At 37.6% G+C, this 142,030-nt stretch overlaps 15 protein-coding genes across 28 annotated transcripts; 8 read left to right on the top strand and 7 right to left on the bottom strand.

Moving 5' to 3' along the window:
• Positions 1-35,888: 35,888 nt before the first annotated feature.
• LOC122405350 (aristaless-related homeobox protein-like) lies at positions 35,889-54,343 on the bottom strand. Its single transcript, XM_043410030.1, has 4 exons — positions 54,271-54,343; positions 44,362-44,627; positions 37,492-37,579; positions 35,889-36,352 (listed from the first exon to the last, which is right to left on the bottom strand). Exons 1-4 carry the CDS (start codon positions 54,341-54,343, stop codon positions 35,889-35,891), a joined length of 891 nt encoding a protein of 296 aa, XP_043265965.1.
• A 28,058-nt stretch (positions 54,344-82,401) lies between these two features.
• LOC122405055 (proline-rich protein PRCC) lies at positions 82,402-84,026 on the top strand. Its single transcript, XM_043409539.1, has 3 exons — positions 82,402-82,858; positions 82,981-83,037; positions 83,108-84,026. The coding sequence occupies exons 1-3, from the start codon at positions 82,487-82,489 to the stop codon at positions 83,987-83,989; spliced, it is 1,311 nt and encodes a 436-aa protein (XP_043265474.1). The 5' UTR covers positions 82,402-82,486; the 3' UTR covers positions 83,990-84,026.
• Positions 83,992-85,113, bottom strand: LOC122405056. The gene is made up of 2 exons (XM_043409540.1): positions 84,975-85,113; positions 83,992-84,856 (listed from the first exon to the last, which is right to left on the bottom strand). Exons 1-2 carry the CDS (start codon positions 84,990-84,992, stop codon positions 84,101-84,103), a joined length of 774 nt encoding a protein of 257 aa, XP_043265475.1. The 5' UTR covers positions 84,993-85,113; the 3' UTR covers positions 83,992-84,100.
• Positions 85,114-85,326: 213 nt separating this feature from the next.
• LOC122405057 (alpha-endosulfine) lies at positions 85,327-87,660 on the top strand. Its single transcript, XM_043409541.1, has 3 exons — positions 85,327-85,622; positions 86,489-86,605; positions 86,715-87,660. The coding sequence occupies exons 1-3, from the start codon at positions 85,581-85,583 to the stop codon at positions 86,883-86,885; spliced, it is 330 nt and encodes a 109-aa protein (XP_043265476.1). The 5' UTR covers positions 85,327-85,580; the 3' UTR covers positions 86,886-87,660.
• Positions 87,661-89,372: 1,712 nt separating this feature from the next.
• On the bottom strand, positions 89,373-104,943 carry LOC122405105 (very long-chain-fatty-acid--CoA ligase bubblegum). 2 transcript variants are annotated; one of them, XM_043409617.1, is made up of 13 exons: positions 104,746-104,943; positions 93,770-93,837; positions 92,815-92,869; positions 92,537-92,744; positions 92,330-92,464; positions 92,049-92,244; positions 91,784-91,885; positions 91,552-91,698; positions 90,997-91,472; positions 90,624-90,838; positions 90,389-90,540; positions 90,165-90,290; positions 89,373-90,088 (listed from the first exon to the last, which is right to left on the bottom strand). In XM_043409617.1, exons 2-13 carry the CDS (start codon positions 93,830-93,832, stop codon positions 89,894-89,896), a joined length of 2,070 nt encoding a protein of 689 aa, XP_043265552.1. In that variant the 5' UTR covers positions 93,833-93,837; positions 104,746-104,943; the 3' UTR covers positions 89,373-89,893. The 2 variants fall into 2 exon arrangements, with proteins under 2 accessions (XP_043265552.1, XP_043265551.1); XM_043409616.1 differs by lacking the exon at positions 104,746-104,943 and adding an exon at positions 95,983-96,069.
• Positions 104,944-105,650: 707 nt separating this feature from the next.
• Positions 105,651-106,049, top strand: LOC122405104. Its single transcript, XM_043409614.1, has one exon. The coding sequence runs from the start codon at positions 105,791-105,793 to the stop codon at positions 106,025-106,027; it is 237 nt and encodes a 78-aa protein (XP_043265549.1). The 5' UTR covers positions 105,651-105,790; the 3' UTR covers positions 106,028-106,049.
• Positions 106,050-106,242: 193 nt separating this feature from the next.
• Positions 106,243-107,273, top strand: LOC122405103 (protein TIPIN homolog). The gene has a single exon (XM_043409613.1). It carries the CDS (start codon positions 106,245-106,247, stop codon positions 107,199-107,201), a length of 957 nt encoding a protein of 318 aa, XP_043265548.1. The 5' UTR covers positions 106,243-106,244; the 3' UTR covers positions 107,202-107,273.
• A 92-nt stretch (positions 107,274-107,365) lies between these two features.
• LOC122405102 (U6 snRNA-associated Sm-like protein LSm6) lies at positions 107,366-108,199 on the bottom strand. The gene is made up of 3 exons (XM_043409612.1): positions 107,823-108,199; positions 107,595-107,685; positions 107,366-107,514 (listed from the first exon to the last, which is right to left on the bottom strand). The coding sequence occupies exons 2-3, from the start codon at positions 107,683-107,685 to the stop codon at positions 107,366-107,368; spliced, it is 240 nt and encodes a 79-aa protein (XP_043265547.1). The 5' UTR covers positions 107,823-108,199.
• A 137-nt stretch (positions 108,200-108,336) lies between these two features.
• On the top strand, positions 108,337-113,236 carry LOC122405101 (lysophosphatidylserine lipase ABHD12). Of its 5 annotated transcripts, none has more exons than XM_043409608.1 (10): positions 108,337-108,360; positions 109,632-109,727; positions 111,230-111,348; positions 111,429-111,534; positions 111,588-111,787; positions 111,862-111,997; positions 112,073-112,190; positions 112,288-112,449; positions 112,520-112,647; positions 112,720-113,230. In XM_043409608.1, exons 2-10 carry the CDS (start codon positions 109,657-109,659, stop codon positions 112,766-112,768), a joined length of 1,089 nt encoding a protein of 362 aa, XP_043265543.1. In that variant the 5' UTR covers positions 108,337-108,360; positions 109,632-109,656; the 3' UTR covers positions 112,769-113,230. The 5 variants fall into 5 exon arrangements, 4 of the variants coding, with proteins under 4 accessions (XP_043265543.1, XP_043265545.1, XP_043265544.1 ...); XM_043409610.1 differs by lacking the exon at positions 109,632-109,727 and adding an exon at positions 110,790-110,881 and having other exon boundaries at positions 108,356-108,398; XR_006259745.1 differs by lacking the exon at positions 108,337-108,360 and having other exon boundaries at positions 109,456-109,727; positions 112,720-112,852; positions 113,116-113,236.
• A 517-nt stretch (positions 113,237-113,753) lies between these two features.
• On the top strand, positions 113,754-117,273 carry LOC122405127. Its single transcript, XM_043409646.1, has 12 exons — positions 113,754-113,981; positions 114,077-114,327; positions 114,396-114,497; positions 114,566-114,696; positions 114,768-114,858; positions 114,927-115,046; positions 115,131-115,329; positions 115,556-115,691; positions 115,917-116,137; positions 116,199-116,464; positions 116,536-116,709; positions 116,783-117,273. Exons 2-12 carry the CDS (start codon positions 114,084-114,086, stop codon positions 117,184-117,186), a joined length of 2,088 nt encoding a protein of 695 aa, XP_043265581.1. The 5' UTR covers positions 113,754-113,981; positions 114,077-114,083; the 3' UTR covers positions 117,187-117,273.
• A 269-nt stretch (positions 117,274-117,542) lies between these two features.
• On the bottom strand, positions 117,543-119,837 carry LOC122405128 (mitochondrial import inner membrane translocase subunit TIM50-C-like). 2 transcript variants are annotated; one of them, XM_043409648.1, is made up of 8 exons: positions 119,492-119,837; positions 118,918-119,258; positions 118,480-118,599; positions 118,299-118,406; positions 118,077-118,208; positions 117,880-118,003; positions 117,706-117,809; positions 117,543-117,650 (listed from the first exon to the last, which is right to left on the bottom strand). In XM_043409648.1, the coding sequence occupies exons 1-8, from the start codon at positions 119,631-119,633 to the stop codon at positions 117,558-117,560; spliced, it is 1,164 nt and encodes a 387-aa protein (XP_043265583.1). In that variant the 5' UTR covers positions 119,634-119,837; the 3' UTR covers positions 117,543-117,557. The 2 variants fall into 2 exon arrangements, with proteins under 2 accessions (XP_043265583.1, XP_043265584.1); XM_043409649.1 differs by having other exon boundaries at positions 117,543-117,644.
• A 2,601-nt stretch (positions 119,838-122,438) lies between these two features.
• LOC122405155 (transcription initiation factor TFIID subunit 8) lies at positions 122,439-124,707 on the top strand. The gene is made up of 5 exons (XM_043409692.1): positions 122,439-122,698; positions 123,190-123,476; positions 124,092-124,242; positions 124,316-124,459; positions 124,541-124,707. The coding sequence occupies exons 1-5, from the start codon at positions 122,569-122,571 to the stop codon at positions 124,705-124,707; spliced, it is 879 nt and encodes a 292-aa protein (XP_043265627.1). The 5' UTR covers positions 122,439-122,568.
• Positions 124,708-124,898: 191 nt separating this feature from the next.
• LOC122405126 (vinculin) lies at positions 124,899-134,471 on the bottom strand. Of its 7 annotated transcripts, XM_043409640.1 has the most exons (21): positions 134,189-134,471; positions 133,179-133,286; positions 132,952-133,097; positions 132,597-132,873; positions 132,319-132,519; positions 132,018-132,258; positions 131,688-131,920; positions 131,043-131,409; positions 130,450-130,878; positions 130,229-130,320; positions 130,034-130,127; positions 129,602-129,646; positions 129,170-129,289; positions 128,915-128,986; positions 128,455-128,484; positions 128,177-128,301; positions 127,861-128,100; positions 127,679-127,769; positions 127,091-127,108; positions 126,256-126,465; positions 124,899-126,132 (listed from the first exon to the last, which is right to left on the bottom strand). In XM_043409640.1, exons 1-20 carry the CDS (start codon positions 134,243-134,245, stop codon positions 126,296-126,298), a joined length of 3,156 nt encoding a protein of 1,051 aa, XP_043265575.1. In that variant the 5' UTR covers positions 134,246-134,471; the 3' UTR covers positions 124,899-126,132; positions 126,256-126,295. The 7 variants fall into 7 exon arrangements, with proteins under 7 accessions (XP_043265575.1, XP_043265574.1, XP_043265576.1 ...); XM_043409639.1 differs by having other exon boundaries at positions 124,899-126,465; XM_043409641.1 differs by lacking the exon at positions 127,091-127,108 and having other exon boundaries at positions 124,899-126,465.
• A 1,013-nt stretch (positions 134,472-135,484) lies between these two features.
• LOC122405255 lies at positions 135,485-139,705 on the bottom strand. 2 transcript variants are annotated; one of them, XM_043409847.1, is made up of 7 exons: positions 138,440-139,705; positions 138,266-138,358; positions 137,365-137,591; positions 136,751-137,212; positions 136,467-136,676; positions 136,075-136,399; positions 135,485-136,011 (listed from the first exon to the last, which is right to left on the bottom strand). In XM_043409847.1, the coding sequence occupies exons 1-7, from the start codon at positions 138,453-138,455 to the stop codon at positions 135,686-135,688; spliced, it is 1,659 nt and encodes a 552-aa protein (XP_043265782.1). In that variant the 5' UTR covers positions 138,456-139,705; the 3' UTR covers positions 135,485-135,685. The 2 variants fall into 2 exon arrangements, with proteins under 2 accessions (XP_043265782.1, XP_043265783.1); XM_043409848.1 differs by lacking the exons at positions 138,266-138,358; positions 138,440-139,705 and having other exon boundaries at positions 137,331-137,499.
• A 317-nt stretch (positions 139,706-140,022) lies between these two features.
• Positions 140,023-141,168, top strand: LOC122394867 (39S ribosomal protein L43, mitochondrial). The gene is made up of 4 exons (XM_043392041.1): positions 140,023-140,214; positions 140,477-140,583; positions 140,654-140,859; positions 140,960-141,168. Exons 1-4 carry the CDS (start codon positions 140,078-140,080, stop codon positions 141,089-141,091), a joined length of 582 nt encoding a protein of 193 aa, XP_043247976.1. The 5' UTR covers positions 140,023-140,077; the 3' UTR covers positions 141,092-141,168.
• Positions 141,169-142,030: the final 862 nt, after the last annotated feature.

Below are 142,030 nucleotides of genomic sequence, written 5' to 3'. Positions count from 1 at the left end.
TGGCATCAATGCAAGAAGTGTATACATATATAATAAAAGACGGTCGATCGAGTACTTGTGAGAGAGCGTAGCCCTCTGCTGGCGATTGCAGGAGGTGTCGCCACAGAATCGTTTAATACAACTGATATTAACTAAAAATCTAAGCAGTATGAGTTCCTTACATAAATCTATAAACATAATTGTGTGTCTTATTTATTTGTAAATAAAATATTTCAAACAGTTAAACTGCACGTATTCGGGATTATAAATATGTTTTAATTCAACCAGAATCATATTGAAATTCTAGAAGGATACTAAGTGGGGTGCCTAGCCAAAACCTGATCGGTGGATTGTTACGCTTCTGAATGAGATCGGACTGGATCCCCCGATTAGATCCCAATTAGAGTGTGGGAAATCGGAATTAATCCCCATTGTGACCCAAAGATTTCTCCACAGGGGTGCACGCAGTATTTAAGCTCTATTCATAATTTGGTAATAGTAATATTTTCGTACAAAGTTCCGGATCTTCTAGTTTAATTTATTATTAGGAATTACCTGACAAATATTGAACCGTTTGTACTGATCGACTGTTAACAAGCATACGTGAAAATTGTTCGATCTATTAACCCTGATTCTACCAAAAGGTGGAAATAAATTTATATACTTAACGTTTTACGTTTTATGAAGTTATAAAATACACAAAATGTCATTAGTATGTACATTTATTTACAAACTTCACAGTTACTCGAACACGATAGGTGACCCAGAATCACATCGAGCACGATTAGGGTTGAGGCAATATTTGCTTTACGGCAGTAGTCTGGAACCTAACTCGTCGTATTACCAAGGTGCAATTATACTCTTAACTTTTGACTTTCTCTTAATTTGTAATAAGACGGGGGTTGATAACATCCCGTCAAAAGCAGGATTACTATCATTTACTGATACTTTAATCACTTATGCATATGCATACTCAAATTAATTTTCATAGGGCTCATTTTAAGTTATCCATGTTTTTGAAATGTTGTCAATTTTACTCGAAAATATTTATAGACGTAACGTAAAATGAATAATAGATGCACTTTGAGGGAGATAAAAAGTGTTTTCGTAACAAGAAAATGTCTTTCCCTTGAACGTCGCGATTTTTTCGAATTCTGAACGTCGACTGATTGGTTACGGAAAGAAAATTTTCAGAGGGTATTGCGTTAACTGGAATCAACGTCCGACGATTCGAAGGGTTCGACGCGGAGACCGAGCAGAGTGAAATCTGGAACCGGAGTCCCCGCAGGACGAATATTTCGTTTCCTGCATCGCAGGGTGGCTGTACACTATTTGATTTTACGCAGTACGCATTCGGGCGGTTTCCCCGAACGTTAATTATCACTGACCACCTACAGTCCCATTACATTCCAATCGACCCCTTAATCAACGCATGATTGGTGTACTAATTGATTGCTACTCCGTAATTATAACGGTGCACTGCCAGACACCGGTATCGAAACCTCCAAGCATCGAGAAGCGATCGCCTGGAACTATGTACAATGGAGCTTGTTATTCGGTCAAAGCATGGAATCTCTATACGAAAATATTATTGCATTCGATGCACAAAAATCCTCATGTAAAATGCATACGTTTTTGGGGTGGGCCAAGGCAAATAGCGAGACACTTATAAGTTCTAAGCACTATAGCCTCTTTGAACACTCCATAAACAAAATTGTCATGTTCTTCTTCTTGACAATTTTACTGTTCGTTAATGGTTAATTTTATTATCGACAAGCACTATAAAGTAAATTGAATATTTAATCAGCTGGAATATTTTTGTAATTCTTGAGTCTAACAAGTGTATTAAGATCTACCCATAATTATAGCATCTTCAAAAATTTGTAAATAATTTCTCAGACGAGTCTCTTGATTTTTTGGTATCATTGTTATTATCTTATTAAAAAAAATTAATGATTAATTAATGAATAATAAAAAGAGTCAAATTCCACCGAGACAGGTGCTGCAACGTAGCGACGAGCGCCATATCTAACTGTTCCGTCGGTTAAAAAATCGATGAAAGGTCGGTAAAAAACTTACCGCGGCCGGTAACAGTTTATCGGGAGCTGAGAATATAGATAGACCTCTTTATCGACGAAAACCGTCGATAAAAATGGTATCGATAGAAACGGGTGGATTTTTGTAAAATTTTCGGTTCAGTTTCGACTACGTCTTCGTATTCGTTGCGTTTTCGTCTCTGGTTGCTCGACGCGCAAGAACGATACGCGTGAATTAAACCGATGTAAACGGAACGCGTTAAATTCCCGATTCGGTAAGTAAAACGATCATCTAAAACCCGCGAAGGGCATTAAAACGCATTAATCGTGAAATTTCCGCGTCGCCGCATATTCATTATTCCATCAAACGTCCGTGTCTCCAATTATTTCAAATTATCCGTATAGAAATTAATCCTATTGGCACGCGGCGGCTCCGATCCCACTCGTTAAAACGGTTCTAATGAAACCGGCTCCCGTTCCCCTCTATACGTCCACCATAATCGCGCTGTTTACAATTAGTAACATTAATTCGACATGATTTCCAGTACGTGCACGCGAGAGAGACCGGCGAATTTGTATAGAATTTCATTAAGCCAACGGTTAGCCACTCATCGAGCCGTAGAACGTAACCGGTGGTCGGATTTGTACCAATTATTAGAAAATGTGTATATAAGCGGCTTTGCGCGATCCACGGGTTCGGTTTGGCAAATATTTGATGGCTCTCCATTGGACACCTCCAGCAGTCTGAATACCTTGCATATCCGCGAATATTTCTGTCTCGGGTAAATTGAATCAACCCCACCGTGGAAATGAACCACGATAGACGATCCGCCATTGTTCCCCGGCTAATAGTTTTTCACTTTCTTGCGCGTTACAACCGGGCCACACAAAATAACTATTGGCAGAAGTTACGAGTTGGGCCATCAATATTCGGGGAAGATTCTTTAGCATAGACAAGAAACAAAAGATGAAATTTCACCCATTACTGATCTTTGTAGCGTCGAATCTTCTTTGCTGCATCGAGCAATTTTTTATTTTGGTTAATCCCTCATGAAAGTTGTCTAAAACACCTAATCTAACACGTTTTTTATTTTCATTTCAGAACTATCCATGTACGAGTGCTCCGGACTGTCTTATTTGCGTTCTCCAGCTCCCAAGAATGACTCCGTGAACCTAGAAGAGAATTAATATCATGCTATTTCAAAGTGAAAGTCAGATCAATCCCATGTTAAGGAGAATGGTAAAACAAACATATTTATATATTATTAAATCTGGCAACTTGTTCTCCAGATTCTAGGAACGACTCTGTCAACCAGGAACGAAGCCCAAGCTGTACCATTGTAAAAAGAAACAAATAAGAGTTCCAATTTAAGGGGAATATTAGATAAATAGTAAGTAGATTATAAACAGTGCCTGTTAACATTCATTTTGTCCAAAGCCTGACAAAAGCTAACTGGAACATCTGATCCTCGATGTCTTATAATTTTTGCCAGAACTAATAATTCTTCCTTCCTACCTCCGACTATCAAACGATTAAAAAATTAAACTATTAATCGATTCGTGTTCTCCAGCTTTTTAGAACAACCCCGAGATAAGGTGGAAAGTTTATACTATTCTAAAGAGGATCTAGCATCATCAGTAAATAGAATGTAGACAGTGTTTAGTAACTTCTACTTTCTCCAAAGTCTGACGAGGACACTCACCATACAACAGATTCTTTAACATGCCAATTGTTTTATAGTGTAATGATATGTAAGATATTACAAATTTGAAAACTAATGTAGGTGAGATTAATTTACAACTAATGTCAAGCACAGAGTATGAAATGCCTGACCCAGACCTAACCCAGACTCTAACATCATCAGTGAATAGAATATAAACAGTGTCTAGTAACTCCTACTTTGCCCAAAGCTTGACAAAGACACCAAAACATCTAATCCTCCACGTTTCATCATTTCTACCAGAACTAATTACTCTTCCTTTTAAACCTAGCTACCTGTAACTATCGACCAAACACATCACAAAATTAACAGATCTATCTATCAACTCTTTTACACTATTGTAAAGAAACACTGAGTGATCCCATATTCGGAGTCTCAAACTTTCGCTTTGTCCAAAAGTCTGAGAAAGCCACCAAAACATCCTATTCACCTCAAAACTAATCCTTCTCCTCTCCAAGCAAACCCAACCCGTATCCAACAAACATATTCACATTACTATTGAATCCCTCTATCCGCCCACGTTCCGTAGCTCCGAAAACCTCCCTTGACCAACAAACAAACACCGTCCTGGCAGGGACGTCTAATTACCGTATAAACGTTCCAGGACGTTGTCCGGCGTCTTCCCAGTAAGGAATCCCCTCGGCTCGTCGGGACATCATCGACGCGGATCACCGGGGTGTTCCCAGAGTGACGCGGTCGACGAAGCGTCCAGAACCTGCAATTCGAAGTTTTTAATGGAGATTTGCACCGGCTCGGCCGGGCCAAAGAGGTCGGTATAATCCAATAGGGCCCCATTGTCTGCCCGTTCTCCGGACATAACCGACCCCACCCCCGCCTCGCCCTCGGCCGCCAGCAGCAGTCTTTCTCTGTCTCGTCCACGAACCCTCTCGGCCGCACCACAGCCATAGAACACGGTCACAAAGACGTGTTCCTATGTATATGGATGCGACACTGCACCGGGAAGCAATGCATATTCAAAATCCAGCCGCGGGCGGCTTGCCAGGGCAACGGAGTCTCTTGTTTTGCTACAGGCACGGAGCACGAGTCCGCAAATTCGGTTACTTCATTTCGAGCCCTGACCGCCCGCCGCGGCCACCCCTTTGGCCACCCATCGAGGCCCCCTATCCCCCGCCGTCCCTGCCGCCTCCTTTCCGCCGACCTCCTCGCAGCCGCCTCCTTCTACCCCCGTGGAACGCTACGCGTTTTAACCCCTCGGCGTATGTCCGGGGTTATGAATTTTAATAGCTTTACGCCGCGCCGCACGCGGGGGTGGTGGGAGAGGCCACGGGGGTGGTCGAAGGGTGGAGAGAACCGGTGGAAAAGGGGAGAGGGGGAGGAGGACGAGGGCCGCGAAAATGGCGGCGAGTTTTTCGCCCGTCAAATTGTCGATAGATTAGATTAGAGAGAAAAAAAGCGCGCGCGCGCGCGCGTTCCTCGTTCAACGTGTGTGCGTGTGTCTCTCCATCGCGTCGAACGATGACAGAGACGAGAGGATCGCGAACGGGCCGGGTGGAAGAAGGAGGAACGAGTAACGACGACGTCGTGTTCCATAGGCAGCCGCGAACTATACGCGACACGTTTTTCCGACCGGTTTCGTGCTTTTCTGTATTCCCCGATTTTTTTCGTATTTTTTTTTTTTCCGCTCTTTTTTTTGGGGGAGGGGCGGATGGAAGCGTCGGACATTTTTGTATCAGGCGCTGGTCCCCGATGCGAAAAATCACGAATTCACTTCGCCGCCGCGGCACGGTTCTCCGCAGTCGCGTCGCGTCACGATGCTGCGGCGTCATTCAGGAAGATTCTCCCTGCGAAGACTATGATCCATTCTCCGCTTGAGTTACACATAATCTGGTAACGATTATATAATCTCCTTTAGATCTTTATTATATAAAATCTATTATCTTGATCAGTTTTAATGGGAATTTTTTTTTTTGAGTTCAACCCTTAAGTGGACTCTGAATCTTGGTTTAGTTGTTGCACCTCGCATGTGAATTCATAAAGTCATCTTTCTCTTCCATTTACCGTGCAACAGATTCTTTAAAATTCCAATTGTTTTATAGTGTAATCAGTTTAGAAATACACGAAGATATTGAAAATTTGAAAACTAATGTAGGTGAGATTAATCTACGACTAATATCAGGAAACAGAGTATACAATGCTTCTTTATTTTAAACAGTCGCTACAAATTATTTTTGAATGTTCTTTGCATACATTTTTGGCAAATTTGAGAGACCCATCTCTTTATTAAACACAAATGACGGAATACGAATAGGGGATCTGGTCGAGTACTTGTGAGAGAACGATCCCTCTGCTGGCGAGTGTGGGAAGTGTCGCCACTCATTAAGTCAGTATACATAACCAAGTGTATAAGCTTTTGCTGTGACATGAATGATCAGTTAAATAAGCATTTTTTAATAACCTCCAATCATCTGAAGTAATTTGTATAATTTTGTATACATATATTTCACATTTTTCCCTTTTGCTGAAGTCTCCAAGTGCCTTTGTTCTTGCTGCTCAAAAGCAAACAAAATACATAGTATGGTCAATTAAGTATACGAAAACTACTTTATCATGTTCGACGGGTCACTCTGAATCGAAAATGCCGTATAGGTTGTAGGGTTATTTCTATTCGATACGTATTCGTATATAAGCGTTGCTAAGTCTTTATGTCGAGCATGATGGCATGCGCTACCTAATGATGAAGATACAGACTGTGTATGATGTTACACGTTCATTAGCCGTCTTACGGGAGGAGTAATAAGTATATTGGTAAGTCTGATTAGAAGATTAAAACCCTATGACTGCATTGTATTCGAATTCTCCTTTAACGTTTGGAGTACGTGCAACACACGGTTCGCGTTATCAATGGGAACGTAGATTATGGAGGAGGGACTGATAAACGCATTAGTACGTCGGTTTAGAAAACTCAAACAGTGACTAGATTTCGCTCGGATTTATTAACATTTACATAACATGCAAAATATACTCCGCGCCTTCGACCATATTCAAAGCCATGTCAAACTCATTTTGACCCTGGGGTCAATTTGCACTCTGCTACAACGTGGCGTTTCGCGGATGCACGTTTACTTTGAAACGGTCGAAGATATTCTAAAGATTAGTCTTCAGACATTACTGAACTAATTAATAATTTAATTATATAGTAAGAAATAAATTCGAAGATCTATGTAAATATATATTCGATTTTTGTTATAATTTAGCACTTTTCAATAGAGAATCGCGTATATCAGTATCTTACCATATATTTTCAAAATGTTTACATTTTTGCTACAAGTTACCAACACTGAATCTACCACGACCAGTCAAATGACCATTTTTTAAATTTCGTTTAGAATTTCTAACATTGAATGTTATTTTAACTGTATTTAACTTCACGACTTTTCATATAACTGACTGCCTGGTCCCCTTAAAGTGAATTTCCGTATAAAAAAAAAACACGTAGCCCCTAAAGCTTCAAAATTTATCGAACGTCCCGGTTAGAGATCGTCCCTGAAAGTTTTATTTCTACAGATTCTCGTTCTCCTTCGAGGCTTTCGAACCTACTCGAACGATTTGGAGCGTCGAAAGACCATCTCGAGGATCGGTCGACGCTCGTTGCGCGCGTATTATAACAGCCGCGCGGTTTAAATCGTTACGGAACGGTTCGAAAATTCCGAGCGCCACCCTGGGGAACGCTTTGACAATAGTACCAGCGGCCTCATCAAGTAAAATCATCGTCACCAAAACTCGCAGATGGCTAAACGTAACGCGTACCAACCCTCCTTCCCTTGTCGGCCCGCCGCCCCCGGTACCGTTCATCCCCGCGTCATCCTTCCCTGCTCCAATTCAGCCGCGTAATCCACTTTTCGTTTTGACCGTGAATGTCGTTAGCACGTTATGAAACTCATTAATCTCGCAAATACTGCCCAACAATTTCGTGCCGCGTAAACGCGCCATTGAATTGCTTCCCGGCCTCTCTAATGGCGAAAATTCCGCGGCGCCTCTCCTTCTTTCCTGTCGATATCGCGTCGGTCGTTGATACAAGCCCGAAACCCACCACTGTTCCCGTTTAGGTGGTTGGAAGTTCGCGTCTGAGGACGAGAAACAACGTCTCCATTTTTTATTCTTTTTTTTGGAGGGAAACAGGAACATTGGATAATATTTTTAAATGACGTGGACAATAGCAGGCGTGAGATGAGCATATATTCTTACGTCGATTTGGAAAAAATTGACAAAGCATTTATAGATTTTGTCTTAGTTTTATAGAACATACTGAAATGTGTGAAATACGGAACACCCTGTACATATCGTTCAGCTGATTAGTATATCAGCCACATTATTATTAATAGTATATCCACGTTGATGCAAAATACATTATTATATATTAAAGCTTAATTGCAGGAATATATTTTCCGTGCATCGATTTAAACAAATTTTAGTATTTAAAACAGAATTACTCCATGGAACAGTGTGCAATGGCGTTCCATTCGATCCCTCCGCGGGAGACATCGACGCCACCGTAATCGCGAAAATTCTTGTCGCGAAAAAGTCTCGCCGAGATTAAACATAAACGTAGGATCAACATTCCTGTAAAGAACGTTCTATAAAATGAAAGTACCAATTACGGTTATAAAGGTTAAAAAGATGGATTCCATTCACGTTAGTGGGTCACCGACGATATCGCGTTGAAAAGCATTCGACGCGTACGATGTGAAAGAAATATTAAGGCGTATTAATCGGCCCCCGGGTGGCATTCGAGATTCGCAAACGAGCGGGCTGGTAGCGCAGACAAGTGCATCAGGACGAAGAAGGTGCGTGTCAAGTGGCGGCTGGTCCACCCCTGGCAAGGCACTCGTCGGTAAACTTCAACGTTCTTTGCCGCGATTCCTCCGATCTGTCTCTCGCCGACGTCGATCTCCTCTCCCCGTTCCTCACTCCCGGCCCTCGAGAAGGTCTCATTTCTCTTTTAAGCCGCGCACAATGCGGCAAATGAACCGAATTTGCGAAACTCGGGGATCCGTGTAGCGGCGTATGGCCCTCCACAACAGTCTTAGTGGCCTGGCCGGGCTGATCTATAGGCGTTAGAACTAACACCATTCAAGGTGTCAAGGAAAAAGAGGTTGCGGGCCGCGGGTACTTACGCGAAATCCCTCGAGATCCTGAAGAGTTCATTACCGGTACCTGGCTGCGCGGGTGTCTATCGTCGAGAGGATACCCTCACGGAGTTTGAATCGGACGCTTCTGCGGACCCTTTCTCACGGTAATTCCTCCTTAAACATGAATCCCAACCGAACGACACGTAGCAATACCGCTCTTGTTGACTTCGATCTCCATTTAGGGACCAAAACCGACGCGACGGATGCGCGACAAACGACGACCCGCCAAATGGAATTAGACACCATGGATGGGGGCCAACTTTCGCCACAAATTCAATCATTTTACACCTTCGCAGATCAATTAACTAGGTTCATCGATAACAACGGGTATATAAAGAAATTTTAACACGCATTCATCGTGACTTTGATTTTGTTTTTTAATTGTCAGTATTTTTGATCGATTATCAAAGTTCAAGTTGCTGTGAACATTTGAATCCAGTATGCATTTATCAGGACTTTGACTTTGATTTTTAACCCCTTGACGTTCATGCCCGAGTCTGACTGCTTTGAAAAACGATATTTGTTTAATCTAATGGTTTAAGGGATGATAATATTTATTTTCCTTCAAATTATACGTTGGATACAACATTGTAATTAACAAAAACCGCAGTTTTAGAAACAAATCCAATAAAGAAAACTGATCATTCTTGGTTAACTCGAAAAATAGGAGCGTTAAGGGGTTAATAGAATTTGTAACTTTGGAAAGACAGTCTTCTGGCTGTTCTCAAAGTCCAAAAAGGTATCAAATGGTCAGTATTTTTTATCGATTATCAAAGTTCAATTTGCTGTGAGCGTTTGGATCCAGTATGCATTTATCAGGACTTTGACTTTGATTTTTAATAGAATTTGTAACTTTGGAAAGACAGTCTTCTGGCTGTTCTCAAAGTCCAAAAAGGTATCAAATGATCAATATTTTTTATCGAACATCAAAGTTCAATTTGCTATAAGCTCTTGGATCTACAATAAAAATGTGTTCCATTAAATGATGATTCTATTGAAAAATAAGAGATCTCGGTTACCAATTGCCTGTAACCTCGTATCATTATTGCCCAAATATCATTTTTCGTACAGAGAGCCATTAAATTTTGTGGCGTTAAGTTTGTATTTACATATATGTAGGCTTTTAAGGGTTAAGACTAAGAGTCGGTGACAATGTTCTAACCGAGGCATGGATAAAGTTATTAACCTTTGAAATAGACGCTGCAAACTGTTCTCTGCAGAGGACAAAGTAATTGTACCCTGACGAGCTAAGATATTTGCCCCTGTGAGTTACACCAGGCGACACGAAACTTGTCCATACTATCACAGACGCACGGAAGGAGCGAGGTTTCCGATTGGTAGAATGATATTAGTGACGTTTATTGGCCCAATTAAGGGATGAAACGCCATAAGTACATTTGTAGTAGGGCTTTTCAATTGCAAACGTTTTTACGTAATATAGCAAATATAATCAGAGATAAAAATATGAATATAACATAAACAACTGTCTATTCTTTGTTTGAAAAAATTCAGTAGAATATTTAAATAAAATAACAAATAAAAATTTAATAGTTCGATCAAATAAACGTCACGGATCGAATTATGTTCGTCTCTGAATATACTAACTCGTGCATCGAATCTTATATGTATATAATTTTCTTTTTATATAAGTCTTGAGAGCCATTCAAAAATTCCTTTAAAAACCAATATTACGAAAAACGAAAATGCTACTCGATGTTTTATTTCTTCGCTCTATTCGCATAACCGTGGATCGATCAACGAAACGCGTAAAGATATTTTTATTTGATCCACGAGAGAGGACGGGTCGAACGGTTATCGATCGATTTCATTACAGACGTAACCATATTGGAAGCGAATTATTCACAGGTGACACGGTTATGATTGCCCGGTGATACTAAAGTTCCGTGATTTGCTGGTAATACGATTAAAGCGCCCATGAGATTAGAACTTGGCAAATTGGTCGCTTCATATGACATATGGACAGAGCGATTAATTCACCATTACTTAGCCGGAACGTTTTAACGTGATTATTCCGTATTTATTAGCCGGTACCATCGATTCGTTTCAAGGCGGGTCGCCAGCATTCTCTTTTAACGATCCTTCGAAATTTACCTGTTCTTTTCTCGTTTGTACGCGTCGAAAGCGAATCACAAGTATTAACGCGTTTAATACGTTTCTATTCCTGGTGAATGCAAATTACTGGCTTAGCATCTCGTCGAAAATACAAACCGTCGGTTATCAGAAAGAGGAAATAGCAATAATAATGATCAAACAATTTTTAACGCTTTAGAAAAAAGAAATATATATTTATATTTTACAGGATGGTCGGTTCGCGCTGGCAATCGCGATCCTTATCGAGCGAAACGGGAAAAACATCGCGTGGCGATTTATAATGTATCGAATCGCGAAACGACCTGATGAACGAACGATTTTCTTCGTTGTGTCGGTGCGCGAACGAACGATATATTAATCATCCGCGCGTTACAACGAGAAGTTGATGGAATCATGGAATATTGATTGTGATGCAAATTCAGTGACGCTCGTCGAATCGAACACGCGATACCCGAGTGTCGATTGTAACGTTGCGTACGACACACAACGTTTAAACACCTGTAATGTAACTACGATTACGATAGAATTATTTCTAGAGATCCATCTATGTTTACTGATTACCGTTTAGAGGCATTCGATACCCATCGTTGCGCTAATATTAAATATAGAGTAGCTTATCTTCGTTCGTCTAGGACAGAAACCCCCTGAAAGTATTTCTACCTTCAGGAAGAAATTGTAGACTCGGTCTGTTTTTAGAAAAATTTAATTTTGAACATTTTACGATATGTCAGTTTTTTAAACAGAGCTTCGTAAAATACGAAAGAATCAAAGCATTCGACATTTTCTGGAAATCGGTGCTGTTTTTTCAATTTTTCAGACATTGATACAGTTTTGAATACAGAATCGTGAAACATCGATGCCACGTTTGGCCTAATTTGGAGTAACAAAGCACGTGGAAATCGTTGGTGGCTGAATGATCCTAAATCTTCTTTCCTTACTTGAGTAGAACATAAAAATGTAAACAACCAAACATCTCTACTGCCAATTTCACTTGGATATTATTTAGGGTCTAACTTTTTCGATACCTTTCCAAAAATTACCCAAATGAAAATCTATGCGACGCTGTCGGGCAGACGGTTGGAATAAAAACAAATTCTCTTTGAGAATGTTTCGCCGTGCGATCCATAGGTTTCCGTATTACAGTTTCTATTTACCAAATTGAGACGACAGTCAGGACACGGCGAATAAAGTATGGTACGGGACGATCGACGGGGCAATTAGAAACGAGAATGCAATTTAATGTGTCCAATTTCTATGGACGAGGTCACGCGATCGATCATCCGGGGGGGGCGGCAAGAAACGACACTGTTCGGTTCTATCCAGGATCAAAAATTACTTCCTAAAAAATCCTCTAACGCCGGAGAAAAAAGGAGAGAGGACCTTGCCGAGCAGTTATTAGTTTTGCCAGCCGGAGAGCTTAAGTTTTAAGCCGGAAATCAATGCACCCGGTCGGACGGCTTTGTAAGCTTCCTCGTATGACGGTTTTAACGAGTGCGAGTCACGTAAAAGTGACGCCGCGCCCCGCTCGACCAAAAAATCCTCAAACATCTTCCAACCCCCCCCCCTGCGCAACCATGATTTTACTCCCCCCTCGCCTGGCTCGGTTCCCGTTCGATTTTCACGTTGCAATTAAACGTCCCCCGGTGAGCGCAATTTTTGAACGAACGTTATCTTCGGGAGCGATTCTCTTTGGCTCCAAGACCATACTAAATAATTTTAATACTGCTTTTCACTTACGGTCGCGTGAACCAGGTAAATTCATAAACGAAATTTCAACTATATTCAATCTACGAGAGACTTTGCATCGATCAAGCTTGATTGGACGAATGGCTGGAAAAATGTTTCCTTGATTCTCGGTTAATTGTGAAAGATCGTGAAAGATTTAGTAAGAATTTTCAAATAATTTCCTTTTCTTTTGTCTGTGAATGATTAAATACTGGTCCTTAAATACTGAAATATTAATAAGTACTTGATTTTCGATAAAAAATTAAGGTTACTATTAATAAAGCGTTTGTAATGTTTACGTTCATTTATTTACCTCTAAATACGAGGCCTTAGTGTTATCCATCGCCGAATAATTTCAAATATCGTGGCAAGTTTTCCTTCACTGTCATCCGAATAATACCTAATTCCATTGAAAAATATAACAACCTTAATTTTTTATCGAAACTAAATTTGTTTTTAAATTCAAGCAACTGTAATTTCTTATCGATTAAACACTGATTACCTTCGATAGGAAATGTCTCTGTCAAATTGTCGAAAGGGGTTGAAAAATCGTAGGGGCTAGTTCGTGCATTGGCCTGTATATAGTCGTACGTCCGAGTTAATAATCGCTAACTATGGAAAGCCCTTAAATACTTCTGGCCCGCTTCATTTTAGTCCGGGGAGGTCTTGCTCGCTTTCCAATTAAGCGGCGCGGCGTGTTTAATTTTCACGAAAGATCCTAGACAGCCGGAAACTGAATGGGATGCACCTTCGTGGTATCGATCAAGGGAACGAGGGACGGTGGCCCCTTTTCATCGGCGCCCTGGACGCGGCTAATACGTAACTTAGTAATTTAATCAAGAATCTTTTGGCCCGCGGGCCACGTCAAATAGCACTCAGCCGGCGGAACGGTGACAGATATATTAGCCACGGCTCAATAGAGACGTACGCGTTACATTATTCGAACGGTAGATCTCCACGACAAACACAACATCAATTTTTCCCATGCTGTCTCCCTTCTTGCTCGACAGGGGTTCTCCGACTTGCTCGACCGAGGGTAGTTCACTCCCCCCCCCCTGCCCCCCCCCTTTTCTGCTCTCTTGATGTCAACCGTATTTGCACGGATTCGCCCTTTGGATAAACGTGACGCATCCGAAGAGAAATCATTGATTCTGTCAGGAATGTTTATCGAATTTCATTGGTCGCTGGTCGATTTTGCCCAAGACAAACAATTTGGGTGCGTTCGTTAAGAGACAGACTCCAGAGACTCGTTAAAAACTATTTTATCTTACGTTTTTACTGAAGCATTCAAAGGAAACGAGAACCACGTAACCATATTTCTTTCTTATTCGTAGAAACTTTAGTAGAAAGTAAGAATAAACGAAGTGTCTCACACTTTATGGTTGTCACGGATAAACCTCCCTCGCAGCAGGAATTTTGCGATGTTCTATAGCCGATTATTCGACGAGTTTTATTTACAACTGTATAATACTTACTCTTGTTAAGTATTCTGTTTTCTAATGCACACGAAACAGAATAATAGTGTATTTATTATAGTGGCAAGGAAAATAAAACGATAGACACTTGAGGAAACGTATAATGCAATGAGGATAAATGTTTATTCGTTCTGTTATAGAGGACCATGACAAACAGACAAACAAAAATTCTAGAAATGTATAAGAAGTAGCCTAAAAATGTAACAATTAAAAATTGACAATTTTATTCGTATAGAAGTTTGTTTTAAGTTGCATCTCGGATTTCCGGTTACGTCACATAAATTCTACGACGTTCCAAGCTGCTTATAATTAATGTTACTTCTGACGATTACCGTCAATGTTATTAAAAATAATTAGCAGACGTTTTTAACGTCCAAGTCTTTCCGCTGGAGCGAAACGAACCGCGTGATACGACGTATCGCGATCATGGTCATCCGGCAGAGAATTTATGGAAGATGGACTCGATTTTACATGTGGGCGAATATTCGGCTACGTGCGTGTGCAGACACGCGTACGTGTGCCCGTGGACGTACGTACACGTAAGTGAAAACAGGACGAAAATGGGAAGCGCTGAACTGGTATAAACAAGGGTCGCATGCAATATTAGGGGCATTAAGTCGCCATAAAGAGCGCATTAGGGGTGCGCCCGTGCCCTCGAGGGGTAGTTTAGCGTTTAATTGTCCCACCCCGTGTATCAAAGGTTTCGATTTCTGCTTGACTACGCGCGTTATAAATCCACGTACGTTCGTAGTTTCGCACGTATATACACGATCCATACGTTATTGTCATACTTAAGATCCTACGTTCATTAACTATTTGTCGACAATGAAAATGCAATGGAAACGTCGAAATCACTGGGAAGTTAATCTTATTTCTAATCCGTATTTCTACTTTTTCTTTTACTATAATTTTCTAAGATTTGTTTATCCAAAAATTGGCAAATATTCTCTGAACGTTGCAACGTTGACAAAACCATAAATAAAGAAATATTTTAATAAATTCAATTTGAGTAGTATATGTATACACACAATATTATCATACTTAAAATCCTACGTTCATTAACTATTTATTTACAATGAAAATGCAATGGAAACTACTTTCTACTATGTAATTTTCTAACATTCGTTTATTTAAACAATGAGAAACATTCTCTACGCGTTACAACGTTGACAAAAATATAAATGAAGAATTATTATAATAAATTTAATTTAAGTAGTATATATATACACACAATATTCCATATTGTCATACTTAAAACCCTACGTTCATTAGAAAGTTCTATTTATTGATATTGAAAATGCAATGGAAATTACTTTTTTATTTAAAAAATGACGAACATTTTCTATGCATTGTAACGTTGATAAAAGTGGATAAATGTATAAATTTATATGCAATATTTGAATCAACTTAGTATGTACGTAGTATATGCTTGCTCAGACTGTGTTTGTTCTAATATTCGATATTTATTTCTTCCAAGACAACGCGTCATCGGGGATGAAAGCCAAGAAGCACCGCGGTTAATTTCGCCCATAAGTCTCGACTTTAGCAACTTTCACCCTGTCGAAAAGCTTAAGGGGTGGCTTCTCGTCGCCCCAACGCCTTTCAAAATATTCAATAAGTGCAATTTAGATCGGGGGCACTTGGTCCTGTTCCTAAAATGCGAGTTCTGATTGTAATTGAAACGGTTCGATCATCTTCAACGCAATAAATTTTATAGTTCATTTATTAACCCTTAAACTATAACGTGATTACGTGATTCTAAGTTAAATTGATTAAAATTAAATAATTTAGGCTTGGAATTGGTTAAAGATCCCACACGATGATTTACATTTTTAACAATAAAAATGTATAGGATAATACATAGAAATTTAAATATACTTTGCTATTAAATTTTGTATAATAAATGAAGCTGATTCCTTCGTCCAACTATTGAGTACATTAATATTAATATTTTCCAAAAACACTTGATATTTGTTCTTGGAATTTAAAGACTACGGACTGAAACTTAGGCATTTTTATTAGAAGAATAAATGTTGAAAAATATAAATAATTTGTCTTGTAAATATTTATTGTTGCAAAGAAATGAAAAGAATGATTCTAACGCGTAGAAGAATTGTATAAATTGCTTATCGAATATTTTCGAAAGGGGATAGTAAAATCGATCATTTTCAGAGCCCTACGAATAAATTCTCCAAACGTCCCGATATTCTCCATTTCCACCATCTTTCCATCGACCACTTCTGAGACAACAAACGGGACGATTCGCTCGACTTTTGGGCAACGTCAAAACGGACGATGTAGCCGTGGCAAACCATACGCGACCGCGTTCACGCACACGCTTAACGTCGGCACAAACCCGCAATAAAACGTGCTGGGAGCACCTACGTGCTGCACAAGTATACAAGGTGATTCGAAAGTCCTGACATCTTCTTTGATGATGTCTTTCTGTGTCCGTAACTACCTTCTTCTATATTAATTAAGATATTAAAGACTCGAGTAAGATAACGGTACCTCTAAAAATGGCTAAAACACTGGATAAAACATATCTTCGTACAGCCCTGGCTATGGTCAAAGATACTTATCCGCTCGTGTTTCTGTAAATTCGCTTGTCCCAGTTTACTTCGACGCCTAGTCGATTTTACGAGCTCGCTATATCGTGGCCCGGACTATACACCGAAAACGCCCCTTATTTCTCGGGACTTTTCGACCCACCCTGTACAGGTCCGCATAGGAACAGACCACATAGACGGGCGCGTAGACATTTATATGTGAGGGGGTACCCGAAACGTATAAGAGGAACAGGCGAATACCCAAGTTGCTATTGAACCGATTTTGAGCAAATATCACTTGAAGCAGGTCGGGGAGATCCGCGATGCCGTAGTGACGGGGGTAGTTGGTGGTTGCTGGAAGAGCAAGAGAGGAAGGAGGTTGAAAAGGGGCTTGGCGGAAGGGAGAGGGAGGGGGGAGCTGCGACGGCAAAGGGACCAAGAGGTAAGGGTGCGACGGGGATGGGGGCGCACGGCGGGACGAGGGGGTTAGGAGGGGGGTTGGCGGGCGGGGGAGGCAGAGACAGGAGCAGAGAGCTCACAAGCCCTTCGGCAAATTTCATAACCGAACTTGTCGTATTTGCCCAGATTATTTCAATATATTCGACTCAAGCCGGGAATCTGTTTGCGAGCGAGTGTATGCGTGAATGGAACTTGCCGCGGTCGCCGCGTCCGCTATGTGCGGTTCCGTTCCTATCTTCGCGCTACCCTGCCGGGGCACAGGCTCCGTTCGAAACGTCACGTGCACGCGCAACCCTCGACCGAACCGTTAACGCGTCGTTGATACAGCTTTTTAAGGAAATTCCCGGGGAACGAACCGCGGCCCGTGGTTGGCTAAACTGCGGCGACCGGACGCTACCCTAACCTATAAAAACCCTTCGCGCGGAATTGTCGCAGCCCGGGATCACGGAACCGCGTTATTATATTTGGCGACGCCGTTTCATGTCTTCCAACGACGGAACGGAAACTTTAATAAAACGGTTTTTCCACGCGCCAGGATCGCCGACTCTCTTCGACCACCATTTTCTCTAGTTTGTCTGACGCGCGAGCGGCTGTAACAACGATGCCTTTTAAATTTTCGATGCACGAGATCGTGGCGCCTAGATATCGTTCAATTCTATTTAGTTATTTATTATACGGGTAAAAGCTATTAATATACCTGAGAAAATATTGCAATATTTGAACGATGCAATAGCGCCAGTAGAAAAATCCAAGATGGTGGAATAGGAGTTCGGGATCAGACAAAAACGATTGATCTACCGCTTCTAAATGTCCTTGTGGGGGGTATAGAAATTGGTTAACTTCAACAATTGAGGGTTTTATATAATTTGCCCCCAAAAATGATCTTGAATACGAGAATTTGCATTAATCAAATGTAAAGTTTTAGTAGTAAAAATTTTAAAGATCATTTAACGATTATATTTTTAATCCTTGCTGAAGGAACAAAAACGCATTAAAATGTTATAATCTTCAAGAAGTTTCTGAACCACGTTATCAGCTATAGATTCATGTATTTGAATCTATTTTCTAGCAACAAAATTAATAAGGACGGGCTCGTGGAGTGAGTCGCTCTTTATAGAATATTTTGACCGAAGGTTACTTTGACTTCCGCGAATAACCACAACTCTTTTAAGTTGTATCGCGGCTCTAGTAAATAAACTGTTTTTCTGAATTTCATTGCTTTTTCCAAGATATAAAGATACCGTAAACATGGCTGGCTCTCTCGATCCCTTATTTTTCCGAATATAAAGGAATTAATTCGTTCGATTCCACGTCATGAATAAATACACTGTTGTTTCAATTAAAATAGCGTCATTTTTTAAAGCATGGCAGTTACAAATAACGCCACGTTAAAATTCGACTGGGAGTTTAGAAGCTTATTTTCTTATAGAATTTTCTAGTTGGTTAAAATAAAGCTGTCGAGTTAAAAATTTTAATATACATATACAAATTTCTGGAGCAATGCACATGAAAAACTGTGTGAATTTATTTTGGTATCAACGTATTAATAAAAGACAAAATTTATAATTCATTCTCGGTGAACAGTGGTCTCTGAAGGAACTATTTAATTATTAACAGTTTGATAAAAGCATCGTGTTTTTATTTTAAAAGTTATTCATATTGACGAAACACTGGAATCGTTGATATGTAGAAGATGCTTGGAAGAAAATTAATAAACAATGACTCTTCTTGGAAAATGCCTGTTCAATCTTATTTTCTAAATAAGGCTATTTAAAACCTAGGACAAATTTGACACAAAATAGTAATTAAAGCAAGAATATAATTAATATAATGTGTAGGACAAACTAAATATATAGACACCCAGGAAAATTAAATTATTAATACAAGAAAATATAATAAAGCTTGTGCCCGAACATTAACATATAAAACTACTTCGACTTCCGTTGATGTAACAAGAAACAAAAGAGAAGAGATATTTCTTACGAGAATTGAAAATCGTAGGGGCAATTGCGTATATTTTTCCAATTATTCTCTTCCCAATTAATCATTATTTCAGATGCGGCAGCGCAATAAAGTCGCACAAATAACGTTCGCTGCTAAAGTGAAAAATTCAGACGCGAAATTGACATACTGATCCCAGTGACTGAGTTTCCAAAAAGTTATAAACAGTTTTGTTTTACTTTTACAAATGAATGTCGAAAAAGCAAGTTATTATATTTTCCATTACACTGTCGTACATTCGTGCATTGATATAACGTGGACTGATAATATCTACAGTCGTGTACTCGGACATTGGCGTCCAGTTCCCTACGAATTTAAGTACGAATTTAATACTAAAAGATATTATTCACACCCTGCAAAATACTGTGTCTTATATTGTAACGTAGGCAAAAATATTATCCAGAAACATTTTTGTTTTATCTGTAACACCAATAATTTTTTATATCGTATTATTTATACCCTGCAAAATACTGTGTTTTATATTATAATGTAGGTAAAAATATTATCCAGAAACATTTTTGTTTTATCTATAACACCAATAATTTTTTATATCATATTATTTATACCCTGCAAAATACTGTGTTTTATATTATAATGTAGGCAAAAATATTATCCAAAAACATTTTTAACCTAACGATGACGCCATCATTTTCGAATCCTGACTGATTTAGGAGAGACGCCAATAATTTTTGATTTATTATTTATACCCTGCAAAATATTGTATTTTATATTATAATGTAGGCAAAAATATTATCCAGAAACATTTTTATTTCATCTATTGTAACCAAACGATGACGCACGGCATGGTTTTCGAATCCTGACTGATTTAGAAGAGACGCCAATAATTTTTGATTTATTATTTATACCCTGTAAAATACTGTGTTTTATATTATAATGCAGGCAAAAATATTATCCAGAAACATTTTTGTTTCATCTACTGTAACCATACGATGACGCACGGCATGGTTTTCGAATCCTGACTGATTTAGAAGAGACGCCAATAATTTTTGATTTATTATTTATACCCTGTAAAATACTGTGTTTTATATTATAATGTAGGCAAAAATATTATCCAGAAATATTTTTGTTTCATCCACGGTAACCAAACGATGACGCACGGCATGGTTTTTGAATCCTGACTGATTTAGGAGAGACGCCAATAATTTTTGATTTATTATTTATACCCTGCAAAGTACTGTGTTTTATATTATAATGCAGGCAAAAATATTATCCAGAAATATTTTTATTTCATCTAACGTAATAAAACGATGACGCACGGCATGGTTTTTGAATCCTGACTGATTTAGGAGCGACGCCAATAATTTTTGATATCATATTATTAGTCGCGTTGGACGGGTAGATGGTCGCCGCGCGACCAGATTGATTCGTTGATCCGCCAAATTGGCAGGAAATGGAGCAGAGGGTAATGCGCGCGGGGCGTTCATGAAGTAGCGCTAATTAAATAAAAGGACGAAATCGAGGAGGACCCCGATCGGGCGACCGTGCGTAACGCGCCACGCGTCGACACGTGTGCACGCCTTTTGCCGCCCTGTCGACGGTTTAGTATAATGTATTATTAGGTCCGTGGAATGCGATACATATTAGCACGGGCCCCGCGAACGGTCCACGGGCATCAATTAAACAGCAATGGCCGTTCGTTAATCCTTCGCGGAGACCGCAGACGCGGCTACCATCCCCGAAACGGTTCCGCGACCATTAATTACCTTTGCCCTGCGCCACTGGCTCGCGCTTCTGGCGCCCTCCGGTGATCGCCGCCCAATCACTTCCCGTTAAATTTTCAGGATCCGCCGAAAACGTCTAAGAATACGAAGCGACGACTTCCAATCAAACGTTCGATTAAAATAATTAATCGGATCAGGGGTTGGGAATTATTTATATTCCTCGGTGACTCGGTGAGAAGTCAGTAAACAAATCTCTATTTTTCCAGTCGACGCTTCGACCTGGATGGCATTGTTAAAATTAAATAACTAGAAACACAAATTATTAATTTTCAATGTCGAGTGTTAAAGAAAATAAATCCAGATGGGACTCTTGAATTTTATGGAGATTGTAAAAATGAATTCTGCGACAAATTTTGAGTGGTTACCAATTGTCTAAAAGCAGAGTTTCGTTTTCCTGGACAATTTGAGGAATTAAAGTCAAAAACTCCTTGATCTTTCCTCAAACAGTCTGTAATTTTTGCACTGTATAAATTTTTACAAAATACGAGTCTTTTCAATTTCTTATTAACGTGCAGAACAAAAATAAATATATTTACAAAGTTTGAAACCGATACGTCCAGTAATTTTCTCAAAAATAAATTTCAAGCATCGCCCACCAACTCGTGTCCCAACCTGGCCACGCGATTACCACATTTACTTTCCACTCGGGGGCTAAAACAATTAATTTTCAATATCAGATATTGAAGAAAATAAATCTAGATGGGACTCTTGAATGTTAACGAGATTCTAAAAAAAAACTCTATGACAAATTATAAGCTGACCTGGATAGCATTGTTAATATTATTTGACAAAGTAACTTAAAAAATCATAGTTTCAAGATGGAGACTTTTACACTTCTATTTCTGGGTATCGGAGTTTTCGAACCCTCGAAATCACGAACTTTGATTTACTTATAAATTCGCCATTGCCCTGTTATAGGATTTATTTTCAGATCGAGAAAAGAATTCAGGTTACAGAAGATTAATCTCTTCGATCCTTCTATACGTTATAATTAGACTTTTAGATATTTTTATTGATAGAATTAAGGAAATGGGGACTTCGTAAAGGGCTGTCTCAACCCTTAAATATAATAATTCGTATCTTACTTTAAATAGTTTTTTGAAAGTTTAAATTTCCCATAAATGCATAAATATTTGCAGTCTAGAATAATTAGTTCTTTAAAACAACAAACATTATGATCTTTGTTTCGACGTTTATCACTACAATTAGTAAAAAGCAGTACTAATAACTTGGCACTAATGCATTATAGCGGACTAAGAACTTCTAAAATGACGTCTTTCCATCGCGAAGTTTTATTTACTCGAAAAATTCGTTCATAATCTTAATCTAATTACTAAAATTCACATAAATATTGTAAACTTTTAATTTTCATCTACTGAACGCCAAACAACTCCGGAGCGAATTTTTGTTTAGACCCATGGAATAAAATTCAGAACAGAAGAAGTTAGAAACGTCTTACCAAAGATTAGGAGCCATTTCTTCCCCGAATCACGAATTTAGGGTCTTTTGGGAAACCGATCTAGACAGTCTATCAAATTAGACGGTAAAGTTGAGACGATCGGCGCTGGAAATTCGGTGTAAGTCTCGATATACCGCGGAGGAGTAATCTTCCGTAATTGCCCGATGACTCATTAATCGCGTTATCGATGCTACTTACGATAAATCGATCGAGCACGTCTGCCTGGAAGAAAATAACTGGATCGCGGAACGTCGAGGCTTCGACGGCGAGGGGGTGGGGGTATGGAAGCCCAGAAATATGCAAGTGGCCTCCCGGAAAAAAGAGGTAATAATTGACGACAGACAGCTGATTCGAGTTAAAATTAAATTCCCTCTCTCGACGACACGTTAGGCGGATAATCGGGATTCGAGGATCGGAGTAGACGGCAGCCTCCATTGTTTCATTCGATTTACACCCGTGCTCCATGCCCATAATACAGAACCTGCAATTTACAGGAGAATGAAAAGTTAAGCCCGCGCAGAAGGCTCAGGGGTGGCGTGCAGACAATGGGGCCTGGCTTTAAAATCTCTCCGGCAAACAAATGGGAAAGCCCGGCTCAAAACGTAATTGAGATATTGAGATCTGATTAAGATGAAATCAATAACACGGACCGGTTGCCGCATTTTGCCTCGTCCTACATTCTGTCTGTTCATGAATCTTCGACGATCCTCCGGGCATGGGGGGGCCGCCGTGACGCTCGATGGAATACTTTCGATTTCTCTCCGCGAATTCGACGTGCTCAAAGCGTCCGTGCTCGAGCACAAAAGGGTTTAAGGGCTGTACCGGCAGAGTGTATTAAGTAAGGCCGACGACGACGTGGAATTTTGCGCGCAGAAGAAGAAAAAAAAATGAGGCGATCGCGAGCAATTACGAAAGAAAAATTTTACAGACACTGGCGAACGCGAACGACATCTCCACTGTGTAACTAACCGTTCGAGGATTGTTCGAGCTTCCAAGAGGTAAGTATCGAGTAAAAGTATTCCCCCGTTAACCGAGTGGAAGTCCACATAGAATGAATTTACAGTATTGCCTCGTACGTTGTCACGTGCCCCGGGAGTAAACTGTGACAAGCTCGGAGGGATCGGTGAAATTTGATTGCTAGACTTGCTCGTACTTGGACACGCAAATAGGAGAGTGGAAAACCATGAAAATTAGTGTGTACAGTTTTCACCCTCTATTGATGTTAAAGAAAATAAATCCAGAAATCACTCTTAAATTTTAACGAGACTGTAAAAATAAATTGTGAGTAGTTCTCGATTGTATAAAAACAGAGTTTCGTTTTCTTGTAGAATTTGGGGGGTTCGGTACGGCAGTGTACGCGTTAAAGTCGAAAACTATCGGTAACGGGAGACGAAATAGTTCCCAAGTTTGACCAATAATGCAAAGTTACACAACAGTTTGACAGTTCGCACCCTCGTCGGACCCCATCGGTGACGTACGCAGCAAGGGTAGGCAAGGTCTTGTTTCGAGGTTTGCCGTTGAAACGGCGGCGTTTGCTCTTCCAGATATTAGCACGGGCGCTAGAGAGAGGAAAAGCTTGTAAGCTTACACCTCTCTCGAGGGATCCCTTTTCGGGTTTCCTTGGGCCGGACCGGAATTACAATAAAAGATACTTCTGTGGCCAAACACTGCGCGGCCAGATTATTATTCGGCCTCGGTACGCGCGTCTACCATTCGTAGACGCGTATACACGTATACCGGGTGTCCACATCTGCCGCGGCGCCGCAGGAGGTCGGTCATAGGACCCCATTGAGGAGAAAGGCCCTCGAGAAATCTCCTTCCACGCTTCCGTGCGGACGAGCCCGTTGTGCTTTCGAGTCCAGACGATCGGCGTCGCCTTTGTACCGCCAATAGGAGCACCGAGCCCGTCGCGGATCTACCAATCGTCGAACAGAACTCGCCACCGGCGTCCCCCGTCCCCGTGTAATCGTGTAACCGACCCCCTTTGTCGCGGCTTTTCACACCGAGAGGCGCGTACGTACCCGGGACGACGCTTCTTTCTCCTTTTTTTCTTTCTCTTCTTCCACCAGCACCGCTAATTATCCACCGAAATCCCCTTAAACGGCCATTAAACCCGCCCCTTAAACCGCCGTGAAAGCACTTTAGGGCTAAACGGATACAGAACCGAGTTCTCGGCTCGGAACGGTTTGATAATGACGGCCGGTTCTTACCGAACCGGGAGATCTCTTCTATGCAGAGACGATGATTTCCTCGAGATCGATAGCCACGTTGCAACTGCGAAGACGTAAACGTTCGCGTTGGATCGTCTTCGATTTTTCTTAATAGCCACCCAAGTTGTCTTCCGCGGAAGATAACGGTTAATAGCTCGTCGCAAAGAACATTCCCAATCTGTATGGCGCCAATTTTTACGAAACTCCCCAACCGGTCGAAAACAAGGAACTCCGTACCCTCTTTTTATCCGATGATTATATCCCACGATTCGCTGTTCGCTAAGAATAATGTATGCGGCTGGGTAATAGGTTCGTTTGCGTTTCTTTCGAAAACCGTTGTTACTTCTACGTAAACTGAATCGATTATGTACACACCATTTTGCTCTACTACCTCCTGTCGGCTCTAAACTAATTTTACTCGTCGCCATGTAACACTTTTCGCTTTTATTGCTGAAATAATTGATAACGATAAGCAATTTTATCTGCTACCATCTGATAACGAATATGCAATAAGCTTTTATCATTACATAATAAATAACCGGAAATTGGACCAATGATGTACCACTTGATAAGAGTAACATGAGATCCGAAACATTTATTCTTATACTGATCAAATCAGAATTTAAAAGGATTAGTGTAAAATATTCCCAGTTAAGGGATGAAACTTCCCTTAAGATGTGTCACTTTACTCGTGTCTCTCCATTACTTAAGACAAACTGATCAATAAATTTGTCCATTTCAACAAAATTTTAAGAAACGAGCTATCGTATAATGTCACCTGTCGTCGCCATTTCTCCGGCGGAACGTGATAGATCGAAATTAGTTAATTCCTCTTAATGAACCATTCTGTAGACGGTTCTTTATTTCTATTTACTTTATTCATTCGCTACCACACGTCACATATAGGTATGCCAGAGAAATGATCGTCTATTTTATATCACTATAATAAATAAATAACTACTGTCATATCATCTGGTGCAAAACATTTAAAACGTTCAGTTCGTTTATTTAATACATTTTATTTATACATAACTAAAAGCATGCATTAAATTGAATGCGATTACTACAAATGTAACTTGGCAATTTATCATTTGTAATTAACAACTTCCCATTAAAACATCATGTTGGACAGTTGTTCTTCAAGATTAATTATTTATTACATTGAAAGGGACCGGGCTAAAATGATTAAAACATAAAAGACGCTTTGAATTATTTTCCCCCCGTGATGGAACAGGAACTTTCTGTCAGTGAATGTCGTAATTACCTATGTGTCAGAAGACTAAAGTTTGTTCCTCCATAGTGATTAATTACGCCTCGCAATGGCTCGTCTATCGTATCGTGTACGACCAAAATCAACTCTCGACTATTCATTCGTGCGTCAGTTTGTCTTCGTCGAAGTTAATAACTGGCATGGAACCGCGATAGAAAACGCCCGATAGCCCGTCATTTTTTTGCGGCTGCAACTTGATTCCTTTCCCTGAAAGCCCATGAATTGCGTCGCGATCTAAGACTGCTCGATAAAAAAGTATACATAACCGCGCTGCAGAGATAATCAGCTTAATGTAATGTAATATTATAGCAGGGACAAGTGACAGGGTGCTGGATGGTTTATCAAAGTATACCTGCAGCCCTTCGTGTCTCACGCTTTATTAGATTGCACATCGCCGGCTGGAAATTAGTAGCGCGATTAATTTATGACTGTGACATACGCCCAAGTTGCGCTTTTTCCATCGCGTTTTTCCCTCGAAAGGAACAACGTCGCGTCGCCCCGGCGCGAAATTACTCGATTTATTCGGAACCGTACGCAATTAACAGCTTCTATGTTTTTCAAATATATACCGATTCTTGTTCGAGTGCTCTTTACTTACGAAAATGATAATGCGCTGTTCATTACGTTGATATTTTCGAATATACTCTTTTGGTACATTAAAAATATAATATAAATGTCAGGTAATATTTACGATTCAAATAGTCAAATATACGTCTTCTCTATTTTGTTTTATATATGTGTACGAAATTAAACTAAAGATTAGATCGAATATTAATCAGAAGATCTTGTTCTTATTTTTTTAAAAGGATTTCATTTCTAGATACATTTATTACGTATCTTTACAGGCAAGAATTATTGACTTTCACCCACTAGCTAGAAAATTTTACCAAGAAATTAGCTCCTTTATCAACATGGATGAATATTATATTCTAATATTAACAATTAAATAAAGGCTTTTAGTGTCAGACGTGTTTTCGTCGTTTCTAATACTTTAAAACGTCAAATAATATAATTAATTTCACTAAAACAGAAAAATTATTGTTCCCGTTTAAAATCATCCCCCATTTATTGAGTAAACATCCCCAAAGAAGCGTGACGTTCTCGCTGAGACCTACGCGCCAATCAAATATGGCTGACGCGCCAGTCGAGGCGTTCACACCGTTCGAATGAGTTTTTAATCGTAGAAGATCGAAGCAACACGGGAAAAACAGTCGAGTGAACGATTCATGGGAAGGATCGAAGGATCGACGACACTCTGCGGCACTTAACACGACTGGTTTCTGAATTTCGTCGCGTTTAATACACCTTTAGCCCCGTACGGGAGACGCGGAAGGACCCCCGATGCGAGTCTGCGTGTACGTGCATGGCTTGATGCACCTTTTATCCGACGAAAACCGCGTCATTCGAGAAAATTGATCGAGTGTGAAAGACCTCGTTCCACGATCCATTAGAATGCCGTGGAGCTTTGATCTTTTCAGCGTGCCGGAGCATCCGATCGTTCGTGATCCCCCGTTATTTTTTCTTCTTCCTCGTTTTACGGGAAAAGCATCGAGACGCGAACCGTTCGAAACTGGATCAGAGAACGACCTCTTGGCGCGTCTAGATTTCATTGGCGACAACTTCTTGCATTCTTAATCGAGTTAGGTAAACCGCGGACGATTGGACCGATCCGCTTCGACTTTGGGAACTCGACGTCGATATTTCGGAGGATTAAATTATTGAAAGCGATCAAGAATGTATACGCGTTTAAGTTTATTAATACGCGATCCGGGAAAAATAGAAGTGCTGATCGATTAGAGATGGAGAAAGAATATTTAAATATTTGCATTTAATTGACTTACTGATATAAAAAAAAATTGATTTTTCAATTGTCCCCCCTCCCCCCTGAGCAGCGTAGGGGTCGCGTTGGGAAACACTGGTCGAGCCATTTTGCGTGTTGTATTATTTTATTGTGCCTCCGTCCAAGTCGGAATCAACGGCGAACAATTTCGAGGTCGAAAGGTGGCGGAGCGCTTGAAAACGAGGCGAAGAAAAAAAAAGAAATCGTCGGACCGCAGGTATCTCAATTTCGAGGGCTGCAGGCGTACAGGGTGCTCACGATATCTGGTGTAAGCCTATCGGCGTAAAAGCCATTATTGTTGGTCACCCTTGGTGGGGCTGAAAAGACGGAAAGATCGGTTCGGGGGTTGCAGGTCGTTGGCTCGCTGTGCCCAGATGCCTCCTAATGGCCTTAATGAAGTGTGCACGCACCGCGTGTATGGAGTTAGAGAGCCAACGACACTAATTTTTAAGCATAATCGTACACTCAGCTTCACAACGTGTGAACGGTAGTAGTTCTCAAACATCCGCATCAACGAACCCCGACTGTCGTTCTGCGTCTTCGCGCGGAATTTCTTACGCCCCGGGTGTCCCGGCTACGCCTAAAACATTCCTTTCAAATTTTGGCAATGCCCGCAGCAACAACTGCCCCCTAATTGCCCCCGTTCTTTTTCCTTGCAACGTATTCATTTTATATTTTTTACAGACAGTTATTATTCGCGATACCTGGAGTCGATTACAAATTTGAGAGTTAAATTGAACCCAAAAAAAAAATTTTATATGAAAATTTTGTATGGGAGCTTCTATTCTGACTCGTCTTTTTCCTCGAGTGAGTTCTTTTTAACGCTTTGACTGTCAGACCGATACTCTGTTTTTAGACAAATGTTTAGAAGGCTATTCGATATTAAAAATAAAATAAAATTAATTAAGTGTTCGTTAAATCACTTTACGCAACTAATACAGCATGTATCGCAAACAAATAAACAAAAATCCATCAAAATTTTATCTTGATATAATGGAATACATTAAAGCTCATACCAGGTCAAAAATACCGCGCATTAATCTCTCAAGCATCTTCCTACGCATTAAGCTTCCCGTATTTTCGTTGAACCGCTAGTTGTCGGATCGAATTAACAAATAAAAAGTAACGCATCGACCTGGATACAACGGGCAGTATTTCAAGGAACGTACGAAATCATAAATGAATTATAACGAGGGAAAGCGACTTAGCATGGAACCGATGTCGAGCACCGGTGGATCTACTCCAGCAGGAATTTCCAGCGGAAAAACCGCGTACGTTACGTGTACAATATCTTCGAAACGTAATATCCTCGAGGGCTGGGGGGAAACGTTCCTAAAAGATTTTCCAGCCAGATACGGCGGTAAACAATTCCCCCCGCAATCGTATCATAAATCCGACTCTCGTGTACCGTTCCATTTCGTTGGAAACCGATCCCGTGCAGCATCGTGTACCGGTTACATTATGATTCTGCTTTCGAGTGGCCCCTCGGTGCTCTCTGACGTAGATGTAATTTAAACATCGCGATTCTTGGACGAACCGGGCGGAGAAATCGGCACAGCGTTTCGTGGAAGAGTATAACGCATTCTTGGGCGATAATTAAGCCCTCGAAGGGAACGCGCTTTTAAGAAAACGAGCGAATGAAATGATTTAGACCGTCGGGGCTTCCCGGAGAAAACGCTACCGCGGGAGAGATTAATTAGACTCCCTTTGGACAGAAATGAAGTTTCCCGCGAAACATTAATTTCAACCCCCGTGGAGGGGGAAGGAGAGGGGGGTGCGTTGCGTCAATGTATCGCGCAGAAAGAAAACAACACCACCGTATCGCTTCGCAACATTTACAGAATCATTCCTCGCGAAACTGGATATAACAATGCTTTTTTTAAATTTCATATCGATATCTGAAATCGTAAATAATTAGATGTAACAATGTTTTCCAAACTTTTTATCAATATTTCCATGGAAGAAAGAGAAATTTTAACGCATTTCGGATTTCGAGTTTTACATTTTTTTTTTTGTATATTTCTTATACTACTTGTTAATTATACACTGTTTTGAGCATTACAATTATGAGAAATTGAGGTATGGAAAAATGGGGGATGTCTTCGAGCTAAGGGTAGTTCTACGTGAAAAAGTGAACCGATAATAAAGAATAAAATTTTTTAAAATTGACTTCAAATTTTGTTTACAAATATCTCACTAATTAACAGATTCGTTCGAGCATCCTAATATTGCAATAATTGAAAAAACTGGACCTGTGCATAAAACACAATGAAAGTTAGAATTACAGAAGAATAAATTACTGTCTGATTGATTTATTATTTAATTTTTATATAAAATTACAAATTTAAATACATATACTATACATTTCAGTGGGTACAGCATAGCCATTTTCTTAGACTATTTATTTTACACATAGTCCATCCTGGAAGAAAATTTGTCTGACCGAACGTAAGTCAAAATATACTTCCACTGGATTGTGTATGATTTACCTTTACGGTAACGAGACTATTTTATTTGTAACCAATTCAGAACAAAAGAACGTAAAGCGGATTTACTTCGCTGGAATTCTAAACGGTTTCTCTTTGATCAGTGACAGAAAAGTACCGTCATTTTTCTGTAGAGAACGGAGTTATATTTTAATCGACTATGAACGTAACCAGACGGTGTCTTTAAGATTTAAAAAATAATACGTGTCAGAATATAGTTGCAAAACAATTCCACTGAAGTTCGCTGACAATCAAATCTGTGGCTTTTCAACTTCTTTCACGTGTAACTCGAAAAGTTTCAACACACTTCAAGATGATCAAGATCGCCAAAATATCCCGGTCGCTTGATGAGTTTGCGCAACTTAAAAAAAAACGAAATTCCCTAGATTTCGAACGATTTCAAGCCCTCGAGCGTGGAACGAAATTCGGTATCGTTAAGATTAGGCGATGTCGCGTAGAACAGGACAGCGTGGAAATCAGTTACTTAGCGTCTGCTCGTCGCAGCGGGGAAGAAAAGACAGGAGAATAGGTAGTAATCTCGACGATGGAGGTTTATCACGGCAGATGGACTAATTGGTGTCATTCAGGGTATCATTAATGCCGGTGTTCTCGGGCGCGTATCAGCTGCTAGTGATTTTCACAAGCGAAGAAATCTTTTCAGACCGCGCCACTTCTCGCGACTTTCCGCTCCTCAAGAACGGTGGAACAGAGACGGGAGGACGAAGTAGCCGCGTCAGAGGGAGAAACCCGTAGAGCGGAACGAGCGTATGTGCAAGCGCGCCAGAAAGAGGAAGAAAGAGGGTGGGGAGGGACGCGTTCGTGGGTGTCGAAGCCAGGAAAAGAGGGTGAGTGAGCAAGAGAGAGGGGAGGGGGATGGAAGTATGAAGTGAGCATATTACTATTGAGAATAAGTACCTGGCTTCGAGATGGTGGCTGCGCTCTGGGGGGGAGGGTAGCGGGTGGAAAGGGCCGAAGTAACGGCACACGGGGGTGGTGCGTCGGGGGTACAAATGGGGTGGTACAATGGGCACTAATGGATCTCAAGCCGCCGCGAGAGGCGCTGCTTTTAATCTAATTGTCCTTCGTAGCCGTCGCGATCGCGATCAGTGGTATTCAACTCTGATCCCTCGCCCACCCCCTTAAAACATATGATTACGCGGGTATAAAAAAAAAGGAGGGAGTGGCGGCGGGGAAGAGGGATGGAGACACGTAGGACCTGTCTTCTCGCCGGGAGCGCGAATTTTTCCACGACGGGAGAGGTTAAAAGCGCGCCAAGTATTAACGCGACAATTACATGTCGACGAATAATAAACGTTTATTAAATTCTTGCGATACGCCGGCTATTAAACGTTCATTACATTCGACATATTTCAAATCCAAACGTACCGAATAACTCGCAATTTGACGCCGTCTGCGTTTCGCCAAGTGTCGCGATCCCCTCCCTGCGTCCTATGCAATTTAGAATGTTTTTTGATTTTGGACAAAATACGGAACACGGTGTTTCTTGGAAATGCCTCCGAAACGAGTCGAAATATAGGGTTTATCTAATACCAAAAGGTATTATATAATACATCGAGCTATCAATCTACTAAATTTCTAATCATCCAAATAGCCAAGTTCGCGAACACTTTGCTTTTCTCGTCGCTTTTCAGCAATTTGATAGATTTATAGTTCAACGTGGTCGCAGCCAACGGATAGACGTTTGACAATATTCTGTAGCCGTCGTTGGAAACTGTTTCCAAAGGCTACCTTATTTTTCTGCCTGTTACCATGTCGTGAACCCCTTAACTTTTACGACCATCGATAACCTGAGTGCGTCGCGCGGCCAGGTGTAGGTGTGAATGCTTACGATACGACACGGTGAGTTGGAAAGCAGGGCAAAAGTGGACCCCGGAGCGTTTCTTTCTCCTTCTAGTGGTTCCATTTAGCGGAAACTTTACAGCATTATACGACACGGCTGTTGAGCTAAAATGCAACGGGGGACGGGGGGGGGGGAGGGAATTTCGAAAGCATTGCACGTGCTCTTTCTAATGTTGCGAATATAAAATGTCTGGGAAACATCTCGAGTGTCGCTCACCCCACCTTATCGCCTCCTTGAGCGTTTCCTTCCAAAAATTGCACGCGAAACGTGTCTTTGGTTGACGGTGCAATGACAAATTTCACTTTGGGAACGCGATGTTGTCTTTTAACCCTAAAAAGAGCAAACCATAAGCTACTACACTAAAAGACCAGAGGAAGAGGAGACTTTAGAGACTATCTACGTTGTCCATAATTACCTTTGGGACACTGTCTTTGACAATATGTACTTTATGACCAATGGTAGTTATATATATTGGAAGAATAAATGGCCACAGAAAGTAAATTTTATTTTAGGAATGATTTAGAATTATATATAATCAATTCTGTAAATTCGGTATACAAATTTAACACAATTTTGTAATTATTCCGTGGAAGGAATAAGATTGCTTTGAGCACGATAAATTATGCTTTCTCTTTCACAAATCTATTAGGTTCCTTCTTTGGTTGAAATCTTATCTTTCGTTGGTTCTATTTTTAGCTTTCACCCTCTTGAATTTGCTATAATATGTATAACTTGATATCGTAATTCGATCAGATTCAACTTTCTATTATCGATTCCTAATTAATTTAGCGATTAACTCCTCTAAGAAGACCCTTCGTTAATTCATTTGTCTGAATCATTTCAATTAGGTATAGATAGAATTTTCTGCATATTTATGCATTTACAGAGATAATATTAATGCTTAATGCTTTTTACATCTGAAAATAATCGAAAATTGTTTCCTGTCTTTACGAGAACAAGTTAACCTACTAATTGTTTCATTTAAAAATAATATTTAGCGTTCCCCCAAAACAGACACAAAGCTCATTTACTTAAAAAATTGATTCTGCATGAAAAAATAAATCGAGATACTGCAGCAACATTTATTCGCGTCTCGTTTTCGAGATAATCGGATTTGAAAATATATTGGGTACACACTCATTTAATAGAACGCTTAAACTTCCCTATACATTGACACCGATCGATTTTTTACACATTAGTAGAATAAAAAACGTATTATTAACAAATCGATGCAAAACATTTGTGCGCTTATAGGTGTTAATGAACCATACACGGGGATATTTCGACGTTATTTACGTGTTGATTCCGATGAAAGCCCTCTTCAGAATCTCATTTTTTTTACCAAAAAAAGGATCACTATAAAGCCATCGAACAAAAAAAAAAAATAATCGATAGAAACTATTGACAAGAAGAGAAAAGAAAATTACAAACTAGTGTCACGATATTCAAAATTTCAATTGTCATTTATGATGCATTTATTTGTATTAAAGAAATTAAGGGGGGCAGACTTATGTAAAATGGTAAAACGAGAAGCGATACTTGACAATTTTTTTACAGCATAAGAGTTCGATGAAACTTTTCGCCACTTTTCAAATGCTATCGTTTTGGCCATTTCGTTATCTCATAAAAGAGTCCACGAAGTTAACGATTATTCACCCTAATTCAGGCTATTGTATCTCTGCGAAAAATATCGTTCCAATCCCCGACTTAAAAAGGAAATCATGCAACGGATAATGTATCGTGAAATCTAATTCTGGTTGTTCGTAATTAAGCAACGCCCCCGCAAATATCAGGGGGTCCCACGGTTCTAATTCGAGGCAACGAAAGGATCGGGGCCGTGGAAATATCGTAACGCGAAAGCACGGGGCCAGGAAGCAAACCACGTTTCCCGCAAACTCGTGACCCCTTATCGGTCGATCTTAACTAGAACAACGATGGCGATCGTCCCGAGGCAGGTGGCGCAATAATTACTTCCCCGTGCTTTGCACCCTCCCTCCGCCACGTAGGCCGCAGCAAGGGACCGGTTCAATAACGATAACGATAATTGTCGCGGCGGTGTCGTCGCACGGGCGTCCGTCCTTACGGGAGATAAATTTCTGATAAGGCGGATAAATTGGTCGGATTGTAATTGCCGTTGTGCGTGTTACCCGGGATGAGCAGAGCCCCGTGTACCTGACCAGGCACGTGGGAAGCCAACGCGGAGGCGGCGGACGAAGGGGTGACACGATTAAACGCCACCATCGATGTTTACACCCAAAGTCCGTGGGAATCGTGTCCCCCCCCGTCAGACACTCCAACGCCAGCTGGCTCGTGCAATCCAGAATTCAGGAAATCGTCATTGCGACCAAATCTTTTCATGATTAATGACACGGAAGCGATTTTGTCGCGCGACCGTGTTAACCGAGCTCTCACCGAGAGAAAATTAGGGCTATGGAGGCGGGGATGTTTCAGGAAAATACGTTCATTAGCCCCAGGATTCCGATCGCGTCGAATGTAATAGGTTTTACAGGGGTGAGGCAAGTGTGTTCATGTTTTGGAAAGAATTGGATCGTACCATTAAAGGAGTCTGAGCTTTGAGCTTTCCAGGTGTCTCCACTGTATCTCAAGGAAAATAGGGGTAGAGAGATCGCGTCAGGTGCTATAGGTTTTACAGGGATGAAGCAAAGTTTCATGTTTGGAAGGAATTTGGATCGTGCCGGATTATCCCTCACCCAATGGACTCCTGGGTCTATTTTGACCGATGTAAACTATTTATTTCACAGTCGTGAGGTTCTAGATTTTAATAAATAACAATGGATGGAGCAAGGCGACCCTAACAGGCCCTGCCTCAGACGTTGCTCAAGGAGTGTATACAGGATGTCACACCCCTGGTAAAAATTTTAATGGGAGATTTTAGAGGCCAAAATAAGACGAAAATCAAGAATATCAATTTCTTGCTTGAGGCTTCGTTAAAGAGTTATTGAAAAATTAAATTAAAAAGTTTCAAATCATTTTGAAAAAATTATTTTTGAACAGACATTTTTAAAAGTCGATATTTAAAGTATTTTTACACAAAAAAATAGAAAATATTGGAAAGAGGAGCCTAAGTGACGGGTAATAAAAAATTGATAGATTTTAAGTATTATCATATATTTCTCTTGACGTAATTAATTAGCTACATATTTACATGAAAGAAACTATACGTGTTTTATATATATATATGCATTCGTTCGCGTATCATACATGTATATTACAAAAGTTCTTCATCCGCTGCGAATTCGTATCGATCCTCCGCGATTTCTAAGAAACTGGATCCTCTAAGAACATTCGTACCCTCTTTACGTTTACGGTCCATTGATATGAAAGAACGTTTCGAACAACAGTCCTGCCAAAAATTGTCCGATAGATAATTTCAAAATACTATGATGCCAGTGGAAGATTCCACAAATTTGTAAAATTTGTCCATTCAAACGATTGTAAAACACGAACGTTACGACACCAATCGCTAACAAAAGCTAAAAGAAACGTACTCGAAAAAACCGCCAGCGGTTTCGACGTCTTCGACTTAGGACCAAACGTTAATACAGAGTTCCTATCAAACGCAACCGATGGACTAGCGTTTCGTTCCAGGCTGTGGACGACAGCAACGAACTTCTTAGAGCTCCTCCATCGCTTCCTCCCTCACGCACCCCTACATTGCATTTCGACGTTCCACAAAATGTACATTCTTGGCAACAGTTACGCGGTCTACGGCCCAAGCACCGTCCCCGGTTCGCCTTCCCAGATATTTACAAGACACACAAGGCTGTCAACAGTCCCATCGAGGCCCCACAGTTAATTGTCCACCTTGCGTAGCACCTCTTCCGCCTTCACTCTGAGCACCTCGGCGCTCTGCCTCCTGATCTCGTCGTCGGACGAGGCCGAGTCCTCCTCCTTGTCGTGCTTCGAGCTCAGGTTCTGCGGTAGATTCTGCACACCCAGGTTCAACGGATGCCCGTGCAAGTGGCTCCCGAGCGTGTGCCCGTTCACGTTATTGTGGTTCAACGACGTGGCTGGGTTCAGGCCGACCGGAAGTACCGTACCGAGCGACGCCAAGTTCTGCGGCAGGGGTAGTCCGATGTACTGCGACAAGATCGCGTGCAAGGGGGGTAGTTTCGGCGCGCTGGCCGGCCACGGCGGTGGGAACACCGGAGGGATGAACCAGGGAAAGGCACCCGCTGGCCCTCCCGATGGATCCGCACCTGGCACACCGCCGGCGGTTTGTAGCAAGCGAGCGTGAAGGGATAACTCGTTCACACCTGCAATCACACCGTTTTGCAGGGATTTTAGTACGTTGTTTCTGTGAATTCGGAAAGAGGGAGGGACTGGGAGCCTCGTTTGACCGTTTGCGGTCCAACCTACCCCGGGGACAAGCAATACGACACACTCGTGTGGTCTGGGCAAACTTTGAAGCACTCAAACTGATACAAACGTTAATTTTTTCAAAGTATTCGATTATTCAAACAGCTTCAATATTTGACCAAATTTGTGGTATCCAAACTGAGAAAAACGCTCATTTTTTCGAAATATTCGATTATCCAAATAGCTCAAATATTTGATAAAACTTGAAGTATTCAAACTGAGAGAAAAACTAATTTCTTCGAAGTATTCCATTACTAAATAGCTTGCATGTTTGATCAAACTTGAAGAAATTCGATCCGTTCAAACGTTTAAAGAGCTTGATTGTAAAACTAATCACTAAACTTTAAAATCTAAGGCTTCAGAGAGTGAAACAACCCAACAGTGAACAGTAGACTAAAAGTTTGTCTTACTTTGAATATAAAATCATCCCCTAAAGATTCGAACACTTGTAGCTGAACATCCAGTTTAAGATCAGAGCTAAACACTGATTGCATTGATGATCCTCTGTTTTAATGTGATAAAGCTATGTTTGCGTACGTTTGTATCAAAATTTCTCGCAGTTAAATAGACGGAGACTTCTGACTCGATGGAATTACTTCCGAGGGAAGTAGATACGGACGATGAGCGGGGAGAAAAATCAGTTTGGTGTTCCCTGTCGAAATTTATCCGCTTGTCCCCGGGATCGTCGCTCGCATAGGAATAAGTTTCGTCGAGGGCACACGGACAGGCCGTTTCATGAAAAATTAAACGGTCAAGCTTCCGTCGCGCATCGTTCGCATGCGACGGCGACGATGGCCGACACTGAAATTAGATGTAATTGGCGCCGATTGCATCTACCCTTCGTAACTTTCCTCGCGCCTCGGCTGCTCGCATATTAACAAACAGCCCGGGCGATTCATCGCCCTGCAACCGAACCGTCGCCGTCGGGAAGGTAACCCTTTTTTTTTCATTTCCCCGATCGAGACGACGAACGGCGAACGGATGGATTAAACTCGAATTAAAATTCGAACGGTCGTGAATCTGGCCGCGCACTCACCCCTTTGTTCCGCGTGCATGAAACTGGTGTCTCTGCCCAGCGCCTTCTCTTTCTTCCGCCATTTTGCGCGTCGATTTTGGAACCAGACCTGAAACACACAAACGAGCAACTTTAATCAATGATCACTTTGAACCACCAACGTGTTATTGTTTACGATGGAAGAACGGTGATAAAATTATAAATAATCTTTAATAAGTATCCCATTGAATTACCTAATATTCAATCCGAAGCTAGAATTTCTTAGATGCTATGGACTACAGTGTATTTATAATTAATACACTCTTATTTTGCAAAATTTCTTAAAATAAAGATATTTTTAAAACAGCTGTTACGAGAAAGTAACTATTCACGAAAAGAAAAATAGAGGAAGATCTCTGATAATAAAATTCGTGTAAAAATTTCCCAAGACGGTCGCATCGGAGAATCCCTGCAGCGGCGAAACAGTTAACAGAAGAATGTTTTTCATCCCTTAGCGGTTCGTTGGCCCCGCGCGGGCTCACGCACACCCCCGGGGACACTTGGAAAGACGGTGGCATGTTCGAAATTCATTCCGCCTTGCAACAGACATTACCGTAACGCGGCTCCGCCTCCCCCGTTCCTCGGATCAAGGGAACAATCGTCGCGCGAAATCATCGAATTATTTCTCGGAAGAAAATACGCCAGCGACGCATGAGAACCCCAGCCAGCCGTATCAGAGCCACCCAACAAAAGCTTGCTCTCGAGGTTGATTAAGCTAATTGTTAACAATTATCCTGATTTCCTCCGTACCCCTAAGTGGCAGCAACCCCTGCCCTCGCCCCTCGCCATCCTTCCAAACCCCTGGCACGCCGTTACCGCTGGCCCCGTTGCCATATAAATGCTTTCGCTTTCCGCTCGAGCTGCTCTGATTTTTCGTGGCCACCGACAGACCCCGCGAAAGAGACAGAGAAAGACCAGGAGATTGCATTTTACATCCTGCCTCTATTGTGCGGAGAATCCAGTGCTTTTCAGCTGACGCCGGTCACCAGCCATCGATCCGATACGCGTGGATCCTCGGACGGTGCTCCTTCCCGCGGTATCTTTCCTTCGAAGGCTCTTTGATCGTTGATTAGAGACTTATAACCATTAAGAAATTGGAATTATGTAAAAAGAAACAATTAAGACGAACATAGATGATGTGTCTTGGAGTAATAGAGGCCACAAATGTGATAATTTATTACGTGGATGGTGAGTCAACACGACCAGAGGTAAACCAAGCCAAATTCTGCTACAGCTCGCGAGAATTTAATTAGTAGAGGACAGAGAATTCCCAAAAATTAGATCAACGTATCCAAGATTTCGAAGTCTTTTCTAATCCTTGTCATCGGAGAACCAGACTCCGTCTTCATATAATTGCTCTGGCACGTGCTCATCCTCTTATGGGATTACAATTGCAAGCACTTGCGATGGATGATCTCGGCGACGCAACTTTTATCGCTGTGATGCTGAGAAAATTGGAACAGGTTACACAATGTTCTTCAAACGGGGCATTTAATCAAACTGGTAAGGGAATTTTTGTCAGAGATGTTTGAAATCAGATGGACAGGAAGGTCAGCCTTTGTGGCTCACCTAACACCTGTAGATTTTTTTCTGGGACGTTCGAGTTGGATGATTTTGAGTAATGATTAAGAGTATGTTCTGGCCATTAATCTTGATGGCTCAATATTGTCTCAAAGAAATAAACACAGACGAAAACATTCAAAATTTTGTTTACAAAGAAGTAACCCATGGTTTTGTTAATTTATTACGCTGAATGAGTAAAAGACAATCAAGATCAATTTTCCAGCAACCTTTGTATTAACCATAATCGTCACTGTACAATAAATTGTTACGTCTGTCAAGATATTTAAGATTCAAAGTTGGAGAACGATTATTTTATGAATATTTTAAGATCCATTGCGAAAAAATTTCATTTTCTCAACGACTTACTAAAATGTATCCATTTCAAAAAGCAAGAAATATTTATATATAAATGCTTTTCTTAAACATAGATTTACGAAACTCATCTTCCTGGTCCCCCTTCTCGTAGATAATTTTGATACATTTAAAGTAAAGTGAATATTGTCGAAAATATGTTCTCAATTAAATGCAACTCTCTATATGCTTAAAATAAAAATATCAGAGACATAATTTTAACGTTAAAGATTAATACAAATTTATTTTAGTATTTAAAAGGAAAGACTCTTTGAAGACTGATGCTTGAAAATGCATGCTTGATCCACGCCTGGTTTGAGATATGATTTTGTTATCGTGACGTGGAAGAAATAGACTGGCGATCGACCCGTGTAACTTTGAAAATACATCGACAGATATTTAAAGAGCAAGTGGGAATATCGTTGAGCGAGCACGGAAAATCGAGGGAAGTTTGAAAGTGTCCGCGAGCGTTCAGTTGGCGGAGCAACGAGGGAAAGGGAACGAACGTCGCGAGGCCGGTGCGGGAAATTCAATTGCCTAATTGCTGTTAATTATTTAATCGCTCCTGAATACCCCGCTAACGCCTAAGTGCTCGCAAACCTTGCAGCGCGTCATTTAAGCGACCCAGCGCGAACCCGAAAGTTTGAATCCCCCATCGCGCCCGCACAATCTCGGTGTAACGTTTCCACCATCTCCGCCGCAAATTTCCTGTTCGCGCTCTTGCTTTTTCAATCTTTCAACTTTCTCCTTACGCGTGTACAAAACGATATAAAAAAAAACGGTCTAAGACTTTGGGGCCCCCGATAAACCAAATGCCCCCATCAACGCGTATCCTAAAATCCTATCGATTGAAAAATCTGCTTGAAAGATCCAACAGTCGAGGAAAAGAATTTTTCGTGGATAAGTAAATCGAAAGTGTAGAATAAATATTTTTTTTTTAATGATCGTTCGTTATAAAGTAAAACAACTTTGAAGATTTATTAATTATAACTTGATATTTTCTTCTTCAATTCACGAATCTTTCGTGTTAATTATCAAGATTGCTTTTCAAGAATTCCTTTTTCTTTCGGTCGCATAAAATCGATCAAAATGGTAGACACCGTGAACCAACGATCCGATTTAATAAACTTCGTTTAACCTTCGCACATTGAATATGTGAGATTATTTTTTCATTCAGAGATTAAGTTTTTATCGAGTGACCAATAATGTTCGACATTAACATTCGACAATCGCTTCAATTTTATAACGTGGTAACCACTTTTCTTTTCAATCAATTTCTGCACTTCAAACTGTGTAACCATTCAGAGAGTTTTCGCGGAAAAATAAATTGAAAATTTACAATAAAGTTTTTCCTTCGACGGTTCGTTTTTTAGGAAACCAATTCTGAAAAATTCGCCGTGCACGCGTGTACCTGACTATGACGGGTTTGTCGAAGTACGCTTTAGACAATTGTTACGTCAATTTAGATATATACAATTGGTAAGAATCGGTGAAATTCCAGGTACCACGAAAAAGTCTGAAAAGTTGAACGAAAAATTTTTGGAACGTTCCAAAAGTTAGAAACTAGAAAGAATTTAGAAATATAAGAAGCGTTCTAGTAATTATTCATTTAACCCTTAAGTGGATTATAGGGACCACAAGTTTACAATAATAATTGTTTAATATATGTCAATGTAATTTAAAAATTTATGTAATCCTCTATTAGTTTATTATTTTTCAAATGAAAGTTGATTTCCATTTAACAATTTGGTGAAAAATTAAGTAAAATAATTCAGTTGAGATTGAGAGCTCACTTAAGGGTTAATTCTAGGCTCAATTACCAATTTTCTCCTAGGCTAAGAATATAATTTTTTGAAAAAATATTCATATCAATCCAAAACGTTATCCACAAAACCCATAGAAAATAAGTATTACTCATAGTGATAAGGTTAGTCATAAGCGATACTCCAAGAAGATGACGAACTTGTTGACTCCTTTATGGGGTAAAAACAAATGTGTCATACACCCAGACCTAACCCGGCTGTACCTAAACCAAAAATTATAAAAGCGTACCGCTCCTGGCCCTCCGGACTCATTTTCACGTTTCATCTTGTAAAGAGTGCATCAGTGTTCAGTCTCCGAATAAACCTTAGAGTATATCCTGATATCTATGTCCGAGTGCTTGAACCTTTCCCAATCTAAAATCAACCTAATATTGTGATGCCGCAACTATTTGGACGAGTCTGCAGCTTACGGCATAACAGTACCACCTGGGTGAAGAGTTCTATTAACAAATCTTGACGCTGAAGGCGCGGATTACCAATTTCGTTCGAATCTCGTCGACGGTCCATGGGATATAATTTTTTTGAAAAAGTGTCCGTATCAATCGAAAAACGGCGTCGTCCGTCGGGAAAAGCGAAAGCGAGTCTCCGATAGTAGTGTCGCGCGGAATAGGAAGCGGGCAGAAACGGTTCGCGATTCTATTACCATCGGGGGTCCGATCGTCGATCGAACGCGATACATCGGTCGGCCATTAATACCGAAAAATGGGTAATTTCGCATCTGGAATTGAGGGCGGCGAGGGAGGAGTAGCGGAGGATTTCCTAGATTGAAATAAAGTGGCCGTGGCACCACTGCGCCGCGGCGGATCATTTAGCGGTTTTGTCGAGCGACGGCCAATTGCCGGCATTGTCGCTTGGCTGTACCACAATGGGCCAATCGGAATGCTCTCTGTCTCTTTTCAACTCCGTTGCCACCCTTCGACGACGGCTCCATCCACGACCCTTCTCTTCGTGGCACACGCATACACACAGCCCTGTTGCAGACCGTGCACGGCGCTCTTTCCCGATCCTCTTCCTACCCTTCTTCTATCTCCGTTTCCGTCTCTCTTACGCCCCTGTCGCGACATTCTCGCTTTGTCGCGTACCCGCGAGGGTGTTAGGACGGTTACGCTAATCGAGTAACCGATTTCCATCCATGGAAAAGTCATAATTTATGGCGCGGCCGCCAATACCCGGCGCAGCTGTCCCCGTGCCGATTCCACGTCACGTAACCCGTGCTCGTTTCGCGGACGATCAGGTTGATAATACAAACGAACAGGGGAAAAAGGGTGGGTATTTATCGCGCGCGATCGAGAGCTCGATCGAGGGCCGAAAACGCGCACCCGGTCGCCATTCGGGTTTCGCGCGCTAATGATTCCACCGTCCTCGTCCTTAATGCATTTGTTAATGGAGCTATTTTTTTTTGTTCCTTTTTTTTATTTTTTTATTTTTTTTTTGTTCGGATTACCACTTTATCGCAACTACCGTTCTTGCGCGTCCCGACGCACTCGAAACCGAACGAGCGCGATCGTGGACGGGAGTAGGAGGGGAAAAAAAAAAAAAAATTTCAAGCAGATTAAAACGCTGTTGAAATCGAGAACACCGCGTCCGCCTATCGTTTTTAACCGGAGGTACTATCGATCGAGTAATATATAAAAATATAGAGTGCGCGGAAAATGTATTGTTTAAAAGCGTTTGTAAAAACAAATATTAAAACGTTGCGCGTGGGCGTGCGTGTTTGACGTTATCGAGGGGCGGGAGGGAGGGGGGGGGGCCGTTTCGTATTTATCGTAACATGTAAATTACAATTGTACACGTTAATCCCTTTTCGTACTTCTTCCGAACGCCTACCGCGATCTATTTTTTTTTCTTTTTTTTTTTTTATCGACGTCGAAAACCGGGCGCAGCTGGGCTCTCTCGCAGCCGTTAAAAGGCGCGACTGGAAAATAATTTCAAAGCAGATTACGACCCCGTACGCTCTTTACTGTTTGACTGGCTCGTATGAAATTAATCCTCGTAGCATCGGGGGCTGGTACGGCGTATTTTCCACGAAATTATAGACGTCGAAGAGAAGCGGCAGATTTTCGGTACAATAGTGTGTAATTAGTTGAGAGGCCCACGCTGTGGTTGCGGCTCACTCAGCGCCGGCTTTCTCCGGGTTCGAATATCAAGCTCGAAAAGCTGACGGCGCGCGTGCAGGGGTTTAAAGACAATTTTGAGTACCTTCTCCTACTACAACTTCATTAAACTCGTTGACCAAAAATCTCTGGACGATTCGGGCGTGCTCGGACGAAACGGAAAACTTTACCAGACGTTCGAAACTCTAGCTCGACGATCGTATCCAATTTCTACGGACTGTCGAAAGAAAAGAGTCTTTGAGGGTCCATTTCTATTATGAATCGTTGATTTTATTAGGTCGCGTGACCGTTCGTGTTTCTTTATAAGAATATTATTATAAATACTGTCAATTTTATGTAGGCTTCACTTTGATGATGTACACGCCATTTTGATGTACGATCTTTTGTTGTCTTTTGAGTGATTTAAAAAAATTTCTTTGTAATACACCTTGTAGCTTGTTTATTAAGAAATCGGTTGAGATTCGGGACATTAAAATAAGAAAAAAATTCAATCTTTTGCAAGAATTCGATATCGTGGATTTCTTCATCGAAGAAGGAATACTTCAGCGCCCAAGATAAACGATAAAAACCAAATTCTGATAAAGAAACGTTTAAATCCACAAAATTCTACTGAACTAGAAGTTGCTCTCTTCAATTAAAAATAACTTTTCTCAAAAACGAAGTCTCGTACAAACTTTATTCTACGTTTTTGATCTATTTTTCCTATCTTCGTTTCGATCGAATCACCTTTGAAATTTTGATTAATTTAGAATAACTTGCATCAGAGTTCGACGTCTTGGAATCACGACAGATCATTTTGAAAAATAATACAACCGTGTGTGAGAAATAATTGCCTTAGTTAGGGAAAGAACGAAAGCAAAAGAAGTCGCAAGTAGTCCAGCCATGCGTATGGTCAGACGAGACATTGGAAATCCTTTTGGATTCAAAATTACGAAAACTGGAGGAAATTTGGTACTGTCGGGGAACAGAGGGATGTTAAATTTCGATCTTATCGAACTCACCTGAACCCTAGCCTCGGTCAGCTCCAACCTTATCGCCAATTCTTCCCTGATGAATACATCCGGATACTGTGTATTCTCGAAGGCCTTCTCGAGTTCGTGCAACTGATAGGTGGTGAAGGTTGTACGGGACCTTCGAACCTTCCGTGGCCGGTCTGATTCCCCTAGATTCAGGGGATCGTGCAGAGCATCGTTTATCTGGTGATCGCTCAAGTGACCGAGTTCCGTGTCTCCGCCATCACCGATCGCGTCGGACGAGGTCGCATGATCTGGAAACAAGTACAAGAAATATAATTTATTTCTCGTTACGAGCTCACATCACCCGTAAATTTATTAGAAAACGGTGACTTTCGGTACAGAAATTTTATTCGAATAACATACGGGCGAATTAAAACGTGAAACTATGAAACGTTCACTCGATGTAATAGTTATTTAGATGATAACTTAATTCGAACGAAGAAATCCTTCATTTGTATACCTGATAAGAGTTATGAGTTCGGTAATATATTTTATAAAAACTATAATTTAATAGTGAATGACGAATTTATAGTGGTGCCTAAACGACGTATGCTCTCATCTCTTGCCACGTTTCGTACGGTGCAAGGGTTTGTATACACGCTGTTTGAAAATGCCTGTCCACTGTTAGAGCACGTATATATACTTCTTTGTATTCGAAGGGTGAATTGAATGACGTATTAGTACTTCAAAGGGTAAATCTAGGGGATGAAAGTTAATCGGCTCCAAAATACTAGACACCTCATTTCAATGATAGGGAAGTTACATTGGAATGGTGGTAGAGAAATATTATGGTGCCCTAACCGATCAAAAGAAACAGTCTTAATTTATCAAAATACAATTTAATGATAGAATCAATGAGAGTTTTAAATTCATTAAACAGTGAAATGAAATATGTCCTTAAATTCAACCCTAAGTGCCCGAAAAATACAGATAATGACTTATTTCGAATTTGATTCAGTTCTGACCCCATTTTGTTAAATTTGGAAATAAAAAAAAGTTACTGGGGGGGCCAAATCCGGTGAATACGGTGAATATTGTAATAATTCGAACTTTAATTCCATGATTTTGGCCATCGAAACTGTGCACCCGTGCATTGTCACGATGCAAGAGGAAGTTTCTTGCTTCGATCGACAATAAAAATAAAACCATGTGGGAGATATAACTGAGACTTTGATAGCTGTTTAATGAGTCATGATGCTTACTAAAAACAAACCGTTTTCGATTTTCTAAGGGCTCATTGAACAACGTGCATTCAAGCCTCGTGCATTCAGCCAGAAATATACACATTGGTTCAAAATTTGATATCTCGCCGTGTCCCGAATCTGTTTCTCGAGTCGCTGACCGAAGATCATCCCCCTGTGGACCACAAGCTAGCGCTATTATCGAAAGATTACCCTCCCCGACGATCTGACGCGTCCCGAATATTTTCGCCGATCGTTCCCCGATCTCAGGAAAAAAACCAAAGGCGTCAAAGGCTGACCACCAGGGCAAGGGCATCAAAGAACCTTGTGATACCGCCATTGCGCTGCAGAGACACGAACGAACGACGTTAAAAGCTCCGGGGAGAGGCGCGCGTATTGAACTCCGACCGGATTCGCGTATCAAACGATCGCGGGGCCTTCGATGCTCGAGAGCAAGAGAGGATCAAGGCGATTAAGCCAAATCGTCCGCACTGCCAAAACGAAATTGACGTTTTGCTGATACACGCGGCAAGCGACGAGGAGTGGTCCATCGAAGGCTGCAGGGAGAGGGGGAGTGATAGACGCGGAGGGGGGGGAGTGGGGGAGGGTTTGGAGATGCTGCGGGGTCGGTGTGGGTGCAATTTCATTTTTAAGCCGCGCAACGACCGGCCGCCCGATGTACGCCCCGATACGCCGATGATGTCCGATCGGCGGATTTGCCAATTTTAAGCCTCACCCGTCGCTTGCATTTTTTTGTACATCCCGGGCCCGTATATGAAATATGACGCAACGATGCGAGCCTGTACATTATACCTACACGCTCGATAGTACTTAAAAACCGTTGCCGTCAGTGATTAGCAAATATCACGAGTGCATGTCGTACACTGTTGCCCCCCCTCCCGTGTCCACCGCCGGCCAACCTCCCCCCTGTGATGCAACCCTTCCAACCGTAGCCGTGAAACACACGCTACCGCTGCTACGATCCTCCCTCTCTCCACGACCCCCTTTTTTTCTCTGCTGTCTCTCGTTGCTGGTCGCTGGTCTGTTTTCGTTGTCCTTACCGGTGCATCGATACCAGCTCCAAGGCTCATTAGAGAAAACTACCGTTTTTACGTATCCTTCGCGGCCGGGATTACAATTCTTACGGTTTAAAGTTACGCGGAGATGGTAATGCGATAGTCGCACTCTGGGGGTATTAGATCAGGGTGAGGATGCTTCGAAGGACTCTGGAAAGTACAGTCAGCAAGTTAGGAGAGTCTCCTTTGTGAATTTCTGTTTAACGAGATCCAAATACTGGCGAAACGCGGCCAACGCGATTCGTGTTTAGAGTGAAATTAATTGCATTCTGTGTGCATCGATCTTCTCTCTTTCTGAGCAAGGTCGTCTTTTAGGAAATCAAAGGAGATAGATTGGATGTTCCCTCTGACGTGTGAAAAGTGCAATGTCTATGGCACCCACGATCACAAATCAAAGGGGTTGATATAAGACATTTGCAGGACAAAAAATTTTAAAAAATGTTGGGGATTTGAGACCTTCACGACCCTGGTCCATTTTTCCTGAGCGTATCTTTTGAATCTTCAATAGTTTAAAAAATAGTTTATCGACATCTGAATAATATTGTCAACAAAGCACGATCGTCCACCACGAATCGGTCGCCAAGATGGAATCGAAGAAATCTCACGCGTTCAAGCCATCGGATCACCTATTATATTTTCATTAAATATTATTCCGCATTTAAGTAGTCAGTTAACAGTCTTTTCTGCACCCCTCTCTACCACATCTTGCATATATTTATTTTCGTTGGACTACCTTCTGTTACACCGTCGAACACGAACCTACAATGATTTAAAACGTAGCGTTGCAAGTACCTTTTCAACGTCAGTTCCATAAATTTTTGTGCAGCCGACGGTAAATTGAATTTTAAAACCTGAACTCTGGTGCACGTCCGCCAGTTGATGGAACTTTCGCAGTAACCCAAAATTATCATTATTAATAATATCGAATAACACAGAGAGACGGCGGCGTTCATAATTTTTTCGTACAAAAACCGGCCAGTGCTGCATAATAAATGTTATAGAAAATCAGAGAATAATCCGCGAGATATTAAAACGGTAAGAGGAAATGAAAGTACCTCATTTGATTACTACCACCCGGCAAAGGGGTGGTGCTTTTTAATACGTGCGCATATTACAGCCGTCTCGTAACGGGATGTCTCGTGTACAAAAATTGCGCGATTATTTCTAGAAAAGACACGGAATCGACAGAAATACGGCCGTGTAAAATCCCATTTCTCCCGTTAAAACAGTTTATTATTTCATAAATATACATTATAATAATCTAGTCAATATTCCGTGTGCTTGCTTTTAGCTTCGACTAAACATTCTTTATGCTATTAGCCGTCTTGCCACCCTTGAAAACTATTTTCGACACTATCACGGTACGCAATTTTTATTTTTCCTACGAGTTCCACTTTGCTCTAATGTTCATACGTAGTTTATATTTATAACTTCGAACGCAGATTAGGAACGCGAAAGCGTTATCAAAACAATTTTTTGTCGCGGCTTGTCGAGAATTATAACGATCTAAGCGGGTTAAATGTAGCAATTAGCGATCGTATCAATTTGGCCAGGAGCGTGCACCGAAGACGGTGAAAAGCCGATTCGATCAGAAATCGTCGCTCGAAATACGACCGGGAGGGTGAGGGGGACCGAGAAAACTCCAAGTTCGTCATAAACGTCGATTCCATTTAATTTCTAACGCTTCTATCTAATTAGAGATACGACAGTTTGGATTTCGCTGCGGACCAAAATTACTCGTGAAATTAGATAATAACGCGATAACGACCACCGAGGCTGGTTTACACAGTTTCGGTGTCTGTCTCACTCCCCATTCACCCTTCCACCTCAGACGGGTGCCGCTTCCATCCACCCCATACACACGTTTCCCTTGAACTAATTAGACGAACATTTACTACTCGTGCGTAATAACGTTAATCCTACTTTTCGGTGCAGCTCTAACCGGCAGTTGCGTAGGTTGCTGCGAAAACGTTCGAACGACACACGCGCATCGATTACGCCGAAGAGAAAGAGAGACGAACCGGTATAGCTACACGCGTACGTGTGCACGTAATCGCACTAACATTTACGCAAACAAACGTCGGGATAATCCACGATGAATAGAGAGATTTTTATGTTTTCATGCTAGGGCACAATGGGGCACCCACTTGATGCCTAACTCTCCGCTGCTTTTTATTAAATCTACGGACCCACCGATAGGGGTTGGACCGGGGAGGGTGGCACCCGCTGAAGGCAGTTCGCGGCGCGAAATTAAAGATTTATTTACCGTGCCCCTGGTGATGACCACATGCCCGATCGTTTCGACTCTAACCGATGCTCTCGGTCTCTTTGTCGAAGACATTCAACCGACGATACTCGCGTCTGTTCAGTTTCATCGCGGTGGTACCACTTTGCTTGATAAACTAACGTTTATAACCTAAACGAAGGTGCAAAGATTTTCATTTAGAACGCTTCAAATTTTCTAAAACTCATTTCTATCGGTTCCTCTCCGCTGGAGAACCTACTTTCGATCCTCGAGCGTAACTCTACGTTACGAAACCAAATATTCCCACGTCAATTTGTCGAATTTTGTCGAAAGTTTCATGTCATCTACGTAGATGCAAGTTGTGCTAAATTTCATGATTCTTAAGTAAACCACTCCAGAGATATAAAATATATATGACTTGTTGATACGTACAGAATTTTGCATTTTCCATCTGTAGAAGCAACCATAGGAAGTAGACTAAGTTTCATGCTTTACAAAATTTCCACTTGAAGCAAACTAAACATCAACATAGGGCACTCAACGATGTTAACGATGTTAATCTTTGAACTTTTGTAACTTCGTGAAAAGAAGCCTTACGAAATACTCCTGGTGTTATTTTAAAGTTAGAACCTGATCCTCCCTTTTCATTTATTATAAGAAATTTGTTAAGGAAAGCTTTTTCTAAAACAAGCATTAACTCTTTCGTCAATGATTTTTTATTCTCTCAGATAACAAGTTTGATTTTTAATACTGTATTGTATAAATATAAATTGTTTAACGTTGGATTCAAGTTGCTGCCAGTGTGTTACAAATATGTTTCACAAGGTTCTTCGAAATGCTTGATGGTTTATAGCAAAAGTGATAAGCTTATTCATACATAATAGGATTGAACTAATCATTGAATTAGAACAGAGAACATTGTTACAGTATATCGAGTTGCTTGCACAGATGGAATCGAAGACGCTTTTCTCGAAACTACTTTATGCAAACATTTCGTGTAATCCATAGAGAAATATTTTTAAAATCGCTGCTTCAATTATATTGAACACATTACTGTAAATAAAATTCCTATTCGACCACAAACGGCTAAAAAGACGTTTCACATTTTGTATAGAGACAACTTAAAAAATGTACAATACTTCGAACATAGTCCCACCCCAAATAATCTCTCACCGAAGCTCTGTGACTAAAATTAATATTCCTTTACAAAAAAAAAAGTATGTGTCTTCTTAAAGTACGTACAAATTAACGTGCAAAATTTGAGAAAGCTGTTGTCGAGGGTGGCGGGGGGGTAAAAAAAAAAAATTGAGGAAGAAACGTTACATTTTAGCGTTCTAGACACAAAGACCCCCTTAATTGAATATTCGTGGTCCCGCGTTGGTGAAATATTAATTCACCGCGATTAGTTTGTCGCGCGGATCGCATCGGCAATCGTCCCTGCAGAGACGGAGAATGAAGTTTCTCGATTACACAACCCTTTTGACAACACGTGACCCCGGGCCGCGTCGATCCGTAAGCGAGTCCCGATGCACCGGCGGACATCCAATGCGCACGTATTATCAGACGCATTAATTATGTTAGACGACTGTACGCTCGAAATCCGCAAACACATCCTGATTTCTGCGCGCCACAATCGGACCGGACCAATAATCGCTCCACCTGTATACAGTGATCATCCGCTGTGTTCCGACTTGTATACCCACATGTATCGTGCAATTGTATGAACACGCATACGAGCATAATCGATTCGGGTTGTACGTGGAATTTGATCGTCCGGCCGATAACTCGCACGAAAGAATCTTTTTTCCACCACCGTGGATGCCCGTATAACTGCGCGACGAATTACCGCGTTAACTGTTAGGCTCGGCGCACGTCGAGCATAAAATAACATAGCGTACACAGTAACGACAATTTGAATTTTCTATTCCCGCAACGAGCCACTTTTACACTGCACTTAATACGTGAATTGATAACATAAAATTTTTTAATATTATAATTATAATAATTCAGTAATATTTCATTATAGTTATGTAAAATTGTTAAGTACGACTACTTTGTATCGATGTTACTGAAAAATATCTTTTCCTAATTAAATATTGTACATATGTATAGTTGTTTTTCTTAAACGCAAATGGGGAGTCTCTAATGCTCTAATAAGTCAGAAAATATAAATAGTCCTCGAGATAAAAAAAAATAGTAGAAATCCAGTTTGCTTCTAAGGCAAAGTTTCCTATGTTAGGAAATGGCAATTTTATTTTTGTTAAGCTTTTCATCGGAACGAATCAATTAGCGTACACCGAGTCGTTCACTTATGCAGATAATTCGTTCCGGAGCTTTTCGTGTAAGTCTAATGCGTGTGAATACGGTATATCAGAGGGGAAATAAAAGTGAAACCTTGGTTGAGACTAATGCGGTACAAATAAGGGGAATGTGAAACAGTGTCGATTAATTTCAGTTTAGTCACAGACTTTTCGGAGGCTGACAATCCCCTCTGGACCTGATCTTTTGCCTCAAGCTTCGTTACAAAAGTTAATTAAAACTACACAGACCCGTACGTGCTCTTTTATGGAAGGAAAAATTGAAGAAAATAGGTCTTTTCGTACGTGAATACGTTCACGTATACTGATAATACACGTAGAAGTACATAAGTGGAAGCATAATCGAGAAACTCGAGACCGTGTAACTCGAGGAATCTCTCTATTGAAGGCATGCGTGTGTTCTCGGAATTCTTAACTAAGTTTCGAAGGCACAATTCTATTATTAATATACAGGGTGTATTTTAACATATAGGGTCTCCTTCGACCGCGAGTTTGGGGGCACAAAACAATGGAAAAGGCTCATATTACCCTACTCGACTGTTTCCAAATTATATCCACTTTTGTGGTACATTTCAATCGCAAGCTTAATTACTTGACTTAATATCTGACTGAATTAATATCTTCTTTGAATAAAGAACAACTGTTAAACAATCTTTTACTAAAAAACTGACTTCTTGACTGAATTGTAACGACTTATAACAGATTATTACAGTTGACATTCGAACAATAACACAAGTTGTTTGCTTACAATTCCCACTGATACTGAGACATCCAATTAGTTGGAGTTGTCGTTAAGCTGTTGATAATTTTAACGTTGTCATTTTAATTCGAATTATTTTCTCCTGCACATATATCGATAATAAATAAATGCAAATTTCTTTCGAGTGTCCGCCCCCAAAAGTTGATAGTCACGAACAGCTAGCAGGCCACACGACAGACAACGTATTGAGAAAAATAAGGAGTTTATAGAACATTGTATGCAATTTAATAGAACCAGTTATACTAACTCGGTTTGCGATTAACCCTTTCGTTACGACTGAACTGACCTCACAGCACTGCCGCTGAACGTAATGGATATCGGCGGCGCAAATAGCGCGTGTTGCTCCATACTACATAATTCATCGTGTCTGCGTTAGTACAAAATGATAGCCAATAAATTTATGGCCTTTTTATATATTAATATACACCAGCCTCGAAATAAACGGTTCGAGAATTAGAACTGTATAGAAAGTACGCAAGAACAATCTCCCAGCAAAAAGCCAACGCATAGCGTCGTGCGGAAAGGGTTAAAAATTGCTAGACACGCAAAAATGGGTGTAATTTTGGAAGAAGGTCAAACAACTATGTTCGTACGAACTTTTTCAATTTTCTTTTGTGCCCCTAATCCACCGTAGAAGCGGATCCGCCATGATCGATGCTCCACGTACCATTCAGAGTTGGGTTTTCATTCGTGAATAACAAATACAAATTTTAAACTCTGTTTAAACGAAAGACCAATTCGTTTAAAAAAGTGTAAGTTACCAAAGAGTCTAAATCTAAAGTTCCATAATAGAAAATGGTCCAACTCGAGGGCCATTATTTTTCAATTTCCACGCAACATTTTTACGGGACGTTGGACGGCTGTGTGCGTTAGATAATGAAAATTTCAGCGTGGATTAGACGGTAAGACGAGTGAAACTCGCTGGGAAGTCGACGCGTTAACGACAACTCGTACCGCATCTCCGCGGGCAAGATATACATCGCTGGAACGGATTATACAAGGTCCGGACTTTACGCTGGAAATCTAATAAAATCCTTAAGAGGGTTTACGGGTAATACGTTCGTCGTTAAACTCCCCGGGATGATCGTTTGAGCAAAAAATTGGCGTGCGCAACTTTCTTCGCGGAAATTTAATAAGTGTAGGTTTACGTAAGTTTATTAATTTCCCATGGCGTTCGGTGGACGATCGAGTTAAAGTCTTCGAGGATCGTAAATACGCTACACGCCCTTGGTCGCCGTTAATAATTTACGCGCATACGCCGCTCTCGCGGCCCCACACACGGTAACTCGAGAACAGAGAACCCGTTACGCGCGCCCGTTAATTGTTACGTTTTAAAACAAACTTTTCGTGTCGTGTGGACGTCGCGATCGTACGTCGCGGCGACGTTGTACGAGAAAACGGCGTAATTTATCTGGGAATCGTACACGTGACGATGCAGGAATTAGATTCGTTAAACGTAATCGCGGTTTCTTGAGAAATCCACCGCGTTGTTGTTAGAAAATTTTAATGAAATAATTGCGTGATCGTGCGTTCGCTCAAGTCCCCGAAGGGAAACCTGCTCGCGAACAAGCGTGCACATGCAGGCGTTCGCGTGCTATAAGTCACGTCGTAAATTCACGTCGCGCTGATCGTCGCCGCAGATTCGAACCCCGACCTAATTAGCCTTTTAAAATGCTCACGGCAATTAAGTAACGCGCGAAAGGAGACACGGGAAAAGGTGTTACCGCGAGCGACGATGACTCACGGGGGGGGATCCGGATACGCGAGATACGTTCTCCGGGTTACGAAGATCCGGATCGATCCGTTCGATCGGCGATTTGGGAAATCGGTGAAACGACCGTTCGCTGAATTGGCGTACAATTACCGTATCTGATGCGGGGGGACGATGGGTTAACGCAGATAACCCACTTTGTCTCAGTTAGAAACTTTTTTTTTTCATCGCAATCGCGACGCGGATCGAAGCGAGGGCAATAAAATGTTGGTAAATGAGACCTTAGTTTGCTTAACGATATTAGATACTAGATAACAATACAATATTACGCGGCGGTTTATTACAGTCGAGCAAATCGACGCCTGACGGCCGCAATCGTTGCTTCAAACACGGCAGGAACGTAATTGATCGAGCAAACTATTTTCTTTCCGTTACCGTCAATTTCTCACTCGTTCGACACGGAACCACGACGTAATTGCAACGGAAGGGGGAAGATTCGTTAAACTTATGGCAGTTTGCTACACTGGAACCGGTATTTTCTAACCAGAGGTTCCGTTAGAATCGTCCTCGCTCGTTTTTCCCGCGCGAAAAAAGTAATCGTACCTTCGTCCTTCCCGTGGCCCAGGATCTGGTCGATGCTGTACACGTTCCTCTTTTGATTGTATGTTTGCGCCATGCTTCTTCGCGGCAGCGGCGTCGACGGCGGAAGTCACTGTCGCAGCCGTGCCGACCGGCAACCGGAAGTATCGTTCACGACCGATCACTGGCGAAAATTACTCCCCGTCCCTGTCCTCGTAGGTGGTTGACGTGAATCGTATTTCCCGCTGGTAACCGCGGCTAGATGGAGCCTCGCGGGAAAACGTCCTTTGGCGCGAACGAGAGGGTGAGAACCGGTACGGTGTCGCGCGCGAAACGGAAACGGCGTCGAAAAAATCGCGAGACGAGAAACGTCGGACCGTCGAGCGAGATCCACGCGGCTCTGGCTGCGAAAAGAAAATGCGTCAATCGACGGCGCACCACGAACTGGCTCGTCGGACATGAAAGCAGCCCTTAATATCGCATACTGCCGCCCCACCTCGCAACCCCTAACACCGCCATATTAGCCTCCCCGCCAATGAGGGCGCACGCTTCTCACCCAAAGCCACCCCGCACTCGGGGGTTGAATGAGGCCTGGGCGGGGAATATTTTGCCCTTTCCGCGTAAATCCCCGGATTTTTTTCCACCCTCCTCCTACCCCCTCCCATCGGAGTCTTCCTCCTTCTATCCGATCTGCCGTTTCTCTCTGTTCATCACGCCGCTGCTACGTATGTCCATCCCATTGTCTGTCTTTCGTTTTCTAGTCCCTCTCCTCGGTTTCGATCCGACCGGCGGGATATTCCTTCCGCTCGCGGGAACGCGGTATTATTTACCGCGTCTTCGGGGTGTACGCGAATTTTTACGGCCGCCCGTGATTAATCGCTCTTAGCTGACCGGGGAACCCTTCTCCCGTCGGTTCCTTTTTGTTCGACCGCGGCGGGAGAAAGTTTAATTCGAGCGACACGTACAGATTTGGTCACCCGACATTGCGCCGGGCCTTCGGTAACCGTACGTAACGTACGGTTAACGTACGATTTAATTACAAATGTACGTAGTATTTAATTTTGCTTAAATTTATTCGTACGAGGAATGACCATAAGAACGAACAGATTTGCGAGTATAAAAATTTGTGGATTTTAATATGTTCCGCAGTTATTCAGCAGTGTGTTCTACATGCAAGACTGAGACTAAAATGTTGTATAATAAAACATCCATAAATGCTTTGTTAAGAAGTTACAACAGAAATATGAACTGTGAGAGATATGATAACGCTGTTTCTTTCAATTTAATACAGAGAAAGATTATTTCAGCATCAATTCAAATGCAATGTTTGGTTGAGCATGTGTGATGAATTCTTAAGTAAAAATTTGTTGATTTTAATGTACAGGGTGATCCGCATTTCTTCAGCAATGTGTAAGACCAAATGTATAATAAAACATCCATAAATGCTTTGTTAAGTAACTGGTAAGTTACTTTGTTAAGTTAAACTGTTTCTCTCAGTTTAATGCAGAGCAAGATTATTTCAACATCAATTTAAATGGAACGTTTGGTGCGAGGAATTCTTAATCGAACCTTATTTTCTTCCTGAGCGGTTGAGGGGAGAATCTTTTCTATCATTTTTAACAAATGATCTCCATTGTTAGATGTATCTTTACATTATGACCATCGTGTAAAAAAATTGATATAATAGACACTATTCCCAACAATGGATTGTTCAAGGGGACCAAGAAATTGGCCCCCCAAATCACCTGACCTTACCCCTTTAGATTTCTACTTATGGGGCACTCTGAAGGAGAAAGTTTACAATACAAACATTCGTACAAGAGATGAATTAATTGCAAAAATGAATACCGGGTGTGAAGAGGTTCAATAAAATTGCAACCAATCGAAGTCAACAATAAATTCAATAGTACGTAAATGCCAAAAATGTCTCAACAAAGGTGGGCGTCATTTTGAAATGGAAAGATAGGTATATTCAACATAACTCTTAACAAAGCATATATGGATTTTATGTTACATAACATTTTAGTCTTAGTTTTAATTGTAGAACACACTGTAGAAGTGTCTATAGAAAAAATGCGAAACACTCTGTATAAGATTTGACGACAAGTGTAACGAAACTTGCTATAAGAGCTTGTGACGAGTCAGAGTCGCCATTGTACGACAAAAGATTAATGACAGTCATTAATCAGTAATTAGGGAACAGGGTCCGTTGCACTACCGAAGACACTTTGTCCTACGTTTCCTGTTTGGTACCAATTTGCACGGAAATTAACGTGGAAATTATATTATTTCATGTTAAGCTCTCTAGCACGAACAAATTAAGCTGTAAACCTTTCTATTGTGCAGTGTGAAAGGTACGCCTCATGTAAACGATTTTCTAAATCGTCGATTAGCAGTAATCGTACCCTCTTTAACGATTTATAAATGAAAATAGTGAAAATGTGGTCAGGAAGAGGGATTATTTTATAGAGAAAGCAATGATGCAAATATTTTAAATATAACATAATTATTAATGTTAATATGTTCTACCAATAAGATCCAACGTATATTAATTATTAAATAACGTATTTGTAACGTAGCTGTATACGTCCAATCCGAATTATACGGCTTAACCATTCGTATACAGAGCAACTTTTATTCCTTCATGAATAACGTATATTATACTCATTTCACAAATCACAGCGTGTAAAATAATAAATTTTATATTTATTTAGTACTCCTCCACAACTTCCGCGAACCCCGTAATGCACATTTTTAACGAGAGTTTATAAATTGTTTGTTAATCGATTTAAGAAGCCATGGAACGATTCGAAAGTCGATATAATTTTTAGAAAAATATCAATTTGATCTATGATTTATATTAATTGCAATATATACGTAAAATATTCTACAATGAACTTACGTTTATAGAAATATAAACGCATAGAAAAAAAACTGGATCGTCACATTTTTAGAAGCTATGTAAATTTGATCAAAATTTTGTTTAAACAGTTAAAGCAGAACCATAGCAAAATGTCATCTATCGATTTTATTTTCTATACTTTTCGTTACTCAGTATTTTTATGCATTTATCACTAAATGATGATTATATTAAGTAATAATAGTTTTATTTTGCTTATGATTATTATTCTCAGCTTAAATTAGTTTAGTAGATTATTAAATTATTAGATCACTAGATTATAGGTTGTACAGTGAAGAAAGCGTAGGCAATTATAGCTCGCTAGATAGAAAAAGGAAACATGAAGGCAAGTATTAAATAAAATAAATAATATTAATAATAAAACAATTGAAAAGATACAGTTTAGGTGATCAATTTCGCATTTGGAATGCTTTGTCATGTTACTTTAAAAATCTAAATTTTCTTATCAATGTTTTATCTAAGTTTTCCAATGTCATCTTCAAAGTTACTTGATATACTAAAAAGTCTTTTAAGCAAAGTCTATATTATTTTTGACAGGAAATAATACGGTGTTCTTCGAGCACTCGTCCAACTAAAGCTGCAAATTATTTTTAACTCTGATATTGCACTTTGGTTGACTATTTTTTACTCGATTTAAAAAATATTGTATACGGTTCTCCCAAAGTTTTACTGCGAACTTGTACAATTTATTAAATCCAAGTATCGTTGACGATTAAAAAACAAACATCCAAAGAATCGAATACGGAATGGAATCACCGAATGTGTATCGCATTCTAAGCAATTAATATCCGAGTTACAAATCCACGAATGAAAAATACTGTTATGGATTTATAATTTATTATATTATAGACAGATAAATATTTATACTCTTTTCTGAACGAAAATCTAACAGGTTCGTAAAAAAAGATGTCGAATCTCTCGCACGTGGCCATCTTTTGATGATACATTCTTCTGTTTAGATTTTAATAATCTAAATACTATACAGGAAATACAATGACAATTAAGTTGAATGATCAGTCTGTTCGTATCAATGGCGATACTATTCATAGCTGGATAAATTACAAGCAAAGACTCGACCATTGCTTGAGTTTAGAAAAACAAATGCTTTCTAACGCGATAGCGTATAATAAAAATTATTTCAACCTCATTCACCATATTTAACAATATTATTTGATGGAAAATCGTTCGAAAACACGAGTTTTTAATAAATAAAGCGACGAGATCTATCGTAAAGAAATATTCAAATAGCCCAAAAAATGGCAGAAGATGGAACAAAATGGCGCATACAAGTTTACAAAGAAACTGATTCATTGCACAACCTAATTGTTATCAAATGTACCCCATATTTTTCAATAAGGTTTTAACAGGAATTTGGTCGTGAACAGTTCGTTCGTCCGGCGACATTTTGCTTGCGAAGGGCCAGGTAACCTGGAAATATCGGATGCCCGCGTATTTCAGGCGCAAATTGCGAGAAACGAGGTCGTCTGGTTGATCGGTCGTCCAGGAAAAGGGACGGTCGAAAATTTACTTACGATTATCCTACTTATTCTAAGACAACGCCTTTCCGCGCTGCCAGAGCGAATCAGTAATCTAATCCTAAGACGAGGCTTCCTCGCCTCGAAATCCCGACGCCCGTGGCACAATTTCCAGATCCCATCCTTTTTACGAAACCTTCTTTCGTAATCTGTCCTCGACCACCGCTAATCCAAAGAACGCACCGGTAGAAACTCACGACGATCCCTCCGGAGGGATCGCCGCTCTAATTCACTTCCGTTGTTGTGCGAAACAACCGGAATTCTATTCTCATTAATTACAGGTTTCGCGTTCTGCTCGAAACCGGTGTAAAAGCACCGTTCCCGCCCGGCGCTCGGAAATATTTTTTGTAGTTTAAAACGCAGCACTTAACGATATTATCGACTCTTTTAAAACATTATGCGAGAGCCTGTCCGATGGTGCTATATCGAGTGCATTTCAGTTACGTATTTAAAAGTAAACGTGACGCTTTTAATCGAACTCGAACGTATTCCAGAGAACTTTCAATAGTTATGAACGTGTATGCGATTATGGACGAAGTCAAGAAACCGAGGAAATCGTGATTCTCGATCGTTTTACGTTGCGTCGATTTATGTTACGATATCATGGAACAATCTCAAATTATGCAATGGTACATAAATTGCATTAAAATTATTCTTTTATACGATCGAGTGCAAAAATGTGAATATTAACATAATCTTTCTGGTTTCATAAGTTCACTGCAAACGGATCTTAAACAAACTAAAGGCTTCGTGAATTATTTTTCGCGTCTCTTTTATATCCGGGTACGGCAGAAATGGCGGGAGCGTTTCGTTTAATTTATTGTTCGGTCCCCGTCACGTTTCGGTAAATTTATGAAACGCGATTGCGACGTTAAATTAAATTTAACAAAGTCGCGCAATTAAACGGTTAAATTCCGTATAATTACCGAAAATTTGATCGTCATAACGTCGAAACGCAGTCCGCGGACGAATCGTCGATTGGATATCAAATTTCCGGATTTATTTAACGAAACAGAATATCTTCCGTCAATCACGTAAAGGTGTGGGCGTACAGTGTCACCCCCCCCCATCCCGCCCCTTTTGTATAGCCGGGCTTTATAATGCAAATAAACCGTAGCGGGTCGCTGCTCGACGTCCGTGGGTCGCTACAAACCAGATTTTTGGGAATATCGCTGCAGCGTATCGTACCAGAAAAAAAAGTATCTCTTACGCGGATGATTTTGAAAAACAGAATGCCTCGTTGGCGTAAAAAAAATAAAATAAAAACGAGAACGCGTGACGGTTTTACATACGTTCGAAAACGGATTATCCCGGTACAGGGCGAAATGAACAATTCCGGGCGTCGTTAGAACGGGGAGGGGGGTAAAAAAAAAAAAAAAAAATTGGGAAAAAAAAGCGCGCGAAAAACTGATCTTCCGTACAATTTCTGCGCTGAAAGTCGATCGAAGAACGATAATGTCACACGTCGCCGTAATGCACGGCGAAATATAAATGAAACGGAACAAAGGCTGTTCCCGTGATACCGTCCATGTTGGAATAAACGAACGCGCGGACCGATCGAACGCGTGAAAATTGCCCGCTCGAAAAGTGGTAATCTGACCGAACCGATCGTAAAAGTGAAACGTCCAAGGAACGCTCCGGAGGAATCAGGCTGATCCCCGAATCAAGATAGGCCAGCGCGCGGTTAATGCTTTCCAGATGTCGACTCGAGCACCGGGTATTAAAGGTTTCGAAAAACGTGCAAGCTACTTGTGCATATAATTGGGAATCCCGATTTCAGACGGGCATCGACGTTGCCAAGATTATCCGTGCGATTCTTAGCCATTTGGTGAATCATTTGCCGGCATTGTCGTGCGGGGGACCGAAAAACAGTGGAAATTGTGCTCGAAATCGGCGACGGCCCTTTCCCTTCGTATTTATCCGCGCGTCGCTTTTATTATTTGTATATTGTATCGCAGCGGAAATGTAAAAAATTAAATGCAGAGGATTACGCGTAGACGGAACGCTGAAAAAATATGGGAAAAAAATTTTCAATAAAATGCAACATCGATTCTTTTCGCGGCGGTACGCGAGTTTCATCGTTCGTTTAAATTGAACGCCCCGGCCGTTCGAGGCTTGTAAATACGATAACGTACGAAACGTAATGAACTGCTAATAAGCTTTATTCTTGGTCAAAGTAGTAACGGTACGTTTCCGGCAAACTAATTAACGTCGATGCTGATAAGCGTCGCGTACTTTAAAATTTGGTAATTTTAGGGTTGACTGACGTCGTCGGGGAGAAGATTATTCAAAATGGTCCCGTCGCTTCAGCTTGTGGAATCTAAGATGTAATTTACAATTGTTTATTAATTTTATGGAACCATGCACTGCAATAGGTTTCGTACGATTGTTGAAATTACTAGATTTATGGGCATTATTATTATTACATAAAAATACGATGTTTCTTTTAGTTGGAATGTGTATTCGTTTCATTACATCGATCAGATTCAACATAAATTGATGAAGAATAATATTTACTCGTTCTATAATTTTAAATATGAAGTCTAAGATATTTAAATGATCGTACATTTATTTAAAAAATAGCTAGTATTTGAAGAAATAGCTACTTTGACGTTCATTTTTTGGACAAATTGGTCTTGAAAATTGTTAAGAAATCGACAAACAGCAGGTAGTTGTTCCTAATAATGGCTTTGGATACATCATTAACGAATAATGAAGGGTCTGAATGCGATCCTTGGGGAACACCAGATACGGCGTGAATAAGAGTAGACTTACAGCCATTTACCCTGGCCACTTAAGCACCTGAAAATAAGTAGCTTTTTATCTGGTCTAAGATACCGTACCACTTAAGCCCACTAATCTTAATAAGTAACCTCATCACACTTACATAAAATTAGTGTACATAGTATAGGTTTAATTACGTCGTTCAAGAACAGTCGAGATGTAAGAGAAAAATAACAGTAGACCAATAATAATACTAATTCGTGAATAAAGTTATATTACTCGTTCTATGTACACACTGGCTAGAAAAATGTATTAATGAGCTCTTTATATAATAATAATAATAAGTCGTCTTTATTGCACATGTGTCGAACACATAAAGGAAAGAAAAGAGAGACAAAATAACAGGCTGCTATTAAATCTAAATCTATAATATTCGTTAACAAGTGTTGAACCATCAAAGCTTGAATATTTCTAGGGCTGAGATGCTTGAATTCACGGAATCTTTTTCTTTCGCGATTATTTTAATACCCCCGCTCCTTTAAACTATTTTAAATTCGTCACTGATCATATACTGCTCTAAAAAACTTGCCTGGAGCGGAGCAAAATATGCAAAAGTATATTTTTGAATTAATTGTGATCACCTAGATAATCAAGATCGCATTAATTATTTATTTCTATAGGGAGATTGTTAGGTAAATATTTATCCCGAATATGCCTAAAATTTAATTGTATCGTAATCTTGGAATGTGAAGATTTTCTCGATTAACTTCGACACGACTTCGATCAATTTGCTTCGCATAAATATCGGAGTATTGCAACGAAAGTAAATTTTAAACGCGTAAGATGTTCGACGTGGAAGTCGATGAGAGATCGAGGAACGAGATTGGTAAATTAATTTACCAACTAGCGACAATCGAACAGCCCCAAGAAAAAGCGTGTCTCCGCAAACACTTCGTCTCGCTTTTCCTTAGACACGGCAGCGAGATCGGTTTCGTTCGTCGCGAACAGACGGGATAAAAATGCGGAAGGTGTACCTTTGATGCAATCGGCGAGACTGGTAGGTGGGTATGGGGTGGCTGATAACTCGTGGGTGTAATTGTTATATCACGAATCCGACTGGGTCGGGGACGGGGCGAATAAAGAAGGAGCGTCGCAAAGAGGAGAGACGGGACAGGAAAGAGAAGGGGAAGGCATGCAAGGCGACGTTCTACAATAGGCAACATTAAATCTGCAAAAGAGAAGAGATTCTCTCCCGCGCACGACAGAATGGAGAGAAGGGGGTGGAATCGGGCGTAAAGGAAGCAGATACAATTCACAATAGACCCGGCGAACCGGCTCGAAGATCAAACGCCACCCCTACAAGAACTACCGACGCCCATAACCGGCGTAAGACTTCACGAGTGTCAAAAGTTCGGTCGTATCTGCTCGCAACCGGACGACGCGATGAAAAATTTGCGAAATTACCCTGCCGCGAGAACTTCGGCCGTTGGAACTTCGGTTGGCATAACTTGTCGTCGCTTTCGAGGGTTAAAATATCGGACGTAACCATTTTAATTTTATTTCATTTGAATTGCAATATTTTATACACATAAATTTATCGTCACCCTCAGGATTAAAGGTCGGAGCCATTTCAATTGCGAAATTTTGGTAATTTTACGCTCGAACGTCAAAATTTCAACCACCTCCGCATATGACAACGTTATATGTCATAACGAAAGACTTTCGAAATCACAAACTAGCTTATATCGAATTTCTTTGAATCTCGATGCTGGAAATTGATTGGATGATATTGCTAGCTTATGAGAGTTGTGTGAAGAAGTTGTAAAATTACCCAGTCTTGAGATTTCAGGCATTAAAAGTTCATTTGACACAAAATCGTCGCTTTCGAGGGTTAAAATATCGGACGTAGCCATTTTAATTTAATTTACTTTGAATTGCAAAGTTTTATACGCACAAATTTATCGTCACCCTCAGGATTAAAGGTCGGAGCCATTTCAATTGCGAAATTTTGGTAATTTTAAGTTCGAACGTCAAAATTTCAACCACCTCCGCATATGACAACGTTATATGTCATAACGAAAGACTTTCGAAATCACAAACTCGCTTATATCGAATTTCTTTGAATCTCGATGCTGGAAATTGATTGGATGATATTGCTAGCTTATGAAAGTTGTGTGAAGAAGTTGTAAAATTACCCAGTCTTGAGATTTCAGGCATTAAAAGTACGTTTGGCACAAAATCGTCGCTTTCGAGGGTTAAAATATCGGACGTAACCATTTTAATTTAATTTCATTTGAAATGCAAAATTTTATATGCACAAATTTATCGTCATCCTCAGGATTAGACTATCAGAGCCATTTCAATTGCGAAATTTTGGTAATTTTACGCTCGAACGTCAAAATTTCAACCACCTCCGCATATGACAACGTTATATGTCATAACGAAAGACTTTCGAAATCACAAACTCGCTTATATCGAATTTCTTCGAATCTCGATGCAAGGGATTGACTGGACGATATCGCTAGCTTATGAAAGTTGTGTGAAGAAGTTGTAAAATTGCCCAGTCTTGAGATTTCAGGCATTAAAAGTTCGTTTGGCACAAAATCGTCGCTTTCGAGGGTTAAAATATCGGACGTAACCATTTTAATTTAATTTCATTTGAAATGCAAAATTTTATATGCACAAATTTATCGTCACCCTCAGGATTAGACTATCAGAGCCATTTCAATTGCGAAATTTTGGTAATTTTACGCTCGAACGTCAAAATTTCAACCACCTCCGCATATGACAACGTTATATGTCATAACGAAAGACTTTCGAAATCACAAACTAGCTTATATCGAATTTCTTTGAATCTCGATGCAGGAAATTGATTGGATGATATTGCTAGCTTAAGAGAGTTGTGTGAAGAATTTGTAAAATTACCCTGTCTTGAAATTTCAGGCATTAAAAGTTCGTTTGGCACAAAATCGTCGCTTTCGAGGGTTAAAATATCGGACGTAACCATTTTAATTTAATTTCATTTGAAATGCAAAATTTTATATGCACAAATTTATCGTCATCCTCAGGATTAGACTATCGGAGTCATTTCAATTGCGAAATTTTGGTAATTTTACGCTCGAACGTCAAAATTTCAACCACCTCCACATATGACAACGTTATATGTCATTACGAAAGACTTTCGAAATCACAAACTAGCTTATATCGAATTTCTTTGAATCTCGATGCAGGAAATTGATTGGATGATATTGCTAGCTTATGAGAGTTGTGTGAAGAATTTGTAAAATTACCCTGTCTTGAAATTTCAGGCATTAAAAGTTCGTTTGGCACAAAATCGTTGCTTTCGAGGGTTAAAATATCGGACGTAACCATTTTAATTTAATTTCATTTGAAATGCAAAATTTTATATGCACAAATTTATCGTCATCCTCAGGATTAGACTATCAGAGCCATTTCAATTGCGAAATTTTGGTAATTTTACGCTCGAACGTCAAAATTTCAACCACCTCCGCATATGACAACGTTATATGTCATAACGAAAGACTTTCGAAATCACAAACTAGCTTATATCGAATTTCTTTGAATCTCGATGCAGGAAATTGATTGGATGATATTGCTAGCTTATGAGAGTTGTGTGAAGAATTTGTAAAATTACCCTGTCTTGAAATTTCAGGCATTAAAAGTTCGTTTGGCACAAAATCGTCGCTTTCGAGGGTTAAAATATCGGACGTAACCATTTTAATTTAATTTCATTTGAAATGCAAAATTTTATATGCACAAATTTATCGTCATCCTCAGGATTAGACTATCGGAGCCATTTCAATTGCGAAATATTGGTAATTTTACGCTCGAACATCAAAATTTCAACCACCTCCACATATGACAACGTTATATGTCATTACGAAAGACTTTCGAAATCACAAACTCGCTTATATCGAATTTCTTCGAATCTCGATGCAAGGGATTGACTGGACGATATCGCTAGCTTATGAAAGTTGTGTGAAGAAGTTGTAAAATTGCCCAGTCTTGAGATATCAGGCATTAAAAGTTCGTTTGGCACAAAATCGTCGCTTTCGAGGGTTAAAATATCGGACGTAACCATTTTAATTTAATTTACTTTGAATTGCAAAGTTTTATACGCATAAATTTATCGTCACCCTCAGGATTAGACTATCAGAGCCATTTCAATTGCGAAATTTTGGTAATTTTACGCTCGAACGTCAAAATTTCAACCACCTCCGTATATGACAACGTTATATGTCATAACTAGACTGCGGATGTTTATGCATTTATGGAGAATTTTAATTCTCAATAAACTACAGAATGCACTTAATATGCAAAAATATAAGAAATACTTAAAGTAAGATACGAATTATTATATTTAAGGGTTAAAACAATCATCTACAAAGCTCCCATTTTATTAATTCTATTAATAAAAATATGAATTTGCATAAAGATCCGCAGTCTAGTCATAACGAAAGACTTTCGAAATCACAAACTAGCTTATATCGAATTTCTTTGAATCTCGATGCTGGAAATTGATTTGATGATATTGCTAGCTTATGAGAGTTGTGTGAAGAATTTGTAAAATTACCCTATCATGACATTTCGAGCATTAAAAGTTCGGAAGACACAAATTTATCATCACTTTCAGGGTTGAAATATCATAACTTGACTGCGGATGTTTATGCATTTATGGGAAATTTTAATCCTCAAAAAACTACAGAATGCATTCAATATGCAAAAATATAAGAAATACTTAAAGATACGTATTATTATATTTAGGGGTTGAGACAGCCCTCTGCGAAGCTTCCGTTCCATTAATTCTATTAATAAAAATGTGAATTTGCATAAAGATCCGCCATAATCATAACCATTTCACTTCGATTCGAATTGTGAAATTTTGGTAATTTTAAGTTCGAACGTCAAAATTTCAACCACCTCCGCATATAACAACGTTATATCGCGTTTAAATAATTGCGAATTTGTCATAACGAAAGACTTTCAAAGTCACAAACTCGATACCAAATTCCCTCAGAATTAATTTATGGGATCCGTGTGATAAATTTGTGAAATTATAATCATTACCACAAATTTATTTCGTCACGATGTTTCTATGAAAGAATCGTAAATTACCACGTCAAAAATTCGGTCATCGTGAATTTATTCTCGCGTCCAACATTGAAATTTCGTTAACCATTGAGTTCATCTTGATTTCGAATGCCAAAATTTTCCCCACGTCCATCCGCAACCTAATAACAATGCCAACTTGCAATGTCACGTTCAAAGAATTACGAATCTCTCCTGTCGGTGATGTTTTACTAACAAAAATTCGGAACGATTTTATTCTAATTTCGAATGTTAGATTCTGGAGCATACGTGCTCGCAACCAGCCAATATCTGGTCGTAAAACTTTCTGAAATTAGACCTATTTCGGTGTGGATTATTTAAATTAAAGTCAATCGTGACTTAGTCTCGCATCGAGTACGAAAAGTTCGGTCGTGTCTGATCGCATCCGGACAGCGCCGCTAACTGGCGATACCACGCTGAACACAATTGTGAATTTTCCTGCCGGTTTCACGCTACAATAGCGTCGAATTTCATTAGCGGAATGAAAGGGGAGAAAATCGTTCTGGTAGTTCAATTCGGGTAATTATCAAAGAGCGTTCCGTTCGTTCGCTTGAATTACTTTAAATATAATTTAAATGTATTTCGAAAGATAAGATCAGGCGATATATAGCGGGTAATAATACAGTTGGTAATCAACGACGGAAAATTAAACAACGACCCCCCGCAAAAGTATGTCTCGACGCTATCTTCCAATATCCATAACATTGTACGGTCGTTTCAATTTTTTCTGAAACGAAATGTTTGATAAATTACGCGTGACGAATCGTCATACGGTTTGTACGTTTCCTCGATAATATAAAAAAAAAAGCTTACAATAGCGGGTACGACGATAAAAGTAGCGGGTACGGTTATTAAATCAGCATCGCGTAATAGGAAAATGATAACGATTACGAGACGGGTAATAAACGAGCATTAATATTAAATCAATCAGAGACAACGATAATTGTGACAATAACCATAATGAGCGATTTCGTTCCTTTTATCGTTAAAGGGGTAAGAAACGTTTATCCGGGCGGCGAGTCCAAGTCCAGTTTATTGGAGCGTGTAAAAACAACGAGATAATACGAGCCTCAAATTGGCGCGCGTCCTTTCTTTGAACAGAAACGCGGGAGGGGGGGGAGGGGGGAACGAGTTTAGCGTGAATTCTGTAAGGGAAGTCACGGTATCAAGGACGCAGTTATTATCCCCCGGGGGCACGCGCGTATTGTTGCCGTCGATTGGAGCGGAGGGAACCATTGAATTTTATGAGACAAACGAGGCGAAGATTGCATGTTTAAGCAATCGACGTGGCTCGAATCGAATGAAACGAAACGAAAGTACGGGAAATAATCGCCGGACTCGAACGCTTAATCTTACAATTATCGTGCCACTCTTCTCGTTAGAATCGACGGTCTTCTCCGCTGATAAGCTTCCGTCGTAAATCGTAAATTATGAACTCGAACGTAAATCGTTTTGCGTAATGAAATTTTATTCGTGCGGAAGTGCACTCGTGAAATAACGAGCGTATTCTTGGAGCAAATACTTTATCGGCACTGGATTCACGGGAACACGTGATACTTACATGGAATCTGATCAACGTATATCCCAATTGAAAGGAAAATCGCATTTCGATGGAAATGTTAACGCGACGGGTTTAGATAAAAAATCTAACCTGACCCAGACCGTGCGTTCCTCGTGTCCTCCGTTTCCTTCGAGCAATTCGAAGAAAAGTCAAAGAGGAAAGCGTCGCGAAACAACGGTAACCTTCTTCAAAACTGTCCCCTTTCCTTTTCTCTTTTTTTTTTCTTTTTTTTTTTTTTTTTTTTGTTAATCCCAGATCCTTTTCAAGCGATAACAACGCGGTCGAGCAGCCACGAAGAGGTCGGTGGTCGGGGGTGGACGCTCTTTCGTGGTTGTATATCAGGGGCGTCGCGTTATTGGCCCCCGAGGCGCCACCGTGCTTTGTCGGGTGGCACGCCGTGCACCGGATAAACCGAGACCGAAGAACCACTGGCTTTTATGGGATAAACGGGGTAACGACTAACCCGAGACGCGGCTGTGTGGATACACCACGACCACCAGCGATCGAAGACGTACGTACACGTCACGGGGTACGTTTGTACACGGTCCCTGCAAACGAAAGAGCGGGAGACGAAACGCGAGCCAAAGAGGGAAAGACCCAGACGAGCACGAATTGTGTTTGTGTTACATTTACGGCCACGAATTTGTTGCTTTCCACGACGGTAAATTCTATTATGCCGTTTCCAGGGAAATTGTGAATAATATTTGTATAACGGTGCAACGGATACGTGGAAATCGTTAACAAGTTAAATATACAGGGCGTTCGGCCATCCCTGGGAAAGATTTTAATGGGGTATTCTAGAGGCCAAAATAAGACGAAAATAAAGAATACCAATTCGTTGATGGAGGCTTCGTTAAAAAGTTATTAACAATTAAATTCAAAAGTTTCAAATCGTTCTAAAAAAATTATTTTCTGTTGCGGGGGTGAATTACAATCACTTTTGGTAAATAGACATAGCCCCGAAATCCTAGCCACTTTCTAGAAATAAATTCGAGAAGGTGTGAAATTTTTCGACGGGAAAAAAAAATTTCAAATCGTTTTAAAAAAATTATTTTCGATTGCGGGGGTTAATTATAATCATTTTTGGTGAATAGACATACCCCCGAAATCCTACCCATTTTCTAGAAAAAAATTCGAGAAGGTGTGGAATTTTTCGATGGAAAAAAAAAATTTCAAATCGTTCTAAAAAAATTATTTTCGGTTGCGGGGGTCAATTATAATCATTTTTGGTGAACAGACATACCCCCGAAATCTTGCGCATTTTCGAGAAAAAAATTAAGTACGCCCGGAACTTGATACGTTAATAACTTTTTAATGAAGCCTCCATCAACAAATTGATATTCTTGACTTTTGTCTTATTTTGACCTCTAGAATCTCCCATTAAAATTTTTCCCAGGAGTGGCATCCTGTATACGGTGGCTGATCAAATTATTAATTGCAAATATCGAAAATTAAAGTTAATTATCGAACGTTGAAGAATTGATAAAAGAGACGTCGATTCAATTACCTTGCCAAAACATTAAATTTTCTCCACTCCGAGGGCTTCAGATTTGAACCTTTGGCTAGTTTCTGGCTGTAAAGTAAAATATACAAATTATACAACATAAGGAAATAAACATTAGCACTTAAGATTCACTCCAAATAAGAAATAAAAATATGCATTTAATCAAAACACATTGATTTATATATAGCAGAGCTATCAAACGATACTCTTGTCTCGCACAAAACTAAATTCTGAAGTCCTTTTTTGAACGCTTCATAATTGAATACCTCATAATTTTGCAAATTGTATAAAAAATGGACAGCTTTGCTAAATTTTGAAGTCTTTCTCCAAACATCTCGTATAATACCCAATTAAAATACTGCCTCGTAGTGCGGTCGAAGTAAAAAAAAGAAGCGGGTTTGCCATCGCGGAGAAGAATTTTTGCGTGTTGAAACGCGGGTAGAAAATAGCGCGAAATGCTCGACGTGACAATGCAATAAAAAGCGTCATACGATTGTACACAAATCGGGAGTGTCGGCGAGACGGAGGGCAAGATTAAAATGTACTTACTAACCGCATAGATGGGTAGATCGACAAAAAGGAAGGATAGAAAGCAAGGGATGGTGGCTACGTCTCTGCTAAATAAACTAACCCCCGAGGGGCAGGGAAGGATCAGTGGAGACAGAGGGGGTGGTTACTGCGCGCCCCACCGCGGCTGCCGGGATTTTATTAACTTCTGCACAACGACGACGCGCCCGCACGTTTCGTTCGGGTTGGACAAGGACGGAGGAGCCAGAGACCTCGGCTCCGACAAACAGCCAAATAAAGAGATAGTAATTATTGTGTTTGTGCCCGGTTTATTTCTTCGTTGGCCCGTGCCCCTCCGTCACTCCGTGAGTCTCTTCTAGGCGCAACATTCGAACCCCGCCCCAGCTACGGTGCTCCTTAAAAAATCACCGCGATCTTCTTCGACAACCCCTCTAATTAATTCGGTGAAAAACCGATTTCTATCCGCCCGCGTTTCTACACTTCCACAAAATGCATTCGCATATACAGTTCCTTTGCAATACAAAATAACACTGATACAAGGTTATTTTTGTATTCAAATTTGTTTACGTTTGTTTATTCGATGTAAATAAGTAATTTGTTCCGTGTTTCAAAATTAAAAAAAAAAAAATTCATTATTGTTACAAATTACTGATTCGGTCATAATCAAAAGTATAATCATATTCGACCTTTGATTGCAACGACTACGACACTTCTCATTTATGAATAATTAATTGATTTAACACTCATCGTAATCTCTAGTCGTTAATCAGATTACGTATCGCCCGACTCCGCGTACTCGTAATCGTTAATCGGTTGGTTGGACCGCGATCGTAATCGTCGATCAATGACGGAATCACATTTGGGACGACACTGTCGCGTATACAGTTTCCCGAAGCGACGCTATCGAAGTGGGTAAATCGAGGAAAATTTCGCGCACGCCGACAAAGGTGCCAATTACCGCGGCAGCCATCGTAACCGAAAGCCCTTAACGAAGGGTATGATATTAAGAGGGCAGGATTGCCACGGGTAAGGTATAAACGAATCGATCGGCGACGTAAATCGCGCGTACATCGACATGCAACGTACGTAAGTGGAGAGATAGAAGGGCGAGTACGAGGACGAGGAACACCCGCCGGAACATTCGGAAGTCCGATCAGGGCCATTGGCTTTGATCCGTTACGTAGTGTAGCCATCCTGCACGTGGCTGAATGCTCCCTGTGGAACCCACCACAGCGCCAGAAGACACCCTCGTACCACCGTCGCAACTCGTGCTCCCTGTATTCACGGGGAATTCCAAATGATCGCGAAATAACCGCTCACTTATATCAATTCACCGGCTGCTCTTTATAAAGGCGCATTCACGCGTGCCATCCACGAACGATCCACCCCCTACGCACGTTAAGGACTCTACATCCCTCAACCCCTCTATCGTTCTCTCCCCGTAACAGCGATTTCCTTTTCGCGTGTCCTTCTTCATTGGCCTTCTTCGTTCTTCCAAAACCACCCTCCGAGACTCGATCTCTTTCTGGACCATCTCAACCCCCACCCCTGCGCGTAACCCACCAAACGATCGAGCCCTCGACACGACGGGGGCCATCGTACGTAGCGGGGTGACGTCCCCGTTCTTTCTTTTTTCAACCGGCTTTTAGCGTCGACCTCGAGAGGCGATCGGGAATTATCTTAGTCAATTAACTTGGACGCGCACCGCGCGTTCTCTCGATTATCGCGCGTTAATCGCTCGTTGAAAGGAGCAAAAGAGAAGTGCTTTCCGGCGCGAGCGTGGCACCACTTTGTTTGCTGCGCCTCGGATATCGCTCAATGGCCGAGGGAAACCGATTGTTCGACGGAAAATGATTGGCCCGTATGGAACTCTGCATTTTTCTCCTCCATTTCGAAGAGCAAGAAACGCGATACGCGATCGCGAAGAACGGGGTAAAGGACTCGCTTAATGACACCTGACTTGAGTTTGGCAGTTGTTGTCACCCTAAACTGTATCACCGAATGAAAAAATCTAACGTACAAGTGGAATTAATGTAATGAAAAAGCCTCGATTTCGAATTTTCACTGTTAAGCCAAATTTACGACCCTCGCTGTACACTGTTACCATCATCCGCGTTGCAGTCTAACATTTCATGTTTATAGTATTATAATACGTTTGCAACGCGAACCTCAAATTTCGTTATAACGCGAAATTTGAGATTCTCGGCGAAAAATAAGGGTAAAAGAAGCTCGCGATCTTGGAGTTACTGGCAAGAGCAGAGGAACGGTACAAGTTTCGACTCGTTGTCGAACACTCGGTGCCTTTATTGTCCCCGGTATGCCGGAAGAGCGGGAAGAATGATCGAATTAACCGAACATTGATACAAGCAGAGGAACGAGACGCCGATTACCCGTGGAGAGGCAGCCTTGGATGGGTAACGGATGGGGCTCGAGGCTGAAAATCGACGACCACGATGAACGAAGACCGCGGACGAAGACGAGGAAATGATCGTCGCCGAAAGGATTTCTCCGGTGGGTGACGGGCGGATTGGTCGGTGGCAGGATTCAGGAGACAATGGCCAGAAGGAACGAGGAGGAAATATAATTGAGCGATTTGAGACGTCGTCGCGAGAGAGAAGGAGAAATGAAGGGCCACTGGGGGTGGATGGGGGGAGGGTGGCGGAGAAGAAAGAGGAGGAGACAGGACCGCCGCGATAAAGTATAATTATTTTCCGATAGAGTGGAAATTATTCAGGAACGAGCGAGGAGTTATTGGCGATATTCATACTTTTATTAAACGGCTCTCTCCTTCTGCCTCCCTCCATCCCCCTTCATCCCACCGGTTCCCCGCTCGGTCGAACCTCCGTCCGCTCAGCTGGCACCCTTTTTTTTTACTTCAGCGCCGATCGTAGATGTATAGTCGGCACTCACGGCAAATTAAGCCCTCTGCTACTATTTTATTCCATTGTCCTTCCGGCCGAAGGTACTCCCGTTCCCGCGGCCAATCGCTAAGAATGTAATTACTTCTCGTTTGCCAGACGAATACCCCGCGTGGTATCGGCGACGCGGTACGACATGTCCGTAATTGCTTAAACAATTAAGCTTCCGACGATTAATTTGCTGGCACTACGGTTCCGACGTTGTACCGTAATCGTCGCCGATACAGGATCCGGGATATTAGTACAGGAAATTTCATTATTTCCCGTTGACTTAGCTGAAGAATTCGTAACCGAACGCGGCATCGGAATTCGAAACTGTGAGGCATTCGCTGGCCTCGTTGAAGAGAATCGGAACTTCGATGGAAACACCGCGCCATGTTGCCTCGCTTATCGTTTTCAATTAACGGACGATCGTCGCGAACGATTATGTTCGATCTCCACGGATTAAAAAAAGAAACGTGTAACGCGTGATCGTCCGTTCCCCGCTAAACGCATCGAAGGAGCTCGTCTAGAAACGACCGCTTGATCTCGAAGTAAACGAAACACCTGCCCGTGCATATTACCCCCGCGTCTGCCTCGCTTCCTTCCTGCACCCCGTGCTGTCTTACTTTATAAAAGCAGACGATCCTCGTCCTGCTGATGACACGTTGATAATGATACTCCGCAGCTATTCACGAACGAGTAACATTGTTAACTTTGCAATAAAGCGGGGGTGAAACCGTCAGCCAGGGGACAAAGAGGACGGGCGCGGAAGAGGGTGAGGGAGGGACGATGCGATGAAGCAGCAAGAGTGGGAGGGAGGGGGATAAAGCGACACAGAGAAAGCCAGATCTCACCCATTGTAAGGTAAGGGATGATAATAGGTTGACATCTGCACTCAGCAGCCCCCGGTTCCAGTAGCTCGTTGGAAACGCAATTAATATTCGTAATTATGCCACATCCCCACCTACTCACCGTTCTCTCTCCTTTTCACCACAATCCCCCTGCCCCCACCTCCTTCCCCCTTCTATATCCGCCGCTTCGCTTCGTACTCTACGGTTACTTTCGTCGTCCTGTCGAAGAACGGGATTTAACGAGATAAGTTGCAATCACGACATCGGGAAGGTATTAATTTTTTTCTCGAGTTTCTCTCTTTTCCTTCGCGGGGAGGGAAAGGTCGAGAGGTCGCGTTCGAATTTTTCAATCGGATTAAGCGACACGGCTCCACGCGAAGGATCTTCGATCGATAGCAACGGGATCCAACGATATGTTTATTAATCCTGGACTTATGGAACACGTCTATTTTACATAGTTATAATTATAGAATAAATGAATGTTGATGGTTAGCAATTTATAATAGTAATACATTGTTTTAATATAGTCGTCAATTTGGATCTAGTATTAATACTTGCAAAGAATTATGCATCCAAAAATTTATAAAAGGGGGTGAAAGTAAAGGTTAACGGAAAAAGATTATTCAATGTTAATATATGAAATATTGTTTCGGTATATTTTAATTTCAATATCGACTACAGCCAGTAAGAAAAATGTTAAGTAGTGTAACAAGTCCATTCGCGTTTCTTTATGAAAATATTAAATATTGACAATTTTATATAAATCTTACTTGATCAATGATGCATGTACCATTTTGTTCCACGATCTTCATTTACTTTATTTGTTCAAAAATCCAGATACACAATTATTTCAGTATTTTTGAATGATTTTAGATTGAGAGAATTTTTCAATATACGAAGTAGGTAAAAATCAAATGAATCGAAGTAAATGTGACAGGATGGGATAAAATATCGTCGTTAATATATCGCGGTGGAAAGCAATTTTTTGTTTAAACAAGAGTGACGACCATTTCTTTTCTATGGCTGCTTTTAATTTACCCAGTTGTAAACAGTATATTGCGCTATTAGTCGTACGTGAGTTATTGAAATGAGGGTCAGCGCAATTACCATGTTCGAAATGTTAGTTAACTTTCATCGGTGCTGGACACACCGAACTTTCGAGCCTGCGGCCTCGTTACGGGCAATAATAAAATTGGGATTTATTTGCGGCATTGAGGTAACCCTCTATTCTTCCGCCCTACTAAAAACTGTCACGTTCAGGTTACCACCTGCTGATCCTCCTAATTGCCTGCGGGGACCGCAAGAATCGATACGTCGAAGATCCGATCTACGATACCCGACTTTTCGCTAACGTTAACTCTTTACAACAATCTTGGACGACTATCTACAAAATGTCCATTCAAACGCAGTGATTAACGTCGTTGATCACTTGTCGTACCAATTTGCAAGAACACCACGTTTCTATGGTAGCTATTAGGGGGCGAGAACCCGAAATTCTGGGTACCGAAACACTAGAGATATTCGTAAACGCTAGGATCTACATCGAACACTCTTTTTTTCAAATATTCAATAAACAATGTTACAACGCAAAAACAAATGCGTTTGACCAGGATAGTCACCCATAGATTCAGTTTTTCAAACCAGAAGGACATCAATTCTACTTATTTTAACCAACTGTGTAGAAAAATGTAATGGCACGGAAGTAACAGATAGAAAATCAGTGATCGAAACGATTGTTTTACTTCACGCTCGGAACAGTTACTCTATGTATATTTAATTCTTTGCTTTTCTAATCACTGTACATCCACCATTTTTATTTACCCCCCTAGATGAGACTCGAAACTACGAAGGTATTCTGTTGCAAAGAGTCGAGAGGCTTCGTAAAGGTATACCAAAGACAATGAAACATAAAAAATAATAGAAAAACATCCCCCGCGGAGGGGTTCGTTGGCGTCACGCGACACCAGGGGGGGCGCGAGTTCTTGCATCAGTCGCGAAACCGCGAAAGATTTTTTTTCATTTTTTTTTCTTTCACGTTCAGTCGACGCTGCGCGACCCGACGCTACCGCGAAGAGGCGGCGGGATCCGGCGCCGCGCACACGCTTCGTTTTCCAGCTGCAACCCGGTCGGGCACGGGCGAAACACATAATTCCATACCTAAGAGAGACGCTCAATGGGGCGGAAATTACGCAACGGAATTTGCGACTTCTCGTCCACCGAAAGCCCGCTGTCCAAATAGAAAATGGATTAAGAGCATCGAGGTACAGTTTCGAAGCTGAGTCGCAGATATTATCGGTAATAGCGCAATTATGATAATGGTGGGTAATTCTGCACAAAATTCAGATAGAGAGAAAGAGAGGGGGGTGGGGAGGGAGGGAGTGGGCGACGGGGGATGGAAGGAGACAGCACGGGGCGAACTGAGACTGCTAATGAAGGAAACAGTTAGATTCAAACGGCCTCCAATAATTATCCTGCCAGCCATCCATATTATAGTCTTGACAATGCGCGAAATTGTTCACACTTCCCTTGACAGTACATCTAACGCTCCGTAGTTCCTGAACGCTGGGATGCAAAGGGATGCTACGACACAGCAGGGAGGACACCACGCGTTACCCTGACCCCCTCCCCCACCCCACCCCCCCTCACACTCTCTTCTGCTATTCGAATTCTTGAAACTAGCATTTCGTTAACATCTCGCTACCGAGTCGTTCGATGTACCTTTAAAATGATTTGCATTCGCTCGATGGCGCGAAAGTCTCGAAATAGTAATCGACCTGACGAAAATTGTGCAACGTTTGAATGATTCGAAGGAATATCAATGGCAATTTTAGTTGTAAGATTAGGGGGGATTCCTTCTATTACTGTTCACAACTGAATTGGAAAAGAAGTTGTACCTAACTATTGGAATACTTTGCTCCGTCCATCATATTTATCAGACCTTATCCCATCTAATTTTGATTATTTCGTAGACTGCAAAATTCTTTCAATGGAAGATCGTTCAAAAAGACAGAAGAAACAAATATATGTTTATCTAGATTTTGTAACAAATAAAGCGACAAGGTTTGTTGATCAGTGCTTTGGGGAGTACACATTTTCCAATGTCTTTAAAATATTTTTATTTTGCCCCCTCCTAATTCATTTTACCATTTTTCGTTGTTTCCCCCTGTCTCAATAGTAGAATCTTTTGAATAGTAGAAACAATTAGGCAAAATATAATCCGATTACGTTTGCCACGCATTAAAAATTTACAATCATAATTACACCGCAATTGAACGGTAATAATCGTGATTACATATAATCGTATCGTGGCGAATGTAATCAGATTACGTTTCGCCCAACTCTGTAATTCAAGTATTTACAGTGGAAATATATCCGTAACATTTTAAGAAACACATATTCCGACACAGATTCGAAAATGAACGAAGCGCAGAAAAATGGCGACAATTGTGTAAGCATTTGTCGTATTTAGATCCATTCCCATTCCCAGGTCGAAGGCCATTGTAATATTGCGAGTGTTACGCTCGTATAAATCATTCTCGTTCTTTCCAATCTTGATTCGAACCTTAGAATCCTTCCTACGTAATAAGAAACAGCCTGTATAATCGGATTACGAATATCCTTGCGAATGGAGCGTCAACGCGTAACTATTCCTGGAAGACTACCTTCATTATACTCTCAAACGTCGTTGTGTTAATCACTTACGTTTACGCGGGGGATTACGAGGTTAGAGACATACAAAATACGGTAAGTGGATTAGCGAAAGGTCTTTGGTTATTCTGATTCGTTCATTGTTTGACGGAAGCTTCGGGACTGTTGGAACAGTACGTTAAATACAATGGTAGCAAATTAGAAAATATTCTAGCTTCTACCTGCGGCTTCGAATGCCTCGAAGACATTTCCTGCCATTTTCTTTTTTAACTGCGTCTGCGAATGGAAAATGTATATGCAACAACAAAGTTTCTCAAATTGTGTCTTAAATTCGTTTTCTGTAAAAACAAGTGACAAATATTTTATGACGTTCCCGACGATCATCCTGTCTAACAGGAAGTTTGCAATAAATCACTTACTCCGAACAAATATTTTCAGCTCATCGTTACTGATTTGAAAAATCGTGCAACTCCGAATAAATGGTAACTTTAAAATTGTGTGAAACGAGGGTCAAGTATATTTTTCGAAAATTTTCTACGGAGGTGTCTTGGAAAGTAGAAGTAGGGGCACGCTCCCACCCTGCGTCAAAATTATTATTTAACGAAATTTCTATCGGTTGTTCCAATATGGCCGCGAAAGGGCGGGAAAATCTATGGACTTTAAACTTGATTTTATAACTGCTTAATACTTTGACGGCCGCTGTCACGTATATGTGACTTTGAGAGCCAGCAGACATCGGCCAGTGTCACGTGTGCGTGATCTATCAGTTACCATTTCATCGTACATTCAAAACTTATTACGTTTGTTGAAGTTCCTAGCATCTTCATGTATCTCACTTTGGTGTACAATATTAGTGGTGATGGACAAAGGTTTTCGCGTGATAAGTGCAGCTGTTAAAGTGTTAAGATAATTTGGATTATTCATTTGTGCACCTGATACCTTTTTCTCGTGCTATTGAAAACGCGCGAAACTGTCGAAATTCGACAAGTTTCCCCTGCACGGTCGTTTATTTCCCGTGCGAAATGTTCTCGCAAGACCGTACGCACCCTCTACGGCAGTCACACTATTATTGGTATTAAGCTCCTTCCAAATCCCGCGTGCATGCAGCAGACTCGTGATTGCGGACCTCTTAGGAAATATAATCAGACCGATGAATGCACGTCGATCGTCGGACACGTAAATTCATGTCATCGGGGCTTGAAACCTCGAAGTCAGGACCCGGCTGGTTCGAGTGTTGATGTGTTGATATTAGTAGAGCTAATTTGATAGTTTAATCAATTTCCGCAAGCCGACGGGAGTTTAATGGTGATGTCATCATTTTCAACGGGGCACAATGGGGTTAATCTCGCTCGACGAGCTAATATTCGGAGAGTTAACAGAGTTTCAAATGCAGGCAGGGCCGTCATTTGCTCGCATCCGTTCCGCGGCGGTGCGCGCGCGGCTCGGACAAAGTTTCCTCTTTTTCGAAATATCCGTGAACTCGATACAGGCCGATCGCCATCGAGAAAATTCGCTACGTTTCACCATGGGGGAGGGGGGAAATAAAAGAGTCGCGCTTCCAACGATCCTACGCTTCGTCAGAATTTACCCTCCTCGCCCAAGACAATTTTAAAAACGAAATTTAAGCTTCGAATTCTATTCGAAACGTTTACGATTCTAGTTTGCGTCGTCTGTAGCCTGACGGAATAAAGTATAGACGGAATGATGGAAGAAAAGGGTTCGTTGGTTTTGGGGTAGAACAGCTCTGGTAAACGTGCGTCGAAAAATTGATATTTACGGAGTTGTGAATGATTCTTTGCGAATAACTAAATGTAATTTTTTCAAATATCTTGGAAGAATATTGTGACAGTATACAGAGAAAGACTATTGCACATCTGGTATCATAGTTGATAAAAAACAAAAATTAACTAAACTCGAAAAGTACCTAATAGCACCTAAGTGGTATACAGGGTGTTCGAACACCCCTGGGAAAAATTTTAATGGGAGATTCTAGAGGCCAAATAAGACGAAAATCAAGAATACCAATTTGTTGATGGAGGCTTCGTTAAAAAGTTATTAACAATTAAATTCAAAAATTTCCAATCGTTTTGGAAAAATTATTTTAGGTTGCGGGGGGCAATTATAATCATTTTTGGTGAATAGACATACCCCCGAAATGCTACACACTTTCTAGAAAAAAATTCGAGAAGGTGTGAAATTTTTCGGCGGAAAAAAAAATTTCAGATCGTGTTGGAAAAATTATTTTCGGTTGCAAGGCTCGATTGCAATCATTTTTGGTCATTACACATACCCCCGAATTTCTACGCATTTTCGAGAAAAAAATTCCTTGGCGAAAATCTAATGTGAGGCCGAAAATGCTTCCCCGAAATTTCATGCGAATCTTTGAAATGCCATAACTCCTGAACGGATTGGACGATTTTAATGTTTCAAACGGCAAACAACGCGTATTTTGGTGAAGAATATGTAGAAATCGCAAAAATATACGAAAAGTTGATCCTTGACCACGCAAAATGAGAAAAACCCCATAAAAGTGGTTCAATTTTCAAGCAGCCATAATTCCTACAATAGTGAATATATTTCAATGAAACTTTTCTTTAAAGTAGAGCTCATTGGTACCTACAAAAAAGTATTAAATAACTTTTCTGTAAAGCGTCTGGTAAAATTACTAAAAATCAAAAACGAATTTTTAAGAAAAATCGACAAGGTGCTGAAAGTCGACGAAAAAAAAAATTTCAAATCGTTCTAAAAAAATTATTTCCAGGTTCCGGGGTCAGATACAATCATTTTCTGTGAGTAGACATACCCCAGAAATCCTAACCATTTTCGAGAAAAAAATTCGTTACTGAAGATATAATGTCTGACCATAACTGTCTGCTACCCTGAAAATTGAAAAGTTTCAAATCATTCTAAAAAAATTATTTTCGGTCGCGGGGGTTAATTTCAATCATTTTTGGTGAATACACATACCCCCAAAATCCCACGTACTTTCGAGAAAAAAATTCTTTACCGAAAATATACTGTGTGGAAATGTATAACTTTTTAACGAAGCCTCGATAAACAAATTAGTATCCTTGATTTTCGTCTTATTTTGGCCTCCAGAATCTCCCATTAAAATTTTTCCCAGAGTTGACCGAACACACTGTATGACCATTTTCTAAACAAGAATAAGAAATCGTTGGTAAAGAAAGTTACCAAATTAAATTTATATAGCAACTCGAACCGATATCCGATCAAGTACGAAAACGTGAACAATTTGAAAAGCAATTTCGCGCGGAACAACGACAAAATGGCCGGGAATGGGAGGTAGGGGAAGGGGAGAATCGCGAATGCTTAACGTCGATGTCAACGATCGAATAAATGGAAAGTCGACACACGGTGGCGTTTGCAAACGACGGCGAAGAATTCCCATACGATACGCTTGCCTCGAAACCAGGGAAAAATCAAGCCCGGATAGGCCGTGGCTGGGAGGAGGAGGGGGGGTGAGGGGGGGGGTGGTGGCAGGGTGGAGACCAGCCAGAAGAGAGGGATGCCGGATTACCACCGACGGAATTAAAGATTCACAGGCGTGTTTCGCAGTTTTCGTTCGAGCGGCCCTGCATGCGAATCCCCGAGCGGGCATATTAGGTGGAGGCACGCAGTTAGGCAATAACCGCTGTCAATAGAACCCGGCCTCTCCTCCTCTCCTGGAGTGGCCCCCACTCGAAAATGCTACTCGCTAAATTAGGTAGGTTATATGGGCTTCGTTTCATTTGCGAGCAAACTTTAATAAACGCTAAAATTGCGTAAAAGAGCAAGGTTTTCAGACGAGCGAATCAGGGTCGGAGTGATCCCTCCTCGTCGACGGGCTCCGCGTATATACGAGGAGTTGCGCCGCGGCCGCTTCGGAAACTACCGAATCGGAATTTTTTCTTCTCATTACGGGCCCACCCACCACCGCCCGGCTTCTTGTTTACAGAGAAATGTATACGAATGCTCACGGCGGTGATTATATTTGGAAATTAATCGCGGAAACGAACCCGATAGAAATTAAAACTTCGCCCCTTTACCGTATTATATTCTCGCGTAATGACATTACGGTTGGACCGCCATTGTTAGAACTAATAGAGCGCCGAGACCACTTCGTGTAACCTTTCTATGACGACACACGCCCCGCGACGATGCTAAAAAACGCTTACAATTATACAAATCCGTGTTTTAAGATAAAATTACTCTTATGGCGTCGCCTCCCATGCTCGCCACCAGAGGGGTCATTCTCTCACAAGCGCTCGACCGACCGATTGCTATACATATACATATACATTCCTCGAACGACTTCCCAATATCCCAGTCTTATAAGACATCGCTTTGTATAGTTTTTTTGGTGCCATTTTTCTATACAAAATATTAAATCTTGCCCCTAGTATAAATAACTATTCTTAAAAGTAGCATTAAGTGCGACGGACATTATTTAATGTTAAGATTACGCGAGCTCTATGTTGAGCCATTAGTCTAAATTGTAGTCCTAGTTATAAGTTAGCCGTTTGTACGTTTAGGTTTATTGTACCCCCGAGTATCGTTCACAATTTCCCTTCATATATTTTCCAATAAAACGTGTGAAATTATAGCTTTGAAAATTTCTTTGCGAGCGCGGCGTAGAATGAAAATTATAATAACACTGCCATCTGCTTCTCTATTGAAAAGTATCTTTAACATCAACGACAGATGATAAAAAATATTAATCACGCCACAGACGACGTTAGTCCGATCTATCCTATACCTGATGAGTAACGGTTATGGTATAAAATTTTTGCATAACGACATCTACCAGTATTTCAAGCAACCTCCTGTATCGTGTTCCATTGTGCAGCTGTCAAGATTTCGTGCAAGGCCGTAGTTTCTACGTGTATAATTGTATAAAATACTAGTTTTAAGTAAATGAAAAATATTTTCGTTGTCAAACATGAGTCTTGTGGCATATGACAACAGCGATGAAAGTTCAGAAGACGAAGGTTATAACTGCGAAATGGACAACGTAAATAACGCTGCTGAAAAAGTTATAGTAAAACAAACAAATGAGAAATTGTGTTTACCTTCTCCAAAACATGATGCAGTTGTAACAGAGATCAAGGACAATGATTTTGACATAGATGTCCCATCGGAAAAAATACATTTCGATAAGCTACCTAAACCTAAAAGTTTAATTACTGAACTTGAGGATATTATAGAAGAGGACGATATTCCTTTCCCAAACAGGGAGAAAGAATTAAAATCTGAAAACCCAATCAAAAAGGATCGTCCACCAGTCAGAATAACAGTTCCCTCTTTGTCTGATGTAAGAATAACCATCATTCTATCTGCAAAATTTCTTCTTTTGTATCGAATAATATGTTTTTGGAAAAAGTAAGCGGTTAGGAAGGTAGTATCTAGGAAATTAATACATTTTACTGATTACAGTTTAAAGACATTGAAGAAGACAATGCAAGAAAATCCAATAAAATTAAATTATCAAGCGTAAGTGTATTTATACATGCATACTAATAATTGCTTTAAAATAAGTCAATAAATTTATGTACAATTTTAGAAGGGAACTAAACTCTTTGCACTTTTGCCACCGCCGAAAGGAACTGAAGCAAAGAGTACCAATAATTTAATCCCTCGTGTTATTAACAAAACAATAGCAAAAACAGGTAATAATACAAATGCGGGAGGGTCAGAAACAAAGAAAACGGCAAAAGTTGAAACAGTAAAAAGTTCTATAGGAATCAGTTATGATTCAAACTCTGAAGATGAAGACGATGCAATCGCAAATGGTGATACTAATTCTACTACAGATTTCTTCGCTCTTACGACTACAGAAAGTGTTTCAAACCGTACGTTAGACCACTTGACGAGCGATGCACCCCTGATAGAGAGAACAAATAACTTTGACTCAGGAATCAATAATGATTCGAGCAAAGAAGACAACACGCTTGATACAGCAATTAAAGAAACATGTGCCAATGTTTCTCAAAAGACATTAGTGAGTACTGTCATGAACTTACCAAAGGAAGAGATATTATTGAAAAATAAAGCAGAAGTTGGCCCGAAATTACCTGTACCCGAACAGGAATATAACATTGATACAGAAGGAAATGTGGCCTTCGATGATAAAGCTATTGAATATCTTTGCGGGAAAAGAGGAATAAAGAGGAAAAATAAAGAAATTGAGGAAGCAAATATTATCGAAATTAACGGTGAAGATATTAAACCGGATGAACGGGAATGGTTGGTAAAAGCGTTAACGGAGGAGCCAGTACAACGACCAGTTTCTATGCAAGGTGGCGGAGTAAATTCCCAATCTAAGAAGAAGCACCAAATAACGTACTTAGCGCATCAAGCAAAGGCAATGGAAATGGAGTTGAAAAATCAATGGGCACAAAATAGGATGACTAGAAAACAAACACAGTCAAAATATGGATTTTAAATAAAAATTTGTAAAAAAAAATGTACAAATAACATTCTTTATTATTCTATAAAAGTGGAAAAATTTATAAAACGAACATATTGCGATTGACAATACCGTTACACCTACTACTTAAAAACTTTTTTCTAAAAATTCTTTTTCCAGGGCTTCGTATTCCTTTTGTTTATCTCTGAGTAAAGCTTTAGCTTGTAGTAAATTTGGCGGCAAATCTTTGTACCGATTAAGACAATGATCGAGCTGTGCTAGTTCGCCGGATATTTCCAAGTACCTATGATATTTATTTAATATTTTTTGAGGATGGAGATCATCAATTTGCATATCAGTTAAATCGGTTTCCAGTGTCTCTAGAGTTTGCTTATATTCGTTTAATCTTTTAGCCAATGAGATTCTATTGCAATAAGCAGTTTCTTTCTCCTCCTTCGTGTCTTCCACAAAGCATTCAAGAGAATTTACAGCTTCTTGCAAATGATTAAGCTTCCTCGAGAAACTGGAATATTTTCTAATAATATTGTCATACGATAACGACAACTGCATTTTCTCATATTGTTTTTTCTTTTCTTCTATTTTTTTTCTTTCGCACGCTATACTCAGCGCGACATCGTCAAGATCCGACAGTTTTTCAAATTTTAAAATTGAAGCTACCTTTTGCAATCCTTCTCTAATGTCGCTGGGCAAAGATTGTAGTTCCAGATTGAATTTCGACAATAATGACAAAATTTCTTTTCCAAACGTAACATTCTCCTCCGTTGTCTCCGATATTCCTCTTTCCAGAAGTTGAAGCAACGTCTGCTCTTCCGGCGAAATAATGCCTTCGCGATACTTTACACTCGAGGCAACACTAGAATCAGTCTGCACGGATGATCCTACCTGTTACTCGAAATTTATTTGCAACGATTACATATTACTATGTTTCACGGTACTATGATAAAAATTCAATGATGCTCTTAGTTATAAAGAAAATTTCAAATATATAAACAAAATTTACCTCGCTGTTACACTCCATACTGATTGTAAACACACCTAGTTTTATACAATTAGAAAACTGTTACAAATCGCGCCTTTTTACGAGTTCGTAAATACATAAATTTGCAACAATCGCGGGTCTGCTCATCTCCAACGGAAACGAAACCGACAAAATGAAAATAAGTTGTTCTTTATTCAGTTAATATTCGAGTAGATAATAAACTGTATTCCGTCTTTCAAATATACAGTAACGTACGCCACGGCGGAAGTTTGCAAAATTTTGCGGTTAACAGTTTAAGATCCGTTTCCACATTGAAATCAAGCGAATGTATGAAACGAAATTTTTCTGTTAACTATTTTTATCGACCGGAAATGCACGTGTTGCAGTTTACTATTAGCAGATTTTATGATAGTTCGCTTATATAAGTTAAGAGACAACGTACGTTCATAAATTGTTATTTAAACTGCGATTTTTATCGCCTGTCTACGTCATGAAAATTCGCACCTTAATCGAATTCCGGTAACAGCCGCCTGGAAACCCATGATCCTGTACAAATCCGTTGTTGTTGCTTGAACGGTGACTGATTCGAAGAACAATCGCTGTAAAAAGTGGTTAGAAGCAGCAAGGATGAGCGACGATCAAGCAAACGAACTTGCTCAAACGCTTGAGGTACGATCTAGTTTAAACGACAAATTTTATGTGTTTACTTATTTTTCTGTCAAATGTATATCGTCTTTATTGTTTTAAATACATTCCAAAAGTTCTTTCTTAACGTTTATTTAAATGTTACAAGTATTTTGGCGTTACACTAATAACACATTAACTAGTAAATGTAATCGAAGACAATCGGAAATCATGTAAACGAACGTAAATAGTATGTCTGTTAATATGCAACAATGCATGTATAAGGAAAATCTTTCTACATAAGTTTGACTAGTCAATGAGGTTTTGCAGAGTGGCAGAGTTTGAAATACTAAAGCCAATGGTTATGGTTTTATGAAAATGTAGTCAATAGCTCATAAAATATTTAATGTTAAAGTTTTGATAGCTGAAAAAGTAAAGGAACAGTTTCTGGGTAAAAACACAGCATAGTAAAATGTTTGCACATCATATTAAAGTATTATTTTGGTACACTTTTAAACCATATCTAACCTTATTGTTTACATTGAAATATGAAGAGACTTGGATTTTTTTATTAGAATAGACAATTGTAATATAAAGAGTTATATTCTTACAATTATATACTTTCGGCTTTAATTTAGACATTAACATATATTCAAACATTTCTGTTGCATGTATTTCCTTTAATCTATATCTATTTGAACACCTTGACACAAATATTTCAGCTTATGTATCCAATACAACATAAATATTTAATGTTTACTATCCTGTAAACTATTAAATATATTTCCATAAAACTATAACTGTTGGTTTCAATATTTCTAATTTGATATATAAAATCTGATCGATCGAGGGATATTTTGTTATTAGATATGCAAGTAGTATTTAAGACAATCAAAATAATTTTATTATAGTTGTCTTCCAATGACATTGAAAAGTTAGAGGAAGCAAAGTTGAGGGCAAAGTTTCCAAATACAGGACGACCAATTAGTGGACATTCGGCGTTTCTACAAAAGAGGCTAGCTAAAGGGGTAAATACATGAATTGTATATATATTTATGTTGGTATAAAATTAAAAATAAATTAATAGTTACTAACTAGGATAATTCAGTTTCTAAGTAGTTTATGAAACTCTTTCAGCAAAAATATTTCGATTCCGGGGATTACCAAATGGCAAAACAAAAATATACAGCTAAACCAAAGCCAGCTGGTGTTTTGCCAACAGGTGATGCTATACCTACGCCTGAAACTGTACCACAACGAAAAACATCTATTATTCAACAAAAATTTAACACATCCACTACTTCATAAATTACTGTAATATTTACAAAAGTATTGCAACTCCAGTGATATGGTGCGATCGTATGCAATCCGAATTTTAAACAACCCAGTGTCTTTATATTTTGTAGACGATATTATTTTAAATGTCTAGTTTCTATAATATTTCTGAGATGCCTGTTCGATGATCAGAGCTTTGATGCAAAAATTTTATGTTTACAGTAGCATATATTATTGTTAATAATATGTGCACGCTGGGAAAGCATTTTTTGAGAATTGTTTTTGAAAATCCTTAAGGCACTTAAAAAAAGATTGAATTGTAACTTATAATATATTTTTTGACATTATCTATTAAACAATATAGTTTTGACCTTTCATTTATTAAAAATGAAAGTATCATTATTTAAATAACACTTACATATTGTTTAATCGTTTGAGTTATTTTTATAGGCAACAATAAATTTGGATCTTAGATTCGCAATCACGAAGGTAGAAATTCAAAATTTGTTATATAAATAAGCAATGAAGCTAGGTATTTAGGAATACAAGGGAAAAAATATGTTTGGTGACAAGGGATGATGATGTAAATGTAACCACTTGTATATGCAATAGAAGTTCAGGATAAGACATTTTACAGATCTGCATTTCCAAAGTTGCTGTGATGCGCTTAGTAAGACTATTTTCTTATAAGATGTCAGGTTGTAATAAGAATCTGTATGTAGCATAAAACAATCTTAAATATAGCAAATGTTTTGGTTATTGTAAACTATATTAGTAATATATTGCAATTTAAACATAATAATATTCGTTTAGTCACTTATCCGTTCTCGTAATAATGAAATGAAAATTACAAAATAAACTTCTACTTATTATTAACTGTCGTTCAATATTTTTATTATATTTTCGTAGTGAAGTGTAGTGATTTTAATAAATTTATTTTATCAAGGACTTATACCGGTATTGCACTAATAAATATGTATCGGTTGTACTGTCATATCCCTTATAAAAATCGAAACTCCGAGATACTAGTATTTACCTATATTCACCGGTGATTTTTTCGGTTTCTCTATTTCATTACGAATCTCAACTTACAGATTTTCCGAATACAAAGTGTTTCAAATTTGTACAGTTCTCCGCTGACTTGAAGTCTCGCGGAAGGAATGCCGGAGAAGTAGAGGGGGTACGCGTATTCCCACGCATACATTGATCTCTGGCTCGCTATTCGTCGCGGCAGTTACACACACGTGTGGACTGCCCGAGAGCAAGGGAGCGAGATAGATAAATGGGCGGTCCGACTCTCTTTGCCCCTGTGTCGTCCCGCGAGCTTCAAGTCAGCGGACCACTGTACGGCGTCTCGTCAACATCGTGGAAGGATATCGTTCCGACAAAGCAATAGCAAGCCGCAATATAAACATTTTCAGTGATAATGCCATGTGTTACTTTGAAAAGCTTTTTAAATCTTGATAAAAAGAAATTACACTGGACGGCTTGTCAGTGAGACAGAGGCCCAGTGGGACTACAGTAAAATCGAATGGTGTCAAGAGACAGAAAAAAGAAAAGGCAAACAATAACATTTTACATCCTCATTACCTTCCACTTTTGCCGTCAACTCCCCTCCATATAGGTATCGTAAAATTAAATTAAATTTTCGTCCATATTTGATCTACTTAGTATTGTGTCTATCTTTCTTTGATTTTGTGTTAAGAATCTGTGCACAAAGAACTGTTGTAAAAGTTTAAATTGGCAATCATCAGGGGTTCAGAAACAGATTAGTCCATTTTACATTAATTTTTATGGGGGAAATAGTTTCGGTTTAAAGACGACCTTTAAAAAGAAATTAAGTTGAAAAACCAAGGTTTAACTGTAAAAAAATTTTATACAGAGAGAATTTATTTGGATAGTTTTTATTACTATAATATCACCAATTATTTCAAGTTATATTACACAATACTATTTAAGTAATATACATGTGTGTTTGTTGTCATGTAAGCAATTTTAATAACAGTAGAAAAAGAAGTATATGTACTCTCCACTCCATTCATAATTTTCGTACAAATATTTTCACTGTTATTCTTTATTGCCCTATTTGATTTGAATACACATTTGCACATATAAAATTGAATAAGAAAATAATATAGCGATGAGTACATTAAGAAAAATTTGTATTACTTTTTGTTCAGTTGCACCCCCGGTTAAACATATTCATTTGGACAAGTTTATGAATTACTTTAATTTTTAATATTTCTATATATAAATTAATTAGATTCATTACACAACTTAAGTACTGTATCTTGATTATTAACATGTTAAACACAGTATTTTCTTTATAAAAGTGTAATTTTAAATAACATAGTAGTACCAAGTATATTTTAAATTCATTCAGTACTATTATATCTTTTATTTACATTCGTGTACTTCATTAAACACGTATTGTTTTTTTAAAAAATGATATTTTTTATGTGTCTTATTAACAATAGTATTTGCTTATAAACTATTGTTTACAATAATGTCACATAATTTTCATTCACATAGGCACTTATCTATTATCATATTTTAAGAAATTTTAAATCTAATTTATTTTCTTGTTTTTTTTTTTTTACTTTATATTCGATAAACTAACAGAAAATAATCAGAGCAACTTTTATTGTCAGAGAAACTAATATGTTAACGACAGATTACGCTCTTGCAACAAATTATACAAATTTCATTGAACCAAAGATATATAAGAATATCATTATTTGTATTCAAGTTGAATTCCTTTCGATTAAAGTATTTAATAACCAAATAATTGTCATTTAGTGCTACCAGGCAATTTAAATAAGAATTATATAGTTTCGAAATTTAAATTATTCTTTGATATTTTTTTTTTTAGAAATAAATCACCTTTACATTACAGATTCTTTACTTGCTTAATATCACAATTACTTTAAATATCAAAGCATTTTATATAGGCATGTTGGCAGTTGCTTCAATGTTTACTGTTTTAATGGTGTTGAAACATTTTGTTATGGATGCACTTTGCATTTTTATGCATAACACATTTACTTGTACATATCTTCTATCAAACTATCATACATTTTATGAACAACGTTCCTTCTAACTTTAAGTGTTGGTCCTAATTCTCCAGTTGGAACTGAAAAGTCATGTGGTAAAATTTGGAATTTTTGTACCTTTTGTGCATTACTTATAACTTTATTATTCGCCCTTTTGATTGCTTTATCAATTTCTTCGTATACCTAAAAGTAAATGGTAAAATTCGTATATTATTGTATACAATATTCTGCAATATCATAGTATGCATAATGAACTTACGACTGGGTCATGCGTTTTTATGACTTCTGAAACTGTTGTTGACTTGCTCCCAATAGACTGTAACCATTTTAAAGTATCCGAAGCAAATGTATCATAGGGTGCGCCAGTATCAGCAGACATATTGGTCTAAAAGTATATCCATAAAAAAAAATTGTTAAAAATATAATTTACGTGGTTTACAATTATACCATATTACATTGAATTTTAGTGCACGTATATCTTACCTTTAGACTAACCAGCATAGTAAGGTATTTTCTTTTATCCCCAATTAATAGAGCATTGCTCAATGCAGGTAATTCAGCTAATACTAATTGTTCTATATAAACTGGTGGCACATTCTCTCCACCAGCAGTAATGATTAATTCTTTTATTCTTCCTAAGCACCAACAAAAGAAACATATTAAGAATAATATCAAATGAAATAATAAAATGCATGTTTGTATGGTAGAAGATATTTACCAGTCACAAACAAAAATCCTTCCTTATCAATTTTGCCTAGATCGCCGCTGTGCAACCATTTATCTTTGTCTAAAGCATCTCCAGTTTTTTCAGGTTCGTTCAGGTATCCCATAAATATATGCCGACCGCGCATACAAATTTCCCCTTCGCCGGCACTATCTGGATTATCCAATTTAGAATAGAATCCGGGTATCGTTTGACCAACACTCTCTAGTCTGAACACAAAGAATGTTGCTAAACACCATTCTTTAATCATATACTCCGTATTCTAACGCTAGTAGTATACTATCGCCATTTATTAATAAAATTAATAAGTGATGCTTCCGACTCTTAATATAATACTGTAAAAGCGTATTAAATAATTAATATTAACCTGAAATAATCAACCGCGCATATACAGTGCGGGCCACTGTTTTCGGACATTCCATATGCTTCCAATATAGGAATATCTAAGCTCATAAAGTATTGCTTAAGCTCTAGGCTTATAGGTGCCGCTGCAGAAATACACAATTTGCTTCTATCTAAACCAAGCGCTGCCTTCACTTTGTTAAATACTAGCCATTTAGCAAACAAGTAACCCCAGTGCTTGACATCATTGCCATTCATTTTATTAAAATTGTAGTAAAGCCCTTGCGCTTTTGCCCAAGAAGCAATCCAAGTTTTTATTACTCCATTACTTCTAGCAGTTGCCTGCATCTTTTCATAAATCTTCTCCCATACTCTAGGTATGCTTAAGAAAACAGTAGGCCGTGCTACGAGGAGGGTTTCAACTAAGCTACCTTTAAGCGCAGTCTTCTCTGCAAAATACAGTATACCACCTACTGCAATGCTGCAATATATATCGACTATCTGGAATTATTAAATGATTACGTAAGTAATTGTAAAAATGTTAATCTTAATGCGTACGTAATATGTTTATTGCATTCACCTGTGCCGCAACATGAGATAATGGAAGATAACTAACTAGAACTTCTTTACCAATCTCGAAGTTGAGCGTTTGAATGGTGGTAAGCGCGTTAAACGTGAGATTATCGTGACTTAACATCACGGCTTTCGGGTTCCCAACTGTACCTGACTGTAAATAAAAAAATACATTTGTTTTTATTCGTCGAATATTTTTCACAGGACCATATTTTTCATAGATATTTTATTTCTCGTACCGTGAAAACCAATGTGCAACATTCGTTCGCTGCCATTTTCTTTAAAATTGCTTGTAATTTATCATCAGGCTCTTGGCTTCCTAGTTTCAGTACATCGTCCCACTAGAAGGCAAACATTCTTATGAAGCATATAAATAAAAAAGATTGTAACATCATGTATTGTTGTGAACTGGTAAATTGGCGAGTCGGAGGAATGCAGCTCTGATTGGCTGAACCATCCTACTCGCCAATTTACCAGCTGGCAATAGTACGTAAAGTTACATACGCTTAAAACGCCTTCTTCTTGCGATGTTTCTTCGTACATGATGATCGCCTTCAACTGAGGAAGATCTTTCCTTATTTGAAGTATTTTATCTAATTGTTTTTTATCTTCAACCACTATTATATTTGCTTGACTAGTTTCAGCACAATGTTTGCATGCCTCCGGAGAATTTGTAGTGTACACTCCGACCGCGAATCCCCTAAAAAGATAATCACAGAAAACGATATTTCAAATATACAGATTTCATAACGATTTCAAGTGAATTCTCAAAAGTTTATCTTTACCCTGCGTATATAGCTGCGAGATCTGAAATAATCCATTCCGGACTATTGAATCCCACGATACAGACACCATGGTATCGTTCTAAGCCCAATTTTAAGAAAGCCTTAGCAACGGTTCGTACCGTGTTTTCGTATTGACTAAAAGTGAACGTTTAAAGCTGAATAAAGTCACGTAAAACGTTTATTTAACTGTATTCGTGTAATATGTACCTGTAAGTGTATGTTTTCCTGATCCCGTCAGCATCAGGTCTCGTTACAAGAGCAATGTGATCAGGACAATCCTTAACTGTTTTCATTAGTAATCCAGGAACTGATGTGGGCTTCATTGAATTAACGCCCTCTTTTTCTAATTGTATTTGCACGCGTCCATTCGGCAGAGTCGTAGTCCAATTATCCGTTGGCAAAACTTGATCAGGTCCTACAACAATAAAATAATTAATATCCTTGGTTCGTAATTATTTTTCGACAGAAATATAACAAATTCTTACCATCGAGACCGGTATCGGTGTGGGGCGCATGATAAGAGCCCTTCTCTGTTGCTTCCTATTCAAATATTAATTGATCAGTACGACACCGTTTATACACATGCACAATGTCGTTGAAACGAAGTCAAGGAAGATCGTTTGTTCCGATAGGGCAAATATTTCGATAAACACACTTTTTCGCGAGAGACGTTTTTATCAATGCGATGATTAATTCATAAAAAAAAAACAAATTCAACTACATATGAAACGTTGATCCCCCGAGCGAGTGATCCTGAGTAACAAAAATCTCGTATCTATTTTATCGCAGAAAATGTTTGCAAGATCTCACCGCTAACTGAAATGTATTTTTAAATACAATAACTATTATGCATTTCTGTTAATTAAATATTGAGAAATCCGTGGAAGTTGACGGCTATCATTTTTTACTAGGTATACACGAAACGTTTAAATCACTACTCGCTCGAATATCTTCAAAAGTGTTCATGTTACTGAAAGATGTTTCAGACAGAAGTTCAACAATCGATTTAAAAATGCTCTCCACGGATTTACTTAGAAAAAACTTACATCAGATTGCCCCCACCCCCGGGGGAAGGGGTCAAGAAACCATTGGACTTTTGTCTAGACACATTTTTTAATATTATCATGTTTCTGAGATGATTGACTAGGTCGATTTATCTAGTTCCTTTTTCTCCCCTCAAATAAACGTGATTTTTACGAATTACATCATCGCGTTAACGTAAACATGTCGCTGAGAACTAACAAAAATTTACTTTAATTGGGAATAACTTTGAAATCTTGTAACATATCATTCTGAAAAGATGTTTATTTGTCAGAATATTTGCTTCTTCGAAACGAACGATCTTCTTACTTAGCTTTCGTTCAGACTGAGGAAAAGATCCGAATTTTTATATTAACCGTGGAATTTAGTTAGCATAGCTTAATGTTAAATTCTGTTTACCTTCTCGTTCGCCGTGAAACCTTTTATTACTCCATTCGATTGGACCGGTTGCACCGTAGTCATGTTTTCTAAAACAATAACAATCGATATTTAATTGGTGTTTCTGATAATAAAAATAAGCGAATTAATGTCTAAATTAGTAAGAATCGATTGGGCGATCGAACGGATATGAAAACTTTATCGACGAATTAACGAAACGTTTATTCCTTCAATCTTTGGTCAATCGAGGTACGAAGCTTAATATGGTGAATATCATAAATAAAATATGCAGTGTGAAATATGCATTGCGTGCACACAATTGATCGTTAAATGTAAATATAAATTATTGAGGCGAGCAAGTGGCCTCTAATGGTTTGATTAATTTTATGGTACCGACGATTTCAACTCGCTGCCGTTGACGCATACACGTGAAATCGCGTGATTTTGTCGTCGAAAAGATTAAAGGTCATCGGCGATAATTCTACCATATTGCGTAAATATTATCATGAATAATCAAAGAGTTGTAAAAAGAACAGCCCCGCGCTATGCATAGGTGTTAGAACTTTCGATTTATTTTAAATTAGAATTTTTTATTTTTCCACGTTAAAGGAAGATAAAAAATTATTTTCGTCAAAAATTAAAATAACTTAACTCTGTAAGAAGCAACGTAATATAGAAATTAAAATTTCATCAAGTTTCGAAGAATTAGCTGATTTTACAACTTTTGTTGCTCCAATTTTTGACAAATTCGTCGGTAGACCGATTAGCCGAATATTTGCTCGTTAGTCGTGTTGTATAAGCATATAAGATTCTACGAGGGTATTGTTTAAGCTTTGTACCTGCTCGGCAACGAAAATTCAAATGTAAAAGGAAGTTATGTATGTACAGTTGAAACGACACGGTACGAACGATACATAGAAGCATAATTCGATCGTTAATTCGCTCGAGTGACCTGTTACTTTCGTTGGTATATTTGCTGTTCTCAAACTTCTAAGAAAAAAATGAAAGTGAAATTTTTTCGCTGTAAAAATATACGTGTATTCACGACGCTTTCGTGTACGAATGCCCCTTCGTCTTCGATCGGCAGTTTCACGTGCAGTAATCTATCACTTTTACGTTCTATAAACCTCTGTACTCGCGAGAATCAAAGTTCGCGCACTGGGCGAATGGTTTTATCGTTACTCGATATTAGAAACTATAAATATTGTACAGTTGTGTTTTCTTGTATCTTTTCGTTTATTGCTACGCCGCGTCAGGCGATGCACGACCAAAGTGCAGTTAATGGATATTCACATTTATTATTTGCGTGTGTACGTAAAGTATCAATAAATCATACCGAAGTGAATCCAAGAAAGAAGCTTTACATACATCAACCTTGGCAATGACTGATATAGGATCAACGATCATAAATTTTGGACGACGCAACCTACCATAGATAACTAGTTATTATCCGCTCGGTGTTATCGGATAAGTCGATCTGTCGATACAAAATCAATAGCTTATTGTTTCGTGTCATTAACATCGTTGTCCCTTAATACGCGCCACGGCTTTCAATTATCGTGGCAATGTAAATATTTTTATCGGAACCGGCGCGTTTCAATCCGACACCCGACCTACATACGCATAATCAGAGATCAAAGAAACTTTAAAAAATTCATCTTTCCGATTTTCAAATTAACATTCGCGTCTATAGTGAATTGGACAAATAACGCAACGAGTTTTAATAACTCGAATTGTTCTTTTTCTCTTTTGTTTTACTAATCGGCAGAGAATTTTACAGGATTGAAACAAGCGTGACAAGAAACGAACTCTGGAGACAGAATATTTAGTACAGCTTGTAAAAAGATGCGTCACGTATACATGTGTAGAAATTTGATTCATACCACGGAAATGATTATTCAAAAATATTGAAAAATGGTAAAGATTTTCTTACGTCGTAAATATTAATATTAATAGGAAACAGTGAAAATTGAAGTACCGCTGGTGTGCTTGCGTAACGACTGTATAATATTAAAATGGATTTAAAAAACGAAAATTAACTTATTTTAACGCGTGTTTGATGAACTATTATCGTAAAACTACGCGATCGAATGTACTTTCGACGTTACCACTCCTTCAAAGGCGTGTTGCTCGGTTAAAAGACACGTTTTTCGATAACTATCATCGAATCTTAATTAGTATCATTTTTTTAGACGACACTAGACCGTTTGGTTTTGCTTAATTTAAATAAATACCTTTGAAAAGTAGAATAACCATCTTGATGGGTTTCGAAGTACGCTGGTGTGTTAGAATACCACGAGCGAAACTGTTAGACTCGCCAAAATCAATAATAGAACATCACACCACCTTTCAGCGGCAAATTCAAGCGTCGAATGAGTTCGTTTCTTATATTTTTCACCAATAAATATTAAATATCCGTGTAAACGTATATATTATTTTGATAAGTAAACAGTGTCGGGAAGATTACCGATAGAAACGCGCCTCGAAACAATTATTCGGTAAAAAAATTATAATTAAAAATATAAAATATGAAGAATATGATATATTTAATAATACATTTCGTAATATTGTTCACCCGTATTGACGTAATATTGAATTTATCGTGGGTCAATTTTTAATTTTATGGCGTGTGTAATTCCCAAGCTGTGAATCTTTTTCACTGCAGACGATCGCATATAAAAATCTAAAGGTGTCAAGTCCGGTAGACCAGATTCACTGGACCAATCGAGGGCAATGTTCGATTAAACAGTTATGTCAAGTTCACGATACGATCTCTTCGCCATTGCAATGAATGTTGTGGAAAACGATACCGTCTTAACTACTCGAACGACCATCCTAAATATTAGAAATACTATTATCATTGCAAGAACAAACTTCTTTTTAATCGTTTCTCTAAAATTTGGGATGGTCCTTCGAGCAGTATAAACGATATTAGCGCGTGTAACATTCAAGACTCTAATTCTTAACAGCCATCTAATTATACCCAACCATTTTGGTGAACAGCAAGGGTATTTCTTCGTTGAAAACATTAAAAAATATTCTCCAATCGACTGCCCGTAAAGAAGATGGGAACTAATACATCCTTTGCATCTTCTGATCCAAGTACTGCATTTATTTATTTTCAAATAGAAAAATTTCCTCGAACTCTGTGCAATCGTGCAAACGAATTGATTATCATAATTTCTCAAAGCATAAAATCAAAGGAGCTGAGAGAGAAATTTCTTGAATATGTTCTTTAAATGTTTTATCGATATTCGATATAAATTCCTCGTTATCTTAATCTTGGATTAATTCGTAAATTTTGAAAATTCTTTTTTGATACCTTTCGATTTTCAAAAAAAGCACAACGCCAATTTTTGAACGATAATATATATTGTTGATTATAATGGCCCTTTTAAAAAAACCGTGCTAAAAAAATAATCGATAAAAAGTGATTAATCTGTGTTTTTTATGGAATATATCGCATATTCGTTTTAAAATAATTTTTATTCATAAAAATATTGACACGATTTAAATTTTCACAACTGTAAATACTTAAACGTACACTATCGGCACTCCTCCGATAAGGTAATCTTGATTCGACCGTATTTTTACGCGGCAACTAATTAACCTCTGTTCCTCTAATCAACTAACCTTATTTCATTTATTATTATAATCTGCCGAAATTATTTTTCATTCTGTGACTTGTACGTTGAAACGTAAGACTATATTCGATATATGTATATCCTGATAATGGAAATCTCCATACTGTTAAAAGTGTGTTAGATTAAGAGAGGACCACGCTTGCTAATTTTGTCTGAGATTATAATAAAGAATGAAACACAAAGTCCACGCCGTAAGAACTTTGTCCCTCTTAAATTTTTTTCCCCCGTTTTTTTTTCTTAAAACATTCCTACCGATATTTCTTATCGTATATTCTACTTGCGATAATAATGTTTCTTTTTTTTAGTGTTTCTTATAATCACATTTCACGCTGTATTTATATCGACCACTTGCTGTTATCCACGATTTAGGTCGCGTTTAAGTCGTTCCTGTTTACAGTTTTTTAAACATTTTTTCAGTCGCGTTTATCTATCGGAACCTTTTTAAAACAAAAAAGTTTGCAAATTCAACTTCCAACAAATTATGTCATTAAAGTTTTTGTTGTGAAAGCCAGTGTGAGCGAGATATATTACACATTTTATACGGCTAAAACTTGATCTACTTTGATACATTCTTTTCATAGCGATTCCTCTAGCCATTTTCTCACGATGAGGTATCAAACGAACGGACACAACTAGATTTATAATTGTTTATTATTTATCCCTGTATAAGTCCTGTTGGGGTGGTTTAACCAAAATCGACTCAATAGATTTTGAGTTAACTCGAAACGGACAAACAAAACATTCTGAAAATGTATAATTTGGCTTAGATATCTTAAAAACTTTACGTCTAAGCCAAAATTGTCTAAAAAGCTACAATTCTATGTATATAGATTTTTTTAAACTTATGTATAATTTGCTCCTGAGAAAGGCCATTGTAACGTAGCCAAAACGTCTACAATATGTATCATCGTTCAAAATTGGCGCTGTTTTCTTTTCAGTATACTGCATAAAAGATTGTCCTAAAATCTAAAAACTTTTGTCGTAATGTCATACCCAGAGCGTTAGAAATTATAAGATTTTGTGTTTATCATTTTTTCAATGTTTGATAAGTTTAGAGATGTTATAAAAATTATGAAAAATAGCAGTGTTTACATTTTATTTTTGCTAGACTCTAGACCTTTTGGAATGTATCGGTTGTCAAAACTGTTTTGTCAGATGATCAGTACTCTTTATCGTATGTGTATATCTATTTCCGCCAAACGATTACTATACTTTTTGAAGTACGTTTCGTGCACTATTTTCGTCCAATTTCTCGCTATAGAACGTTACTGGCGAAGTTTACCAGCGAGTACCTAACATGTTAAAACAATACAGAACAATGAGTTTACAAACAAACGAAATGCGACGTTCATCGTGTTACGTAATCATATTTTTATGGTGCATTAAATAGTTATGGTGTACCGAAGCAAATAGTAGAATTGATAACGTCTGCACACTATTTGAAAATATGACAAAAAAAATAATAGATCGGTATAGGCATACGTGTCCCAGTAGATGTCACTCAAAGAATACGCTAAGACCAGGTATTGCTGTGTTACATAACAAATGGTGCTGCACTGGAATATGTAATCACATACAAATTGCAGCTTTGATGTTTAATTATTTAAACAAGAACAGACGGGGGAAAAAAAAAAATGCATCGATTCAGACGTCTCATGACATGAAAATTGAACAAAAATGACGCACGTACAATTATATTGTACGCGTACCACCTAATAAATGCTTCGTTTTCGCGAGTATTTTTACACCGAAAAGAGGAAGATGCGTATTACGTAACTTAAAAACCTAAACAACGTGATAACGAAGCAACTGTTTAATAACAAAAAGTGTAAAATCATTTTTAAGCCCAATATCGCATTTCTTCGACATTCGACCGTCGCTTGGACACTGTCATAAATTCGAATGATAAAAATTGATTAAATATCCAATTTACAATTAATTTAACTTCGTTTATAAATACTTTTACTTCTAAGGCGGCACGAATATGAAGAATTGTTGGTAATCTTTAGCACTGCTATTAATATTAAATTACCATTATTTATAAAATAAAAAATAATACAATGCAAAATACTATAATTGTATGCGTGTTAATAATATTGTACGTTTGGTTGAATTTTGAGAAGACGAAACGAAAGACTGTGATCTAATCATTATGTTATTTGTTATTAATTTCTATTAAAAAAAAAATTTACCATGTACGTATTATATGCAATATATCTAAAGTAACATTTCTGTATTCGCATACTTTAAAAACGAGTTCGAAATTAATGGAAAAAAAATAAATGTAACGTTATTAATAACATCATGGTCATGAATTTTCCAGCTATTGTAATATCCTTGCTCCGTGTTCTGTTTAGAATGGTACCGTTAAACATCAGTGTTTCGTTTGTACACGGAAAGTGGGTCTATGCGCTCGAATAATTTCCTCCGTGAAGTTACCGAACGAAGACGATTTACGAGCGTTGACATATTCTCGATAGCAACAGCAAAAGAAAAATATATAAATTATGAAAATACGTCTCGTTATTCTAATGGTATCGTCGCGTTAAAACGTTAAAAGGACACTTTGATTTTTTACGACTCTATAAAATTATCTACAGAATTCAGTGTAAATTATTATTATGTAATATATTTTTGTCTGACATTGGACCAACAATGTGGACTTACCAGTACGAAATATGCACTAATAATAAAGACAGTACCTGATACAAAAGGTTCGAAATACGTCTTTCATTCCTGATCTTATATGCTAGTGGTGGCCAAACTTTGCCATTACAAAAGCCTAATATAACAGCTATTAAAAATACTCGAGCTTCATGTAGCGCCTATTAAAAATACTCGAGAGCAGCGTACATTATTGAAACGGTATTTTTTATACGTATATCACAAATAAAGTATTATATGATGTTTTCTCAAAAACCAATGCAAATATCGACTTCATTGTTACGTATACATACCTGGGAAAAATTTTAATGGGGGATTCTGGAGGCCAAAATAAGACAAAAATCAGGGATACTATTTTGTTGATTGAGGCTTCGTTAAAAAGTTACAGAAACATTTCCGACCACCCATTATATTTTCGGTAAAGAATTTTTTTCTCGAAAGTGCGTAGGATTTCGTGAATATGTGTATTGACCAAAAATGATTGTAATCGACTTCCACAAGCGAAAATAATTTTTCCAGAATGATTTCAAATTTTTTAATTTTTTTAATTAACCTACTCGAATTTTTTTCTCGTAAGTGGGTAGGATTTTGGGGGTATGTCTATTCACAAAAAATTATTGCAATTGACCCCCGCAAACGAAAATAATTTTTCCAGAATGATTTCAAATTTTTTAATAACTTTTTAACGAGGCCTCAATCAACAAATTGATATTCTTGATTTTCGTCTTGTTATTCTGTCAGGTTAAGATCAAAATGGAAACGTTCGGGTACGTATGTAAAAAAGGCATACATTAATGTAAATTATAACAAAATTGATACTTTTCCATATTTCCGTAAGCTTGTCATTTACATAAGTAGCATTAACTTCTAACTGAATGAATAAATTGTCATCTTACATAGATAAATCGTGCATGGAATTAAAGCTAGGCACCGAGTATGGAACACATTTTTTTCATTCGCATAAATATACTCGTGTTTGACGTCAAGCATTTACTCGTTTATATTATTACGAATATACAGATAACGACTTCCTGCTTCAATTAATCATAATAGCATCATTAATGTAATTTTTAATGGAATACAAATGATTTTTGGAGATTGTAACGTACGTACAACCTGATCAATGAATGTAACTTTTTCTGTGATGATTGCATTATTATTGGCTATAATTCTTTCATTTTTCACGCGAATTAGCTGAAACGTAAATAAAATCAAAGTTTAAAAACTTATATAATGTACGTTCGTTGAATTTGTTATTGCTTCGAACCAATCGAACACACCTAACAAATGCTATTTTTTATTATACGAAGAATCGAGTTCATCGGGATTTCAAGTCGAAATCAACAAAATTACCGCAAAAAAAAAAACGTAAAAAAATCCTGGTTATTAATCGTCTCGTTTGACTACGACAGTATACAGCGATGGACGAAAACTATTGCTACAGTGTACTGTTTAGGATACAAAGGCTTATAACTACGAAAAAAAAAAAATGACCAAATTTTTGTATAAATTTTATTTTTCATATTTTTGTATATTGTATGATAAGAAGCACTAACAAAAATTATGCGATATAAAAACAACAAAAATTGTCATTTCTTCGAAGATCGATTCGTTATCATTTGAAGATAAAAATAAACGAACTTTGCACTATGAAATGTAATCCAGTTTTCTTCATAGGTATAAACATTTGTTTTCTAAAATCTGTACCGCGACAATCAATTCGTTCATCATTGTGTATACATAGACGATCTAGAGTAAACACCGGTGATACCCGACAGGTGAAATCATCGAGTTTCTTTCGACTGACGTAAAGGCTTGTGATTGGTCCACTGTCAAAGTTACTATGAACATACGACTCGGAACAACTGAATGCACCAATCAACAATCTCATCCTTTTTTCTCGGAATGCACGAGTCAGTCGTTGAATAATATACCTACATCGATCAAATATTTTTCTTCAAAGAATGTAACCGAATAAGAAATCCGAAAGTATCTTCAAAACGAATTTAACACGGGTCATTCGATAATTTATTTAAAAAGCAAGCTGTATCTCAGCGCGGGGGAGTTAGTAATAAGCATATATTGAAAATCTCGATTATTTATCCAATTTCTCCTAATTTACTGTACGAAACATTTTGAAAATAAAGTCAGAGCCATTTCAATTAGGAAGACACAAATTACGAAACATTTTCAGACTTTTTAAAATTCAAGTTTTAAAATGAAATTATGTTTGTGAAAATTTATTATTTATTATTAAAATTTTGTTTCGTCTAAACTCAAGCTCTACAAAATTGATCGAACGATTGAATCCAATACATCGCGTTCTATATTTAGTAACGTTAATGCATTTAATCTTCCTTGACTTGTATTCGTACGTAAATAGCGTTTTATACGTTTTATAGTGAGATTACGTATAACAATACAACATACGTACGAAGAATTATATCAATAAAGGGGTACGTCGTGTGGAAATTTTTCTTTTTAATCCATTTTATTAAATTAATCGCAGTTTCTTGCTTTTTCTTTTCTTTTCTTTTTAGTATTTGTTTACTTATTTTCAGTCATACTGTCGACCGAATCAGTCTTATATTTATACATTGAGCTTTAAAGTAAATCTATCTGTTTTCATTGTTTACTAACAAGGGTGGTTTCTCAGATATCCAAATAGTTTTGAAAAAATTTCTAGATTTCGTGCTTTCTTAATAATATCTTTGGAAAATGTATTTTAGACGCAGAGCTTCGTGATAAGACGGAGGGAAGAATTTTATGTCAACAAAGCAATCGAAATTCATTGTTGCTACAAGTTGAAAAACAATGTTGGAATGAGAGAAAGGTTCCATTTAAATATCTGTCAGCTACCGTGAACTTCTTGATCTTTTAGAAATGGAAGAGAAAGACCTCAACTAATCAATGAAGAGATGAAATAATGATCTTCATCGTCTTAGAGAGACGAACAGAATTATTAAATTCGAAGTAAAATTGCATCATGCCAACAGGAAAACCTTGATGTTATTAGATTCAAGAAGTTATTCCAAAATTAAGCCTGCCGTTGATTGATGTTCATACGTATTACAAATAATTTATAATTTATCGCATACTCGATACTCGTTGAAACTCAAATGGCATGCAGTAAACCTACAATAAAATTTTAATTCGAAACATAATTCTTTGATCTTCATGAAGTAATTATAAAATTATCGAAACGAGTTTCAAATGTGTGAAACGTGTGACAATGGCGATACTACGTATAGGAAATGCAAAAAAAAAAAAACAAAGCGATGTGTATGATTTAATTACAATTCGCAATGTTGTTTTATTCAACAATACGTGAGTACGTGATTTTTCTTTTGTTTGTAACGATCGTGTAGTTTGTCAGTTACATTGGAACATTTTCTTCGTAACGTTTTACAAGCGAATAACACTCGTTTTATTTATTAGAGGGTCGAGTACTATAACTTTTAATTGAAATTTCCGTAGATTTTACAATTTTTTAAAGGTAACAAGCATGCAACAAGTTATAAAAATTATTTGTTATATACTTCGGGTTAAAATATTCTTAAAACATTTGTAAATAAATGTTGGCCATTATTATATAGTTGCAAGTTGAAAAAATGTATTAATAATGTAAGAAAAAAAAAATGACCCAAAGAAGGTCTCGAACCGATGTACAAAAACAAGTCCGTCCGGGTTCAATAGTTCGACACTTTACCACTGTGCAATTGATGCTATTTACAATTAAGATTGTTCAATTTTTTTTAATTCCTATATTATTCAGTAAATCTAAAAACGTTCAAAGTCGCATAAAATACTCCTCGTTCAATGAAGAACGTACGAAAATTTGACGTATAAGTAACCATGAAAAAGTCGGTGCATAACTTTTTTTTTTAACTATTGCGTACCAAAGTACAAAATGGAAAAAAATTTGACAATAATATGACTGCTTCGATACAAAACTGACATTTCTCAGCATGTTTTATAACTTAGATTCTCAATTAAAAGATCTGAAAATATTCTATAATGTGAGCTTTTGTTGTCGAAATGACTTTAATTTTTTTTCAAAATTTCTCATTCGATGGGATAGGAGAAATTGGAGAAAAACGTGATTTTGTATTTTTGCCTGTTACTACTCTCCCTTCCCATCCAAGTCACGATACAGAATTGAAACTTGACACACATTACTTTCTTTTGATAAACTATCGAATGACCCACTGCAAGTCAAATTTGGTTTTCGATTCTTTTACTCGACTATACCCTATACGAGTATACAGACCGTACGGTTTCAGTTCTATCTGAAAATTCGTATTACTCAAGATAACGAGACAGCGTCGCGTCTCTGGAAAGGAGGAAATAATCCGTTACCAGCGATCACGCCACATCGGAATCCGTTCAGTATTTTGAACGCACTGCGTCTTCTAAAGTCAATGATTTATGAATCCTTTGTGTCAAAAAGAAAGAGGGCACGCTAAGTAATTTTATACATTTAACGAAATATAATTGTAGAATTTGTTTCTCAAATAAATCACCGAAACGAATTACTCGTCGAACATAAAAATATTTACGCAACAGTATTTTGTCAAAGGTAACTATCTTCGAGGTTACTAAAAATTTGAGTAACTGTTCTGGTGGAATTCCAGAGAGGGCGTGCACAATTGAATTTTCACGTGGACGAACGACTCGTTCAAAACGTACCTGATTGTTCCTTGAATTACAATTTCACAGTGGCCTCGGTGAAGAACGGTTCATGGAGCTGTTACCTTTGGATCTTTCCAGCCAATAACTTCCGCACAGAATGATAGTTCTTACGATACTGATGGTACGCCGGGTTTGCCGCGACAATCCACACTGAACTCGCGATTCGTTAGACGGGACTGTGCTACACGATACACGGTGATGGGTAATTCCGTAACCATGTGGCGGGGATTAGGAAGCAATGCTGTATGGAAATAGGTTCGCGGTCATCGGTCGCTTCATTTCGAAAATGTCTATGTAGATCTTCGATTTTTACGTCAATAAATCATAAAGAAGAATATATGAATATGTAATATAATGAGATTGTACCGCATTAGTTTAAAAACATGTAACTTTGTTATTATAACCTAATGTCGACGTGTGTACATTTAAATATCTCATCTCATGATCGAATACTTTGGCATCAGGTATGTCACTTTTTATCTACACTATTTCCGTTTTAATCAATACAAATTGACCCAAAATTATTCGTGCAACTTTGTACTAATTTCTTTTGAAAACTGAGGCATACATCCTATAATACAATAGACACAAATATTTATGTAGGTATATACATATAATGCATGCATATAAACTATATATTTTATGAAATAAAGTGTACCAAACAGTTTATATCAAACAGAGAAATCTTATGTCTACAGTTTTTAAAACTTTTTCTCTTTTATCATTGGTTTAAAGCATTTAAAAAAGAAATTAAATAGTTGTGTATTTTTAAAAGAATCAGATAAATGAGCTTTAAATATGAAAAAGATACAAATGTGTAATTCATTGTTAAACATTTTTTTTTTTAAATAATTGTACAGTGGTGCGTATAGATACGTGCGCTGGGCTTGCGCCGTATGCAACGAAAGCATAGTCGGGCATAGATAGGTTACACGATACTTGTTCTTGTGCGTAAGTTTGTTGTTGTTAATCGTATTGATTCGCATAAAATAAAAGGAAGTTTAAGACCGTTGCATAATAACATTTTGGTTAATTAATCAACATGCCAGGCACGCCAATGAAAGAGGAAAACGACACATTGGAGAAACTGCAAACGACGGAACGTCCTCCGAATGCGAATTGCGAACCCGTTATACGGGAAATAACACAAACTGATAAATTAAACAAAAGGTTATTGGTATCGTTTTTAGAAAGGTTAAATAAATCAGACATCGAGTCTGATAAATTTATGGATAAAGGAAGCACCAATTGTGATTCTCAAGATGACAATGAGTTTTAAGTAAGCAAAACATAACCTACATACCGTTGGGCGATAATACTACCGTTACAAACGTGCAATTAACTGAGGCACGAATATTATTTGAGAGAAAAACGTGGTTCAAGAATTTCTCGTGCACAAATACTTGTATTCAAGAGCTTCCTAAGAATTTTTATTGTTAAGTACAGAATTATCGTTTTATATACAATAAAAAAGGTGAAGGTACAATTAGCTGAAAATGCCAATATTATCGAACCTTTCCGATTACGAAGATGAAGATGATATTGTAGCTGAGTATGAAACACGAGATTCTGATGTAAATCAACTTAATGTTGAGAGAGACGAAGGCACAGGCTCGGAGAATGAAGAAAGTACAGAAGCAAACAATGCACGAAGAATTGATCCATCATCGTCTAAAAAGCATGTAGTAAGAAATCCTATACCTAAATTGAACACAGAGCGTGTAAAAGGCCCTAAAGGGATACAAACTATTGAAAAATACTTTGAGGGATTTAAATTTCATGGAAATGGATATGAGAAGTTAGATTTGGATAAGGTTATGAAGAGAATGGAACATTGGGCACATAGATTGTTCCCAAAATTAGGGTTTGATGATTTTATTGAGAAATTGGAGAAGTTGGGTACTAAGAAAGATCTTCAGGTATTCATTAAAAAATATAGACTAGATATGATTACTGCGGATGATGCTGTAATAATTCAGGATAATGCAGAGGAAGAAAATGATAAAGCACAAGACGAACCTTTCGATGAATTTGATTTACTAATTGCTGAACAAATAGAGAAACAAAAACAAGTTATTAATCAACAGTCGTCAACATCCAATGCAGCCGAGGCTCTATTTGATGAAGTATTTTCAGAAACTAATAATAAGAACTCTCAACCTGTTCAAGAAAGTCCTCTTCCGCCACAGTTAAGTGACGAGACAAAAGACCGTATAGAAAGAAACAGACAACAAGCTATTCAGAGAAGACTTGCAAGACTTAAAGCCAAAGAAATGGAAGAGGAAAGTAAAAAACAGAAATTGGAAGATGTTGAAGGTACACAATCTGAAGATAGTGCTTGTAATTTACCATCATCTAGCGAAACTGCAAATTCAGAGAATACAAATTTTAAGAATAATTCACAAGAGGCAGATAAGAATGATCAAACAGAAATACCACAAAGTCAGTTATAAGAAAGTATAAATAAATTTTATAATATGAAAGTATTAATGCAGCATTTAAAAACCAATAAGCGTGACAAATAAAGGCTCTAATATTATAATTTCAGATTATTTTCTAAACATTCATGTAGGTTAAAACAATTAAAACGTGATACAAATTATACATTTATTTTTATTCAAGTTTTACGTTTTTGTGTGCTAATATATAATACATTATTACCACGTATAAAAGCATCACCATATTTGTCTTTTAATTGACCATTCACATATTCTTCCGTTTGTTCAAGTGCTATATTCATGTAACCATCGAGACATGCTAAAACACCTATCAAATTTAAATGACATTAATCAAAAAATTGTTTTGCATGTATTGTAGTTTGTTTAAGAGTTAAATACAAATGTCACCTCTATAATCTATTCCGCTATTTAACTTCACAACAACGGGACGGCCATGAATCTGTTGAATAAATTGGGATAATGCTTCCTTGCGACTCATCTGCAAATAAATATTAAGTTACATTACGAGAAGAATTTAAGATATAAAAAATAATTTAATTGGTTGAAAATTTATTCGAGTGTATGATTTTTTATAAGATAACACAGGGCCCCGGACTGCAGTCCCCCCTTGGCTACCTGCGAAGAGGGGGACACGTTTACTAATTTTAACGATTTCGGTGGTAGAGTTGGGTAAAGTTTTCAAGTCCATTATTCCTTAAACGAAGAGGTCGCTCGAAACTCTCTGATGTTTTACGAAGTCGATATTTCAGTTCGGATAACACCAAATCTCGTAACATGAAATGTCTGATCTATACTTCGTATGTGTTTATGCCATGTCTATAATCAACGCGATACAAAAAACATAACTAACATCGTCTATTCTACACCCCATTTATTCGTAGCGTTATTGTCTAAACGTAGGGTACGCTTTAGAAAAAATAATTTTTTTTCCAGATCGGCACTTTAGCTCGTAGAACACAAATTTCAATTATATATTTTATGCACACTATACCTCGTCTGCAATGCTAAACCAATCTTACATATCATTTATGATTAGCAATGATTAATACATGCGATTTTTTCAGTAACCTTTGATTGATCATTTTTTTTTTTTTCCTTCTTTACCATCTCTGTATTTAACCCAGGAACGGATAAAGACCTGGTCTGAGCCTAGGTTAGCACAAAGTGAAATCGTTGGATATACATACATATGTATGTTCTTCTGAGTTTATTCCTTCAGTATTAAATACGATAGTGAATTGGCATGAGGAATTCAAACAAGCGTTTCCTGTTTAAATATACTTTAAAATAAAAATATACTTTTCAAAAATTTGTCATTATTCTAAGCAAAAGTTTTTGTGTTTGAAGTGTAGTATTTCATATGTTTCGCTTACAATTATAGTTTAGGCTTAATTATATAAATCGATATCAATCAGTCTTATCATTTTACGCGGATAAAGATTTAGTTTTTTCTTATAAATACTATTAGTTTACAATTATTATGGTATTTTGGTTACCAAAGAAACGTTTTAAAAAAAGGTACTGTTTCGTTTTCTAATAATTTATTTTCTTATCCTGGTTATATTACACAGTATTGTTTTCCATCTGCTTTTGAATACTAATGTTTGGACATAAAACTCAATAGTAAACCAACTAACTAATGTAACCTTCAAGTGTAATTATTACCACCTGTTTTAAAATGTTACAGTCTTAAAAGTTTTAATGTATTTTGTTTTGTAGCCATTTAATTTGGAATGTGTCATTTAAACAGATAGTATAAAAAATGGCACTGAATTTGAAATTTGCATATTTTGCAAATTAGACAATCGCTTTATCAATCAAATGCATTTATTGATACAACCGTTTTTTATGAGATATTTTAGTATTGTTAATTTATTATCTTAGGTGGGTATAATAAAGTACAAAAAATTATATGTTGTAAATGTATATTTTTCATGTAATGTATACCATAGTTTTCACTTATTTAAAGTGTACCAATTTAATATATACTTTTTCACAATGAATGAATTTTTTCTTTTTTTTTTTTAATTATGAAGTTTTTAAGTACAAGTTTCTACATCTAATAGAAAGCACTTATTTGTTAACAAATTTTTTGTAAATTATAAAATTTCATGTAAAATGTATTTTTATACAAGTACAGTTTTTGGGAATAATATTAAGTTATTACAAATGTCTTTATGAAATTATGTAATATAATGACTTCATAATGATTCTGAAGGTCTCATTAGTATTAGGAAATCATCTATTATATAGCTTAATCTGTATGCGTGGAATAATTACACTTACATATATATAATATATACATATGACAACAAATAACATTATATCTCATTTTTTATGTACCATTGTTCTGTAGTAATTCCTTGCAAGAACTTTTACACAAGTAAATTATTTTAAAAAGGTGGAATTAATATGATGCTTTAGGTTTGGTTGGTAGCTACTAACAAATATGCAGTCTATTTATCTACTATTAGCAGCAGCGACACCATTCATCGTTCTTGATACTTGGTATAGAGGAATGTAAGTTGCTCTGCTATAATAATGATTTATTTGAAATATTTATTATTGTCGACTTTTAAAGGATATAGTTCTTGTTGATAGACCTTTCAAATTTGGCTACTTTGTACAATAATATTAAATTAATTTTGTTATTTTCTTATTCTTATGAATTACATTAAAGTTCATACTTTTGTTAACATTCTTGTTCAATATCTTGTAGTAGTATATAAAGATACTAATTTTTTGTAATATATTGGGTTAAAACATTATGTATCAGTATACGATTAATTCACTTTAAAAAACTAATAAAGAAAAGAAGGTATAAATATTAATTATGTTAATTAAGTTTAAAATCATATTTCATTATGTAACTTTGATACTTTATTCAATGTCTCTTCATTTATTGACTATAGCGTATATACAATGTTCAATTTTTTGGAAATAAAGCAGTTTCTGGTATAGTAAATTGATTTATTAAATGATTTAATGGAGCAATATTCCATTATTGATGAGAACAATGACCATATAAAAATATTTTGCAACTTTGTTACTTGTAATGATAACAGAAAATTTTGTAACAGAAACTGTAAGTTTTCTATTATATAACTCAGCACTTATAAGTATTTCTAATTCTTAAACCAGATATACAAGTTTAATAAATAACAAATGTCTTAAAAATTGGACATACTTGATTAATTGTTTAATACACTCAATACATACACTTATAAAGATATAATAAATACTTTATTACAGATATTATTTATTGTACCAAATACATACAAATATTTCTTTAATTATGTGTATTTGGTCCTTTTTATATTTTATTCTCTAATTGTGCATATTTATATATACATTATTCTATTGCTTGCTTTGTCGCATAAAATGCAATGCTCCTTTTCTATTTCAACTTTCTTATTATACTATTCGATAAAAATGTAAAAAGAATTAAAATATTGGAAAATGTATAAATAAGCAATGAAAAGATAAAGACAAATTTTTGAAATAATTTGTTAAACATATGAAATGTAAAATGAAAACAGTTTCATTTGCAAATTTCAATCTGTGTGTGCTTCATGTTTTAAGTAACCAATTTTCAAACTAAATGCATTAAATAATGTGGAATGATTAGTAATTAAATGATAAATATGTACGTCATCTGCTATGAAATTAACAAGGTATAATTTTATAAATATTATTATACTTTGTAATACTTTGTTAATAGTTTATTACAAAGGAATTATGGTATTTTTGTTTATGGCTAGTTTTATATGCATGCATTAATGTAATGGATTTTATGTCTATCATTTTTGTTAAATTGTGCTATGAATCATAAAAACAAGAAAAATATACTAATAGAAGTAAATCATACATATTTATTGCTTACATTATTCAACAATTATTATGGTTTTGTTAACATGACCAAATTTAGGCATGAATTTTGTGAATAAATATTAATTTTTGCATAGCTATTTATTTATAGTATTAATATGATAACATGTTAGATACAAAAACGTGAATTTCAGATATTTATTTTGGGCGATGAAGGTATCAATAATTACATACCTTATTATATTTGGACTTTTACCCATTATATTTCATTACTCTTATACCATACAAAAAAAAATACTTTTTTTAAACATTGGTAAGTAGTCAAATGTAAAGTGTGTTTAATAAACTGCATTTTTACACATTTATGTGCATGATTGTTTTTTCTATTCTCAGTACAATGGCCACTTAATGTTGATTTTACAAAACCAGAATCAGTTGGCATGAAAGGAACAAGAAACTTTTACTTAAAAACCCATCAACAAGTAAAAATAGGAGTATGGTAGGTAGAAATGTATAGAAAATGCAGTATAAATAAACATGGTTTATTTTTAGGCAAATTCTACCTCAGTCATTGATAAACGATTCTACTATTATAAATGATGAAGATTATGAATCTGTTTTAAGTACTGCAAAACAACCTGTTTTTCTTTATATGCATGGTAACAGTGGTAATAGAGCAAGTAGCCATCGATTAGAACTTTACAAACTTTTCCAAACTTTAGATTACCATGTTATATGCTTTGACTATAGGGGTAAGCCCAATATATTTTGACAATTATAAATGTAAATGATTATTTGATTATTTAAGTTCCCTTGATAAATGCAGGCTATGGCGATAGCGAAGAAGCAGAACTTTCTGAAATGGGGGTAGTTGCAGATAGTAAATATCTACTTGAATGGTTGTTAAAGAAGGTGAATGGATCTGCACCCGTTTTTGTATGGGGTCATTCTTTAGGCACTGGGTATGAATTAGAAATTTGTTTCAAACTACATTAAGAAACAGATATAATCTTTGTAAAATACATTGTTATTTGTAGTGTTTCTACTCATGTGTTAGCATTATTGGCGGAAGAAAATATTCAGCCTGCAGGCTTGTTCTTAGAATCACCATTTAACAATATTGCAGACGAATTAAGCGAACACCCTTTAGCACAGGTATTTTGGACTTTACGCAATATGTTTTAACAATATTAGCATCCTATGATTTTCCAACCATATTAAAAACGCATTTATACATTGCTTGTTTCTCAAGGTTTTTAAACATTTACCATGGTTTCATTGGGTGATTGTTGAACCATTTTACAACAATCATCTTCGTTTTGAATCAGATAAACATATAAAAAACGTTCAATGCCCTGTTATGATATTACACGCGGAAGATGATAATATTGTACCATTTTCCTTGGGTGAAAAGGTATGGAATCAATTTGAATTAGATTTTTACAGTGAAATACTAATGACAAATTTTACATTTATGTTATTAGTTATATAAAGCTGCAATAAGCTATCATGGAAACGATACAAATCATATTCAGTTTATACGTATAGATTCGTCTTATGGACTTGGTCATAAATATATATGTCGCTATAAAGAATTACCTAATATAATTACGTAAGTTTCAGTTATCATTTTATTGCGATTTTGATAGTATACATTATTCATATCTTTAATAATACTTTTCAGATTATTTGTAAAAAAGACACATAAAAATCAGACTGATTATTATTATTAACGCTAACATGACATAAGTTTTTTACAACGGAAATCTATAGATGAATAAAATAAATAATATATGATGCCGGAAAAACATTAACGAGTAAGTTTTACGAAGTTTAAAATTTTTCTGTTCGATATTGCGTCGATGTAATCGAAATTGCGCCTTTCTATTGTTCAATCAAGTATTGCTCTTAAAATTATACAATATAGTATTTAATGTAGTATTCCAGTTTTGTTGAATACGAAATATTCAAACAAGCAGCTATTCAAGATTAATTGAACTTTTATGTGTTCACCTGTGTTACAGTAGTATTAATTATATTTAACAAAGCAAGCATGTTGATTCGTTTCTATTAAATATAGGAGAATGTTATGACGCCGAAGAAATGCTGTGATAGTTATTTTAAGACTATCAACAGTATTTATTATATTATATTTATCAATTAACATAACACGATTACAACTAATGAATACTCAGCACCACTATTACATTAGTTGTGCAAAACAACGGAAAGTAGTATTGTCGTCAATAAATTGTGTATAATTTAGTTGTCTATACAATGTATTTCTGTGTCAGTATATTTCATGTTCTTTACACAAATGAAATAATAAAATAGAATTGTGAAATAACAACGATTCTAGTTTCAATGCCCTTTTAAAGTATTATATGTTAAATTAATTACTGTTTATTAGTCATTTAATAAATGGTTCGTAAATACCAATTAATTTTCAATAAATGGTGCGTACAAAAGTAAGGGTAGGGAAATCGTATGTCGGTGGCGTAATTCGGATTTCAGCTATTTCAAGAGCGAAAAGGAACGAATCATATTCACCTTCTTTCTCGAATACCCGAAGCTGGTGAAACAAAGTTGCTTACGACACGTGGTTGTGCGCCATGCCGTGTATTTGCGCGCGTAAATGGAGGGGCAATTTCCTCTACCCAGGGGTTGCTGAGCCAGGGTACCGATCACCAGTCTGTAACAGTGAAGTCTGGAGTGGATCAACTTTATAAAATGTGACACAAGAACCACTTTGAAAAATTGATGAAAAAACACGTTTCTGAACATATACAAAAAGTGTTAATGCTGATGTTTCGTAAACAATGTTTTATCAGTTTTCTAAGTATCTGTTAAAGAATTATTGTGATGACCAATATGATTAATAAAACTTGGAAATTTAATCTGTGTTCTTTATATTTTACGATAAAATAGTAATTTAATTCGTTATAGGTTAGTAAATATCTCTTTCTCTCTCTGTATATATATATATATATATATATTTATTTTTTTTTCTGTCCATAAAGAAGTACAAGAATAAAGGAAAGAAGTACAATGGAGGGCCAAAGTATTGTGACATCGAAAGCATATAAACGTGCTGAATCAAATTTAAAAGACAAATTGAAATTGCCTTATTTAAAAAATTATCCGCATCACTTGGTGCCAGGATACAATTTACATACCAACTTTTCTGCAGACGATTCAGATTTAGAAAACGTCGTTGAACAGTATCAAAATTATCCTTATTATTGTGATTTTCCAAGGCCTTTCTTGCCACCTGCTAAATTACCTAGAAGTGGTAAGCAATTCAGTTGGACAAAATGATATTTTATATATATTCACTATATCTATTTGTATGTCGCACAGTATTGGATGAAGAAGATCCTGCATTAGAACTGCTTACTGTTAAGAATCACATGAATGATGATATACAGAGGCTAAAACATTATTATCTTAGACACGAGAAAGGTACTATTGTTATAATAGGTATATGAATTTGGAAGATCATATCTTTACGAATATATCATTTTGTGTAGAGTTAGGGGCAATACATAAGAAAGATATAAAATGGAATCGTAAAGATAAGACAGTTGATGCCAAAGTGCCTAAATATGTAGCAGATATGGCAGCAATTATTGATATGGATCCAGATCCTTATTTTGAAGGGGTATGAAAAATTAACAATAATGTTTGAAAATATATACAATTTGGAATGGAATTAATAGAAATTCTGTTTAGGCCTATAATTGGTATTATACCGGTGGATCTGTAAACCGTATACAATTTAATAATACAAATATATTACTTTTTCCATTTATGAATGAACTAGGTATTATCATTAAAGTAGTATTTTTATACTTTTAAGTAAATTGTGATCTAACTTTAACATTTTTATAGTTGCCACACCTGTTGTTAACGTAGAGGAATTTTTGTGGAAACCATTGTTTCAAAAAGCAGCTAAATGTGACCTTGATGGTTCCTTGTACGAATTAAAATATAATATTAATAGTAATACATGTACGTTTATGTAACTATAATTTTTGGATAGCCTTCGTAAGAATCATTGTCACTAACAGCATTGAAATTTAATCAACATTTTAGGTAATGTTTTGGGTAGATACAAAGATCATTGTAATTTTTATATGCTGTCTGAATGTGATAACAAATACAGTTTGGATGAAATTCATCGACAATCGTCAAAAATTCCTTATGTTAGCGCTGATTTAAATTTAATTAATACCAATCAGTATTGTACAGTAAATGTGGAAAGATCCGTAACATTATGGGATATAACGAAAATGTAAATATTTACTGTAAATGTAGTACAGTAGTGCCCACGTAAGTGACCACGCTCGGGACCGGCCGCGGTCATTTATGTGGGCATGGTTGCTTCTCAGAATTCAATGGGGATAAGGAACGAGGATAAATGTAAGTGGGCAAAAGTGTGGTCACGTATGTGGGCACTACTGTATTAAGTACATATTACGAAGAATATAGAAAGTTTATGTTTATGTTTATTTTTGCAGGCAGTACATATGTAGTAACACTATAATGCAAACTGCCGTATTAGACGATTCATGGGGAAGTATAAAGTTTCAGGCAGTGGATCCAAATGTTATTTTATTTGTAGATAGATGCTGTCTTCATTATCTTGATACTAGAGTAAGAATAATATCATTTAGTAATGCTATTTTATTGGCTATCTTTAAAATATTTTCTTAATTACAATATTCTTTGATATAAATATTTAGCAACGTAATGTTTGTTCAAAGATAATGTTCCTAATTTATAATTCAGTTTTGATCTAGTAACGATTCAATAATTTGATAGAAATACACGTAAAAATGATAAATAGGAACAATAATCATAATAATAATAACGTTATAGATTCCATTTGATCGGCCAGTATTAACATTGTGTCCAAAATTCTACTTGGAAAGATGTGAAAATATTTCATTAGATATTGGAAGTAGACACCATTCTTGTAGATATGTAGGTACTTATCATAGTGTTCTAATGTGTGACGATCGTTCTCCAAAACAATGCGTGCAACAAAAATGGACTCATCAGTTCAAAAGTCCACCTATCATGGGTCAGGTCATAAATAGGTAATGAACATTTGTTAAATATGATTTCATTAGATATGGATTAATATGCAGTTGTTTGCAGAGAAAACAAGGAATTTGTTGTCTTATCTAGCCAAGTACCTAGCGAAAGTACAATAATTTTAAATACTTGGACAAGTAGCGAGACTTCGCACTCGTTTAATTTTCCGTTTACTCCCCCTCATATTACAAATACGTTAAACGAATCTCAAACGCGTGGAACGTGTTTGAATCCATATTTGAGAAATAGGTTTGACTTGTGTAATATTGGTTCTACAGTCATTATAAACGAAACTGAAAATATATTTCTGTTTCAACAAAATTCAATTGGTACGGATTATTATACGTTTATTTCATATTTTATTTCATTCGTAACAAATCTTGTAACATACTCTGTTCAGGTGATATATATTACCAGTGCATAACACATGAGACTGAATTAGACAAATATTCACCCATTAACTCCAAGTCGTGTTATTTATTGGATGCTTGGGAAAACGCAATAAGTTTACAAACAGACACCATAGTACCCCTTACAATTTCTAACAAATCAAATATGCAACATGTTTATGAAAGTAAGTGTTGTTTGCGCGCCTCAAATACGATGTATAATATCAGAAATATTATTTAAGTACATTGACTTTTTAGACTTCACGAATAAAAAATTGCGATTAAGATGCGACGAACGTGAATCAAACGATTACTTCGAACCAAATTGGAAACAATCTATCGAAAAGTTGAACTCTTACATGGATATATTAGCACCGGAGCTTTTATCCGTGTGGGAAATATGTGAAGAGATTCCATTGCCTATAACAGCAGCACCTCATCAGAAAGTTCTAAACTGGTTGGAAACGGCAGATACGAAACCATTAATTCCCTCGCAGGAAGAATTAGACAATGTGGCAACGCCAATTAATACTCAAGAGTTAATAAGCGTGTCTCAAGAGGTAGATATAACTTGTTTGGATGACAGTAACGCGCTACAGGAATTATTGTTACCAAAAGTTAAAACTGCGCGTGTAAAAAGAAAAGGAAATATACGGAAGTAAAAAAAAAAAAGATACGAAAAATGGCGGGCGCGCCTGTGTGCAGAGTACACGGACTTAATCTTTTCACCAAAAACTTTTTTCCCCGTGATCGGATCTTTTTCTATTCCTCATTTGAAGGTTTTTCTATCCAATTTGACCCAAAAGTTAAAATTTCGATTTAACGATAAAAATTTATTTTCTAATTATTTTTTCTGTAAACCATACACAATGAAATAAAGTTACGAAGCCGATTATTTTGACATACGAAGTACTTGTTTATTTATAGCAAAAATTATACAATAATTACACGTAATATGCATTGGCAAAATGAATGAACATGTTAACAATGGTTTACAAATTTGTTTATTTTACAATGTTGCATATTCTATTATTTAGCGACTTCGAAGGAAAGATGGTTTCCACTTTGACGTAAGTACTTTACTATTTTCCTGTTGTGCTTTACTCTCTTCTTCTTCGATCTGCAACTAGAGTAATAAATTAAATTCATTTAATACACAAATATTATCGTAAGCCAATTACCATTAATTTTCGTTGGTTCTCTCTGAAAACTTGTAACGGATTATCGAATTGTCTGTAATAATTGAGGACATCTCGCACATCATCTACATTTGTTGCTAATATAGCTGAAAGGTGTGAATAAACAATTAAATATATAGATAAAATACATTTACGAAATTTGTTAAGATGGCTTACTTTTGAGGAATGCAGCTAAATCATACAATGTCGTGTCATCGTCGTTACCTGTCCATTGCGGTAATCTTAAAGTATTTTCAGGATGGAATTTTGTACTCTTTTCATTCCAATCGACTACTATAACCTGGCAGAAATATAAAACGAAACATGTTACCAGATTTTTAGCTTGTGCAAAGAAAGATGGATCATATACTTACTTTACTGAGATCACGGTTAAGGGCATCTAAATCTTTAACATGATGGCCATCTACAAAACGTGTTGTATCTCTCACTAGTCTGTACATGATATATCCATTAGGATCCAATATATCCAAGATAGGGAATACAGTCTAAACGTTGTATTAAACAAACGACATTATAATAATTCAAGCATGTTATTAATAATTTGATATCAATGTACGTGTAATCTATAAAATTACCAGTCCTTGTTCCGCTGTATACACAACAATTTCAAATTGCGGGGGAGCTACGGCTCGTAAAAATTGATCTACTCCAGGTCGCTTTTTAAACCTCCAGCCAGTTTCATACTAGATAATTCATCGATAGAACTAAATATTTATTTCGAAATTAATTAAATGCAATTTGTTACGCGTTACTTACCGTCCAGTCGGGATGGACAAGCAAATCCGTTAATTCCAGTACCAGGGTATAGGGGGGCTGCATGTAAGGATATTTAAGTGGATCTGGAAGTAACTTATCTCTGCTAGGTTCTTGAACCATCTGTAAAAATAACAGCGGCCGTCAAAGTGTTGACTGAATAAAAATTGGTGCGTTAAGTTTAACCCTACGGCAGGCGCGCTTTTTATCGTAAATCGAGCGCCTTTTTTCGTACTCTGTTGTACACGCGACGTTGATATTATGAAATTTTAACCTTTGAATCAAACAGATAGAAAAAAAGATCACGGAAAAAAAAGTTTTTCCCGCGGCCGCCGAAGGATTAAATACTCGATTTGGTAATTTTAATCACTCCATTTACGTTTATAAATTTTGTATTATTCTACGTGATAATATAAGGAGTATCTAGTAAGAATTTAGCACCTTGGAATAGTAATTAAATTCTCTCATAAGCCTTTTATACGCTCTTTCGTACATTGGTAAATTTGAGTATTCGTCTTCGATAGTATTGCCTTCATCGTCGTATCTTGTTTTTGTCAGATCGTATACTATGTAAGATAGGCCAACAGTTATAAATACACCAAAAAATGTGAAACTATACGAAAGCATTCTCTTTGATTGTTCGCGTCTCTGTTCTTTTTCTGTTTCTTCCTGTTCTTCTTCGCCAATCTTTTTGTTGTCCAACCCATCCTGTGCTAGGGACTGAACAGTTCCAACGGTCGATTGTATATTTGTTAAACTACCTGTTATTTTTGGTCGATTTGCTGCACAAAAGTATAGTTCATATATGTTTATTATTTAGATCGAAGCATTCACGTAAAAGCTGAATGATTAAGTACATGTCATTGGAATCTATTAATAGCATGTAGCATTGTTTTCACAAACAACGACTACCTTTTTATCGTATTTGCTATTTATAGAGACTTTTTTTAAAATATTAAGCATGCGAACCGCACACGTTCTGCTGTACAAGGTTATGTTACTTGCGTTTACTTACGCTCAGTGTTGTAATAATAGAGATGCACTGTTTGGACAATGGATTTTCGAGTAATCGGTAGGCGAGGTGTGGAATATATTGTGCCTGTACTTCCATTATATATTTTATATAAATGCCGCAAACTCCTTGTCGCAAATGCCATTTCTTTAAACAGGTCATGAGCTTTCTGGCAGATGTACACAGATATATATACACGCAACACGCAAAAAGATTGTTCTCATGTTTTCTTAGATCCCACACTCAACCGATGATTTAGGGATCTAATTTTTCAACGATCACTGAGCGACACGAATATGTGCTGTGCGTGACTAAAATTGTATAGTCCTATCCAGACGAAGTATACGAGTAGACCTTTCTACCAATGTATTTTTTCGGCCAATTTTTTATCGGGCTCCAGAGCCCCATTACCATTTTCGTGTCACTCGCAACGTTACCAACAGATTACAGAAATGAACAGAAGAGGAAGTGAGACAGAAAATGAAATTACAGAAACATTCCTGGCCACACATTATATTCTCGGTAAAACGATTTTTTCTCGAAAGTGCGTAGGATTTCGGTAGTTCGGTTTGTTATGACGAACTAAATACTGTATGCCATTTTAGTACAAAGTATGGGTCGGATTATAAATTTTTAAAGGATATAGACGAATATTTTTTCAGGTACAAACAGCGTTTTATTTTAGAACAGTCACATGAGTTAGCAGGTAATGTCATAAAACTGTTTTATCCAGTTATACCCTTTTTAAGGTACGACTACATGTACTTTTGAATTTTCCTACAGTCCTCCGCTGATCTCTGCTGACCGCTGCTGACCTTTCCTGGTATTTCTAACAACGCACAATGATTACTAATGACTTCTGCCTGCCTCCGCTGGCCTCTGCTGACCGCTGCTGACCTTTCCTGGTATTTCTGACAACGTATAACGATTACGACTGGCTACTGCTATCCTCTCCAGCCTCTACTGGCCTCTGCTGACCGTCCCTTATATTTCTGACAACCTGTAACGATTACTACTGACTTCTGTCTGCCTCTGCTGACCTTTACTGGCCGCTGCTGACCTTTCCTGGTATTTCTGACAACGTATAACGATTACGACTGGCTACTGCTTGTCACTGCTTGCCACTGCTGGTCTTTTCTGTCCACGGCTAGCCTCTGCTGGCCTCTGCTGACCACCCCTGATGCTTCTGACAACGTATAACTATTACTACTTGTTACTGCTGGTCTCTGCATGCCTCTGCATCCCTCTGCTAGCCTCTGTTGGCCCCTGCTGACCACTGCTGACCTTTGTTATCAACTTCTGACATGATGTATAAGTATTCAAGCCTTGTATAATGTAAATCTATGGCAATAAATGATATAATTTAACAGAATTCTATGTGTTCTCATCATTTTTACCTTTCTTTTCCTCTCCAGATCATTGCCTTAGGTTTAAGAGACCGTTTTTCCGGTTAAAATTGGATTCCCAAAGTGTCCAGCCCTCGTACTTGCTGCCAAAATCAAAAATTAAAAGTCCTGAAACAATTGGAAAGTCCTGAAACAATTGGAAAAGTCCTGAAACAATTGGAAAGTCCTGGAACAACTAGGAAGCCCTGAAACGCCTTGGAATTTTGGGGCCAGCTGGAAAGTCCTGAAACAACTGGGAAGTCCTGGAATTTCTTGGAAACCCTGAATTTTTAGCAAAGTTCTGAGTTTCAGGACTTCCGAGGTGTTTCAAGACTTCCTAGTGGGTTCAGGGAGTCTTATAACTAAGGTAATGATTTGGAGAGGTAAAGAAAGGTAAAAATGACGAGAACACATAGAATTCTTTGAAATTATAACATTTATTGCCATAGATTTACATTATACAATGTTTTAATACATATATATCATGTCAGAAGTTGTTAACAAAGACCAGCAGTGGCCAGCAGGGGCCAGCAGGGGCCAGCAGAGGCACGCAGAGACAAGCAGAGACCAGCAGAGACCAGCAGGGGCAAGCAATAGCAAGTTGCAATCGTTATACGTTGTCAGAAGTATGGGGAATGGTCAGCAGCGGTCAGCAGGGGTCATCAGGGGACAGCAGAGGCAAGCAGAGACCAGCAGGTGCAAGCAGTAACATGTAGTAATCGTCACACGTTGTCGGAAGCATCGGTGGTGGTCAGCAGAGGCCAGCGGAGGCCAGCGGATGCCAGCAGTGGTAAGCAGAGACCAGCAGGGTCAAGCAGTGGCAAGTTGCAATCGTTATACGTCGTCAGAAATATAAGCGGAGGTCAGGAGAGGCCAACAGAGGCTGGGAGAGGCTGGCATTAACCAGTAGTAATCGTTATACGTTGTCGGAAGTATCAGGTGTGGTCAGCAGTGGTCAGCAGGGGCCAGCAGAGGCAGGCAGAAGTCCGCACATGCCGACAGAGGTTAGCAGAGGCCAGCAGAAGTCAGCAGAGGCTGCGAGAGGCTGACAGTAGCCAGTAGTAATGGTTATACGTTGCCAGATATATCAGAAGTGATATCTGAAATAGCATGCATATGTACGCTCATACATAGGAATAATAAAAAAAATATTTCTCTTTTTTCAATAGTTAAACTATGATCAGGGGGTCTTAAAACGTTTATTTCCGTAAGAAAAATTTCACAAAATTTTGTTTTCATCATGGTACTTTGCTTATGCGCGCCTACATGGGTCGGAAAGTAAAAATGCCTGGGCAGTCGTGATTCCAAATCGTATGCCGTTGATGCGAGGTTGGATGTCAGTTGTTCAAGAGCGAGAAGGCAAATGTGAGCCTTCCTCTTTCGACTACCACGAGACGGCCCGAAATTACTTCGGGCAGTTTCGGAGAATCGAGAAAGAGGGCGTGTGTCAGTTTGCCTTTGTCGACTCTCCGAAACTCTACGAGCTCACGTACGCGTGATCTGGCATAGTGTGAGTAATGCACCCGGTGCTCAATCTTGCATCACTCTCTAGAGCCTCAGAAAAACGGGCCGAAAAAATACATTAGGCGAAGGTGAAATGTCTACTGGTATACCTCGTCCGTGGTTATACCATGACATGGAGTTCGCTGCGAGTGTTCGCAACATGTAGTTTATCTAGTGTTTACATAAATCGACATGGATATTCAAACAACAAATACACGAAGGAAGATATTAAATCATGTAGTTTGTAGTATTCTAGTGGAATGTGGTTATGAAACATGTGATAAACAAGCGTTAGAAACTCTTACCGAAATGCTACAATCTTGTAAGAATTTAAATCAAGTTTAGTGCCCTTAACCTCTTAATATTATACAGTTTAAACTAATCGTCTCTATTCTCTTTTAGCGTGTTATACTTTATTTGTCATCGACTGAATAAATACCCGATTACTCGCAAAATTGAACGTACACTCACTATACAAATTTTATTCGATTTATAAATAAGAAGAGCAATGAAGATTTGTTACACAGCTATTGTAAAGGTGAATTTTTAAAGAATATTGAAAAAACAATAAGTAGAAAATATTAGAAATTAAAATTATTAATCGTTATATATAAATGTTGTACTATATAATCATTTTTGTATTGCATTTCACTATTCCTATTAATAAAATAAGATTTTTGTAGCATGTGTATGCTCAAATTTGTGAGCAACTATATTTCTATTTCTATATTCTATAAAGAAAGACACATTAGTAAGATAGCTATTAAATTTGTTATATTTGAAATATTTAAACCATGTATAAACTGTTTACAGTTATTGTAGAAGTTGGAGAGTCTGCCCGGAATTATTGTGAACTTTCTGGTAGAACAGAACCACTGATTGCAGATATTATAGTAGCAATGATAAATATGGGGATAAAATTGGATAATATAGAAACATATGGAAAGAGATCAAACAGAACTGTTTTACCACCGCTTCAGCAACAAACTCAATCAAAGCAATTAAACATTTTACAGGCTGGAGTGAAACAGGGTCATCCGTCTCATATACCAAGTTACTTACCAGCTTTTCCTGATCCACATGCATACATTAGAACACCGGTATAGTATAATTACTGATATTAATTTAAATATGACAATTCAATACAGAAAAATTCCGATTATTTGGCATATTTGTAACTGGGACAATTCCGGATAAAAACGAAGCGATAAAAGCGAGGAATCAGACCATTTTTATGGGGTTTTTGTCGTTTTACGGGGTCAAGCAACAACTTGTCGAATATTCTTTGAATTTCTACATATTCTTCGCCAAAATACGCGTTGTTTGCATTTTGAAACATTAAAATCCTCCGATCCGTTCAGAAGTTATGATGTCTCAAAGATGCGCATGAAATTTCGGGGTACCATTTCTGACCGTCACGTTAGATTTTCGGTAAGGAATTTTTTTCTCGAAAGTGCGTAGGATTCCGGGGGTATGTGTGTTCACCAAAAATGATTGTAATCGACCCCCGCAACTAAAAATAATTTTTTCAGAACGATTTGAAATTTTTTTTTTCGCCGAAAAATTTAGGCGCCAACCTACTAAATTATTTTCGATTGCAGGAGTCAATTACAATCATTTTTTATCAATAGGGGGTAATTTAGGCACCTACTCTATTGGAACAATTTGTTTGTTTTGTATAAAAATTATTGATTACCTTGTTTACTGTTAAACAGACGCATAAACAGCCAGTAACAGAGTACGAAGCTATAAGAGAAAAAGCCGCGACGCAAAAGCGCGATATTGAAAGGGCACTGACAAGGTTTATCGCAAAAACAGGGGAAACGCATAGTCTATTTTTAACAGAAGATAATAGCATGTTCCCATGTAAGTAATTTGGATTCATACAATTATTGTTCATTTGTGATTATTTTAACAATCAAATGTTTTGTATTTCCAGTAATATCGTGTAAACCACAATTCCCTAGTTATCTATCTGCCCTTCTTCCACAAGATCAAGTGTTTGAAACTGATCAAGACTTTCAGTTCGAACCGAGCCCAGTGAAAAAGAAAAAGGAACAAGAAAAAGAAGAGAAGGACGAAGGTCCGACTTTGTCATAAATAAATGTCAACCAGTTTAAAAATTGAAAAACAATCGATTCATAAAATTTGAAATGATTTCTAGGTATGAAAGGACAAACTGAAGATGCGGAACACAACGGGGAAACCACAGCGCAGCAAGATGCCATAGATAATCCCTATTTACGACCGGGGAAAATACCAAAGAATAAGATGCCGGGAGCTACAGTGCCTGGTTTACACACAATGAAACGGGATCCACTCGAATGTTAATTCGATGGAGACAGTATTGTTTTTAATAATATTAATTATTGTATTAATATCGTGTACATAATGCTATTATAATATAAAATCTTAATTCATAAATTTTATAAGTTTGTATCATATAATAAAAATTACTCTTTATTATAAATAATTTTACACAAAATTATTATAAACTGTATTACCAAAATTAACTCTGACTGCAGAAGACTTTGACGCGCAAAGTGGTCACAGTGTCTTGTGAATTTATACCGCGCGCAATGCACTAATAAACTGAACGTCGGTAGTATATGCCAGTATTTCTCAGACTTTAAAAATTTAATTAGTTGTATAATACCGTCATTTTTTTTTTCTGACAGTTTATGAACCAACGAGACATCTTAGATTACAGTTTGAGGAATACTAGCATACGGTGACCGACTTTGTCGAACACCTATAAGCGTCAATAATATTAATAGGGTTAATATTACATATTACAAATATTCCAACTTTGTGTTACATAGTATCTTTCGTACTAGTATTTAATCTACAATTTTTAACATTACATTATTAAATTGATTCCACATATTTGGTTTAATATTGCTCACTCTCATGTTATCTCGCAATATTTCGTATTTATATTGCACGCATATTAGCACCAGTTTGAAAAAAAAAAAAAAAAAATTAAGATTACAAAGACAACTATATAAATTCTCTAAAAAGGGACGATTAGATAAAACTTATAAAAATAGATTTCCTTATCGATAGTATTGCATGTTAAGATCTATACGTGTATATTGCGGTAAATAGCATCTATTAAAATTATATTCGCGCATTTCGATTTTGTAAAAATACATCGTACTATCCTGGATCAGTTGCATTTTTTCATAAATATAGATAACAATTTTTTGCTCTAGTAATTGTGCCGATGTTAGGTCGATATTAGATACGAAGTACACTTACTGTCCATACACGCACAAATATTATAGCAACCTTGGTAATTCGTATAAGGCATAAGCTCTATCGTCTCTACTTAATTTTTATTTTTTTTAATTAGATTGAGAGAGATAGGCTTCGAAATACATCGTCTGAAAATACTTTTAGATTATATTCCAACAATTGAGATATGTTTCCCAATTCGCGTGAAGTACCTTTCTAATATTAATCACTAGCTCGTTTTGCAAGTTACAAACTATAAATTTTATGCAATGAATATATTAATTGTCAGTACGTTTATAAATATATATATATATATGGGTTATTACTTACAAGGATCAAAACTCAGATGCATAGAACAGATTTAATCTTACCTAATAATACGTCGATACGTATTACGTTCTTTATGAAAATAAAATCCATTACTTTGCAAGTTTCATTTCTCGGTATTTCAATATTTTAACAGATAAAAAAAAAAAAATTAAAAAAATAAGAAAAATATGTATAAATTGTTGGATATATCTATAGAGAGATCAAAATAAATTAAATTAATTTTAAACACCTGAATGTTGTTCCTTATTAGAACACGTTTTTTTTAAATATATCATGTATAATTGATTATATTTTGTTGTTAGGAAGTCTTACCTATTTGTTCTAATTCATTTTCGTTATTGCAAAACGTAATTCAGTATTGGTACCATGGTTGACGTCGCACCCAACGTAACTTCATACCGGAGGCAGTGCGTATTTTTATGCTCGCACACTCGGCTGCACGAACGGTTTCCTTCACACTTTGCATAAGATTCTGAGCATTTCCGACAAGCATGTCCGTTGCTTCTTGATCTTCTTCCGTACCTGTACGTTTAAAATACAAATTAAGTATTAAATATATATCAAATTTGAAAGAAGGATTAAAAGTAATTCTCATACAATGAAAATAATCATTTCTATCACTGGCTTAATTCTATAATGTTTATAGTACATTAATAACAAATAGTAGAACAATAAAAAGAAACCAAATCAAAACAAACGAACTTTAAAAATTACAAGTGTATTAAGGGACATAAAATATGTGATAAATCTATCACTTACAGGAAAAACAAATGCTACTGTGATGTATTGCATGCAATACATGAGTGCTAATAATCTTTTAATTTTTAAAACACATTTTACGTGTCCATTTTAGAAGATAGAACTGGGCATATATTAATTAAAAACTCATGCACAAGGGACAAATCTAAACTATTTCCACTGACAATGATGAAATAAATTATACAAATAATTGTTCTAATAATGTCAACGTGAATGAGTTTGTTTCATTCTAAACTAATTTGATGATAAGTGAAATGTTATATATAGGGAATATTTTACGAGTACAATGTCGTTTCTTAACTATACACAACGTTAATTTTCACATATTGTCTATTATTGTCAACTATATTCTCTATGCTACCTTATATTTATTTCATAATAAACTTACTGCACCCGATCAATTCGTCTACACCGTGATGAGTAGAAGCATATCAACCGCAAACCATTTAAAGTTCAAATAACATATCAATAAGCAATAGTTTAAGAATCAAGAGATTAAAAGATAACTTTCGCATTACAACCAGTGGACTCTTTACGCATTATATTTTGAACTTCTTCTATTCAAAAATTAACATACACGTAGCTGCGTTTGAAGTAAACAAATTAATCTTATTCATTAAACTGTTTTTTCCTTTTTGTCTTTAACGGGGAAGACTAAAATATGCATGCATTGTATTGCAAGTGCAAAACTGTCAAATATGAACATAAATTAAACAAAATAAATACTAAAGAGAACGGTAAAGACATCAAGCATAATTTATTAACTTTTTTACCATAAAGCATCAACTCTTCCCAGGTAGGGAGCGTCTCTATGTATGAAAATTTTTATTAATAATCGTTTATTTAAAATGTTCTTTTTAAGATATAGAATTATACTCTCCCAACGTCCATTAATTTATATCAGTGCGCGAATTGTATTATTATCGCAAGAAAAGAATATACAATTCTAAATTATACATAAATTTTTGTACTATACCTTGTGCACCTAACATTGTAGCTTTTACAGTTGATAGTATCTTCAACTGGGTACCTATGGTAGGTATACGTTCGCAGACTTGGAGGAGGTTCTAGAAAATAAATATAAGAATTGTACATTTAAAGCATACGTGACAAGCGTTGTACAAAACATTTTTAAATGGAAATAAATTATGAACGTACGGTACGAATACGTTTGTCGGTACATTCCCTGGCAAGTTCCTTCGCTAAACGTGTCACTTCCTGAGAAGCTTCCGCAATGGCTTTAGCGCAAGCTATTAAATCTCTTTTGTTGCCGCCTTCTCCTCTGACCAAACCTGACAATCTACCCATCAAAATGGCCATCTTTTTCGCAGCAGCAATGATCTCGTTATCCTTGCTCGACCATTGTCGTACTTCTTGGTGTAATCCATGGGCGGCCATCTGCGTTTTACAAAATAGAAATTGCGTTGAAATTGCGTTTTGCGAAATAGAAAATCGAAAGGAAAATTTTATTTACCATTATGGGCTGATTAGGTTGCGGCGCGTGCATAAACATTTCGTCTTCGTCGTCTGTTTCTGGGGGTGGAGGACGAGGGGGTGGAATATCTCCACCAGGCAGTGGCGGACGCGGTGGAGCAACTTCTGTATAACATAATTAAAACTGCTTATAGCAACCGTTTTACCAAACAGAAATCTGTTGTCCCCATAAGAGACTTTTGTTTAATACATACATTTTATACAGTAAAATTTAACATACCATATACACGAAGAAAAATGCAGGGATTTCATAATTACCATCATTATTGTCATAATTGCAATAATAGCCTATCATTCCACGCAGCGTTAAAAGTGTAAATACATCGTTAGAAGGCTCGAATCGCACATCGATACAAAAAGTATTTTAGTATGCATGCAATAACAAAATATGGCATACAATTTGTGAGTAATATATTAATAAAAATTTCGACACTTTGATACGATCATTCAAAGTTAACTATGTATACTAAAAATGTTGTTAGTATGAAAGATGAATCTTTGGATTACTAAAACCATACTGTTTTTAATTTGATATAATATAATTATGCAGTGTTGTATTCTTTATTTTCTTTTTTTTTTTCCAGTTTTAAAGAATAGAAATTGAACCAATGTACATTTAATTTTAAATAACACATGCTTCTTTCCCACAAATGAAAAGAATTTTTGAGCGTTGAAAACTTGCAGTTTTCAGACCCAAAAAGTACTAATTTTAAATTACCTCCATTGTGAACTGATTTTTCTAACTCGTTGTCAGAAGCCAGTTCTTGATATAGGAGATCAGGGTTATCTCCTGATAAAAAAAAAATTATTAACTTTTGTATCCTAACGCCAAAGAACGAATTGCCTCTGCGATTTGTACGTTCATATCCAGCTTGAGGTTTAATTTTATTACAGAAGTCGTTTAAGCGAAATACAATAAAAGACGTACTCGATTTAAAATTTGGCTTATTTTCTTTTGATGAATAGTAAATACCTTCACGCGCCCACTTTGGTAATGGGCTGAAAGAGCGACGTTGGGGTTTATTTGTATTCAGACTAGGACTGATGACACATAAATTGCTTGGCGATGGCTGATTTCTTAAAGGCTCGCCAACTAGTATTTAAAGAAATAGTTACAAGTGTTCAAATTTGTTGTTACAATTAAAAAATAAAACAGAATATAAAAATGCTAAGATCAAGATATCTCGTTTCACCAAATCGGGAATAAACGTCATGTTTTACTACATATTATTTTGTTTGCTTGAAATGTAGCACGAATTTATTATTAAAGACAATATTTTTTTACTTAAAACATTATCATCATTTCTCATTTGCGTATATTTAATAAACTGATAAAAATGAAAGTTTACTAATACAATACGATGATTAATCATGCATAAATGATCTTCATGCAAGCATATTATACCTTTGTCTGTGAAGTAATTATATTGACGGCTTGGCAATTGTTTGTCTGGAAGAAATATGTTAAGGAGATTTACTTTAAAAAGAATTCAAAATTTTATCGTGATATTTATCTTGTGATAGATAGATCTGATCTATATCTTTGAATTACAAAACGTAGCTGTTATGAGGAGAAACTGAAAATTACATGGTAGCCAATATTTATGAAACTTAAGCCAGTAACCAAAAAAAAAACAATGAATGACTTCAGATAAATTATCTTTTGAGTACTTTAAAGTGTGAAAGAATACACCATGATGTTATAAATATAAAAATGTTAAAAACTTCTACGATTTAAGCGCTAAATACCTTCTCCAAAGTAATCTCTATTAAGCACATCATTTTCTACGTAACATAAAATTATTTAATATGTTTAAAACGAATTTTTTGTACTTACCATCATTTAGATGTAATTGCGATACTTCTGGCGGGGGTATGACATCAGGTTGAATTACAATAGCCTTACGAACTTGTCCAACGTTAGCCAAGAGCTGCAGGAGGCGAGATTATATTAAATAAAACAATAACAAGAAATTTTACAAGGGTCATTCAATGGCTATGAAACTTGAACAATATATTTTATAATACTTACTGCACGATTGCTTTCCCTCCAACGGGAAACAGCATTACTGTCGTTGATGTTAATTGCAACCAATTTAGCATCTTGAACCATTGGCGCTACACCTGTATAAAAATAATTTTTATCTTTCTCGTTGCAATATTTATGCAATTAAACTTCAGCGGAAAGCTTCGGTATGAGTTACCCGTGTAAATTGAGGAATTATTATACTGTTAAATAATCATATCGCTCACTATTTTGAAGAATATCCGTAGCATGGTTCACCCTTTGAATAAACGCAGGATCTTCGCTATTATCGCTTTCTTGTTTCGCTACAAGTATCACACGATTAGCCAATCTGGCAATAGCAGCCGTATTGTCAACCATTTTTTGCGGATGACTCTTGGCAATAGCCTCTTCGCAGAGGAATGAATGTTTCTGCATTTGTTCCTCGGAGGTTCTAATAAAATCTCCACTGTCTGTTGCTTCGTCGCATAATGCTCGTGCCCTTTGCATCGTTTCCGCAAACTGTTGGCGCAAATTTTCAAAATGTTCGTCCGCTGCTTTACTATCTGGATACGTCATGCGAATTCGTCCAGCGTTAATCAATTGCGGCGTTAATGATTCAACTTGCGAAGCACTTGCAGTCAATGCTTCCGCTAATTTCTTGTTTCCCCCGCTTCCTACAATGTGATCGAAAACAGAAGTAATCAAGCTAATAGAAATCGAACAAAAACGTGAAATATGTTTACCGTAACGATATTAATATTATCATAAATAAGACTTTATCAAATTTGAAATTTTTCGTGCAAAACGATATAAAAAATTGATTAGTATTTTTATGTACCGCCAGCAGCCACCATTCTGGCTGTCTTTGCTGCTCTGTTAGAGAATGTTTGAAGGGCATGTGTTTTATCATTGAAGTTTTGATCGCGTCCTGGAGTGCCCTCTGGAGCTAATACAGCATCCGTAAATTGTTTCAGAGGAGTTGTTATGTCGATAAAATCTTCAACCACCCTGGATACAACTGCCTGTTGTATTCTATTTTTCAACTCATACAGTTTATGCGATAATTGACGGGCGATATCTTGAGCGCGAGGTGTATTTCCTTGACCATGGGCGCATAGATCACCAAGCTGATGAGAAAGATTGTCGACTTCGTCGCATAGTTGCAGAATCTCTGCTTTATGTATGCCTGGCAAACCCTCGGCAACCTAATTTTTAGAGTATAAACCAACTAATAAACATGACAGAGATTAGAAGTGTATTGCATATAAATATCATCATACCGATAATTCAATTTGATTACAATGCAATTTATAATAAATACTCGCTATGTTACACGTAACTTACGCTTGCTACGTGTTGCTGATTCTATCCGTTTGCGGCATTTAAATTATTAAAGTTGAATGATAAACCTCTAAACTAATAACTAGACTGTACCTAGATATTTCATACAAGAGAATTTGAAATATCGCATACAATATCATACCTTCTTTCCTTCGTGTATAATCAATGCTATAGCCCTTTGGCCAAGTCCTTTGTCATCGTGTTGAGGATTCAGAAGCCATTTGTTGGCTTGTTCTAAACGGCCTGCAACCGTATGCGCGGTTTGTGTGGTTCCAGATTTATCAGCAGCTTCTATAGCGCAGGCAATAGAACTGCGAAGCTCGTTCATCTTCTCTTTAATACCACGTGCTAACACTTCCGCTTGTGGCGTGGTTTCTTTAAACGTAAAAGTATCGAAGAAGAGTTAATAAAGACACACATGAAGTGTACAAACATTCTATGCACACATTATTATTAAAATAAATAAACAAACCTCTTTCATTTTGTCGCAATTCGCAAAGAGCGTTGGTCATAGTAACAATTTCTGAAGTTAATTTATTCAATGGCTCTGCTTGAGACGGAGGAAGATATCTTTCTGCTAAACGTTGCGCTTGTTCAACTATTTGACGGAGACTCTTTTCTCCTACTCCACCGCGCAAAGCAAGTCCATCATCCAACCAATCATAAGCAGCCCGTATTCGGGATTCTATAGCACTCTGTGCCTTCTTCAGAACCTAACAAGCGATTAAAAGTTTAAATATTTTGTTTATTATCGGTTTTTTTTAAATACCTACTGTTAACTGATCAGCATCCCACTCTTCTTCATCATATGTTGTCAACTGTAACACTCTGATAATTTCATTTAATTCATCTGACATTCTACTGGACAGATAGTTCCTATTTTCTGCTGCCTCTTCTGCTCCCTTGCCCCCTTGAGAGATAATATGGATGAAAATTTTCATAGAGCAGATAAGAATTGGCGCAAGTGTTTTCACCTGTTAGGTAAATAAGTTTCAATATACATAGCGTGCATTAGTAATAATAAATATATACAACTTTATTCTATGCTTACTTGCTCCAAACAGCGTACAAGAATCTCTCTATGCACTTGATGAGTCAGCTCTTTCTCGCGGGCACTTACTTCTTTCGATACTTTACTGAGACAAGGGCTTAAATTCTTAAGAAAATGAACTAAATCCTCCATTGTTTCAATAACTTCGGTTACTGCCAAATAATCTAATACTCTTTTACATTCTCTGATAATTTTGCGTACTTCACTTTCATCGAAACAAAGCAACAACGAACTAGTTCCTTGAAGGATACCGCGAGAACCTTCTATAAGCTTTTTTCTAAAATTGAAGAAGCAATTTTATGAAGAGTACTGGTACTTTATTAAAGATAATAAGAAATGGTAATAATTTTAATACCTAGCTGGTCCAGAATATGGATCTTGTTTTAACATAGCCGATGCTTCTTCCAACAATCGAGAAGCACCTTCAACGCGTTGTAATGCACCAGGCATATCTTGTTTAAGCAATGCATCGTCAGAAGAATTTATTGTTTCTTTCCCAACCTGTCCACCAATGATATTTATTTAAGTGAAAATAAATAAATATCAAATAAAAATTCTTTTGTTTGTACAAAAGTAAATTACCTTCACAAGATTTGCCACAGCCATACTAACTGCTTGTACAGGTCTACCCAAATCAGGCATTGCATTTCCATCTTCAGCTTCTTCATGTAAAATAACAAGCCTCGAAACCTATGTTTAATTATATGTATGTATGAGAATACATATTATTAATATATTATGATATTGTTCATATTTATATATTAAGAAGAAATAAACCAATCAGATTAATAAGTTTTATTTACATATTATTATACTTATAATATGAAAATATTTAATTTTAAATCTATTGAAAAAATTTTATTGCAAAATAATAAATAGGTTTGTATATATTGTGCATTAGCATTGAAGTATAATATTAACATATTCAGAAGGACTTTTGATACAATGTATATTGGTACATTTTTGTATGTGTGATACGTGGGATGATATGATGATAGGTAACTTCATCTGTCCTTTTTTGGAAGTACTAGGGATCTTGGATGGTTAATAACGTTTCATCTTATAATTTAACAAGCAAAGGGATTGAATTTCATAAATCTAAGCTCCCAGACCTAAAGATGAATTTAGTATCCCTGTCCTATATTTGTAGAATGATGTCATAGGTCTATATAAAGAAACATAAGTCACTTGGCAATTTGACTCATCATAAATATAATCATTCATAATAATTAATGTCAATGAAATCGAATTATCTGTATACTTTCTAAAAATAATGTATTTAATTATTCTTTGACAGATTTCCAGTGTATACAAGCAAGTTATATATAGATGTTACATGAAAAGCACAGACAATATTTACAGTACGTTCCAAATATGTATCTTCGAAGATAAACAATTCTTTTGAGAATAATATCTTAATTAATTAGTTACTTTTATTAAATATTACACTTCTCGATTCAGTCTTTTCGCCCCTTTTAAATAAAAAACGGAAATAACGAGTTGGTGAGATTTTTCGAAACGTTAAAATATTAAATATTTTTTAAAAATCTAATAATTAAATAATTGTAGAAATAAAAGGTGAATATAATTACCTGCTGTGCTACAGGCTCAAGAATACTTTCTATAGTTTTCGTATGAAATACCGGCATCTTGATGACTTTTCTTACGAAAATGTGGAAATACTGACTATTCGATTGTATTTACACGAACAAATTTTCGTTGAGAACGCAACGAAGAAGCTTCGCGAGAAAACATCAACAACACATCAGATAATCCAAAAATAATTCACAGTGAAAACAATACGAAACAATACGAACGACGTGATCGAATCACGGTGATCCGTGCAACGGCAAGAATGTATTTCTGGCTGTGAATGCTGTGATGGATCACGAATCACGATCAAAGATCTCGTAGAGAGCCTCGAGGCTTGAACAGTGTGGCTGATACGCGCGAGAATTGTTCTCGACTCTGGTTGGCCACTTCAAATAATATTCGGAATTTCAAATACAGACCAGCCCAACCTAATTTGATTCCATGCTTCTTCCGATGATTTTTAAGTAGAAGTATATATTTTCATTTATATAAGCTTGTAGCTCATTTCGTGACGAATTCATTGACCTAAATATGTTGGTCTTTCAAGGATATTCAAGTTCATTTATTCAAGTTTCAATTTATTCAAAATTTGCCTTCGTTGAATGTCTCCCAGTCCAGACTTCCTTTATCGGAATACATTCTGGAATATTACAATCTGTCGTAAGGCATAAAAGTTTTCCGATTGGTGGAATGACGTCGATGACTCCTTATTAGGAGAATGTAGCGTTTCCTGTCTAGCGCCATATATGCCAATACGTGCTCCGTGATCTTGCGACATTAATAGTATCACTTATCATTTCTACTTTTGTTTACAAACGGAAGTTTCCTGTTGTTAGCGTGTATCCAGTCATTTCGAAGGAATCAGTATTGTTATAAGTAGCATAACAAATTCTTCTTTTCGATAGCGATTACATACACCTAACGAAATTGTCGATACAATTTAATGATGAGAGATTTCCAGGTCATCAACATTCGTGTGATATGATAATTTGATACTGTTAATTTCGTTGTTGACGGCGCCAAACTGTAATTTTATGTTGAAATGTCATTCCTTTTCTTTTTTTTTTACATAATCTTTTCTAATGAAGCCACTTTCAAAAGCAGTGGAGTACATGTTCTAAAACTTCAAGTTCTATTTAAATTATTTGTCAAGATTAGTTTATTTAATACAAATTTTTTAACAGATACAGCATGGATATTTAATGATTCCAAAATCAGTAACAAAATCAAGGAGATAGGAGAACTCAACATCTTTCGTTTCAAGATAAAATAATTATAAATAATATAGAGCTGGGTACATAATTAAGCTATTAAAAATACCAATCTGAAATTACAGATTCAATAAATCTCTATTGAATTCTGTTTCATGCTCAAACATTGTAACTACTTCCTGCTTCATACAAAGTTATAATACTATTGTATGCATTAAAAATATGTCTCTTAAATTTCGTAAATTTTTATATCAATGTTTTCTTAGAAATTTGGTAGACCAACAGTTAGTTGCACTGGCATGCGAAGGACGGGTTACTGTCTTCGCAGCCACAGGAACAACATTCGCAAAATTCATCGTCGCTATTACTATCTTGCGCGTGTGGGTCCATATGCAGTTTTGAAGCAGTAGGTTGGTACTCGTCCGACGGATCCAATAGCGCATCGCTGCAATTACACTCTGCATCTGATAGCCCTAGAGCACATTTACCCTTGCAGTTGCACCTGCAGTTTCCAATCCTTGGATAATCCTTACAAGACATTGAAGGACAAATTTCACAGAGATTTCCAAGATTACAGGGTGGTATGAATGGTTTGCACGATTTTCGAATGCCTGTATGATAGAGTTAAAATTAGTTTTTACTCCTAACATTGAAAGATCCCCTGCATTACGTACCATGATCCGCGGCTAGGCAACGTATTAGCTCGCAAAGTGGTTTCGTCGATGGAACTGTAGATTGGGAACAACCCTTGTACAGTTTATTGCAGGGGATATCACAAGGTAGGACGAATTTGCCAGCGCAAAGTTTAGTTTTGGTCTTGATCTTTCGATGATCTCCCGATTTCATGGAGGATGGCGGTGGACACACCGAGTGTCCACAAGGTTTACAAGACGGAATTGTGTATCCAGTTTTATTCGATTTAGATGGTTTATCGTTGATCTCTTTTACATTTTTCAGTTCTCCCTCGGAACTGTGCAATTGCGCCGATTTCGCAAGCTCCTACAATGAGATTAAACGTATACCATCGATATATTGCCTGCAATGATAAAATCAACTTTATTTTTACGCTATTCTCAGGAGTCGGCAACGTAATCGTTTCTTCGTCCTTCAAAGACGTGACTTCTTCCGCTTTCTGATTGCCTGACCACCAATTCGGCATCCACGAAGATTTTTTCTCTATCTTTTCTTTGGGCTCCTTTTGCTTGACGACATGATTTTGCTTATCTTTAATGTCGTGCTCGGAAGTAGAGACTATTGCATCACTTTGTGTCTGTGTCTGCATAAAAACGGAAACAAATTATTGTATTAATCGCTAAACTATGTACGAAGTAAGCAAAAATATGATCCTACCCGTTCGCTTTCGCTGACTACATCGATTTCTTCTTTTCCGAGTTTTTTCTTTGAACGATGTCCGGTTGGCTTGTGCCGCAAACATTTTTTAGGAATACAGCATATGTTTTTACCGCTACAGTCCATATCTTGAAGACAACCGATTACTTTACGTCTATCGCAAACATTTTGATACTCTCTGGACGTCAACAAGCGGTCCATGTGTTCCTTAAACAACGTCTCTTTCAACTCCAACTCCCTGATGCAATTCTTCAAACATAACTCCTCTTTAGCCAGTTGACGAATCTTCGATAAACATATCAGGTCTTCGGAATGGATGGAATGAAGACTGGGGGAAGTGTAACTTCCCACCTCCTTCTCCAAATTGTTCAAAGTATCGTTCATCTCTTTGTTCGCAAGTTCCAAGGATTCAAGCTCCATGTCAGTTTCCTCCAACTTAACGTCCGCTTGAATAATTTTCTCCTGCAATTGCGTATGTTACTTTTATTGAATATCTTATACGGATAACAATTAAACGACGATTGTATACAATGAAGTTTTGGGCTGGATGCGTAAATTCCAGCACACTGGCAAGATTTACCCGAATTAATCGCTGAATTTCAATCGTTCCGTACATGCAACTCCGTCGTCTCCCCGTGAAGTTCCTTTACGGTCTTTTTCAAGTTGCCTAGGAGCTTCTCGGTCGGGTCCGGATGTGTCGAGAATCTCTTCATGATGTTCCGAACTTTACAATACGGCGCGTCGTCGCACATATCTTTGGCCATCCACATATTGTACGCTATCAGCGCTGGGATCGAGCGTTCCATCGTCGTGATTTTGTCTCTCAGATACTTCTGTCTACCTGCATGTAGCAAACACATTTAGTAATTATTATTTTCTCTATAGAAGCGACGCTCTAGGGGCTCAACGGTCGGCTGTAGCGTGGTCTTGATACTTTGTTGACGGCAGGGATAGGGGAGGTGTACCCCTACGTGACGCATCCCCAGGTGGCGGATGAGGGCAGCCGCTGGGATGGGATGCAGGGATGAGGTCATCAACCTGAGAAGGCTGGTGACCGCATCTTTGCATGGCATCCCGGAGGTCGGAGCAAAAGCTCCCGCGGACCAAACATCGGTGTAATTGTGTGTGTGTGTGAGTCGACTGGGGCATGGGATATTTGCTGCGGGTTTTATCTAACGCCGCAGGTTGGCCAGTCGGCTGCGGGTGAGTCTTAGTCCCATGTCTCGCCGCGACAGTCACGGGGCCGCTGGCGCTAGTGACCAGGCGCCTGCGGTTGAGTGGGAATGTAGTGGGGGTAGTGCCTCTCACCGGGAGGGTTAGGTGCGGCGGGGGACTCTGTGATGGCTCAATAGAGTTCCCGGCCCCTCGCCAGGCGCTTGAGGACGGTCACCGTGGGGTTTTAGCCGGTAGGAGTCCGGCACTACCCCGAGGCCCCCCCTACTTGGGGCCTTGGGGTGTCCATGAGGATTTCCCCACGTGCAAAAATAAAACAAAGGGTTCTAACGGCTTGCTAACCTATTAAGTCGCAGCGTCGTTCCTCCATTTTGGTCGTGATGTCTTCAAAGTACCGCGAGCCAGGCTCGGGTACTTGTATATCCGTCTTAGAACCTGAAAAACAACGTACAGGAAAATAATCGTACTAATTATCTTTATTAGGCGTGAAACATTCGCTCGAATAATGTTGCTCACATTTACAACGAGACATCTTGTTTCGAGGACGTGGGCGTCTGTTCCAAATAAGATCGATGACTCTATTGCTATAATTTTTCCATATGTTTTATCTTCGTTACAGAGAAATTGGTAATCAGGTATTTTCGGTAATCTTGTTCGGAAAATTTTGATATTATGTGAACGTTAAGTTTCGTCTTCGGTAGCTGCCATTAACTCAAAAAGTTCCGCCATGCGTACGATTAATACAGTTATATAAATTTTCATATTTTTAACAAAATGTCGTTTACATCGTGCTTTCAAAGTTCGGTTTCATTTCAATTTTTTAATCGACGCGGCAATTTCACGCGCTCAGGATTGAATTGTATATCGATTTGAAATTGTTCATAGTTTTGCTATTGGAAAAACAAAAACGAAGAGAAACCAGAAAATCTGTGACAAACGTGTCCTTTCGCCATCCCCTGAAAAGAACGCGAAAGAAATCGGCATGCATTAATATTGCTTTCCGTGAATCGCTCAAAATGTATTAATTCCATTAAATAAAGGGACGTGTAAAATATCGGATTATTTGAAATCTGGAGCAAAAAGAAGAAGATAGTAATGTTACAACTCGACTTAGTCAAGAGTCAGTAAAACGCTGAACATGTAATTTGATTATTTATCTATGTACGTATTAATAAGATTAATATTTGATAACAGATCGGAGGACTTGACCAGTCGTGACACAGATGACGATAAATGTTCGTTGATAACTGGAACTACCGTGTCCCTTCAGGACAGCGTAGGAGCCACAGTTACAAACTTTGCTAGGTCTAGCTACGAACGTAATTTTGAGGATCGTGTATTGTACGGGCAAAACGGTGGTCGTAGATTTAGGTATAAAAAGAGAAAAACTTGTAGCGGAAATGGAATATTTAGTGCTCCCCCCGGCGTCAATCCCCATCACGTTAAATCGTCGATTATTCATCGCAATACAAGTTTGTCTTTTGAAACTTCGTACACGTTTTATCCTATGTATTTGTTATCTTTCATTTTCTACGATACTTAGCTTTTGTTTGATGAGCATCCAACCTCTTTTCTTGCAACAGATGGATCTCAATTGATTTTCATTTGGCCACAGAAACCACCCAGAAGCAGACTGTTAAGGGTTTTAGCTCCTCTCATGCATAGCATCCTTATTGGATTTTTGTTTATGGATGCTGTTCACCTCTGGCCAGGAGAATTTTTGCCTATATCGTTACCGTCTATAATGCCGGTTCCTTTACCACCCGTCAAGTGTAACGTCATCGAGCCACGTTGGTTCGACAACAGTTAGAGTTTGGTAAAAATGGTATTCTTTTGAAGCAGGAAACTTTCCAAGGATGAAAAATAAATTATATAATGTAGAAAATTAAAATAAATGGGAAAGTAACATTTATCCAAAGATTAGGAATTGTATGATTAATTATGAAGTATATCTATAATTTACGAGCTATACATTTTTTACTTTGATAATTTACTGTACGACTAAAAGTATAACTCGTATAATTGTACATACCGGAAGTGGAAATCTGAGGCGGCCATTAGGAATGCCGCATGCGTGTCTATTTGACTGTCGGTAAACATTGATTTGGAAAGTGTTACGAATGATTTAGATTCTTTATATTTTCATTCGAAGAAATGTCAAATCATCACTTATTCCTTAAGTACGGATACCCACGTCCACCCTTTGGTCTCGGCGTTGGTCGTTACGTGTGTCAGCTTCAAAGAGTAACTTTAAAATTTTGTAAAAATCATGGTGGAAGTATTGGAATTAGGTAAAATATTTTTAAGTCTGTATTCTTTGCTCTCTGCACTGGTCGTCTTTGTACATAAACGTTCGTTAATTGTACAATTTAAATAAACCAAATTAATTTCTTTCTTTTACATCGTCCACTGTGTTAATATTCTTTGTACAAATCATAACCTGTAGTGTTTCGTATAGTTTGTAAGTGTGTACTTTGAATGAAAACTATTTTATCGCTTATAAAACTGTAAATTATTACGAATTATGCGAGGAAATATTTTAACTGTGTACAGGAAATTTTTGGAAAATGATTTAATTGATTACGCAAAGGATAATCCTGGAGTTGTGGTGTACATTAAACCAAGAAGACATAGGAGTCCAGTTATAAAGGCAGAATATTGTAAGATGAATATTACTTCAGGAAAGGTAAGGAAAATATTCATTGTATGAATGTTTTACATATATTTCAGTGAATGGCGAGACACATTGGATGTGTGTTAAGAATTACTCCCGTGAAGATATTATACAATGGATGGAATTAATAAGAACGCAGTATCATAATGGTTCGTCCCTTCGATTGCTTAAGTTATGGCATACAGATTTTCCTTCTATTCAAGGGCCTTGGACACCTTTTACTTTTAAGGAACCATCCATGAACCTTGCAAAGTTCCCAAATGTAAATATTTAATTCCCATTTAAATAATTTTATCCAATTTTATATTTATTGTATTCTTTCTGATATATGTTATATATATATATATCTTTACAATTTTTAGAAGGAACTCGGCGAACCTGTTAAAATAATACCTACAGCAACAGAAGAATTGATAAGAATATTCAAAAAGCAACAAGAGGAACAAGTATCAGAAAATAGGAAAGAAGAAATAGCTGGCAAAAGCATTGGTTAAATAAGCATTTTTACTAATCTTGATATTTTTGTATATATAAACAAATAGTACGCGTAAATAAATTCTAGATCAGATAACTTGGGACTCTGAATTATTAGTATTGTTTGTAAATAACATCCATTTCTTTTATTGTTTTGCATGTTATGTTACAAAAGAACCTAATAAATAAATATATTTAAATATTGAAGTGGAAAAATTTCTATGTACATATACCGAATCATTGTTTAAGTCGCTTAACGAATACAAGACTAAAATTGTTTCAAAGTAAATGTATAGAACTTTTATGAGGTCACATATGCTATCTATTGGTCTTTGTAAATTTTATGCATATATATCCTACACGTACGAAATTAATATACAAGCTAGCGTAATAAATAGAAAATATAATCGGATACAATGATTTTATAACAATTAAATATAATTAATCAATAATTTGTGCTCTATCTTTCTGCGATGTAAGTATATCAGTGACTAGCATATCATCTTATATGCAATACCTTTAATATCTAATAGAAGCAGAATTACAATTGAATGATTAGCACATATCGTTTTTAATAGTATAGAAGGATTAGCACATATCATTTTCAATAGTATTCAGACTAATACGACAGGTACATACATGGTAATTTTTAACTGCGTTTTCATGTACAGCATCCTACATATTCACTGCTATACAAAAATATATTTTAGCGTTTTCCATATAAAAAATTGAATAGTGACATCGCATGTAGCACCATAATTCTTAAATAAACGATTTTATAAACTAAGTTTCAAACTAAGTTATTCTATTTGCTTGTTTGACAATATGACTTTTTCAAATATTCTATTTTCGTAACAATCTATAAATACAATATAAAATGTTATACTCTCTGGTGTAATTTGTTTCAGTTTTCATTTTCATTAATATATAAAGTAAATACGCAACTGTCTACCATTTTA

Source organism: Colletes gigas, unplaced genomic scaffold (assembly GCF_013123115.1).
Source record: "Colletes gigas isolate AHSC1104 unplaced genomic scaffold, ASM1312311v1 Colletes_gigas_Sc00004, whole genome shotgun sequence".
In the NCBI taxonomy this organism is placed as follows: domain Eukaryota; kingdom Metazoa; phylum Arthropoda; class Insecta; order Hymenoptera; family Colletidae; genus Colletes; species Colletes gigas.
The sequence above is the reverse complement of the archived record's forward strand: the minus strand, read 5'-3'. Positions and strand labels throughout refer to the sequence as shown.

Coding starts and splice junctions, on each gene's coding strand:
- LOC122405102 (XM_043409612.1), bottom strand. CDS start 107,685: ATGAGTCGCAAGGAAGCATTATCCCAATTTATTCAACAGATTCATGGC. Junction 107,515..107,594: donor TAGCGGAATAGATTATAGAG/GTGACATTTGTA, acceptor TAAATTTGATAG/GTGTTTTAGCATGTCTCGAT.
- LOC122405101 (XM_043409608.1), top strand. CDS start 109,657: ATGCAGTCTATTTATCTACTATTAGCAGCAGCGACACCATTCATCGTT. Junction 111,349..111,428: donor AATACTTTTTTTAAACATTG/GTAAGTAGTCAA, acceptor TTCTATTCTCAG/TACAATGGCCACTTAATGTT. Junction 111,788..111,861: donor TATATGCTTTGACTATAGGG/GTAAGCCCAATA, acceptor TGATAAATGCAG/GCTATGGCGATAGCGAAGAA.
- LOC122405127 (XM_043409646.1), top strand. CDS start 114,084: ATGGAGGGCCAAAGTATTGTGACATCGAAAGCATATAAACGTGCTGAA. Junction 114,328..114,395: donor TGCTAAATTACCTAGAAGTG/GTAAGCAATTCA, acceptor TATGTCGCACAG/TATTGGATGAAGAAGATCCT. Junction 115,692..115,916: donor TTCATTATCTTGATACTAGA/GTAAGAATAATA, acceptor ATAACGTTATAG/ATTCCATTTGATCGGCCAGT.
- LOC122394867 (XM_043392041.1), top strand. CDS start 140,078: ATGTCAAATCATCACTTATTCCTTAAGTACGGATACCCACGTCCACCC. Junction 140,215..140,476: donor GGTGGAAGTATTGGAATTAG/GTAAAATATTTT, acceptor AACTGTGTACAG/GAAATTTTTGGAAAATGATT. Junction 140,584..140,653: donor AGTTATAAAGGCAGAATATT/GTAAGATGAATA, acceptor CATATATTTCAG/TGAATGGCGAGACACATTGG.
- LOC122405057 (XM_043409541.1), top strand. CDS start 85,581: ATGAGCGACGATCAAGCAAACGAACTTGCTCAAACGCTTGAG. Junction 85,623..86,488: donor AACTTGCTCAAACGCTTGAG/GTACGATCTAGT, acceptor ATTTTATTATAG/TTGTCTTCCAATGACATTGA. Junction 86,606..86,714: donor AAAAGAGGCTAGCTAAAGGG/GTAAATACATGA, acceptor AAACTCTTTCAG/CAAAAATATTTCGATTCCGG.
- LOC122405105 (XM_043409616.1), bottom strand. CDS start 96,004: ATGGTTATTCTACTTTTCAAAG. Junction 92,870..93,769: donor GTTTCACGGCGAACGAGAAG/GTAAACAGAATT, acceptor ATATTTGAATAG/GAAGCAACAGAGAAGGGCTC. Junction 91,473..91,551: donor TATCTCATGTTGCGGCACAG/GTGAATGCAATA, acceptor TAATAATTCCAG/ATAGTCGATATATATTGCAG.
- LOC122405350 (XM_043410030.1), bottom strand. CDS start 54,343: ATGGCGCAAACATACAATCAAAAGAGGAACGTGTACAGCATCGACCAG. Junction 37,580..44,361: donor TGACCGAGGCTAGGGTTCAG/GTGAGTTCGATA, acceptor TGTGTGTTTCAG/GTCTGGTTCCAAAATCGACG. Junction 36,353..37,491: donor CATGCACGCGGAACAAAGGG/GTGAGTGCGCGG, acceptor GTGTGATTGCAG/GTGTGAACGAGTTATCCCTT.
- LOC122405255 (XM_043409847.1), bottom strand. Junction 137,213..137,364: donor GGGAGACGACGGAGTTGCAT/GTACGGAACGAT, acceptor ACGCAATTGCAG/GAGAAAATTATTCAAGCGGA. Junction 136,400..136,466: donor TGCCGACTCCTGAGAATAGC/GTAAAAATAAAG, acceptor ATCTCATTGTAG/GAGCTTGCGAAATCGGCGCA.
- LOC122405055 (XM_043409539.1), top strand. CDS start 82,487: ATGAGTCTTGTGGCATATGACAACAGCGATGAAAGTTCAGAAGACGAA. Junction 82,859..82,980: donor CAGTTCCCTCTTTGTCTGAT/GTAAGAATAACC, acceptor TACTGATTACAG/TTTAAAGACATTGAAGAAGA. Junction 83,038..83,107: donor ATAAAATTAAATTATCAAGC/GTAAGTGTATTT, acceptor GTACAATTTTAG/AAGGGAACTAAACTCTTTGC.
- LOC122405128 (XM_043409648.1), bottom strand. CDS start 119,633: ATGGCATTTGCGACAAGGAGTTTGCGGCATTTATATAAAATATATAAT. Junction 118,209..118,298: donor ATACAGCGGAACAAGGACTG/GTAATTTTATAG, acceptor TACAACGTTTAG/ACTGTATTCCCTATCTTGGA. Junction 117,651..117,705: donor AGAACCAACGAAAATTAATG/GTAATTGGCTTA, acceptor TTATTACTCTAG/TTGCAGATCGAAGAAGAAGA.
- LOC122405103 (XM_043409613.1), top strand. CDS start 106,245: ATGCCAATATTATCGAACCTTTCCGATTACGAAGATGAAGATGATATT.
- LOC122405104 (XM_043409614.1), top strand. CDS start 105,791: ATGCCAGGCACGCCAATGAAAGAGGAAAACGACACATTGGAGAAACTG.
- LOC122405126 (XM_043409639.1), bottom strand. CDS start 134,245: ATGCCGGTATTTCATACGAAAACTATAGAAAGTATTCTTGAGCCTGTA. Junction 133,098..133,178: donor CTGTGGCAAATCTTGTGAAG/GTAATTTACTTT, acceptor ATTGGTGGACAG/GTTGGGAAAGAAACAATAAA. Junction 127,770..127,860: donor CCGACAAACGTATTCGTACC/GTACGTTCATAA, acceptor TTTATTTTCTAG/AACCTCCTCCAAGTCTGCGA.
- LOC122405155 (XM_043409692.1), top strand. CDS start 122,569: ATGGATATTCAAACAACAAATACACGAAGGAAGATATTAAATCATGTA. Junction 124,243..124,315: donor AGATAATAGCATGTTCCCAT/GTAAGTAATTTG, acceptor TTGTATTTCCAG/TAATATCGTGTAAACCACAA. Junction 124,460..124,540: donor AAAAGAAGAGAAGGACGAAG/GTCCGACTTTGT, acceptor AATGATTTCTAG/GTATGAAAGGACAAACTGAA.